A 144,179-nucleotide genomic window follows, 5' to 3' on the forward strand; every position below is an offset into this window, starting at 1 on the left:
TTTCCAAGCTCTTTATGTGTCAGAGATAAAACTGAAAGTCCAATGTATTTAATTTCAATTAATTTCAATATAAATACAAAAAATTGTCTAATAGCTGATATTTGGCTCAGCTATTAGACAATTATAAGTACGTTGAGAATAATTTGAGTATGGGAATCTATTTTTCCAACCATATATTATATTAAATCCATATATATTGTGTATTTCTAATGAAAATTAAACTGAGATGTACACCAGAATTCAAAGTCTTAGTATGAAAAATAAAAATGTTCCATTGATCTAATTTTGTATGGATCATATATTGAAATGATAATATTTTGAATGTAGCATGTTAAATAAAAAAGTAAAATTATATCTGTTTCTTTTTAGATTTTTAATGTGTAGCTATTAGAAAAATCTCAGATTACATAGGTTCTCACGTTTTTCCATTTGCTAGCACTGCTCTACAGCTTAAGATATGCACCTTTGACTTATTACAGTCCGACTTTAACGAATGGCACAACACTCCACATACACTTTGAAAGTCTTATAGTAGTGTTTCTATTTTCTCTTGCTGTCCTTTGTGCTGTTCTTATTGTAATTTTCAGTTCTACATGTTGTAAAGCACACACTAAATTTTGAACCTAATAGTCAATTTTCCATTAAAGACCTTAAAAATTAGGGGACAGTCTTTTTTACATAGCCACTGTGTTATTTACCTACTTTTTCTAGCTCTCTTCATTTCTTTGTGTAGATACATATTTACAAGTGACAACATTCTCCTTTTGCCTCAAGAACTTTTTGTCAACAGTTTACACAGTGCAGACCTGATTCTGCATAATTATATCAACTGTTGTTTACCCAGATAAAAAGTATTCTTTTATTTATTCTTCCTTTTTAAAGGATAATTTCACTGGATTGAAAATTCAAGGCAGACAGGCTTTATTTCCTCTTTCCTTTCCACATTTGAAAGTTGCTATAGTGTCTTTAGACTTAATTTCTGAGAGGTCTATAAAAATTCTTATCTTTCCCCCTCTATATCTGTATGATGTCTTTTTCTGTATGGATGATATCTTTTTCAAGTTGGTCACTTTTCTGGTTTTGAATAACTTAATTCTGGAGTGGTGTCATTTGTGTATGTGTGTCTTCTGCTCAAGGTTCATTGAGATTCTTTATTCTGTTTGGAGCATTCAAATATTAAAAAAATGTTGAGCCATTATTTTTCAAATATTTTTCTGCCCTAATCTCTCTCATCTACTTGTGAAACATCCATTAGTTTAATATTCCTACAAGTCACTAAGACTTCTTTTTTCTCTTTCTCTTAATGCAGGTTAGGTAAATTCTGCTATTTTAAGACTGTTTTTTCTAGTCTCTGAACTTCTATTAATCACACCCAATAAAATATTTAAGTATTTTACTTGATATCTCTACCGTTTTTTGTACACATTTATAACTTCCACTGTTCACTGATTATATTCACGTTGACATTTTTGAACATGTGAGCATAACTACATCACCTGTTTTAATACCTGTCTGCCAGTTCTGTCTTGTCTTTCATTTCTGAGTCTGTTTCCATTGTGAGATATTTTTTCCTGGTTATGAGTCATATTTCTCTTCCCTATCTGTAATGTTTTATCAGAAGCTGGATGTTGTTGATTATACATTGCTGATTGCTGGGTTTTTAGTATTTTTAAAAAGTATTGTTGGACAATGTTCTCACCAGTAGTTATCTGTTCAGTTTACTTCTCTTGAGGTTTGTTTTTTAAGAGTGTTTAAGGGGCTTGACTCCAGGGCTACCTTGGCCTCACTTCCAAGGCATGGCATCTCTGGGGTCTTTCCTATCCATCTCTTAGTATTCAAGGTGCTTTTCCCATGTTTCCACCCTGGCTGATGGGAACTGTGATTTCCAGCCTACTGGGATCTCTAGGAATTGTCTTCTTCCTGGAAACTCTTTTCCTGGAAGCTAATCTTGCCTAGGCTCATGGACGTGTATCCTGCAATTCAGATGCCACTGTTATTAATTTACGGAGATCTCTATAATATATCTGTAAGTCTTATTCTGTGTTATCTCCCTCCTCTTGGAATTCCATACCCAAACTCAAGTTTCCTTGAACTTTGTTTTTCTTTCCTTAACTTGGCAATTTCCTGGTTTTTTTCTCTATTTTTTTGGTGTGTGTATGTGTGTGGGGATCCTCCCTGTGCAATGCTCCAGAAATTGTCTACAGGAAGAAGGCCTGAATGTGGTAAAGGTTTTCTTTGTTTATTTCTTTTCTTTCAGGGACCATGGCTTGGAGCTTCCTATTATTAAATGCCTCAAAACTTTTCTAAATGTAGTCTATTTTTCTAATTGTCAAAAATAATAGCAAAATTCTGGACTCAGTTAGTTACTCCTATGACCAGAAACACAAGAAACCTCATAAGTTTGGAGCAATTTCTCATAAAATCAACTTTCACTTACACTATCAATCAGTCATAACTAGTGACATGGTCACTTTTTTTGGGGGGGTACTGGGGATTAAACCCAGGGGTGCTTAACCATTAAGCCACATCCCAGCCCTTTTTATTTTTTGATACAGGGTCTTGCTAAGTTGCTCAGGGCCTCGCTAAATTGCGGAGACTGACCTTAAACTTGCAATCCTCCTGCCTCAGCCTCCTGAATACCTGGGATTATAGGTGCGCCACCATGCCGGAGGTGACATGGTCACTTCTAACTGTAAACACTACAATTTACATTGTGTTACTGCTTAACTGGATACATTTTACATAAATACAACAATAAAAACCACCATTTTGTTACATGGTGAAAGGGAATTGGCAAACAGTAGTTCTGCTACAATTTTATCTTGTTTTTTTAATCAATGATAATACAACTTTAAATATTTTACAATATGGTTGTATCATTTGTTTGACTATTTGTCCTCTGCTAATGGATGTTTAACTTGTCTACAAGTTTATTTTATTTTATGAGGTGCTGAGGATCAAACCCAGCGCCCTGTGCATGCCAGGCGAGCGCGCTACCTACCGCTTGAGCCACATCCCCAGCCCCAGTTTTTTTTTTTTGTTTTTTTTTTGTGCAACTTCTAACCTTACAGGTATGCATGTAACCGTTACATACTGAAGTAATATTAAAACAATAGCCACCAGCATGACATGGAACCTAACCAACCATTTTGCTAGCTTACCTAGAATACATGCCAGCTATAAACAAACAGTATGGTCAGTCATATTCAGTTTAAGCATGTCCTTTTATATGTTTGTGTATTTATGTCTAAGGGACATTGTCAGGATTGGAAAATGGTATAAAGGTAGATGTACTTTAAATTTCAATTAATATTGTCAGATGGCTTTCCAAAAAGGTTAGAATAATTAATACCTAATTATTTCTGATTTTTGCAAAATAGTGATTTTTCTATTATTCTGTCTACATTTGCTGGAAGAATTTACCGTTCTTTATACCTAATTTTCACTGGTATGAATTTAAGATATTTTGTTCAGTGAATTATAATCTACTACTACCATCATATATTTTGATGCTCAAATTCAGATTTTGGCCAGTAGGAGCCCTTTTGAATTGGTGCCTGTGTCCTTTTAGTGGGAAATATTTAGAAAACAAGATCTGAGCTCTGTTTACTTATTTAATAATTTAATTGAGCATTAATCTTAGTGGGTATTAAAACTAGTTGTTGGAAGTCTGAAAAGGAACAGTAAAAGAAACTTATTTCTCAATTATCTCAGCACAAGTTATCTTGCCAAAGGTCATGATTTCTAGATCATCATTTCTCAGTATAGAGAGAATTGAAAAACTGTTGCAATTTTCTATTTTAAAGTTTCAATTTCATATATATAATTTGAAATTATATGTGTATATATCATATATAAAAATTATGAGTTCATACTGATACTTTTAATCCCAATCTGATGCTGCAGGGTTCTTTCTTGACTTCCCCAATCCATATTTGTATCTTCTCCTGGTGGGAACCCCTCTTCCTATCAATATCAAATATTTCTCATTTGCTCAGCCCTACAAAACTCACAAAATGGTTTTCCCTTTGTGTAGTTTTGTTTAAAAGGATTCTGCTTTGATTATAAAAAATTTGTCTCCATTAGTCTTCAAAAATTTTATCTTCATTGTATTTCTTAGATGTTGTCTCCTACATACATATATATTTTTCCTTTTATAATTTTTTTCTATTTTTGATTTCCTTCTGGGATGATCTATATTTTTAAAAATCTCTAACACATTCTGCCCTATAGATTTCACTACTTATCTTTTTTTTTCATAATGACATTTTCATCTGGTTATTTAAAAAATCATATTGCTAATTATCCAAAGATTTTTACTGTACTTTAATTGTAAAGTTGTTTCTTTTGTTAATTTTTTCTATTAAGATATTTTAATTCTCAGATGCCCTGTTATATGCAATATTCCCCAAGATGTTTGACTACTCTAACTGGTAATATGTATTGGGAAAGGGTAGATGTCCAGATCCTCAGCACCAGTGAACTTTATTTAATAGAGGTGGGAGGTGAATCCTACAGCAGGTAACCTCAGACATCTCACATCTGGTCATCCACCCCTTAAAAAAAATTTCCCCACCTAGCCCTTCCTGAACTTTACTTTTGAATTCTCAAATAGAGAAACAACGTTGGGAGGGGTCAATTCCTTGATTTGTCAGTCCTGGGGACTTAAGGGGAAGGGAAGAGGAGCAGCTACCTGAGCTTTCTTTCCTAGTCTGTTGGCCCCAAAATGTGTTGTCCTGCCCAGACTTTATCCCTTGAACATACAGGCTCTTGTGTCCAGTTTCTGTAGGGAGATGGCAAGCAGTCATGAACCCAAGGGAAAGTAGGAGAGGCCTGGTAGGAACACATCTCCTGGAAGCCTCCACAGCACACCAGCCTCCGTCGTATTCCACGTGCCACACTCCCCCTCCCTCTCCCTGTCTTGTTCCTGACACGGGACTTGTACTCAGCTTTCCCAGGTTCACTGCCATGCAGGCGGAGGGTTTGTTGTGGATAGCCTTTATTATGCTGAGTTATAATCCTTCTATTCCTAATTTGATCAGGGCTCTTATCATGAAGGGATATTGAATCTTATTTTTTGCATCTACTGAGATAACATGGCTTTTATTCTTCCTTTTGTTGACGTGATAGATTGCTTATTGACTTGCACATGTACACCATCCTTGCACCCTCGGGATAAAACCTCCTTGATCAGGGGAAATAATCTTTTTGATGTGCTGTTAAATCCTGTTTGCTAGTACTCTGTTGAGGCTGTCTGCACCTGGTTCGTCAGGGATATTGGTCTATACAGCTTTCTTTCTTCTTGTTGTGTCCTTGTTTTCTGTTGAAAACAGGATGATGCTGGCCTCCTAGAGTTTGGAAATGTTTCCTCCCTTTCAATCATATGGAAAAATCTGAGAATTGGTTATAGTTCTTTTTGAAAAGTTTGTCAAAATTCAGTCATAAAGCCATCCAGTCCTGAGGTTTCTTTGTTGGGAGACTTTTCAGTACTGATTCAATCTCATTATTTGTTATTGGCCTATTCAGGTTTTTTATGTCCTCATTTTTTTTTTTTATTTTGGGAGGTGCAGTAGACTTTATTGGTGGTGAAAGTAGGGCTCCTTAAACCTCCCCCCTTCTTCAGGGTGTCTGGGATGGAAACTGGGAAGAGGGGAGATTCCTGCTGAGGGCCTGAGTTAGGAGCAGGGGACTCCCCACAGCTGAGGGCCTGTTTCTTTCTCTGTGTTCTTGCTGGGGCAGGTGGTCCAGGGGCTCTTACTCCTTGGAGGCCATGTGGACCATCAGGTCCACCACCCTGTTGTTGCAGACAAATTCATGGTCATACCAGGAAATAAGCTCGACAAAGTGATCACTGAGGGCCATGCCAGCCTCAGCACTGAAGGTGGCAGAGTGGATGTCACTGTTAAAGTCATAGGAGACAACCCGGTCCTTGAGGGGCCCTCTAATGCCTGCTTTACCACCTTCCTGATGTCATCAAACCTTGCAGCTTTCTCCAGGCCACAGGTCATTGGGGTAGGCACACGAAAAGCCGTGCCAGTGAGCTTTCCATTCAGTTCAGGGATGACCTTGCCCACCGCCTTAGCAGCACCAGTGGATGCACAGAGGATATTCTGGGCAGCTCCACCACCATCATGGCAGTTTCCCAGAGGGGCCATCTACAGTCTTCTGATTAGTAGTGATGACAAGTACTGTGGTCTTGAGTCCTTCCACAAGGCTGGAGTGGTCATGGATGACCTTGGCCAGGAGATTAAGCAGTTGGTGGGTGCTACAGGAGGCATGGCTGATGATCTTGGGGGAGTTGTCATATATCCCACGATTCACGGTCATCACAAACATGGGGGCATCAGCAGAAGAGGCAGAGATGACCCTTTCAGCACCACCCTTGGAATGAGTCCCGGCTTTCCCCATGCTGGTGAAGACGCCAGTGGACTCCCCAACAGGTTCAGCACCAGCATCACCCCATCTGATGTCAGCAGGGTCTTGCTTCTGGAGATGGAGTTTCCATTGATAACAAGCTTCCAGTATTCAGCCTTGACTGTGCCATTGAATTTACCACAGGTGGAAACACACTGGAACACACAGACCATGTAGTTGAGGTCAATGGAGGGGTCATTGATAGCAACAATATCCACTTCACCAGACTTGAAAGCAGCCCTGGTGACCAGGCACCCAATGTGGCCAGATACGTTCACTCTGACCCTCACCATCGTGTCTTAGGGACGGCGTGGCTGGCACCGCAAGAGACAAGAGGATGTCCACAAGAGGAGAAGATGTGGCTGTCTGTGAACCAGAAGCAGAGTCCTCAGATTTATTTTGATAGGTTATGTGTGTCTAGAAATTTGTCCATTTCTTCTAGATTAGATTTATAAATGTTAGCATCTCGTATTTATTTTTATCAGAATCTCATAATGATCCTTTGTATTTCTGTGCTAATGTCTTCTTTTGCTTAACGTCTAATTTTATTTGGATCTTCTTTTTTTCTTGGTTAGTTTAGCTAAAGGTTTGTTGCTTTTGTTCACCTTCTTAAAATATGACCTCTTCATTTTATTGATCTTTTGTATTGCCCTTTTAGTCTCTTTTGCATTTATTTCTGCTCTGCTCTTTCATTCCTTCTAATTTGGAGGTTGGTTTGTTCTTGCTTTTCTAGATCATTGAGATGCATTTTAAGGTTAGTTGAAATTTTTTAAAAAACATTTTTAATGTAGGCACTATTGCTATCAAGTTCCCTCTGAATACTGGTTTTGTTGTAGACAGTAAATTTTGGCATGCTGTTTTCATAAATTTCCATGTTTCTCTTCTTTTATCCTTGACAAACCACTGTTGATTCAAATGTATGTTGTTCGGTGTCCATGTCTAAATTAACTTTGTTGCTGACTCTAGTTTTTCCCCATGGTAATCAGAAAGGATACAGAATAAAATTTCATTTAAATTTTTTATTTAGAATTATTTTGGGGCTTAATATATTGTGTATTCTAGAGAAAACTCCATGAATTGATGAAAAGAATGTGTACTTTGCAGCTGTTGAATGGAATGTTCTGACATATAGTTGAACTCTGACGTTTGTTCATTTTTTGGCGGAGGGGCTGGATGAATCGTCCACTGACGAAAGTGGGGTATTGAAATTCCCCTCTGTTATGGTATTAGTCTCTCTCCCTTTAGGTCTAATAGTGGCAATTTTATAAAACTGGTTGCTCTGATGTCAGGTACACATAAATTTATCATATTTCTTATTGAATCCTTGATTATTATTAGTGACTTTGTCTTGACAGTTTTTATCTTAAAGTCTATTTTATCACATGTAAATGTAGCTACTGCTTCTACTAGCTTTAGGTTTCCCTTTGCTTGGAATATCATTTTCCATTCTTTCATTTTGTTTTTACTTGTGAATTTTTTTTAGGAAGCATATTATTGGATCTTGCTTTTTGATTTATTCAGTCCAGCTATCTTTTAATTGTTTCCATTCAAGGTCATTGATAGGTAAAGGCTTATTCCTGTTAGTTGTTTTGAATATTATTTGCTCTTTACTTTCTCTCGTTTATCTTTGTGATTTGATGGCTTACTTACTGATAAAAATGTTTTTCTTTTGTGTATTTACTCTTCTAGTAGGATCTACTTTCATGACAGTAATTTTCTTTGACTTCTGGGCACAGGACTCCCTTAAGTATCTTTTGTAAGGCTGGTCTTAATTATCTCAGTTCTGAGAGTCTTATTTCTTTGATTCTGAAGGATAGCAGTGCTGGATGATCCTGGTTGGTAGTCTCCCCCAACCCCCACCTCCCAAGACTCAGTACGCCAGGTAACTACATTTATGGCGAAGCCTTCTTGGTAAGCAGACTCCACCTGAACATGTGTCTTGGGTGTTGGTTTGACAAGGCTGGCTTTGATTCTAGCTGGGAACCATTGTGTAGTTTCTGAAGCTTCTTCAGCTGTGATCAGTAAATTAGGGCATGGTATAGATAGTGGATAGGACCACTGCCCCTATGGGCCATGCAAGAGTGGAAACACACTAGCAATTCAGGCAAGTGTGATGTGGACAACAGTGGATGTGGGGTCTTCACTGGGGGGCTGTTCTTATAATGGAAATGGTGGCTCCTATTAGGTGACAGGAGTTTCCTCCGGCATTGTTGAAGCTAGCTCTGCAACAAGCAAGGGACCTTGACATTAAAGGCACCAGTAGTAGTGAGTGGCCTGAGGCCCAGATGCTGCATGGGAAGAGGCAGCAGAAGGAACCTGGGCACCTCCTCTGTGGCATTCACACCCAATTTTGACAGAACTTGGTCAGATGAGATGCAGGGGTGGCTGGCAGTGGGAACTGCATAGGTGGGGTGACAACAGCAACTGTGGTGTTCTTCTCTACTGCTACATGGTAGTGCCTGCCTGGGAACGGGACCCTGGCCAGAGCTAAGCAGTTCCCCTAGCCATGCAAGCTTGGGCACAGGGTAACAGGAATAGCCTGAGTTACTGGCTCAGCACCTTCTGTGAGCAGGACTGCAGTAACAGGAGAAGGGGCAGTGTGAGCCACGTGTGAACCTGCCTTTAGTCCAAGCACCAACACAACTCTGTAGTCTTAGACAGCAAGTCCCTGATCTGATTCCGGGCGGGATTCCTGACCCCTACGACAGTTCAAATCCAGACAGCCGCTCATTTCTGCTACAGCATTATGGTTGACTACTGGGAGATATCTAATATCCTTTCCCACAGCAAGCCTGCTTCAGGGTGCTTATTTAAGTGGCTATATGCCTGTGAGGACTATGAAATTTCCAGTCTGGGATAGCCAGCATCCCTACTGAGAGTTTTCTGAGGCTATCCATGTATATCTTGGCCCAATTAACCAGGAGACAGCCTGGGGATTCTAGGATGGTTAATTCTGGGCGTCAACGTGACTGAATTGAAGGATGCCTGGAGAGTGGTAAAACATACTTCTGGGTGTGTCTGTGAGGGTGTTCACAGAGAGGACTGGCATATGGATCGGCAGAGCGAACGAGGAAGACCCACCCTGACTGTGGACAGCACCAACAAGCTGGGGGCCCTGGATGGAACATAAAGTAGAAGAGGGAAACTTGTTTTCCAAGGTTCCTTTTCTTTTGCTGCTTCCCTTCAACAATTTACTGCAGGTTTTCCTGTCTTTGGACTCAAACTTACACCAACAACCCTCAAGGAGTTGGGCTGGGGGCTGTACCATCAGTACCTCTCCTTCTGAGGCTCCCAGCTCTTTGCACTGAGCTGCTGATGACTTCCATGCTCTCCACAGCTTCCAGATGGCCACTGTGGAACTTTTTAGCCCTTGTGTCACGTAAGCCAATCTAATGAGCCTCTTTTTACCAACAGATGTCCTATTTTCCTGGAGAACCCTAACCCAGGGTCTATCCTTAGTAAAATCCCCATGGTGGGCGCATGGTCTATAGTGTAAGGTGACAAGCACCCCCGCCCCTCCCCCCCCAAGCCAACAAAAAAACAACTGTGCCCATGGAAAGATCACCTATACGCTCTGGGTACTGAGTTCCCTGTTACTATACTTCTCTCAGATGTTCAGAAACTACCCAGGTAGTGTCAGTGGATAAACTGCCAAGTGAAACAAGCCAGGTATAGAATACGAACATCAAATGGTTTTCACTCATTTGTTGAAGCTAAAAGTTCTGATTACATAGAAGTAGATAGAGTGACAGAGGTTGCTTGAGGCTAGGAAGGGTAGAAAAATGGGGGCTTTGGAGAGGGTGATAATGGGTACCAAAATGCCATGGGTGGGAGGGGAGTAGTTCCAGTGTTCTGTGGCATAGTGAAAACAGTCTATAACAATCATACGTGACAAAATAACTAGAGGGAACTCTGAGGGATCCCAGCACACAGAAATAATATTTGAGGAGACGGAAATGCTAACTGATTCCTTCAACTTGGCTATTATATATCATGACCAATTATATGAGATACATGTGTCAAATTAGAATACTGTATTCCTAGTAAGAACAAATGATATTGTCAACTAAAAAAATAACCTATGTGTTAAGTATTGGTGGAAAGAAAAGTGGACAGGAGGCAGTTAAATGCAATTGGGGAGAAAAGAATAAGCAATCATGAATTTGGGGTCTAACTCATCTCTGGCACAGATGCTAAGCTGCCGAAGGATGAAGGTATAGGTAGGGAGTTGAACAGAATCATAAAGTACTGGAAGTACTACCTTTCTTAGATCATGATCCTGGCTCTGTGAGGTTTTCCTGCATCAAAGGCCCCTGTCTGAGACCTCTGACAAGGACTCTGCAGCACTCAGGGTGTTGACGGCCTCAAAGAGGCAGAAATCAGGCTGGCTGAGGACAGCGCCCAAGACGAAGACTTCACATAGAGAAGTGGGAAAAGTCAGACTTGGGTTTACCCCTGTGACTCTTTGCCGTGGTTCTCGGCCCCGACCTTCTCCAACACCACTAGTCATTCTATGCCTGCTTTGTGCCATTTTCACAATTCTCTCATGTGTTGAGGCTGAAATGGATTTAATGGGTAGGGGAAAGGAGATTCACTGTTTTTTCTGAAGTTGCATTGACAGGCCTCTCGGCCAAAGTGTTTTTTTCAGACTGAGATACTAAGCAGTGCAAAAAGAAGGGCAGGAGAAGCTTCACTTGTCTGGATCTAGACTCTCTTCTCAGCTCTATTCCTGAGGCTGTCTCTTGCAGGCATGAATTACCTGAAGGTGCTTCCTTCTCCCAGACACCCTGTTCTATTTCCTCTGTATCTCCTTAATCCAGACAGTCTTTCCTTCTGTAAAGAAAACATCTGGTGAAGGAGGAAAAAACCTAGATATAGAGGAAAAGAACAAAATGGCAAAGAGACCAGAATATTTATCATTATGCAAATAGTTATACAAACTGAGATCAAATAACTTTCCCAAATAAGTTGTGCATCCTCTATTACAGGTACCATATCAGAGTAACACATCTAGGAGAACAAAGTTAGAATTAGAAAAACACTATCCCAATGCTCCCCAACCCCCTCCCCCCTTTTTTTTTGGTATTGAGATTGAATCGAGGGATGCTTAACCACATCCTCAGTCCTTTTTGAGATAGTGTTTTGCTAGTTGCTGAGGCTGGCCTTGAACTTGCAATCCTCCTACATTAGCCTTCTGAGTCACTGGAATTATAGGTGTGCACTATGATGCCTGGCCCAATTCTTTTCTAAGATACTCATGACAGTCAGTCTGGATATAATATCTTTAATTAATTAATTTATTTTTACGTGGTGCGGAGGATGGTACCCAGGGCCTTGACCGTGCTGGGTGAGCCTCTATCACTGAGCCACAACTCCAGCCCCTGGGCCAAGATCTTGATAGCTGGCTGCTAACTACTGGATCTGGTGCAGGGCCTATTAAGGCACCTGCTGTGCTGAGGAGGAAAGTGGGGACTGGGAATGAAGGACAGCAGTCTTGCTTCTAGGGAAGTAATATCTGATAAGGGTGGTCAAGGAAGATGTATTTCATCACTTTATATTCAACTTTGTCAAAACTACTAGTTTAATAATTAGTGAAATAACCATTCTAAAAGTAATATGTCCTAATTTCTTTTCTCTATATCATAAGTACTTCCAATATTGTTGGCACTAATTATTGCTACTATTAATCTATTGTAGTAAAACTCTTATGCTACTGCTTAAATTGTGCAAGCACATAAAACCTTCTCTATTTAAAGTTTTTGTAAGGAGTTGTGACTGAATGATTCAGTAAGAATCTAAGTACAAAGATGGATTTTCTGTATAATTATAGCCATTGGGGGGTCAACTTGGCAGCTTCTGATTTTGAATAGAGTAAAATAGTTCAAAGAATGCTAATGGAGATCTTGAGAAATAAATATTAGTTTAGTTATTGACTTAATAGAATGAATTTCATATAGCCTCTTCAGACTATATCAAAAAGTTCCCAAAATAAAATAGTTCACTTATTTGTTAACTGTTTAGAGAACAGAATAAGTTCTTAGAATCAGGCCTTGGTCCACAGACCTGAAAGATTTCTAGAAAAGTAGTAAGAAAAAATTTAGTATGTGATTAAAAGGCAATTGCTCCATGGATTCTCCCCTTCATATATTTTTAAATCTACCTCTTGGCATCCAAAAGTGTTCATGTCTATCTCATGGGTGTGTGCTCTGGATATATACATAAGTCAGAAACTGCTTCTGAGTGTCTGTCCCACTGAGGAGGGCAGAATGAAGAACATGGCAGGAGAGGACTTGGCTGTGGATTAAATAAATAGCAATACCAGAAAACAACATATTTCCCTCCTGAATCGGGGAACACATATTATCAGGACCACAAAAGGATACATGTAAGTTGGGATGCCTCTTGCAGCCAGATGTTTCCGAATAAGTCGCTCAGTACCATACCAGTTAAAACCCCTGGTGGCATGACCGATGCGTGGAAGATGAACACTTGCTATTAAAAAAAAAAAAAAAAAAAGATCATGATGTCTTCACTCATCAAAAATGGGTTGATGGGTATACGATACACAGAGAAGAAAATAACCATTGACTGTCCACCCAAAATACACAAATACAGTGTGAAAAACATGCTGGCAAGGGGATTATAACAGGGAAAAATTAAGTTGTTCTGCTGAACATAAAGATCCACAGGCTCTTGAAAATAAGCAGGCACAATGGAAGTAGAATATGATTAATGGGGAAATCAAAGATTCCCCAATAATCCATGAAATTCAACAAACACCAAGACACACTACACACTAGGTTTAGAAACAAAATTAAATTTCTTTGGCAGAGAGTCATGGCATACTGTGACTCTCTAAGGGGAAGTATAATAAACGGCTTTTCCCAATTGTGTATGACCAAATTTCTTCATCTCTAATCTTCTGCTTCCCCACTGTAAAATCAAGATAAAAACGAGATAACAAATACAAAACCAACCTGGAAAGGAAAACGGGTCACACACAGACAAGATGAAGTGGTCATCACTCTGTGCTCTACCTTTGCCATGCAAACCGAGTGTGGTCTGGACATTCCTCATCTCCCCCTCAAAACGACACCACGTGTCTGGAAAAAGAAGGTCCTCTCCTGCTCTCAGATGGAAGAGCTTACCTTTCTTTTTCTTTGCTGCTAAAAATATCTTCTTGAGGCCCTCTTCTAGGGCTGCCATCTTAATGCCAGACAGGACATTGGAGCGATCACGGTGCTGAGCCACTACCAGGGCTAACTAGAAAGAACAACCATTAGATGGGTGACATGAGACAGTTCCACTGTCAACTCAGTGACCTGCCCATGGAGGGGACATAGCCTTTTATGGACCACCTAGGCTTTGGCTCCACCCCCCGGCCCCTTTTTTGGTTACAGAGATTGAACCCAGGGGTGCTTAACCACTAAGCCACATCCCCAGTCCTTTTTTTATTTTTCATTTTGAGACAGGGTCTTGTTAAGTTACTTAGGGCCTCACTAAATTGCTGAGGTTAGCTCTGAACTTGTGATCCTCCTGCCTCGGCCTCCTGAGCTGCTGGGATTACAGGCGTGCGTCACTGCACGGGGAGGCTCCATCTCTTTTGTAAGCTCTGCTTGCACAGCAATGTGTGATTATGTACCCATCATAACTTGTTTTTGTGGTAACAGGAATTTCTTCCTCTTTTCATGATATGTTAAAAACTAGAATCTAAAACTTGTACTTTCTAAATGTTCTCACAGGTAAAGAAAAATTCTAAGACTCTTAGGAGTAGATAGGATTTTAGAGGCTCTCAGGATCTAGTCCTCTGACACTAGAGTTAGGCTGCCTGCTTGTCCTGGGAACTATTTCTGTCTAGACAATCTCTATGAAAACAGATGCCAAAGATCCCCCACCTCCTCCTAATGGGGGGAAGCTGGAGAGTTCAGGGAGCTTCTGGAGCCAATGTGAGTCACGACAGTCACGTCCCAGCCACAACGTTCCACACTGTGACCAGTTTCCTGAGTAACTATATTCTGAAATTCTCATGCATGGACATTACGTTGTCCACCCTCTGCCTTTTTTTCTTATTTTAGAAATTCCTGAATGAACCAATAAACTGGAAACCACTTTGTTGCTAGTCACACACACCACCAATATGAAGAGAATCAACCTCTTTCAGCCTGGTTTCTAAATTTCTTAAGTGTAAGTTTTGGTTCAAAATTTGGATGTGGACTCAGGTCTTGGAGAAAACTGTCGGTGTGGTAAGTAAATTCACCACAGGTATTCCAAATGACAGACAGCAAGCAAGAGATACTTAAGGTGCAAAAGGAGGATTCTGATGTAAGCAGAGAAGTGTTGTACTGGTTCCTTTCCTCTGCCTGTGGCTGGCCAGGAAACACAATCTTTTACAGAAACTTTCATGTAATAAATGATGAAACCCCCAGAGTTTTGAGACATATTTTCTTACTATTCAGTAAATGTTCACGGAGCATTTCCTAGGAGCCAATACTATGTGGGATACTAAGGATAAAAAAGTCCCCACACACAAAGGGGCCTGGAGTCTAGGCCAGGGGATGATAAGGAAGCAGAGGACAGTGCTCAGGGACTGTGATACTCAGAAGGCTGGGGGATGGCGAAGTGGAGAGTGGGGGCCAACCTGCTTGTTATGGGATGGACCCTGCTCCCCCAAATTCATGTTTTGAATTTGGGGTACTCCCAGTACCCCAGAATGTAACTACACTTGGACAAAAGCCTTAAAAAGATTTATACTGACAGTAGAATGAATTGCAGATAACTTTCCTATGTTCATATATGAATACATAACCAGTGTAACTCCACACCATGGACAACCACAAGAATGGGCAGTTACAGGGCTGGGGATGTGGCTCAGGCGGTAGCGTGCTCGCCTGGCATGCGTGTGGCCCAGGTTCAATCCTCAGCACCACATACCAACAAAGATGTTGTGTCCACCGAAAAACTAAAAAATAAATATTAAAATTCTCTCTCTTTCTCTCCCTCTTAAAAAAAAAAAAAGAGTGGGCATTTACACTCCATGTATGTATGACATGTCAAAATACATTCTGTCATGCAAAATAAAAACAATTAAAGAATGGAGATTATTAAGTTAAAATGAGGTTGTTAGGGTGGGCCCTAATCAAAACTGGCTTGTGTCCTCTGAAGAACACAGTGAGAAGGTGGTCATCTCCAAGTCAAGGAGAGAAGCCTCAGGAGAAACCCACCTACCGACACTCTAATCCTGGACTGGTGGCATCCAGCACTCTGAGAACACACGTATCTAGGTTTAAGCTGAGTACAGTCTGAGGCACTGTTATGGCAGCCGTAGCAAACCACTCGCATACCAGAGATCTTGGCCAGCAGGGGCAGGAAAGGCTTTAAGAGAAATTATTGGGAGCCAAATGTTAGTTCTGATTAAGAGATGTGTTTTTGTTTTTAAACTTACCAGATCTTGCCCTGTGTTTCTTGACTCTTTATCATCAATAGGAAATAAAAGGACACCTCCCAAACTCAAGTCTGAGATTAAAAAAAGAAAAAAGAACAAGAGAAAGAACACTCAGCCTCACATGGACCACTGAAGGAGAATTACTCCGAACCCTACTGTGCCTGCTCGTCCAAATCCAGTTAGGTCTAGGACCTTACCTCTGCCAGTCTTTCGCAGCCTTTTCTCACTCCCCTGTTCTCCTGACCTCAGTCACCGCCTTAGCCAGTTCTCATTGCTTCCCTCCTGAATTTTTCATGTTCTGCTAACTCAGTATTCCCCAAACGTCACCAGCCAAGTGCCCTACAGGCCACAGAGAGGGGAAGCGAGTGTTAGAGGCATCCCTGGGTAGGGAGGTGCGGAGGACTTCTATGAGCCTGAAATGCCTTTGGAAGTCTTAGAGTTTGTCTCACATCATTCAAATTCTGCATTCTACTACGTCTAGTCCTCTTGCATGTTTTCCTACCCCATACAAATCAAATCAAACTGACATTCTAGGCAGATGTGCTCATTTAATTCTGGGCTCTACATAACCCAGTTTAAACTTTTTGTTTAAACTAAAAAGGTAGATATCTTGCACACCCCAATCTTTTAATTCTAAAATGCTGGCTCTGCTACATCATTTTCTTTTTAATTTCTTTTTTCTAGGTGACAATGGACCTTTATTTATTTATATGCGGTGCTGAGAATCGAACCCAGAGCCTCACATATGCTAGGCAAGTGCTCCACCACTGAGCCCCAGCCCCAGCCCTGCTATGCCGTTCTTCTGATCAGGTTTCCTGTATGTCCAGCCGTGATCCCCTGGATATGGTTCTACTTAGAACGTGTCCCCTGGACAAGCCATGCATGGTCTTCTATGAGGTGGCCAACCCTCCCTTTACAACTGAACTCTGCTGTTCCTCGGCCTAAGCCTGGCCCATGCGTGTGGACTGTGCAATGACTTGGAACAGTAAATATTATAGGGATACCAAAAAGAAGGTGACTGTTAGGCATCTCTTGCCATTCTACCCACCTATTCAAATTCAACCCATCTTCCCAGACCCCAGATAACTCTTACCATTCCAGGAAGCCTTGGTCCAGTTCCACCTACTCTGATCTAGGCTATTTAAATCCTTCTTCATGGGGCTGGAGCTGTAGCTCAGTGGTAGAGCTTGCCTAGCATGCATGAGGCACTGGGTTCAATCCACAGCACCACATAAAAATAAAAAAATAAAGGCATTCTGTCCATCTACAACTACAAAAAAAAAGATTAAAAAAATATAAATCCTTCTTCAGAAAAGAGTGTACACCTTCCAACTCCATTTTCTTACTGACCACTTTTACCTTAAATCTATACAACCAGGTGACAGTCCTCACATTCTTCAAAGTGCTCCAAGGTCATGTGACTGATCATGGGTTGAATCCAGTGGCCTTTTCCCAATTCTTTTTCTTTTTTTTATTGGTTGTTCAAAACATTACAAAGCTCTTGACATATCATATTTCATACATTAGATTCAAGTGGGTTATGAACTCCCATTTTTACCCTGTATACTAATTCAGAGTCTGACACTGTAAACCACTTTGCCTTCTTAATATTCTCTCTTCCCTTACAAAGGTTGAGCAGCATCCCTAATCCAGAAATCCCAAATCCTCCCAAATCCCAAATTTTTAACAGTGATATGATGCCACAAGTGGAAAATTCCACATTAGACCTCATGTGATGCACAGTGCACTAAAAATAATGTATGAAACTACCTTCAGGCTATGTCCATTAGATTTATGTGAAATATAAGTGAATTTTGTGTTTAGACCTGTTCCCATTCCCAAGGTATCTCATTAAGGTATACAAAATATCCAGTTTTCCAAAAAATCTGAAATACTTCAATTTAAATAAGCAAAACCTTTACTTCAAAATACTACATTCTCAAGGCTCTCTTATTTTTCTGAAAATTCTTACTGTCTCCTCTTAGCTCCAAAAGTTTTCCATGTACTGTTCTCTGCCCTCTCAGTTCTCCAACACGATTTCTAACAGGGTCCTCAGTCTGCACCTCTGGCTCTGACCGCTCCTGGGTTCTCTGCACCTTTTTGCTTTTGTTTTGAATCCTGCCAAGTCAAGATCTAAATCTGGGTTGGCTGTTTCAACACACACACCAAACCCTTCTTTCAGCAATGTGTTTTACACCCTTACGTTTCTCTCTACTTTAGAGAACTGGGCAAAAGAATGAGGAAAAACCAGTCTCTAAGATATCAGGAGGGCCCTTCTTTGTTGGACAAGGTCCCGTGACTGCTCAACCGCAGAAAATGACCTCAGTGATCATCTTCCTCTTCCTGACATGTTGCAACCTTGACACATAAAGGAGGTGGCCTTTTCCCTTCTGTGTGACAAAGGACAATACTTCTTAGTCTTCTAAGTTCTCCTAGTCCCAAACAGCCTTATTTCTGTCTCCAGGGAGTGTTGTACCCAGGCTCTGCTGACCTCATAATCCACCTAGCACAAACCTGACCCACCACCCACCAGTTTTAATAGTGTGTCGCATTTCTCTCCTATAGCTGTCTGACATTTTTATGGGATATTCCCTTATGAAGATGGCATGAGTTGGATGAAATAATCTTTATTCTAATACTTGAAGATGCAGCAATTGACATTTTTCAAAACACCTACACATTCATTATCTTCACTGTAGTCCCACGGGGTAGGTGTGACAAAGTATATACCTTACAGATGAGAAAACAGGCAGAGAGATGACAGAATTCCGATCCCAATCGGCTCTCCTAAGTCTTCTCGAGGGCTAGCTAAACCCAATACTGTCCTGAGTGTCTTTTCCTGTCTTATTCCACTGTTCTGTTTCTTACCTTTCATTTTTCCTGCCAGCTCATATATTTTTCTTGGCTCAGCTGATCGTGCTTCCAGAGCCGTGAATAAGCCACCTCTGCCCCAGCGGCCAGAGTCATCTGACGGAAGAAAGAAAATTTTCATCTGTAAGAGGCAAAGTCAAGCCCACAATTTAGAAGAATGATTTTTTCAAAGGAAGGATCGATATATCTCATCTCCTAAGAGAATCATAGTTGGATTCCCAAATATGTTCAGGTTTTCTGAAAGATATGCCTGGTCATCATAACAGAAAGGCAGCTCAAAAATGAGTGTTCTGAAGAAGCAGGAATCTCTGGTGGGTCTATAACTCTGGAGGGTGGAAAGTGGATGGAACACAGCAGTGACAAGCACTGTTAATACCACAGCATACAACTCCCATTTTACAAGCAAGGAAGAGAAAAAGTGAAATGACTCATTCAAGCTCACATTAATGTAGCTGGTTGGCACCTGGTATTTATACCCATTCATACCACAACTACTCATTTACCTGTATCACACGTCAGACATCATTCCAGGTACTGGGGTAATACAGTGAACACACATGCACACACACAGTCCTCTTCCATTAAGCTTATGTTCTAATGCAATGAGACAGTCAAAGACGTACGTTAATATGTCAGAAGGGGATAAAGGTAAGTAGTGTAGAAAGAGGACAGAGTAACAGAGGCAACATACAGACTGTTTCACAAGCAGACATTTGAACAATGCTTGATGGGATTGTTTGGGAAAATAGGGTTCCTGGCAGAGGATACAGAACATGCAAAGGTTGTCAGGGGAACACACAGGGAGTTTCTCAGAGAATACAGTTTTCTTCTAAAATGCAGCCTTGTTTCACCCTCTTAAAAAACTTGTGCAGAGGATGAGACAGATATTGTGCCATTAACATAGATTAGGAAGCTGACACTCAGGGCGAGTGGGTAACTCAACCAGGTAAACCAAAGAGCCAAGAGTCAAATCCACGTCCGCCGATTCTACAAGCCATGCTTTCTTGGCCACACGACACTGCACTGGGACCAGCCCTTAAGCCATGACTGTGCCTCATCCTCTCCCTTTCTTGCACCATGAAGATGAGGCACCCTCCCTGTCCCACACCACTTCTCGTACCTACACAATGCACAATGAAGGCGTCCTCGGCCTGGGCCTGAGGGTGTGTGACGTCACCGCTGACATACTTGATGGAGGCTGGGTCTGGGTCTTCGCAGCCCAGCTCGGCAGCACCCCTGTCTTCCTCGTCCTCGAGGTCTTCAGGCTCACTCTCCTCAGAGGGCAGGCAGAAGGACCGGTAGTTGTTGGACTTCCACCAAGCCATCCTTCAATAGGCCAGAGAGAAGAGAAAAGTAACCTCTCCTTTGAGCACAGTTTGCACTGCTATTCCCAAACAGTAACTGCCACGTAAAATGCCATTACAAACCCACCGATTGAAGTTTTCTGCTCAATTGTAAATAAACAAGTTTTAGTGATTAGCCCAACCATCTCTTGATTACACTTCAATAATGAGCAGCCACGAAATGCCCCCGTTTTTAAGAACATGACTAAAAGGGACTGTTCAAATAAACAATTCCTTGTCAACTATAATAAAATCTTTAACATTTCTTGTTTCTCTGCTGTAGGTACTCAAGACTTCTCGCTAAAGTAGACTCAACGTTAAAGCTGAATCTTTGAAGAAGTGTTCTGTGGAGTCAGGTGTGGTGGTGCACACCTGTGATCCCCGCTACTCCGGAAGCTGAGGCAAGAGGATCACAAGTTAGAGGCCAGCTGCACAACTTAGTGAGAGCTGGCTCAAAATAAAAAATAAAAAGAACTGGGGAAGTAGATCGTGGTAGAGTGTCCCAGGTTCAATCCCTAATCAAAAAAAAAAGTATTCTGTTACCAACAGGAACTACCAGGTTGATACTTTTTTGAATTTTTAAGTGATGTTCAATTGTGGAATCCTTTGCCAACTGTGACCCTCAGCTTGGTTAGTAACACAGACATACTTTTTTTCCATCAAATATATATTAAGGGCTTGGGGATGTGGCTCAAGCAGTAGTGCGCTTGCCTGGCATGCACGAGGCGCTGGGCTTGATCCTCAGCACCACATAAAAATAAAGATGTTGTGTCCACCGAAAACTGAAAAATAAATATTAAAAAATTCTCTCTCTCTCTCTTAAAAAAATATTAAATTTCCCATATGAATATCCTTCCCTTCTCCACAATCTAGTAGAGGAGACGAGACCTACGTCACTGGAAACCACAGTACTTTATGAACATACTTTTTCTTATGTGCAGCCTCTTCCTTTGCCCTCTTCTTTTCCTCTATTAATCTCTTTCTCTTGGCGGCTGCTTCTTGTCTTCTTTTCTGTCTTTCCTCCAGTTCTTCTGGGCTCAGAATCTGCTTCCTTTTGGTGGACCCCTCCACTAGGCCTGGGATAAGAACCTGTGGGAAAGACAAGACCACAGCCAAGAAGATCAGAGACTTCCTATTCCTCTCAAGTCTCCTTCATCCTAAAGTACACTCTACAGAGGTAACTCGCGTAGGACTTCACAGAGCACAGCATCCTGTGTGGTGGGCACTGGCCGCCAGGTAATCCAATTTAACATTCATATTTTGCATCGCACTGGCACGGCGCACAGAGCACTAGCATGGCTGGTAGTCATTTTGATTCATCTCATTAATAATAAGGTGCTTACTTTTTTCTTTGATTGAAAGCATACACCGTAGGATGGCATTTAAAGTTTAAATAATTTTAACACGAATCTTTCTACAAATGTACAATTCCTTTTAATACAGTATTTTAGCATGATTATCTTAATGATAGGTAACATTTAGAAAATACATTTTAAGCACAAAATACTGTGAACATGACATGTATCGTTTATGATTGCCATCATCTCTTAATGAAACAGGGTCATGATTATCAACAGCAGGATATGGTATTTTGATGTAACATGGTGATTCCTTTAGGGTGACTTAGAAGAGGGACAGGCCTACTTTTACCTGCATTAAATAGTACAATATACTCAGCTTGTTAATGTTTTTTATACTAGATTTTTACATAGCTTTTTATATAGGGTTCAGTTAATTTGTTATATTTTAACAGACACTTATTTCTTAACAAATCATCTTAAGATATAATTTTTTGGAAGACTTTATGATTTCACACAAATTAACAGCTCTTACACTGCCTTTATTTCGGAGTAACCGGCCTTCTTGACTTGTTTTCTCCAAAAGGGTTTTCTGAAGATTCACCAGTTGTTCAAATGATTTTCTGTCTTCCTTACTGGGCTCTTTAGAATAATCTTTACCTTCGAATAAGTACATATGGCTTTCTAAGGACATAAAACACAAAGTGAGAAATGTTAAGACATTGAAAAACAGGTCAATGCTATTCGAAGCAGTAACTAGGTGAATAAGAGAACAGCCCTACTCTAAATTGCAAAGACCAGCTTGTGATGAAGGCCTTCCATCTCCTGTTGCACTGACACTGATAAGTTTGGGTTCTGTACATGTTCACTTTTCAAAGGACAGAGCATGGGCTTAAAACCCCTTTGGGTCCATCCAAGATGATATGGGAATCTCTGCTGGATCCCTCTACCCTGCTGAGTCTCAGATCACTCATTCATTCCACAACTATTCCCAGTGTAAATCGCACTGACTTTTAAGAACCGCTAATAAAATCTCTACTTTTTAATCCCAAACATACTTTTAATACTCTTTTTTCCCTTTTTCTATAATATTAAAAGGAACAAGTGGCAATTCTATGAGAAAATGAAAAAAATCACAAAAAATAATCCCTTGGATTTATAATATTCTTTACAGATCTCACAAAGCATCTTCATGTTTTTTACATCAATCGTGTTATAGCTAACCCCACTTATGAAAGGGGAAACTGAGACTCACACAGGGATTAAATGGTTCTAACTCTTTCTGCTACAAAATGAACATGGCAGATTTTTCTAATTCTAAGATCAATATGTTCTTTTCAGTAGATTAGTGTGTATGGAAAAGTAGAAAAAAAGCTTGCAAATAATCATGGCAAAAACATAAGAACAATAGTATAATCTTTTTTCTTTCTTTAATTTTTGCAGTGCTGGGGATCAAACCCAGGGACTCACAAATGCTAGGCAAGAGCCCTAACACTGAGCGGCACCCTCAGCCGATAGAATACTCTTAAGTAGCACTTTATGCTATCAGAGCAGTTTCACATCTATTATCACATTTGATTTTTGCAGCTGTGTAAGAGAGTAAAGCAGACATTAATAGCACCATTTTACAGATGAAGACACTAAGGCCCAATGAGGCTAGGTGGTCTGCCAAGATCTTGAATCAAGTGATAACCAGCCAAGACCAGTAAACACAGATAGGTAGGATAATAATTCAAAAGTGAAATGTATGTAATAGTACATGTTACCAAATAATGTATTTTCACAGCATTATGAAATCAGCTATAAGTATGTTTTCCCCAGAGAGTATGAAAGCAAAACATTTTCATTCTTAAGAGATCAACTGCTTCACACTTGTACCCAAATCTAAAAAGCCATAATTCTAATTGGCATTTGATAATTAAGTCAGCAGGGGGCTCTCAAAGAGGCACTCTGTCAACAAGTGGAAAAACATAAAAAGCTGAGAAGTTTCCATTATGATCAACAGATGTAGTATCATACTGCATGATATCCTCAGCTTACCATATAACTGTGCTTTTTAAAAAACTTGGCATTAAAGATAAAGCAACCTTACTTTATACTTAATTGTGAATGGGCTGCTCTAACTACTCCTCTTTCATATTCATTTGTTATTTTAACCATGCTTTATGTCTTCACTCTGTTTTGAAGAGGCAGCTGGAGCCCACAGGTCTAGACCCTCATCTTGGGTCCTGCCAGAGGAACCATCTACCACAAAGAGAACCAAGACAGTCATCGAAGACAACATTCCAAATTTTAATCCAAGTAGAGAATCCAACAGTTAAACTGTCTGCAAAAGTGTAATTTTTTTTTGTGGGTAGACTGAGATATATAATTATCTTTCTGAAAACACTGCAATTTTATTTTGTTCTAGTAAATAAAGTCAATCTAGATGAGTACAGAAAAGGGTGGAAACTTGGTACTAAGGTAATCAAATACAACTTAAAAATATGACCACATACATCTATTTTTTCTCTCACCCGAAACAGCTAAAGGACAATACACAGATTTCTAAAAAGATATATGAGACAATGGTAGATGAAACAGTGCACAAATTCTTTGGAAGATAAAAAGTGGATAAGAAGAGAACAACAGTTTCAGAAGATCTGTGGAACCAAAACACTGGTATCTAGCTGGGGCTGACTGCAGGAACCGAAACCCTTTCAGTTCTCCAAAAACTCAGACGCACAAGCACAGGCACCACAGTATGGAGGAACTGAGAGGATCCACACACCAAACACCAGGAGCACCACGAGCCCTCAGCTCCCTGTCTTTCCAATTTAAACCACCAATTTCACTGTAATGGTATAGGACTCGTCTTAGGATACAATGAGTTTTCCGGTGAAATCTTCAAATCTGGCTGTCTGAAAAGCTCCCCCAGTGCAAAAGGTGGCTTGCCAACCAGTGCTGTTGGCATGAGGCCCAAAGGCCACCCACCTGTTCACAACAGAGCTGCCTGTCAGCTTTGGGGAATTTCACCAGCACCCTGATCAGTCAGAGGACACCAGATGTTTCAGGTAAACTGCTAACAAGAACGAGAGAGACTCCAAAACAAAATTTTTAAAAAGAGGAGGAAGAAGGAAAAGCAAATGGAGGAAAAAAAGATAATACAGTGGGCAGGGTAACACTTTCTGAAAAGATATAATAAATATCCTCCCTGAGATATATTTTAAAAAGCTATAATAAATGTCCTCGGGGAGGATATTATATCCTTGAAATGGGAATAGGATACGATTAAAACAACAAGCTGAGAACAAGAAAGAGTTCTTGAAGAATATAAATGTGATACTATCATAACAAATTTTAAAGATAAAACACAAGAAAAGTCCAAGAACTGTGTTCTGTAAAATAATGCCAGTTGCCTAGATTTTGAATTCTCCATATATTCCATAAAAACCACACCAGTCAACAAGGATAATCAAACCACCCCTAATCTAAGCCTACCACAAAATTAGGAGTCGGGAACTACTATAAACTTCCACTTGAAGGTAAACAGAGAATGAACATCCCAAACCAGCTGAGCTCTGAAGCCCTCAGTGGTCTGGGGAGGCAGACAGAGACTGCACAGGGGCAGGACAGTGGGGCTCTAGCAGTGCCAGACAGATGAAGTTCATCCTCCAGAACGAGGTCACCCCAGGAAGGGAGAGCAATGAGGACGTCTGAGATTGGTAGTTCAGAGCAGTGGCTGCTTGGGAATTCAAAGGAAGGGCTGGAAGGAGACGCAGTCAGACATCTGGGGACGCTCTGCTCTCGGGTGAGAAAGGGGTAATGCAGACAGCCTTCGACAGTCTATGGCAGGGAGACAGAGAGAAGCCATGGGAGAAAATTCAGAAGGACAAAACCAAAAGCCTCGCCCAGCCCATTCCCTACCAGTAAAGGAAGCACCCTACTGAAGCCACTGTGCTTCTCTGTATTGATGAAAGAAAGAACTCTTTTTCTTGGGCGGGGTGGGGTGGGGAGGGGAGGGAGGTACTGGGGATTGAACTCAGGGGCATGAACCACTGAGCCACATCCCCAGCCCTATTTTGTATTTAATAGAGACAGGTTCTCACTGAGTGCCTCGCTTTTGCTGAGGCTGGCTTTGAACTCATGATCCTCAGCTTCTGGAGTCACCGGGATTACAGGTGTGCACCACTGTGCCAGGCTAGAAGGAACTCTTGAATTAAGAAGCTCAGTAAGGGTGAAAGATCTATATAATGAAAATTACAGAACCTTAAAGAAAGAAATCAAAAAAGACCTTAGAAGATGGAAAGATCTACCTTGCTCTTAATATTATCAAAATGACCATACTTCCAAAAGCGCTATACAGATTTAATGCAATTCCAATCAAAATTCCAATGGCATTCCTCATAGAAATAGAAAAAACAATCATGAAATTCATCTGGAAAAATAAGAGACCCAGAATAGCTAAAGCAATCCTTAGCAGGAAGAGTGAAGCAGGTGGCATCACTATACCAGACCTTAAACTATACTACAGAGCAATAGTAACAAAAACAGCATGGTATTGGCACCAAAACAGACTGGTAGACCAATGGTACAGAACAGAGGACACAGAGACTAACCCACAAAACTACAATTATCTTAGACAAAGGTACCAAAAACATGCACTAGAGAAAAGATAGCATCTTCAACAAATGGTGCTGGGAGAACTGGAAATCCATATGCAACAAAATGAAATTAAACCCCTATCTCTCACCATGCACAAAACTCAACTCAAAATGGATCAAGGACCTGGGAATAAAACCAGAGACTTTGTGTTTAATAGAATAAAAAGTAGGCCCTAATCTCCATCATGTGGGATTAGGCTCCAACTTCCTTAATAAGATTCTTTTGGTGCCAGAATTAAAATCAAGAATCAATAAATGGGATGGACTCAAACTAAAAAGTTTCTTCTCAGCAAAAGAAACAAATCTGTGAGGTGAATAGAGAGCCTACATCTTGGGAGCAAATCTTTACCCCTCACACATCAGATATAGCACTAATCTCTAGGGTATATAAAGAACCTCAAAAGCTAAACACCAAAAAAACCAAATAACCCAATCAATAAATGGACCAAGGACCTGAACAGACACTTCTCAGAAGATAATATACAATCAGTCAACAAATACATGAAAAAATGTTCATCATTACTAGCAATTAGAGAAATGCAAATCAAAACCACTAAGATTTCATCTCACTCCTGTCAGAATGGCAGCTATTATGGATACAAACCACGTAAATGTTGGCGAGGATGTGGGAGAAAAAGGCACACTCATACACTGCTGATAGGGCTGCAAATTGGTGCAGCCAATATGGAAAGCAGTATGGAGATTACTTGGAAAATTTGGAATGGAACCACCATCTGACCCAGCTGTCCCTCTCCTCAATCTATACCCAAAGGACTTAAAAACAGCATACTACAGGACACAGCTCCATCAATGTTTACAGCAGCACAATTCACAATAGCTAAACTGTGGGACCAACCTAGATGCCCTTCAATAGATGAATGGATTAAAAACTGTGGGGGGTGTGTGTGTGTGTATACACACACACACACACATACAATGGAATATTACTCAGCAATAAAAGAAAATAAAATCATGGCATTTGCAGGTAAATGGATGGAGTTAGAAAAGATAATGCTAAGTTAGCCAATCCCAAAAAACCAAATGCTGAATGTTTTCTTTGATATAAGGAGGCTGATTCATAGTGGGATAGAGAGTGGGAGATGGGAGGAACAAACAAGCTCTAGATAGGGCAGAGGGGTTGGAGGGGAAGGAAGGAGGCATGAGGTTATTAATGATGGTGGAATGTGATAATTATTATCCAAAGTACAGATATGAATACAGGAACTGGGTGTGAATATACTGTGTATACAATCAGAGATATGAAAAATTGTGCTCTATATGTATAATAAGAATTATAATGCATTCTGCTGTCATATATGAATAAAAATTTTTAAAAAAGGTCAGTAAAACCCTCTCACACCAGCCCATATTGACTCCCTGTTGCTGATACAGGAGAACAGTCATTTTAAAAATAATCATGAGAAAAAGAAAAAACAAAATAAAACCCCTTTCAAGTCTGAAATTCAAATATTTCAGAACAGAAAATGGATGGACAAAAAGATAAATATTGGGGCTAGGGCTGTAGTTCAGTGGCAGAGTGCTTGCTCAGCATGTGTGAGGCACTGGGCTCGATCCTTAGCCACCACATTAAAAAAATAAAATAAGGGCATGCTGTCTATCTACAACTAAATATATATATATATATATATATATATATATATATATATATATATATATGTATATATATATATATATGTATAGACCAAATTTGGGAAAAAAGAAAAAGGAAGACAAAATGATCTCCTACACCTCATGGGTCTTTTTTTTTTAATATGTATTTTTTTAGTTGAAGTTGGACACAATGCCTTTATTTTTACTTCTGTTTTTATGTGGTGCTGAGGATTGAACCCAGGCCCTTGCACGTGCCAGGTGAGTGCTCTACCGCTGACCCACCACCCCAGCCCCCCACCTCATGGGTCTTAAAAGACCTAAAGCACATGACATAGTCAGCACTGTTGATGAACACAATAAATGTCCATAAATACCAGTTGCAATTTAAAAAACGTTCTACTATTGAGAAGAGGAATCACTGTGCAAAGCACCATCATAAATACCAAATAAACTCCAGAGAAGATGTCTGCGTCAAGGGAGAAAAGGTTCAAATTTAATCCTTGAGACTGACAGGACCATAAACATTAATATCATCACTTGGATTCAGAGTCCAGCTTCAAGGGAACAAGGATTACTCTGGCAGTTCTTGGACCAGGAAGCCTTACGAATGTCATCAGATGACTAGAGGGCTGGGTAGGAAAGAGAGGTCCCGGAGCAGGACACAGGACTTCCCGTGGGGACGCATCTCACTCACACCCTAGCTTGAGGTGACGGAGTCACTGGCTCACCCAACCCCAACTCACTTCCTTCCTCCTGCTCTCTGCTCCCTCCTCCAGCTGCAGGCAGGGCGTCAGAGGCCCACTGGCCGTTTTCCGTCTCTCCCAGGATGGACTCCAGGTCTACCTCCTCCAGGGTGCTCCCCTCAGAAGACAGCAGTTTATCCAAGCCAAATTTCAGTATGTCACTCAACTTGAATGGAGAAAAGGAGAGATCCAGTTAGTTCTCATGAAAACACAGATGAGGATGTGTGACTTGCTAAGTGTCTAAATGACACCAGGTCATTCTTTCCTTGATGGACTTTCTTCTCTTCCATCACAAATGACACCTGCCAGGCCGTTCTGGAGTTGGATGAGGAATAAGCAGAGAGGTGATAAATGATGATCAGAGCTGTTGACTTTGACAATTATTTACAATACCAAAAAAATTTTTTGGCCTCCAATTTTTTTAAGGAGTGGGGGCAGATAAAATGATTCCCAGCATCTTCTATAGCACTTCTCACCAGCATGTTTTACAGGCACTTCCAGCAGTCCTGAGAGAAGTCAGAGACACTGTTGGCTACCTTCTTACCTCTCCCACTGCCAAACTCTTATAAAAAGAGTTTGCCACTGAATACCTCATCTCACCATGAGCTGCCACCTGTCCTTGCCAAGCCGCTTTGCTACTACAGTGCTTTATGGGACCCACTTTGGCAAAACCATAACCACCCTGATCACCAGACCCAAAAGCCCTTTCTCAACTTCAATCTCCCTGGATAGTCCTGCGGCACTCCCCATCCTGTCCTCTTGCTCCCCCTAGGGGATATACTCAGCCTACTTCCTACGGCTACAGGAACCAGAATTTTAGATAGTGTTACCTGGCTTTCATTTGCTACTTGCAACTCTCCACCTCCCTAAGTACTATCTCTTAGGAATTCTGAACCAATTGGGATCCACATCATGGGACTTCATTTTCATTTTGCCCTTTTAGATTTGGTTAGTTATCTCTAGACTGCCTATTCTGTAACTTGGAAACTTTAGCTTGAAAATACCCGAGATGAAAACTATGACAAAAACTAAGCAAAACCATACCTGTTATATTTACATTTAACCTTGGTGTACATATATATATAACCAAGCCAAATGGCTTTGGCATTTAGTACCCAAAACAGAAGAAAGCCAAGTATTTATGATGAGGCTCAGTCCATACTGGGACCCTTCCCTCTTCCACTCCTTGGACTATGTCTCCTGGCTTCCCTCGCTACTGCTCACTCACAACGTGTCTTTAAGGAACTACCCATTTTTTAAATGAAAACCACTTTATTATAGTAACTAAGAGCATATAGTTGGAAGTTAAAGAGTGCTGGGATTAGAGTCATGAATCTGATGTTTGGAAAATTTCTTAAGATGGAGGTAAAGACAACATCTATCTCATTTTTTTTGTTATTCTTCTTCTGAAACAACTGGAAAAAGTGCACGTCACACAATGCTTTGCACACAGTAAGCATTCAATAAGTGTTCACCGCATCTTTATCTATTCTCTGTTTCTGTTGTGTTCTCCTTCTAAGACAAGGAACCTGCTTTCCTTTTTCAGAACTTCACTGCTCTATACTGTTTAGATTTATCAAACCAGAATCACGTCTTTTACTATTAGATTCTTTTAATAACTTAAAAAATGTCCTGCTGTATTTTGAGACAAGGCAGTGAGTTATCACCCTTGTTCCTGGCAACCATAAATAACTCACAGTCTGGTGGGGAGGAAAGAATCAAGACAGAACCAGAGTGTGATTTCTTGCCAAGGCTTGGGCAGGAAGTCCCACCGAGGTCCTCTCCACCAGCCAATAGTTTGTACTGGCCCCAGGATCTGGTCCCATGGCAGAGTTTGTGCCTGTGCATTTCACAATGATGTGCTAGCAGCCAATGTCACAGGGAAACCCCTGACTGAATGCCTGGAGCTCCCTCCACTGGGGAAGCGCCTCCTCTAACTCCTGACGCCTGTGCCTTCACAACAGCCCACGATGAGCTCCTCTCCCAAGGTCCTGTGAAGAAGTGTATTTAGACACCTACAGTGTACACGCACCTCTCTCTCAAGCTTTCACCTTCCATTTGAAATTGCCTCTTCAATAGTGTGAAAATAAAATGCACAGCCTGCCCGGCCACCATGACAGATGAGCATGCAGAAGACTCAAAACACAAAAGGCCAAAGACTCCACAGTTACTCTCTAAGATAAACAAAAGTCAAGCAAACAAACAAAACCTAGGGTTCTTCTTTCAGGTTCTAGTACCCCCAAATCTGTGACCCTTTCCTGCAGGTCAGTGACTCCGTGTCTGCAATGCTGATGTGTAAAGAATCAGATGGGAGAAAACTGCCATTTTTAAACTCATGCTTGGGCTAGTTGTAAATTTGATAATTCTGCTTGTAATACTGTGTACTTTTTTCCCTTTCATATACCTCTTGAATTTTTTGTTTGATAAGCTGATCCTTTTAAAGCCTGGTTTTTCTTGCAAACGTTTCTAATTCCTTTCTTTTCTGAGTCTCCCTCTAACAATAATGTATATTGATTTTTACTACAAACTCTGTTGACTAAAGCCTACATTATCTTCATCCTTCTAATTTCTATCCCTATCTTCCTACTTTCTACTCTCATCTTTCAGGCTTAAAGCCATCTTGGAACTTGCTCTCTCTCACTGCCTCAAAACAAGAACCAACTCCTGTCATTTCTCTGCAGTTTCCTACAGCAGATCTTCCCACAGCTACTACCTTTTGTCAGACATTTATTACTCTCTTCATGCCTGAATCATACTAGATACTAGGGGTTGATCTCTCTGCATCTAATCCCTCAAAACGACCTGGGGTATATTATAATATAGGTTCAATTTTATCTCAAAGGCTGCTGCTAAGGAATAACTCTAAGCCTCCTACCAAAAGAGAGCTCTCTAGGATAATCTAAGCCAGCATTGGACTCCCATCTGATTTTTCCTTCTTCAACAAATTAACTCTAGTGCTGTCATCCCTATATCCTATGGCATAATTCTGAATTCCTAATCTTGTTCACTCATCTCTGAGTATGGAATGAGTACTGTAAGTCACTACTCAAAGGGTCTGGGATTAAGGAGGAGGTATGGAACTAATCATCACTGATTAAAAAAAAGAACTTAAACAAATTCTCTCTGAGGTAACTCGTGGCACACTCATCTTTAGAAGCCATGAAGAGATTAGATCCATGATGTTCAGTTACATGCTCAAAGTCATACATCCAATAAGGGATAAGATGTGAATTTCAATCCAAGTTAGATGGTTCAAAGCTCATTCTCTTTATTCTATTTTCTCTGCCTTTAAATGCCACCCTCATTTTTAGCTGGTATGGCACCTTGCAGGTAGTTAGGTACTGAGAGGGTAAGAATTAGGCCAATGAAAAAATGTGTAATTTGCAACCACGGGTGGTCAATGCTGGTCCTTTTTATTTGCGTTCTCATCCACAGAGAGTACAGGTTATAAATCCTGAGACTCTAAAAAGAACATTTTACCTGGAGGTCAGGATCAGCCAAAGGTTTCTGGGCTCCCAGAGTAAAATGGCCTCTTTCTATGATCACGTTGGTGAGCTGCAGTTTGGAGGCGGCTTTCCTATAAACTACTTCTTCCACCGTGTCTCGGCCAATCAGCCGGATCACTTTCACAGCCCTGTACGGGAGTCAAATGAGAGCAGTGTTAGGAGTCTGCAAAGCTGGGGAAAACAGCCTGCCAGGAAAATACACCCAAAAGGAAGCAGAGCCAAATGGCACATTCAGGGAACCATGAAAAGGACACTGCTCATTGGGACCTGAGCATTTGTTAGAGAAATCTGGCCTCAACTTCTTCCTGAACTTTTCCCCAGAAGAGGAAGAGGAAGGAAGACAAAGTGACCACTATGGGGCCTTCCTCTGGAGCCAGGATAACCCCTGGCAGGCATGTTACCTCAAGTCAAAGGGTAGCTGAACACAACTTTGTTTCCTCTTTGTGGTACTGGGAACCCCACCCAGGGGAGCTTTACCATGAAGTTATAACCCTAGCCTTAAAAAAAAAAAAAGTTTTGAGACAGGGTTTAGGTAAGTTGCAAGGTTGGCTTTAAACCTGATCTTCCTGCTTGAGTCTCCCATGCTGATAATGATCACAGGCATGTGCACCCACTGGCTTTAACTTCATTTTTAAACTGAATTAGGATCTAACATGAGAAACATGAACTAAATAAATTCTAAGTTTCTTCTAATCATTTTGGAATTTAACTCTTCTTTTCAACAAAGTGAGTCTGAACTGATCAGGTGACCACTGATCCCCTAACATGACTCTACAAGCCAGCCGCACAAGGGGGTTCAAACCCAGTGGTCTCTAACTCCAACGTGGCACTGTTGTCAGGACTACACGGTCCACCTTCCTCCCCAATCCACAGCTGCAAGCCAACAGAGCAGAAAGGTGCCAATGTCTAACTCACTCACTTGTTCTGGCCAATTCGGTGAGCTCTGGCAGCTGCCTGCAAGTCATTTTGAGGATTAAAATCACTGTCAAAAAAAATAACAGTATCTGCTGCTGTTAAGTTCATGCCAACTCCACCTGAAAACCATACAAAAAAGGAGCATGATCAGCAACACACAAATAAGGAACGAGAAAACACACAAGGCAGGACTGGGTCCTACTGAAAACCTGAAATCAGTCCCACTGACTGGTTTCATCCTTCAAACCGACATTTCTGCCCCAGACTTCAGGTTTGACCACCCTACAGTGGTCAAGAGTGCTACCTTATCTTTCATTGCATGAACCGGGGAAATTTAATTATCAAACATAACAGAATGAGAGGTAAGCAGAAGGAAAGGATGCTTAAGTTAATTGCGTGAAGACATGTAATATTTGTTTGAAAACCTTGATGGGATTTTGCTTCAAACAGTCTGTGAATAAGGACACAAGTTCTTTCAGAAAACAGCTCCAAAAATAAGAGGTCTGGGGGCTGCAGTTGTAGCTCAGTGATAGAACACAAGTGATGGAACACGTGAGGCACTGGGTTCCTTCCTCATCACCACATAAAAATAAATAAAATAAAGGTATCGTCTGTATGGTTTAGATGTGGTGTCCTCCAAAAGCTCACATGTGAGACAATGCAAGAAGGTTTGGAGGAGAAATGACTGGGATATGGCTTTAACCTAATCAGTGAATGAATCCCTAATGGGATTAACTGAGTGGTAACTGGGGCAGGTGGGTGTGGCTGGAGGAACGGGTTCATCAGGCACATGGCTAAGGGGTATATATTTTGTATCTGGACAGTGGAGTCTCTCTCTCTCTCTGCTTTCTGATCACGATGTGAGCTGCTACCCTCAGTCACACACTCCTGCCATGATGCTGCCTCCCCTGGAGCTCCAAGGAATGGAGTCGGCCTTCTATGGACTAAGACCTCTGAAACCATGAGCCCTCCAATAAACATTCCTCCTCCACAGTTGGTTCTGGTCACAGAGGTGAAAAAGCTGACTAAAACAGTGCCCATCTACAACTAAAAATGTATCTTAAAACAACGAGAGGTCTGCAGTGGGCAGTAAGAAACACACATGACCACACTTGCAGCTTCAACAAGGTAGGAAGACCTGACGCTAGCTATGATTAGAGCAGATGATACCTGCCTCTGAGTGGAGAAAACCTGAGTGTCTTCCTGTACTGGTTTCCACACTGATCAAAGAAGATGTCGTAAAATCAGTTCAAGACAAGAACACTCAATGCAACAACTCTCTGCTCTTTCTCCAATGGTGCAGGAAAAGGCCAAAAGAGCACTTTGGGTTCAGGAATTTAGAGTACTAAGAAGCAAACCACAGGCTTCTCTTTGATAAATGTGGAAACTGTACAGAACACACTCTAGCCACGGTCGTTGGAGCTCATTGCTAAAACAGGCCTAAAAGGGCTTGTTCCAAGAAATGAATGAAGGGTTGCTTTCCACAGGACTACTAACTCCCGGCTGGATGTAAGACAAGCCAGGCAGGAACATTCTCATTGAAGTCTTCCTATAAAATCAAAGTTGGAATAAAGAAATACTAATGACTGAATACGGAGAAAGGCTAAGTAATACCCAATAATAAGAGCTACACTTCTACTTTACTACTGCCAAGCACTGCTCATGGCACTTTACATGCGTTGACTCTTTTAACCCTCACAGCAACCCTGTGTCCTTGCTAGCACTATCCTCATTTTGCAGATGCTGAAATGGAAACAGCTAGATTAAGGGATTTATTTGAAGTTTCACCACTAGAAGATAAAACAGTGAGGATTCCATCCCATATTCCAGAATCTGAGGTCATTACTCCTGGGACAGAGACAGGGTCTCACAGTGTTGCCCAGGCCGGCCTTGAACTCCTGGGCTCAAGCCATCCTCCTGCCTCAGCCTCCTGAGTAGCTGGGACTGTAGGCATGCACTACTGTGCCAGGCTCCACAACCTTTTTATCCACTGTGTGCTAACTATCGAGGCAGTCATCTCATTTGAAAATGTGTTTGTGTTCCATAAGAATTATCTTTCTTGGGCTGGGGATGTGGCTCAAGCGGTAGCGCGCTCGCCTGGCATGTGTGCGGCCTGGGTTCGATCCTCAGCACCACATACCAACAAAGATGTTGTGTTCGCCGAAAACTAAAAAAATAAATAATTCTCTCTCTCTCTCTAAAAAATAATAATAATAATAATAAAGTCGCTTTGTCATCACTAAAAAAGTTTGAAAAAAAAAGAATTGTCTTTCTCTTGAGTTAATAGTGGCTGGTGCAGCCCTTCTTCACCAAAGATGGTATTTTAAGCTGCATTTAGTTGTTTGGGACATATTCCTAAGCTATCGCTGCCATCTGCTGGCAATATGTGGTAACAACCTGGTGGAAAGCTGGAAGGAAACATTAAATGAAAACACGGCACAGCTATAGCTACAACATGATGGCATGTATGACAGTTAGTGCGTGGAAAAGGCTAATGTCCAGGACTGCTTCAGCTCCTAGATAATCGACTCTGAGGCCTCCAAGGAGGTTCACTAATTTTAGATGTTTCAAACATTATTTGCTCTCTAAATATGAAAAATAAAATCTTAAACGCATAAATGGAATTCCTCTCCCAACACTGACCATGCCTTTGACCAGATCCTTTGAGCTTCCCCTAAGACTAATCATGAGACAACGGGACTGAATGACAGGGTGTGGTATATGACCTGGTTAGAGACTGGACCAAAGGAATCTGACTGTATCTTATTATTGGCTTTAAGAGAGAGGTAAGACACACACTGGAGAAATGATCCCCTGATACTCAAGGGTCATATCTAACACTTCTTTTACAGACCCATATAGTACTTACTTACTAAGTGCTTTCTACATAACGGTGACCTTTCGTTCCATAAAGACATTAATCTCTCTTTCATCAAGGACACAATTCCTGTTTGTGTTCCTATATCTATTCCATCAGGATTACCATCAAAAAATAAGATCATGAAACTCAGACTATGAATTCAAAATTAATTTAGGGCTTTTTGATTCAGAATGTAAGAAAAATTCCATTTCCCCAAACCGATTTCAAATTATTTAATACTATGTGAAAGCAACTGGCAAAACCACAAGTGTCATTTATTTATGATTAAGTCATATGGACAATACCATAATAATTATAATAGCTGTCAGTTTCACTCTAGTCACATTTTAAACAACAAATCTTTATTAAACTTTATAACACTCTTCCAGAGGTACTCCGGGAGGAAGGGAAACTAGAAAAGAGATTATCTTACTTTCCAAATTCATGGCTGGGAAGGAGAATAAATGAATGTGAATAAAACTTTCCCCAAAATTAAAAACAAAACAAAACAGGACATTCCCGGTCAGTGGTCTAAGTGGATTAGAATTACTTTCCAACAGGCCCAGGTTTCAGCCTCCCTTCTCACGATCACAGCTTCACAGGTTGAACAGAAAAGAGCTCCACACGAGAAGTCCAGTACTAGGCTACGTAAGTGCTTCGATTCTCTCCTTTTTCCATACTCCTTGGTAAGAACCTCTCCTTTCAGAGAATTAGGGGAAAACCTACCAGCGGTGGGATGACTGTCTGCTTCCTCAACACCCCTGGGCTTACCTGCCCTGGTGCTCAGGAGAAAAACAAAGATGGGCTGCTGTCCAAAGTTCTTGATGGCCAGGTGTCTCTCTTCGCCTCTCACAGAACCGTCCACACGCTCATAGCTGTAGCCTTTACGTAGAGAAGACAACAACCACACACAGGTCCTTACTCTTTGCAAGGACTCTTAGGAAATAAAATAATCGAGTCATTTCTAAGCCAATGCCTATCTGTCCTTTCCACACCCAAGCCTGCCCTACTTCAATAAAGCCCAAGGGAAAGATCTCAATTGTTTTATAACTTGATCTTGTTTCTTATTTTATGTGGTACTGAGGATTCAAACCAGTGCCTCTCACATGCCAGGTAAGGGCTCTACCACTGAGCCACAACCCCAGTCTGAAAGATCTAAATTTAGGGGAACAATTCATCACTTCACCAAAAAAAAAAAAAACAATCACCATAACACACTATCCTGGGTTTTAAAACCACAGGCAGCCAAAGTCTTTGGCATTTGCAGAGTTAATATTTGGTCTTGACTCTTCCCAGGCCACCCTCAATATCCACACGCTGGCAGTTGGTGCCTGCTGAGACATAATGCTGACTTAGGCAAGCAGTAAGACAAGCACTTGGGAGCCTGCCTGATGACCCAGCACCTGCTTTTCAGCGAAGCTCTAGGGCTCTCCACTTGTCACCACGCATCAGGTCAGGAAGGGGAATTATAATCTCAAGTCATGTTCTGGAACTCGAGATTCCTCAATGTGCCAGTAGCTGAAGTGTCCAGTTACTGCAGTACTTGGGGGGCATCAAGTGGATCTGAGAGACCACTCTCAACTAAACTTTAAAGCAATTATTTCTGCGGCTGATACTCTCCCACAGGCTCAAAAATCAACCCCTGTTCAAGCTTTGTCCCATTATCCCACATCAATTTTATTATATATTAAAGAGTTCTCAAGTAACTGCCTACATTCCCTATTGTCACAGAAATAATTGCTCTCACCCTCCCCCTGCTTGATTTGTGGGATCTCCATACTATCCATCTTCATTTTCTTACTAATCCTGCGTAAGTACACAACTGCTGAGCTGTCGAGAGAAGCTGCAAGTGTTTGTCGCTGAAACTCGACTCACACATTTTTGAAGCCACTCAACATTTTCACAACGTCTGCTCCATACCCATCACCTGCATCACCTGGTGAGAATGTGGGTGTTACTTCTGCCCATGCGTCTCTACCCTGCTGTGGATCTTGCTTCGCACACCACTGTCCACTCTCCTCAGCCTTTTCACCTTCTTTGTCTTTAACCTTTTCCTCGGTAACCTTCCCACACCCCTTATGACTCTCAGATGATGTAGTGGCCAAGGGGAGTCACCTTTGTAGTCCATATAGTCCTGGAGAATATCCAACATCTGGGTCATCTGAGAGAAGAGTAAGACGCGATGGCCCCTGGCAAGAAGAAGAAAAGGAGAAACTGCCAACTCTAGTAGTGTTTACGGGGCGTGACCCTCAGGCAACATGACCAAAGAGGACAACTTTACACATAAGGGAAATGCTAAAGTAGAAATATCAATGTCCTGTAACTTTCTCAGAAACTCTGAATACTTTATACAAGAAGACAAAGTGCCTCCACATGTAGCTGCATCCCTCAGAGCAGTCCCAGGACCTGTCAATTCACCAGGGAGTGTGGAAGCCCTGGCGTAACCAAGGAGCCTCTTTCTGGAATATCACTTCACTCAATGAAAACAGAAGTTTCATTTCAATAGAAAAATAAATATACATGTGAAGAGTAAAGGCAAGGTACAAATATGTGTGCACCCGCTCCCCAAGATCCTGAAGAGCTATGGAAGGCTATCTACTGCTATTCTCTACTTGGCGTTACAAGTCATTACCATCTAGAAAAGTTGAGAAGCATCATGTTAGAGAAGCAATCCCCCATGGTACACAAGAAACTTACATATAGAGAGGAAGAAAGGAAAGGAAAATTCAAAATAATGTAGAAGAAACAAAGTCAAGGTGACAGCCCTTATTATCAGATATTGTTTTAAATTTGCCTGAACAAACAAGGACAATGTTGTCAAAACAATATTTTTTTTAAGAAAACGAACTTACCTTAATGTTGCCAGGAGAGTAAGACCAAGAGTTAGGGAGAACATCGGCCAGACTCTAGCCCCAAATTGTTGGAAAAAGCACTGAGTTTGAAGGTGAGTACCTTGATTCTTATCTCTCTCTGCCACTTACTACCTATATGATATTGGGCATGACCTTTCGAGGTCATGAAAAACTTGGATGGAAGGTATCTATAGGTTCTTCTCCATCTCTAACACACACACTTACGGTAGATACGTCAAAGGCCATAAAATACACTAAGACGTGTAATTATGATTATTAACAATTTTTTATATTTACGTTTTAGTCATAGTTGAACACAATACCTTTATCTATTTTATTCTTTCAATTTCTTTAGGTGTAGATGGACACAATAACTTTGTTTTCTTTATTTATATTTTTGTACGTGGTGCTGAAGATCGAATCTCCTGCCTCACGCATGTGAGGTGAGTGCTTAGTCACTGAGCTATTTATTTATTTTTGTGTGGTGCTGAGGATTGGACCCAGGGCCTCGCATGTGCTAGCTAGGCAAGCACTCAACCACTGAGCCACAACTCCAGCCCCAAGACATGAATATTTAATTTGCAAAAGACTGGGCAATTTTGACAAATCTGAAGTTTTAGGTTAGTTCAGGCCACACCTGGGGCAATCATCCTCAAGGCACAATTCTGAAATTCTTGAGTCTCTGGTCTTTTCCTAGACTCCCCCTTTCCTGTGGTGATGAAGATGTACATGCTGGATACCAGGCTGCTGAACACTAACCAAATGTCATCTTCTGATACCGAACTTGCATTTCTGGGAAAGAGTATTCCCCAACTACGCCTTGAGTTTAAATCAAATCCCAAAGATTAACAAGAACCAATGTTTACTCAACCTTTATTATGTGTCAGTTCAACTCAAGGAAGCAGCAGGCAATTTTAAAAGAAATGCTCAATGTTGACTCGTCCTTGTGGATGCAACCAACATAGTTGGACTGATGAGGTGAACAAACACTGATCAACAAGGTAGCAGAGTAAAGTAGGGCTTGCCAAGTCCTGGACTGGGATCCTAAATGCTGTAGGAATTCAGGAAAGAAAGGATAAAGGTGGAGGAGTGGGGTTGGATGAGATGGAATCGGGGGTGGGTGTACAGTTGCAGAGAAAGTAGGCCCTGAATTCCAGGCTTCTAAAAAAGGGAACTTGAATCAGTCTCAAGAATCAGTAAGTTCTTCATTACTCAGGTTTGAACCAGTCACTCCCTAGAGCAGCACATGTCAACCTATTCCTACCTGGAATGCAGGAATGCCAGCAGCTTATCCAGCAGGTGAAGTTTCCCACTAGCCTCAATCAGGTGGTCTCCAACTTCAAAAGGCTCTGGCTCCACACCTGGAAAGCAGAGAGCCCAATCCTAATCGTGTGCCCTGAGTCAGGGCAAAGTTCTTGAGTAGAAAACCCAATAGGTAGGCAACAGAGAGCCCCAGCTCTTTCTAATGCAGTAGGCCCTTCAGTCTCACCTATTCGAGGCACTTTGTAATTATTTGCTTAATATCAACTGCAGAGCCTGGCACATCCAAAAAGTCTAATAAATATTTATCTAAGAAACAAACTCACTCTTTAGGAAACTGAGGGAAAGGAAGATACCAGAGATCAAGAAGATCCACAAAGGAAATTCTAAGGCTCTCACTCTAGATAAGAAATCAAGAAATAGGCTTAGGTGTGTATAAAAGTGATTCTCAAGGTACAGGCGGCAGTCAGAATATTCTGGAAGATGTCCTTCAAAATCTATGTTCCTAATGCCCCTCCTCCCTTAAAAAAAAAAAAGTTCTCATGTGCACTTGATTAAAGTTCTGTTAAACTTTTAAACAGCTCCTAATGGTACTTGGCAGACTCCTTAAAACAAGTACAGCAGACCTTTTGCAGTCTTTCTACACTAGGGAATTCCAGGGCCAGAGAATCGCCCATCAGAGTGCATCCAAAAACCCCAATGGGAATGAAAATGAACACTACACATAAATTTGTGGCAACAAGAGCAGTGCTTAGAGGGACATGTACAGAAGTCACTAGGATGAAAGGAGAGAGCAAAGGGCACAGAGCAGGAGCATGCAGGCAGGAAGAAAGGCAGGAAAAACTGCTACCCCAGAAGCTGAGTGAAGAGCGTCCCAAGGAGGAAGCCATCTGCTGTGTCAAGGGATCGGAGAGGTTAACGGATCGTGAACTGACAATGCCTGGGCACCACAGAGAACACAGGGAACTGGGCGTAGTGACCGAGAGGGCTCAAGACGAAAGGAAATCCAATCCTGAAGAAGGGTCAGATGAATCCCCATTATGACCCACTCTGTAAAGCTGCCAGTTTTCCTCTCCACAACTGTCACTATCATGAAAGAAAGAAAAGCTCCCTGCCCTCCAAAAAAGCTTAGAAACATTTCTAGATTGTAGAAAAGTAGAGCCAAGGCAAATGCCATGGATCCTGCATTAAGAGAGAAAAAGGAAAGCAGCTTAAGGGATATTATGGGACATGTGAAGAAATCTTCAGTATGATTAACACTAGATATCATTAATATAGAGAAAATGAGCAGAGTAGACAAGTAAATGCAGCAGTTCTGTTGAAGAGTCCGGCTATGATTTTGGTTACACAACTACTAATGAAAAATAGTGGGGGGAACAGGACACTGGCTCACCATCAAACAAATACGGGTGATCCACGCACTTTCGAAGCTGGGATAAGATATTCTGAAGTTTAACTTTCCTTGCCATCTCATTTTCAAATGCATCTGAAATTTTGAAGATAGAGAGGAAAAGGGACTAACAAATCAAAACACAAACAAAACACAAACATAACCTTACTCATTTCATAGTATTTCCCTCAAATTTATACTAACCTCCCAAATGGCAATCAACTGCACTGAGAATTAAAATCATATCCATATGGGATTTTCTTACTCATCACTTTGTTTTGAGAAGAAAGTCTACAAGGTGAACTTAGCAGTGCTTTGTTAAAACAATTGTATACTTCTAAAATTTCTTCTTTAACTGCTATTGTGGTTTTAAGAGGGGAGAAAAAAGCAAATAGAGGATAAAAATCATGAATAGACACTTAAAAGTGTTTGCTATATTGCAGGCAGAAGAAAAACCATGGAAGAGGAAAAAGGGAAATTCCATCATGCAACAACCAAGTCTGAGCTACACTTAACACTGCTATTGTTCCATGTGATTCAGAATACAAAATTCTACCTTATATTCTTGCTACACAAAGTGAGTGATATCATAAAATATTTCCCTGCACAAAAATCACATCCCCATTTAGTTTCTTAATGGACCAAGTGCCCTCTGAATACCTAGGTCTTTCATCAAAATAGCCTTGTAGTATTTTTTCTGCAATGCTGACATGCCATGGTATATCACTACTTCTGTCTTCTTGGGAAGTTCTGTAGCTACCTCTGCTTTCACTCTCCTCAACAGAAACGGCTGCAAGAGGTTGTGTAGTTCACTTGCTGTGGAAGGAAAAACAGACAAGAGTGTGGTACAAAAATACAGCAGAGGCGCTGAACTAGTAGGGAACATGGAGCAACTCACTCTCCTCATTTTCATGCTAATTCTGCGTTCTAGGTCAGTACAGTAAGTTTTCACAGTACAGATGCTCCTGGACTTACAAAGGGATTACATTCCTATAAACCCATCACAAACTGAAAATATCTTATACGTAAAAAATGCCTTGAACAGACCTAACATACCAAACACCACAGCTCAGCCCACCCTACCTCAAATGTGCTCAGCACTTACATTAGTCCACTCAGCAAAATAATCTAACCCGAAGCCTCTTCTATGAAAAGCTGTGAAGACTTCATGTAATGTGCTGAATGCCTGTGACTGAAGGACTGACAACACAGAGCACTGTGTGGTATCAGTTACTTACCCTCAGGGTCGCCTGAGTCACTGGGGATTGTGCCTCGCTGCTGCCACCCCGCCTCACAGGACAGTACCTTACAACCTCTCCCAAGCCTGGGAAAAGACTGAAACTCATGCCTTCTTGTGGCTGAAGAGCATCCCATCCTGTATCTACACCACATTTCCTTTTTATCTGCTAATGGACGTCTAGGTGAGCTCCACACTCTGGGTACTGTGAAGAGTGCTGCAAGGAACCCAGGAGCACAGACATCTCTTGACGTGTCAATCCCCTTCTTCGACTATACGCCCAGTATGGGACTGCTGAATTGTCCAGCAGTTCTACTTAGCTTTCTGAGGAAACGCCATCCTGGTTTTCACGATGGCCGTACCATCTCCATTCCCACCCGGGTGTCTCAGAGTTCCCCTTCCACCACAGCCTTGCCAGCGTGTGGTGTCTGTAATAACCATTCTAACGGGGGGAGGAGGTTTCCCATTGTGTTCCTGATTTGCATTTCCCTGATGATTATATTGAACATTCTAATATAACTAACAATAATGCATTTTATATCTTAAACCAGTTAGAAGCCATAATTTTGAACATACCATAAAGAAACGATAAAAGTTTTGCTATATGATATGCTAATGACCTAAGTGATCACTATGCAAAACATCAACAGGTATAAATATGTACCTCAAAAATAGGTACAAACAGGTACACCAATAAAAATTTGAAATTCAAAGTACAGTTTCTATTGAATGTTGCTGCTTTTGTAAGTGGTAAAGTCAAAAAATTATAAGCTGAACCACCATAATTAGAGGACCAATCATTTCTCCCTTTCCTGGGTTCTTCTATTCCTTCTGGACTTGTTACTGGCTTTTAGTCCCCAAACTACACCACTCAGAGAACTGGATTCTTCTTAGGAATAATCTCATTTTCAAGACATTGTTTTCCAGGGTATTCTTCATTTCATCTCACTGATCAGCATACAGCCTAGAAATGCAGGGTGAGCAATACTGCCTCCATGTTTACGACAGTTAAGTGAGGCTCAGAGAAATCGGGCCACTTATCCAAAGACACACAGGTGAATGTGAAAATGGCGAGCATTAAAAGTGGATTTTTAAAAACTTCTAATCCCTTGTTCTTTTACAGGCATCTTAGACTTCAAAAGCTACACTAAGTTGGAAGTATACATCATGTAGGAAAACCAGAAACAGAAAACAAAAATACAAGCAACCTGTTAAATGTGAAATTCAGATAAACAATTCATAGCTCTTCAATACCAGTGTGTCCCTTGTCATTTGTAATTAGATGTCCCATATCTGACAACTCTAAACATGGGAGTAATCAATCAGAGCAGGTTTGCAGGTCATCTTTACCCTGTGGTTTGGGAATTTTTGCTCTAAGAACCCTCTGCAACTCATATTTAACCAGCACACACATAATCACTGGGTGGACAATCATCCTAGGGTATTCAGATATTATGGGAATGTTCCACAAGGCAGAGAGGCAAAGGTATAAGAGAAAGCTACGGTTATATGAACGAAGGCTTCCCTTTTCCCTTCCACATCCCAATCATCTCAAACTTCTGGTTAAAAGGAAACAGCAGTGTTGCAGAATTCTTAACAGTAGTCTGGGACTGTAGCATGCACTTACTTTTCTGCACTGGCAAGTGGCATGGAAAGTTAACAAAGTCTATAATTTTTATAAATTACAAGTTGAAGCTGCATGGTAACATGAACTTGAGGCATGAGGATGGTAAGCTGAAGGCCAGCCTATGAAACTGAGCAAGATCCTGTCTCCAATTTTTACAAAAGGACTGGGAATGTATCCCTGTGGTAGGGCACCCCTGGGTTCAATCTCCATACCACAAAGAGAAAAAAAAAATTGAAAGAAAATTAGAAGTTGGTTTTAAAAAAAGCACACATATCAGTGGGTACTTTCTACTTTTTCCAAAAGTGAACCAATAAGCCCCACTGCAGAATCATGTAATAAACAAGAAAGAGCCATGGATAGCAGACGAGTGGACACCACACGAGGGACCGTCATCTGCCTTAAATCTGTGGTGGCTTTTCTCCCTGGGAGGCATTCTCCAGTTATTGATTCTCTTCCTTTTCAATCTACAACTCTTATGCATTAGGGAAGTTTCTGTGTCAAGATCTCTTGGAGATAATTTGCTGAATGGGAATTAACCTGATTTGGACTCTTTTTCAATATCCCGGTAACGTTCAACAAAATCCTCCATCTGTTCCTTGGAAAACAGGTCAGGTTCCACAAAACTGAGGAGAGAGTAGAGCTCTTGGAGGCTGTTCTGGATAGGAGTTCCAGTCAACAGGAGACTGAAGACCACCGAGAACTAGAATATGTAAATAAACACAATTAAAAATCTCTACCACTGGGAAGCAAAACCAAGTGACCCATCACAACATTTATTTGAACACAGAGGGACATGATCTAACACAATGAACCAAGGCAAATGAAATCAGAAGGCTCAGGTTCAAGTTGTACACTCTATTTAATGTGAGAAATAATACCTCTCTAGTTTCAACCATAAGGAGGGAATAATAATCTGTAAGAAGACACTCTTGTAAGCATGTAAGTGACATCTCGTTGTAAACTCTTGAGTATTACATGAGTATTCACTAGGGTTACTAAATGCAATCTATGTGAGGAGTCAAACAATGTTATGACCTACATGGGGGAATTAACGGGAGTATCTCAGTGAACACATTCATTCAAAGAGTTTGAGAAGCCAGAGTTATTTATAGCATCAGGCCTCTCTGCTACAAGCAAGCAGCAAGATTTACACTGACACAATGTCTGTTCATAAACTTGGCAATATATCAGAGTCAAGATATCAAGATTTCTAGACGTTTCTGGATAGTAAGCCATGGACAGTCCAACATAAAAAGGGATTCTGTAAATTTTTGAGAAACAGGGCTGGGAATGTGGGTCACCAGCAGAACGCTTGCCTAGCATGCATGAAGCCCTGGGTCAATCCCCAGCATTTCCAAAAGAAAAAGGAAAAACACTGAGAAACAAATAAGAACATGGAGGATAAGAGACTAATGAAGGAAGAAAAACAGTAACAACAGATATCAGGCCAAGCAAGGTCAACCTCTGAGCTGACATTAACAAGAACTTACACCAGCAGAATTAAGTAATGTGGAAAAGTCACATCCTATGCATGTGTATTATTTTAAATATAGAGTACAAACTCTTGGGAAGGACACGTAATCAAGGGTCCCTAAAAAGAAGGCAAAGAGGACAGCAGAGATAGAGGATGCCCTACCAGGCAGGGGATAACAATATTTGAAACTAATAAAAATGATGATATCTTCAGTAAAAACTCTAAACACTGCAACTTTTAGTACAATAAATATTAAATACATAATCCAGGTCTAAGATTTTCCTCTAAATGACCTCTAAATTTAAGTGATTTATTATAGGATGAGGACCAAATTTTGATTATCTCAGAAATTAACAAGTGTGGTCTCATGAATGAGCAAATTTTCAAGTCAACAAGGTACTTCACATTTCATTGGCTTCTCAGAAACAAGGGCAGCTCCAGGCCACAATGATCTTTCTCATCTACTTTGCCGAATGATACAAGAGATCAAGAGAAGGGAATGCAATCAAGTGTATCATACTAAAAATACAACAGACGAGATACTGAAGGCAATATGCTATAAGAAATTGGTCTCTTCATGACTCCATGTGAATGGTAACTTTCTAAATAGGTAAATTGGGGGAGGCGTAAGGTATATCCAATTCATCTGCAACTGCAGACAGGAGTATAAGATCTTTATTTGTAAAAAAAAAAAAGAGAAAAATTAAAAGCTCTCAAAAGAGAGTTGAAACATCTCCAGAAATACAATGCATTTTATTGGGGTAGTGTCTGACTCACTTGATAACTAGGTTTTAGTAAATGTTATCTTCTATATAAAAGAGAAAGGAATAGTAATCAGCCATATTAAATATTACTTTTGTCACTGCCCTCCAAAACAGGTTTATTTAGCTCTGCAGAAGTCTGGCTACAAAAGTTTTAATTTATGAGATGGACATCATTATCCGAAGTACATGTATGAAGACACGAATGGTGTGACTCTACTTTGTGTACAACCAAAGATATGAACAATTGAGCTCTATATGGGTAATGTGAATTGTAATGCATTCTGCTGTCATATATTACAAATTAGAACAAATAATAATAATCATAAAGTTTCCATTTAGTTGGCTCTGTATAGACTAGACTAAGTGGTTTTAAAGGGGAGTTAGAGGGGAGAAGGAATGGTGGACAGATGGGTATAGGATTTCTGAGCCAGGAAACCTGCTCTGCATGGTACTATAGGGTGGAAACATGCCAGCACCTGTTTGTTCAAACTCACAGGACATGCAACAGCGAGTGAATTCAGCATTATGGACTCTGGTGACACTGCGGTGCCAACGTAGGTTCATTAGTTTTAACATCTCTCTTCAGGGAGAGGCTGAGAATGGGGGAAGCTAGGCTTGTAAAGGGGTAGGAGATATATGGGGACTCTCTGTACTTTCTATTCAATTTTGTTGTAAACCTAACTTGCTCTAAAAAATAAAGTCTATTAAAAAAGGAAGGGGGGTGTGTAAAAACTAAGACTATCCTTTGAGTTTACCTCTGAAAGTGTCTTATGCAGCAGAGAGCTTTGGCTTTTCAATCTGTGGGCTTCATCCACAACAAGAACACTCCAGGAGAAGCTGTGAGAGAAAATCCAAACTTTCAGCTTCGTGTAGCTCAAACATATTTCACAACCGCATCTTACCATACAATTATGACGTGTTAGAAAGACTAACAGCCCACTCTGTTAGAAGCATACCTGGCATCGTGACCTTCCTATCTGGAAAGGTTACCATGTGCTTTGTTTTCCCCTCAGATGAGAGAGATCTATGCAGAAAGTAAGGAGCCAGAGACAGAAATGAAAGGATACGTTTATCATATTGTACTATGTACCAGACATTGCGCTTGTGGCTTTGTGTGCAATTTAATCCAAGGAATAAGACAAGTAACCATAATCGTGCCAACAAGGACACTAAAACTCTGAAAGGCTAGGTAACTAGGTCAAGATCATAAGGGCAGAGCAGAGATTCAACCCATAAGAAAAATCAGGAGACAGTGATGTCACAGCAGCTAAAGGAGTAGGACTTTAAAATGGGAGAGTGGTGAACAGGATCACGGAGATGTCCAGGACGATGCAGCCACTGGACTTGTTAACGTGGAGGTTACTGGGGGCTGCTGCCACAGCATGTTTATAGTATAGTATGTCATGAGAGCAATTTCTCAAGAAGTTTCAGTCCTAGAATCATATTTTTAACAGATGCTACTGGTGGAAAGCTGTTAAAAAAATCCAAAATATGGAAAGACTGGATGATATTCTAGATGCATTGACTTAAAATAGCAAAAAAAATGAAAATAAACTATCTAATAATAGGTGATAAAATGACAAATAGTAGCTGCAAAATACAATAATGAAAAGGGTATAAATATTGAATATCCTTTTAAAAATGTGAAAATCATGCAAAAGATAATAAAGTGGGTGTTATAAGATTTTTAAGTTTTTAATTTTATTGGTAAACATTATGGAATCCCACTGCATTATTTTTGCATTTGTAAAACTAAGTGTGTCAAACAAAAAAGTGAGTAAGGAAGGACAATACTTGAAAAATTAAACGTCTGCGTAAAGGCTGGCCTACAAAAAGGAAGCCTTCCTTCCAATACCATGACAGACACTACAGACATACAGGAAGATAATCAGAAATGATGTTGAAAACTTGAACTCCAATAAAATAGTAACCTCAAAGGCATCGACAAATTTCTAGAGTCATATGATTTGCCTAAATTGAATCAGGATGAAATACACAATTTAAACAGATCAATTTAAAATGACGATGGGCTGGGGATGTGGCTCAAGCGGTAGCACGCTCGCCTGGCTTGCATGTGGCCCAGTTCGATCCTCAGCACCACACACAAACAAAGATGTTGTGTCCGCCGAGAACTAAAAAATAAATATTAACATTCTCTCTCTTTAAAAAAAATTTTTTTCAAATGACGAAATAGAAGATACTATCAGAAGTCTACCAACCAAGAAAAGCCAAGGACTGGATGGATACACAGCCGAGTTCTACAAGACCTTTAAAGAAGAACTAATACCAATACTCTTAATTTATTTCAGGAAATAGAAAGAGAGGGAGCACTTCCAAACTCATTTTATGAGGCCAATATCACCCTGATTCCAAAACCAGGCAAAGACATATCAAAAAAAGAAAACTTCAGACCAGTATCTCTAATAAACAAGAAACAAAAATTCTCATAAAATTCTGGCAAATGGAATACAAAAACATCAAAAAGATTGTGCACCATGATCAAGTGGGATTCATCCCAGGGATGCAAGGTTGGTTCAACAGAAATCAATAAATGTAAGTCATCACATCAATAGACTTAAAGATAAGAATCATATGATCATCTCAATAGATGCAGAAAAAGCATATGGCAAAATACAGCACTCCTTCATGTTCAAAACACTAGAAAAACTAAAGATAACAGGAACATATCTCAACATCATAAAGGCTCTCTCCACTAAGCCCCAGGCCAACATCATTGTAAATGAAGAAAAATTGAAGGCATTCCCTCTAAAAACTGGAACAAGACAGGGATGCCCTCTTTTACCACTTCTATTTAACACAGTACATGAAACACTGGCCAGAGCAATTAGACGAAAGAAATGAAAGGGATACATATGGGAAAAGAACTCAAATTGGCATTATTTGATGATGATACGATTCTACACCTAGAAGACCCCAAAAGTTCCACCAGAAAACTTCTAGAACTAGTAAATAAATGAATGTAGCAGATATAAAATCAACACTCATAAGTCAAAAGCATTTCTGCATATCAGTGACAAAGCCTCTGGAAAGAAATGAGAAAAACTGTCTCATTCACAATAACCTCAAAACAACAACAACAAAAATAAAACAAAAACAAAACAAAACAAAAACCCCAGAACACACACACAAAAAAACTTGGGAATCTACTTAAGGAAAGAGGTAAAAGATCTGTATAAAGAAAATTATAGAACCCTAAAGAAAGAAATCAAAGAAGGCTTAGAAGATGGAAAGATCTACCTCGCTCTAGGATAGGCAGAATTAATATTTTATCAAAATGACCATACTACCAAAAGCAGTATACAGATTTAATGCAATTCCAATCAAAATTCCAATGGCATTCCTCATAGAAATAGAAAAAACAATCATGAAATTCATCTGGAAAAATAAGAGACCCAGAATAGCTAAAGCAATCCTTAGCAGGAAGAGTGAAGCAGGGGGCATCACTATACCAGACCTTAAACTATGCTACAGAGCGATAGTAACAAAAACAGCATGGTACTGGCACCAAAACAGACTGGTAGACCAGTGGTACATAATAGAGGGCACAGAGACTAACCCACAAAATTGCAATTATCTTATATTAGACAAAGGTGCCAAAAACACACACTGGAGAAAAGATAAACTCTTCAACAAATGGTGCTGGTAAAACTGAAAATCCACGTGCAAAATGAAATTAAACCCCTCTCACCGTGCACAAAACTCGAGTCAAAATGGATCAAGGACCTGGGAATAAAACCAGAGACGTGCATCTAATAGAAAAAAAGGTAGGCCCTAATCTCCATCATGTGGGATTAGGCCCCAACTTCCTTAATAAGACTCCTTTGGTGCCAGAATTAAAATCAAGAATCAATAAATGGGACAGATTCAAACTAAAAAGTTTCTTCTCAGCAAAAGAAACAATTTGTGAGAGTGTACATCTTGGGAGCAAATCTTTACCCCTCACATATCAGACAGAGCACTAATCTTTAGGGTATATAAAGAACTCAAAAAGCTAAACACTAAAATAAATAAATAAATAACCAACCCAATCAATAAATGGGCCAAGGACCTGAACAGACACTTCTCAGAAGATGATATACAATCAGTCAACAAATATATGAAAAAAATGTTCATCATCGCTAGCAATTAGAGACATAAAAATCAAAAGTACTCTAAGATTTCATCTCACTCCAATCAGAATGGCAGCTATTATGGATACAAACAACAATAAGTGTTGGCGAGGATGTGGGAGAAAAGGTACACTGCTGGTGGGACTGCAAGTGGTGTAGCCAATGTGGAAAGCAGTATGGAGATTCCTTGGAAAGCTGGGAATGGAACTACCATATGACCCAGCTATCCCATGCCTCGGTCTATACTCAAAGGACTTAAAAACAGCATACTATGGGGCTGGGGATGTGGCTCAAGTGGTAGCGCGCTCCTCTGGCGTGCGTGCGGCCCGGGTTCGATCCTCAGCACCACATACAAACAACGATGTTGTGCCCGCCAATAACTAAAAAAAATAAATATTAAAAAAAAATTCTCTCTATCACTCTCTCTTTAAAAACAAAACAAAACAAAACAAAAAAAACCCAAAAAACAGCATACTACAGGAACACAGCCACATCAATGTTTATAGTAGCACAATTCATAATAGCTAAACTGTGGAGCCAACCTAGATGCCCTTCAGTAGATGAATGGATTAAAAAATGTGGCAAACATACACAATGAAATATTTTTTTTTTAAAGAGAGAGTGAGGAGAGAGAGAGAGAGAGAGAGAGAGAGAGAGAGAGAGAGAGAGAGAATTTTTAATATTTATTTTTTAGTTCTTGGCGGACACAACATCTTTGTTGGTATGTGGTGCTGAGGATCGAACCCGGGCCGCACGCATGCCAAGCGAGCGCGCTACCGCTTGAGCCACATCCCCAGCCCCACAATGAAATATTACTCAGCAATAAAAGAGAATAAAATCATGGCATTTGCAGGTAAATGGATGGAGTTGGAGAATAATGCTAAGTGAAGTTAGCCAATCCCCAAAATCCAAATGCTGAATGTTTTCTTTGATATAAGGAGGCTAATTCTTAGTGGGGTAGGGAGAGAGAGCATTGGAGGAATAGACGAACTCTAGATAGGGCAGAGGGGGTGAGAGGGGAAGGGAGGGGGCATGGGGTTAGAAATGATGATAGAATGTGATGGACACTATTATCCTAAGTACATGTATGAAGACACGAATGGTGTGAATATATTGTGTATACAACCAGAGATATGAAAAAAACGTGCTCTATATGTTATATGAATTGCAATGCATTCCGCTGTCATATATAAATAAAAAACTAATACAAAGAAAGATAATTAACCCATAATGAATGTGTTGGTCAGCTTTCTGCTACTGTGACAAGTAGCTGAGATAATGAGTTTATAAAGAGAAAAGTTTTACTCTGGCTCACAATCTTGGAGGGTCAGTCCACCATCAGCTAGCCCCCTTGCTGTTAAGCACATCATGGCAGAAGGGCATGGCAGAGCCAGCCAGCTATCTCAAGGCTGGGACAGAGAGAGCAAAGAAGAGGAAGAGGCTGGATCCCTGCTACCCATTCCAAGGACACACCCTCAACGAATGACCAGAAGACATCCCATGAGGGCTCACCTTTCAAAGGTTCCACACACTCTCACCAGTTTCATGCTGGGGACCAAGACTTGAACATATGAGCCTTTGGGAGATATAGAGGATCCAAACTATAGCAGTAACTCTCAATAAGTACTAGCTGTTAATAATATCATCTTCTTCCTCACTTTTACTCAACTCTTTTTTAAGCGTCTCTCATTTTTCCCTCTTATTTAAACCATTTAATAAATATGTCTGCATAGTTCTTGTGTCCCACAAGCAGTGTAAGAGGAATTTTGGATGGAAGGAATTAAATGTGGGAAATCTGATCCCAGAGGCTCACAGTATAGGCGGTGGGCAGGTTAATAAATACACTGGCACTCTACTACTGGTGAGCACATGCCACCCTTTGGCCTTTGTTTCTGTTTGTCTGCATCTGCTACAAGACTACATACCCCTGAAAGTCAAGGTCAATGTCTTAATCTTCTCTATCCCTATGGCCTCATCTGGACCATGATTCAATAAATATTTGCAGAAAAACAACAACAACAACAAAGGAAGCCTTCCTCCTCAGGCTACAGAGAAAATTGAGAGGAAAAGAGCCAGAGACAGACACTCAGCTAATGAGAGTGGAGTAGGACAAGACTGAACTGGGGATCCAAAGAGAGGGCAGGAAGTCCAAGGAGAGCACTGGGCAGAATAAGCAGGGGATATATTTAGGATTATAAGGAAACAGGGTCCCCATGAGGTTGGACGGTGGTTATGACATAGGTGGTGAGCGTCCATAGTATAGTTCCACTCAAAACAGACTAGGTCTGATGCCTTTGGAAGGACTAGACACAGATATGTATATACACAAGCATCTAAAAATGCTTATTTAACGCAAAAGGCTAAGTGAAGTGGATTTTGGTTCAATGAGTGAAAGTGGATTGAATCACTCATCAAAGGAAATTAAAGATTGTTTCCCAGAAACGAAAGTAGAGGGAATTCCAACACAAGAACGGAGAGTCCAACAAGGGAACTCCTGATCTTCTCGATCCAAGATTTTACAAGCCTACTGCCTGTTGTCCAAAAGATTTCAATATTTCATGGTGATAACATACAGCTTTAAATGGCCTTCATAAATCTCTTGAGTGCAGATTTTATCACACTGCCTATTTTCAGAATGTAAAATATAGCAATGGAGAAATACAACATTAACAAACATACTAAAAGAAACAACTATGTTGATGGGATTCTTGCTATGAGTCAATATTATAAATGTCCCTTTATTACTAAGGCTCTTAAATCCACCCAGAAATGCATTCAGAACAGATTGAAATATAATAATGTGTTTCTGCTGAATAAGGTGACATTTCAATGCTTCTGCACACTTAGAGACGCTCTCTTAAAAACACGGTCCAGGGCCTGGGGCTGTGGCTCAGCAGTAGAGCACTCGCCTAGCATGTGCCAGGCCCTGGGTTTGATCCTCAACACTACATAAAACTAAATAAATAAAATAAAGGTATTGTGTCCAACTACAACTAAAAAAATAAACATTAAAAAAAAGAGGCCCAAAGCACCAAGTGCTGGGTTTGAATGTCTGCTCTGCCTTACTTGGATTCTTAATCTCTTAATTTCCTTGTTTGTAAAATGAATAATAATCCCTGCCTACTAGGATTTTCATGAAACCAAAATGGGACAATTTACATAAAGTACCCAAGAACACTTATGTCCCAATCTTATTACCTTCTGAGAACTGCCAGATAATACCGTGTTTCATGGATATCTTTGTACTCCTCACCTCTCTACTGTACAGACCACGGGGCAGCTCTATGATTTACTTTCCTGGTTATTAGCAGTAACTCCCTTTCCATGGAGAGACTTCAAAACAAGACAAGTTGGATATTAAGTAGCCAAGAAGAGCTGGGGGAAGGACTGAGTGGAAGAGCAGTTGGGAGGCTCTCAGCTCAATGCCCAGAACCATAAAATGAAATGACATGAAATAACGTGACACGACATAAAATGAAATAAAGTAAAAAGAAAGAAAAAGAGGGAACACATCATATGCTCATTTAAATGTAAATTAAGTAAAACAAAATACTGGATGGAATCATAAAATCTTGGGCCCAGTCATCAAAGTAAGAGTAAAACAGAAACTCATTCACAACAATCTGGATGAGGAAAAAATATTTAAAATATTGATAAGGCCCTTTGAGAACAAAACCTTCTGAGTATGAAAGATGCACACAGGGCACGATGGGGCACACCTACCATGACAACTACTTGGGAAACTGGAGGATTGCAAATTTGAGTCCCGTCCCAAAGACTTAGTGAGACTATCTCAAAATAAACAATGAAAAGGGCTGGGCATGAAGCTCAGTGGTAAATGCCCCTGAGTTCAATCCCCAGTACCAAGACAGAGTTAAATGGACAAATTACAAGTATACTTCAAACTTCTTTTCCAAATAGTCAGTTCTACAGCACTGACTGCTGCTTGGTAATTGCCAGGAAAAGGCTCCTATACTACAGTGAGATCTCAAGCAGCAGTCCTGACAGGTGTCTGTGCAAGTTACAGTGAAAAGAATCCAGTGTCCAGGCTGGATGCAGTGGCCCACCTGTAATCCTGGAGACTCTGGGAGCTGAGGCAGGAGGATTACAAATTCAAGGCCTTCCTTGGCAACTCAGAAAGACCCTGTCTCAAAATTTAAAAAATTAATAAATAAAAAGGACTGGAGATGTTGCTCAGTGGTAGAGTACTCCTGGGTTCAATCCCCAGTACCAAAATAAAACCAAAAAACAACAATAAAAATCTGCTAGTAATAAAAATCTCTAGTAATCTGCTAAACATCAACCATGTAGATTTAATCTCAGTTGTCACAACAGTCATCCAAAGTAAGAAAGGTAACTACCCCCAGTTTACAGATGAGGACACTGAAGTTGATGGAAATTAAGAAACCAACCCAATAACACAGAGCTAATGAGTAGAGGTTAGATCACAGAATTCCCACGATGCCTGCCATCAACAGGACCCAAAGAAGACAGACCAGACATATCAGGAAAGAGGCCAAGTATCAAAAAACGTAAGACAAGACAAGACTTCCACACATTCAGCACAGTTTCTGACAGGGTACAGTATACTCACGATTTTAGAAACGGTGCATCTTTCAAGCAAATCTGAAAAATTAAGGAAGACACATTAAAAAGACTGGTATTGCTGGGCGTGGTGGCCCACACCTGAATCCCAGCAGCTTCTGTAGACTCAGGCAGGAAGGCGGCAGGCTCAAAGCCAGCCTTAGCAACTTACTGACCCTGTCTTCAAAAATAAAAAGGGCTGAGGATTGGCTCAGTGGTTAAGCACCCTTAGGTTCAATCCTTGGTACCAAAAGAAAAAAGTTAGAATTAAAAAAAATAAAGACTAGTATTGATAAATTCTGGTTATTAATAATCTAGTTTCTTATTTCTTGTTAGCTCTCTTAAAGCAGAGGATCTAAGCCTTTAACTTGTTTACTAAGTTAAAAACTAAGCACAATTTCTAAGTAGCACTATCACACAAACAGAAGTTATGGTTAAGTAGACGGTCTTACAGTTGCCCAGTCTTACTTAGATAAGGATTTAAAACAAGACTGAAACGAGGCATCCTGCATTCCTATCCCCCGGTTATCAGACATGATGCCTCTGTACATGAAACCCTCGGCCCTGCTGCCTGCCTCCTCCTGTTCATCAACAAAGAGGCAGCTAAAGTGCCACTTTCTGGGAAGCTTTCCCCTTAATCCACAAGTAGAGAGGGAAATATGTCTAGCTACCTTGAAGCACAGTGATCCTGCACTTCGTTTGGTCGCAGTCCCTCTTTGACAATGTGATGAAGGTGGATATCCTCCTAGAAAAATGTGTGCTTTCAAAAAAAAAGTCAATATAATTCAGTGGGTTCTACAACTTCTACGGACCCAGGTTAGGAGAAACGAATGAATACCTCATAGGTGGTCAGCAGCACATGAAAACGTGACTTCTGTTTTAGGTCTTGCTGAAGATGGGCTCTTTCCTCCTTGTCCCCTGCATATGTTACACAAGAAAGACCTGGAGCAAATCTAAATCCAAGAAAAGAATCAGATGAACCCAAATGCCACAGCCATGAGATGGTGTGCGCATGTCATGGACGGACTGCAGTGTGCAGACGCCATTCATTAGGTGCTGGTCACAGAACTGTACCTAGAATAATGGTTAAACCCCAGGGTAAGGTCTGTGTTAAGCAGGGAGAAGGATCAGGTCTAAGAGGGTCTGCTAACTAAAAATGCAATGATGTTTCTCACTTTAGTTACTTCCTATGTTACTATGAGAAGGACAGTTTCTCCTTTACATCAGCAAAATTTACTGAGAATAAGTAGTAGCCTTTAAATTGTAGAAGGGTAACAGTAACACCCACTGGATCCTCCCCTACCAGATCTTGTGTCTTGCCTACACTGTTTCAGTTCAACCTTTCTGGAATAAAATCATTGAATATGACAAGATTTTGCTTTATGATCTTTTATCCATCATCTAGAAAAATATCTTAACAATACAAGTTCAGCTACATCTACTCTGTACCTTTCCATTTCTTCTTTCCAGTTGTTCAAAACAGACAGAGGACTGAGAATCAGAAATGGTCCTTCATCATTTAACCTTCCCGTCAAGTAAATGAGGAGAGCAATCGTCTGAAACAAAGCAGGCAGTTTTGATCACCTTTCCAGGAGACACAACCATAAAGTTCCCACAACCATAGGCAGAGAACACAAACTGTTATACATGACTTGCTTTATAAAGAAATTCCATACAATCTTCCACACATTAGGAAACTAGTACGTTCTCAGAACGACATCAGGTAAGCTCAGTGACTTTGCTAAGGAAATTGATGGTGTTCAATTACTTTAGGAGTTAACGAGCAATGAGGCTCAATATTTATGTAACTGAACCAAAGGGAAAAACGTCAGGAAAGAACAGAAATCAATGAAACCAATACACCTGTTGGAAAACAGCAGGAGTACTTTGAAAATATTAAGCCAGAAGTGCTAAGACCTGACAGCAAACAGTACCCGCACATCACGGCCTTGGCCCTTGGCTCGGCTGCTCTGATGAAAGTGCTTTCCTTCCTCCCCAACTTTCTCCCTCCTTCTATAACCATTTAGAGGGTGCCTTCTACTGGCTCAAGTTCTAAGCTCAAGTTATATGTGAACAAAACAGATACAACCTTTGGTCTTTCATAATGGGTGCATTATAATCATACTGTATAGCGGGATCCATATGCCATAGTTGTACATGCATATATCTAAAACGCACATTCAAATGCAGAAAACAGACAATAAATCATTCTCACAAGAAGTAGGGGTATGAAATGAAACTTTGCAAAGCCAAATGTGCATACTTCAGGACACGTTTGAGTACACTTATGTCTCTAAAGTTGCTCTCAACAAACAAAAACACGTGAAGAGCTTGCATCCCCCAATACTGTGCTATTTCTGAGGAAAAAATATGCCCTAAGGATCAAATTCAAAATCCTGAGAAAACTATAGGCTCAAAGATGTTCACATCAAAATTAATTTAAGTAACCCAAAAAAGGGGGAACTCATGATTCCTCATCAATAGGACGTTTAAGCAAATTATAAATTCTCGATGGCATACTATGCAGCCAGTTGAATGACTGTGAATATAATAAAAAGCAAAACTACAGTGCCAATGTTTCATTAATGAATAGATACCATATAGGCTAGACGTGCACTGTAACTTCAATGATGTAAAACATACCTTGCTGCTTATGGCTGTGGTTAGAGTGCTGTGATGACAGAGTGGCAGTTCATTTTTTTTTTGATACAATCATATTAATCTTATAAAGGAAATGATTTTCTCATTTAACTATCCCAGCCCAAAGTGTGCCCAGAGCATCCCTCTAATAAGTGGCTTAACTGGATTAAAACCATTCTGTTGAGTGCTCCCTGAGGATGCAATTTAGAGAAAGTTTGTCTTTTATTACCACAAATCAGAAGTGTCTACCAAATAAATTTAGAGTCACTAGTGAATTTTATCAAACATCTAAAATGGAAATGAGAACAATTTTACATAAACTCTTGCTGAAAATTGAAGAGGAACACTTTTCAATATATTCTATGAGGCCAGCTTTATCCAAATACTAAAACCAGAAAAAATTAATATAAAAAAGGAATATCACAAAACAATATCCTTCATAATGTAGATGCAAAATTCCTAAACATACTTTTATCAAAACAGACTTGGAGTTGGTATATTTTTAGAGAATTTAGAGTAGAGGTGGAAAGGCAAAAGACAAGTGGAATTTGCTGGCTCTCTGTGAAGTCAGTAGGTCAATTTCAATGACTGAGAGAAAGGAAATTATAGGGAGGATACCTCCAGGAAACTGATTTTTAGTTTTATAGTTCTCGTACAGGAATATACCAGGAACAGATTTGTTTGCCCAAGAGAGAGAAGGAGGGGACAGTTGAACTTCTAAAAGGATGATGAGACCCTTGCTCATTCTCTCCAGTGACCACTGGTAAAACTTTCCTGGGATTGAAAAGTTTTTATCTTCCTGATTTCTGATCAAGCTGCCTCTGACATATATCATGATTGTACAGGATATCTTTTGAATCCTTCAGATAAGTAACCCTTATGTGATTAACCCAAGAGGTGTTGTGACTGAATTTTCCATTAATCCAAGGCCATGTGTCAACCCAGGGCAGTATTGCTTATTATCCTGGCAGAAGCATCAATTTCAACACTCCACCATTGATCACTAGACCAATGCCCGAGGGGGCCACATCTGATTCTCCCCTTTTAAGGTCAGAGAGTCTGTTTTATTTTGGAAAACATAGGGTACTTCCTCCATATTTCTCTATCACTGTAGAAAAATGGGCAGCAGCCCCACCCAAACCCACCCCCACTGAGAAAGAGAGAGTAATATCAGAAGCAATACAGTTAACTTCATATAGTGTTACTAAGGAGCACAGTCAATTTGGTCCTTGGGCAAGTATACATGCTTCACACAGAGAAAAGCCCTAAACCTGGGCCCATTAACTGCACTTGTAACTCAAGTAACTTTTCTCACAGACACATGTCAATGCTCATATAAAGGTAATGACATAATTAATAACTACCCCCACAACTAGAAAAATCAAACCCAAGGTTGTGATCTCTTAAAAGTTAAGCATTTCACATTCTAGTATATACATACATACACACACACATATATAACAGCACTTAAAGATGGTGTTAAGCCAGGTGTGGTGGCACACGCCTATAATCCCATTGGCTCCGGAGGCTAAGGCAGGAGGATCATGAGTTCAAAGCCAACCTCAGCAATTTAGCGAGGCACTAAGCAACTAAGTGAGACACTGTCTTCAAATAAAATACAAAAAAGGGCTGGGTGTATGGTTAAGTTTTTAAGTGCACCTGAGTTCAATCTGGGGTACCAAAAATATATATATATATGGTAATGAGTTGTGAGGAGGTGTTTCAGTGTAGGTAAACAGTGCTTCTTCCACAGTAACATACCTGGCAAGTCTTACCAAGGCCCATCTCATCTCCCAGGATGCAGCCATTTTGACAGTGGAATCGCTGGGCTAGCCAGTTGACTCCCTCCAGTTGATAAGGGCGTAAATGAATTCCTAGAAATAAAAAATATAGCAAAACCAGAGAGCAGACATTTCAGCACATATGTGGGCTAAGCTCCAAGGCTTTGAATGAAGAACATGGCTTACATTCCCTTAATGTCGGACTTTATTGGCTGCATCTTTTATTGGGACGTTCTATGTATACAAACATTAGCTGGTTTCCAAATTTCTTTTTGGGCAGACTTGGGTTACCATTCAAAGCCCTGAAATAGCCTGTCACTGTTATATAATCTTCTTCATCGATAAGAAACTCAGCCTGGGATTTGTTCTGTAATACCCAGTCTCAAGCCACTGTCCTTTCCTGGAAATAAGTATTCCTGGAAGTGATGTGACAAACAACACATGGACTGTTCATATGCTTGCTTAATGGCACTCATCTAAATCTGCCATTCCTGCTATATTGTCCCTTAAAGAAAACGGGGACAGTAAAACACCATGATCCTGAATGCTCCCTTCCTGTTTACAAAAACCTAGCAAAATTAAGGGACCAATGAGATCAAGCCTAGGCTGGAAAGTCCAGATACATATCATCTTGAAGGACACTGGCTTTTTCTATGCACACTGGGAACTAGGGCAAGTTAGTGTTATCTGTAAAAAGCTACTTTCTTGCATGTATGCTGGTCATACACACAAACTAATGCTGATGTCACTGCTTCCTCAGTCTAACATGTAAGCCTCCTTCCTGAATGGGGCTGGGCAGAGAACTGAGGGCTCTGTGGAAAGGATACATATCACTTGTTTGGCCAGAGCCACCAGGCAAAACACCAGGAGAAAGAGAGGTACTGCTTGGAGAAGCACCTTCAGGGACCCAGATGCTATCTGTTCAGTCTGTTGCCACCGAACTCTTCCTGGAGCCGTCATTGATCTGTTAGAAGCTTTCCCCGATAAATCATGTCTCCCATGCTGTCTCCAGCACCTTCTTTGGCCTCCCCACAACCTAGTACAACTGGGCTGTGGACTGCCCCTGCTAAAGGACAAAATGAAAACAGGACTACACTGTGCGCCAACAGAGAAGCAGGGTTAAGAATGGAGATGCTGCTACATAAAGGGTGTTTAAAACTGAACAAGGATGGCAAGACACTATAAATATTTATGTTATATATATTTATAATTATATCTATAAAATAGTCAAAAGTAAAAGGTTGATGGGATGGGGATGTAGCTCAGTGGAAGAGCACTTGCGTCACACATATGAGGTCCTGGGTTCGAGCCTCATAAAATAATAAGTAAAATTAAGATATATATTTTAAAAAGTAAAAGGTTGAAGTGGTGGATAAAGAGTGACCCTCAGAGAGTTCATGCAGAGACCTCAGAATCAGTGAACGTTACCTTACTTGGCAAAAAGGACTCCATAGCCCTGACTAAGGTTGAGGGCCTGGAGGTGGGGAGATGATACTGAGTTACCCTGGATTACCCGATCTGATCACTCACACCTTTAGAAAATGGACCCTTTACAGATGTGATCAGGAGGAGGTGACTATACTGAGGCAGTCCAGGTACCCCCGCCCAAAAGACCTTGCCATGATTAACCTTCCCCTCTTGTGAGATCAGGATGCCTTGCAGTTTGAAGCTTCCTCAGGTTCTAAATGATCTGTTGGCTCTCCAGAGTCAGGCCTCTGTTCTAAAACTCCAGTCAACGTCTGGGCTATGATATTCTACAGAATTTTTGCAAGATATTATCATTGGGGAAACTGAGGAAGGTTCCATGGGATCTCTTTTTCTTACACTGCATGTGAATCTCTAATTAGTATATAATAACATGTTTAATTAAAATGATATGAAACTATACAAAGATAACGGTATTTAATACTTAGAAGATAGCTGCAAAAGTAAAAAAAAAAAAAAAAAATCCAAAAAGAAGTTAGACAGAAAAGGATTTACTATAGGGAATTAGGTCACCATAAAACTTTTTGTTGGAAGGGCTGGAAAAGCAGCCCCCGGTTTGGCTTCCTGGTACAACTGCTGGATAACTATCACAGAACTGGCTCATGACTGTGGTATCCACCTCCAGGACCAGGAATCCAGGAACCCACCAAAGGCACAGGCTATTTCCCCGAATGTTTTACAAAGAACACACACGACTGCTGGAATCAGGAAAAGAAAAATCTTAGCTCACAAACAATTTCCCAAAATATCCATTTATTTTAGACAACAAGATGGCCAGTCGCCCCACTGGCAGCTACCCTTGGGTCCAGTGTCCCCCACTCCCTGCGCTGCCCGGTAGTTTACTGCTCTTCCCAAGGCCTCACCGGTGATGGCCACTCGCTACCCTTGGGTCCAGTGTCCCCCCTCCCTGCGCTGCCCGGTAGTTTACTGCTCTTCCCAAGGCCTCCCTGGCGATGGCCAGTCGCTACCCTTGGGTCCAGTGTCCCCCTCTCCCTGCGCAGCCCGGTAGTTTACTGCTCTTCCCAAGGCCTCACCGGTGATGGCCACTCGCTACCCTTGGGTCCAGTGTCCCCCCTCCCTGCGCTGCCCGGTAGTTTACTGCTCTTCCCAAGGCCTCCCTGGCGATGGCCAGTCGCTACCCTTGGGTCCAGTGTCCCCCTCTCTCTGCGCTGCCCGGTAGTTTACTGCTCTTCCCAAGGCCTCCCCGGCGATGGCCAGTCGCTACCCTTGGGTCCAGTGTCCCCCTCTCCCTGCGCTGCCCGGTAGTTTACTGCTCTTCCCAAGTCTTCCACAGCGATGGCCAGTTGCTACCCTTGGGTCCAGTGTCCCCCTCTCCCTGCACTGCCTGGTAGTTTACACCCCGATTGCTCTTCCCAAGGCTTCCCGGGCGATGGCCAGTCGCTACCCTTGGGTCCAGTGTCCCCCTCTCCCTGCGCTGCCCGGTAGTTCACACCCCGACTGCTCTTCCCAAGGCTTCCCCGGCGATGGCCAGTCGCTACCCTTGGGTCCAGTGTCCCCCTCTCCCTGCGCTGCCCGGTAGTTCACACCCCGACTGCTCTACCCAAGGCTTCCCCGGCGATGGCCACTCGCTACCCTTGGGTCCAGTGTCCCCCTCTCCCTGCGCTGCCCGGTAGTTCACACCCCGACTGCTCTTCCCAAGGCTTCCCCGGCGATGGCCAGTCGCTACCCTTGGGTCCAGTGTCCCCCTCTCCCTGCGCTGCCCGGTAGTTCACACCCCGACTGCTCTTCCCAAGGCTTCCCCGGCGATGGCCACTCGCTACCCTTGGGTCCAGTGTCCCCCTCTCCCTGCGCTGCCTGGTAGTTCACACCCCGACTGCTCTTCCCAAGGCCTCACCGGTGATGGCCAGTCGCTACGCTTGGGTCCAGTGTCCCCCTCTCCCTGCGCTGCCTGGTAGTTCACACCCCGACTGCTCTTCCCAAGGCTTCCCTGGCAATGGCCAGTCGCTACGCTTGGGTCCAGTGTCCCCCTCTCCCTGCGCTGCCCGGTAGTTTACTGCTCTTCTCAAGGCCTCACCGGTGATGGCCAGTCGCTACCCTTGGGTCCAGTGTCCCCCTCTCCCTGCGCTTCCTGGTAGTTTACACCGACTGCTCTTCCCAAGGCCTCACCGGTGATGGCCAGTCGCTACCCTTGGGTCCAGTGTGCCCCTCTCCCTGCGCTGCCTGGTAGTTTACTGCTCTTCCCAAGGCCTCACCAGTGATGGCCAGTCGCTACGCTTGGGTCCAGTGTCCCCCTCTCCCTGCGCTGCCTGGTAGTTTACTGCTCTTCCCAAGGCCTCACCGGTGATGGCCAGTCGCTACCCTTGGGTAAAGTGTCCCCCCCTCCCTGCGCTGACTGGTAGTTTACTGCTCTTCCCAAGGCCTCACCGGTGATGGCCAGTCGCTACCCTTGAGTCCAGTGTCCCCCTCCCCCTGCGCTGCCCGGTAGTTTACTGCTCTTCCCAAGGCCTACCCGGTGATGGCCACTCGCTACCCTTGGGTCCAGTGTCCCCCTCTCCCTGCGCTGCCTGGTAGTTTACTGCTCTTCCCAAGGCCTCACCGGTGATGGCCACTTGCTACCCTTGGGTCCAGTGTCCCCCTCTCCCTGCGCTGCCCGGTAGTTTACTGCTCTTCCCAAGGCTTCCCAGGTGATGGCCACTCGCTACCCTTGGGTCCAGTGTCCCCCTCTCCCTGCGCTGCCTGGTAGTTTACTGCTCTTCCCAAGGCCTCCCCGGCGATGGCCAGTCGCTACCCTTGGGTCCAGTGTCCCCCTCTCCCTGCGCTGCCCGGTAGTTTACTGCTCTTCCCAAGGCCTCACCGGTGATGGCCACTCGCTACCCTTGGGTCCAGTGTCCCCCTCTCCCTGCGCTGCCCGGTAGTTTACTGCTCTTCCCAAGGCCTCCCCAGCGATGGCCAGTCGCTACCCTTGGGTCCAGTGTCCCCCTCTCCCTGCGCTGCCCGGTAGTTTACTGCTCTTCCCAAGGCCTCACCGGTGATGGCCACTCGCTACCCTTGGGTCCAGTGTCCCTCTCTCCCTGCGCTGCCCGGTAGTTTACTGCTCTTCCCAAGGCCTCCCCGGCGATGGCCAGTCGCTACCCTTGGGTCCAGTGTCCCCCTCTCCCTGCGCTGCCCGGTAGTTTACTGCTCTTCCCAAGGCCTCACCGGTGATGGCCAGTCGCTACCCTTGGGTCCAGTGTCCCTCTCTCCCTGCGCTGCCCGGTAGATTACTGCTCTTCCCAAGGCCTCCCCGGCGATGGCCAGTAGCTACCCTTGGGTCCAGTGTCCCCCTCTCCCTGCGCTGCCTGGTAGTTTACTGCTCTTCCCAAGGCCTCACCGGTGATGGCCAGTCGCTACCCTTGGGTCCAGTGTCCCCCCTCCCTGCGCTGCCCGGTAGTTTACACCGACTGCTCTTCCCAAGGCCTCACCGGTGATGGCCACTCGCTACCCTTGGGTCCAGTGTCCCCCTCTCCCTGCGCTGCCTGGTAGTTTACTGCTCTTCCCAAGGCCTCACCGGTGATGGCCAGTCGCTACCCTTGGGTCCAGTGTCCCCCTCTCCCTGCGCTGCCCGGTAGTTTACTGCTCTTCCCAAGGCCTCCCCGGCGATGGCCAGTTGCTACTCTTGGGTCCAGTGTTCCCCTCTCCCTGCGCTGCCCGGTAGTTTACTGCTCTTCCCAAGGCCTCCCCGGCGATGGCCAGTCGCTACCCTTGGGTCCAGTGTTCCCCTCTCCCTGCGCTGCCCAGTAGTTTACTGCTCTTCCCAAGACCTCCCCGGCGATGGCCAGTCGCTACCCTTGGGTCCAGTGTCCCCCTCTCCCTGCGCTGCCTGGTAGTTTACACCCCGACTGCTCTTCCCAAGGCTTCCCCGGCGATGGCCAGCAGCTACCCTTGGGTCCAGTGTCCCCCTCTCCCTGCGCTGCCTGGTAGTTTACTGCTCTTCCCAAGGCCTCACCGGCGATGGCCAGTCGCTACCCTTGGGTCCAGTGTCCCCCCTCCCTGCGCTGCCCGGTAGTTTACACCGACTGCTCTTCCCAAGGCCTCACCGGTGATGGCCAGTCGCTACCCTTGGGTCCAGTGTCCCCCTCTCCCTGCGCTGCCTGGTAGTTTACTGCTCTTCCCAAGGCCTCACCGGTGATGGCCAGTCGCTACCCTTGGGTCCAGTGTCCCCCTCTCCCTGCGCTGCCCGGTAGTTTACTGCTCTTCCCAAGGCCTCCCCGGCGATGGACAGTTGCTACTCTTGGGTCCAGTGTTCCCCTCTCCCTGCGCTGCCCGGTAGTTTACTGCTCTTCCCAAGGCCTCCCCGGCGATGGCCAGTCGCTACCCTTGGGTCCAGCGTTCCCCTCTCCCTGCGCTGCCCGGTAGTTTACTGCTCTTCCCAAGGCCTCCCCGGCGATGGCCAGTCGCTACCCTTGGGTCCAGTGTCCCTCTCTCCCTGCGCTGCCCGGTAGTTTACTGCTCTTCCCAAGGCCTCCCCGGCGATGGCCAGTCGCTACCCTTGGGTCCAGTGTCCCCCTCTCCCTGCGCTGCCCAGTAGTTTACTGCTCTTCCCAAGGCCTCCCCGGCGATGGCCAGTCGCTACCCTGGGGTCCAGTGTCCCCCTCTCCCTGCGCTGCCCGGTAGTTCACACCCCGACTGCTCTTCCCAAGGCTTCCCCGGTGATGGCCAGTCGCTACCCTTGGGTCCAGTGTCCCCTCTCCCTGCGCTGCCCGGTAGTTTACTGCTCTTCCCAAGGCCTCACCGGTGATGGCCAGTCGCTACCCTTGGGTCCAGTGTCCCCCTCTCCCTGCGCTGCCCGGTAGTTTACTGCTCTTCCCAAGGCCTCACCGGTGATGGCCAGTCGCTACCCTTGGGTCCAGTGTCCCCTCTCCCTGCGCTGCCCGGTAGTTTACTGCTCTTCCCAAGGCCTCACCGGTGATGGCCAGTCGCTACCCTTGGGTCCAGTGTCCCCTCTCCCTGCGCTGCCCGGTAGTTTACTGCTCTTCCCAAGGCCTCCCTGGCGATGGCCAGTCGCTACCCTGGGGTCCAGTGTCCCCCTCTCCCTGCGCTGCCCGGTAGTTCACACCCTGACTGCTCTTCCCAAGGCTTCCCCGGTGATGGCCAGTCGCTACCCTTGGGTCCAGTGTCCCCTCTCCCTGCGCTGCCCGGTAGTTTACTGCTCTTCCCAAGGCTTCCCCGGTGATGGCCAGTCGCTACCCTGGGGTCCAGTGTCCCCCTCTCCCTGCGCTGCCCGGTAGTTCACACCCTGACTGCTCTTCCCAAGGCCTCCCCGGTGATGGCCAGTCGCTACCCTTGGGTCCAGTGTCCCCTCTCCCTGCGCTGCCCGGTAGTTTACTGCTCTTCCCAAGGCTTCCCTGGCGATGGCCAGTCGCTACCCTTGGGTCCAGTGTCCCCCTCTCCCTGCGCTGCCCGGTAGTTCACACCCTGACTGCTCTTCCCAAGGCCTCACCGGTGATGGCCAGTCGCTACCCTTGGGTCCAGTGTCCCCTCTCCCTGCGCTGCCCGGTAGTTTACTGCTCTTCCCAAGGCCTCACCGGTGATGGCCAGTCGCTACCCTTGGGTCCAGTGTTCCCCTCTCCCTGCGCTGCCCGGTAGTTCACACCCTGACTGCTCTTCCCAAGGCCTCACCGGTGATGGCCAGTCGCTACCCTTGGGTCCAGTGTCCCCTCTCCCTGCGCTGCCCGGTAGTTTACTGCTCTTCCCAAGGCCTCACCGGTGATGGCCAGTCGCTACCCTTGGGTCCAGTGTCCCCTCTCCCTGCGCTGCCCGGTAGTTTACTGCTCTTCCCAAGGCCTCACCGGTGATGGCCAGCCGCTACCCTTGGGTCCAGTGTCCCCCTCTCCCTGCGCTGCCCGGTAGTTTACTGCTCTTCCCAAGGCCTCCCCGGCGATGGCCAGTCGCTACCCTGGGGTCCAGTGTCCCCCTCTCCCTGCGCTGCCCGGTAGTTTACTGCTCTTCCCAAGGCCTCCCTGGCGATGGCCAGTCGCTACCCTTGGGTCCAGTGTCCCCCTCTCCCTGCGCTGCCCGGTAGTTTACTGCTCTTCCCAAGGCCTCACCGGTGATGGCCAGTCGCTACCCTTGGGTCCAGTGTCCCCTCTCCCTGCGCTGCCCGGTAGTTTACTGCTCTTCCCAAGGCCTCACCGGTGATGGCCAGCCGCTACCCTTGGGTCCAGTGTCCCCCTCTCCCTGCGCTGCCCGGTAGTTTACTGCTCTTCCCAAGGCCTCCCCGGCGATGGCCAGTCGCTACCCTGGGGTCCAGTGTCCCCCTCTCCCTGCGCTGCCCGGTAGTTTACTGCTCTTCCCAAGGCCTCCCCGGCGATGGCCAGTCGCTACCCTGGGGTCCAGTGTCCCCCTCTCCCTGCGCTGCCCGGTAGTTTACTGCTCTTCCCAAGGCCTCCCCGGCGATGGCCAGTCGCTACCCTGGGGTCCAGTGTCCCCCTCTCCCTGCGCTGCCCGGTAGTTTACTGCTCTTCCCAAGGCCTCCCCGGCGATGGCCAGTCGCTACCCTGGGGTCCAGTGTCCCCCTCTCCCTGCGCTGCCTGGTAGTTTACTGCTCTTCCCAAGGCCTCACCGGTGATGGCCAGTCGCTACCCTTGGGTCCAGTGTCCCCCTCTCCCTGCGCTGCCCGGTAGTTTACTGCTCTTCCCAAGGCCTCCCCGGGGACCCCACTCCGCGGCCCCGGCGGGTCTCTCCGGTCACAGGCCCCTCTCCACCCGCCCACACCCTTGAGGGAAGCCGCAGGCGCCTCGCTTCCCGAGAGCCACGGAACCGCGGGTGGGACCCCAGAGGCAGGGGCGGCAGAGCGCTCTCCACCGAGACGCGCCGCTCTCCGGCGGGAACCTCGGGCGCGCCCTGGCCCCAGTCCTGCCGTCGCCCGCGCCCCGCGCTCCACCGGCGCGTCCCGGGAGACGACCGACGGCGACCCCGCCTCCCACGGGCGCCGCGACGGCCCGGGCTCCCGTGAGGAAAGGGGCGGGGAGGCGGGCGAGGGTCTCTGCGGTGGCTCCCGAGGGCAGGACGGGACCCCGACTGACCGCGCAGAGCGGCGAGCGTGCGTGGCCCGAGCGCCGCGGGGAGGAGAACCACCCGGCGGCCAGCCTCCTGCGGTGCGCAGGCTCCGTCAGGAGAGTCAAGGGGGCGGCGCGTCTTCCGAGTCGGACCGCCTGGACCCGGGCTTCGCGCCCCACCGGACACGTTTCCCCGCCCACCGCCCGGAAGTGCCCCGCGCAGAGCTCCGCCCACCACGCGAGCGCCCACCCCCGACCGGCGGAGGGGAAGCCGGGGCTCGCGAAAAACTGGCGTGCACCAGGTGGCGTGTCTGGGCGGCCCTTCTCCTGCAGCCCACTGACCTGTCAGACCGCACCGCCGTAAGTCCTGCTCCTGCACCCGCGTCCTCACCGCCTCGGGTCTGCCCTTCGCCTGGAAGGCTACTAAGAAGCCCGGCACGCGGCCCTCCATCTGGCTGCGAGAGGCTCCGCCCCGCGCCGTGCGCGCGCAGCCTTTCCTGTGAGCCGCGGAGGACCCTGGGAGCGCCGCTCAGGGCTGTGGGAGCGCGCGCATCCGCCAGGGGGCGCCCGCTGAGGGCGTGTATGGCCAGCTGCTGGGAGTCTGCCACCAGGTCAGTCCTGGAATTCTTGGCTGGAGCCCTGGGTGGCTACTCTGCTCTCAGGAGTCAGCTCAATTCTGTTGACTCTAGCGGTAAATCGGGCGAGACTCTGAAGCCCCCTGAGCTGTTCCCTGTTGGCTGTAGGACAAGCGAAAGCCTCCAAATGTTGCTGTCGCCAAGGGCATTTCAAGGACGCTATGGGAGTAGGTAGATTGCCCACTGGGTTAGCTTCAGGGTGACCAGCCTCAGTTCTGAGTGATCCCATGATGTAGTTTACCACTAGTACAAATATTATCACAACCACAAAGTCACTGCATTTACCCCCATACCTCCTAGGTGCTGCCCCTGGAGCTGACTCATATTTTCTTATGTAACACAGCAACCTTATAAACAGGTTTTATTTGTTGTAACTGGAATTTGAATCAGCAAAACAGGGAACAGAAGCTATTATTTTCCTAAGTAACTTTACCAGAGTATTATTTCCACATAAGTCAATCCTGGTGCTTCCGTTGGCCTTTGATAAATTCATTGTAAACTACAAAAGAGTTACATTTGGTTGTTTTTTCGTAGAGACGCCAACAAAGCATGGTTTTATGAAGCTAATTTTGTGTCTTGAGTCTTCATGAATACTGCTTGAGCCACCTACTCCATGTGCCAACCACTTATGACATTAGAGACAGAGGCTACTAATCTCATGGAGCTATACTTTAAAAAGAAAATAAAGGGAATAAATAAAAACCAGATAGTGATCAATGCTAAGAGAGTGGTAAATGCTAAGACAGTAAAACAGTGTCACATCTTAGGGCTACATTGATTTTGTCCAGCACCTTTCCTGTTACTCAAGTCCTAGGCCAGAGGCCTAACTCTGGGGTCCCAACAATTCAAAACTGATCACTTTCTCCAAAAACCAAATGGAAAAAATCATGGGGAAAAGGAACTTTCATCAATGTACCTGTACTGGAAAGACAAGTGATGTCAATGTCTCAGTCCTTTCTCTCAGGTACTAATGAGAGCTTTAGCTTAAAAAGAGGAAGAACTGGTACAGGAACCAAGACGGACGTGTAATAAGCAGTCCTGGTAAACTGTCATGTGGTTTATCATTCTCTTGAGTTCTGATCACCCCAAGTCTTATTGGTGTTGAGGACATTGCCAGCTGTTCAAGGGCAATGTCCACTTGCTTCATGGGATATTTATCTATTAGATCTGTGATCCTGGAATGGGGGGCCTTCAGTTCCCATGGGACTCTATTGCTCCTGCTGAGGGAAGGCAGTCTCTTCACCATTGATCAGCCTGTAAGACTCACTGTTTGTGGAAAATGCGGGGTAAAAACTGAAGACTTCTAGGCACCACTCCAAGGCCCAGAAGTAGAAGCAAGCTGGCTGTGGAAAATATCTTAATTTTTCACACCTTTATGTCGTCAGCCTTAAAGAAAGCATATTATCAGCTTTAAATGAATACTACTTACATGATTAATATGCTTATATTTACATAAATTAGTACATCAATTATGGAAATGCTGTGGGGATCCTCAAAAAAAAAAAAAAAAAGAACTAGAAATAGAACTACCATGTGACCCAGAGTTGTGCAGGAATCTGACCCATGCTGAGAGCCAGAGCTGAGTCGGAATGATGCATGGCATTTTTGCCAGAATGGAGTGGTGAGCCAATAAGCCATTAAGATGATGATGGTTATGTTAAGCTTTGTATTCAATTGTGTATTAGACCCCTGCTGTCCGCCTAGGCCTGCTACTTTGGAGTTCTCATGGGGATTCCTGGAGAGTTCCCATTGGTTGGGGAAGCTCCAGAGGAGGGATTTCCAGTTGGTGTGGTGTGTGCCTGGAGGAGCTGCGTGGGCGGCGTTTGGGAGAGGTTCCCGGGGAGCGTGTGTGGAGTGTGCTGGTGGAGTTCAGAAATAAAGTTTGTTCCTGCTTGAGTGGCTCGTGATTTGTGCCCAGCCAGACTATGGCAGACCCAAAGTTTAATAAGGGAGTAAAACAGACAAATACAAAATGAAGAAGAGATGCCAAACTTTATCATGCTTTTAGTTACACATTAGGCATTGGCAAACCCAACTGAAGAAACAGGTATTTTTATCAAAGACAGCCTCTCTAAGTCCCTGTTTTATTTTCCTATTTGCGGGTTTTTACAAAACCTTACCATAGATTGGTATCCTTTGGTGGCTTCTCTGAAAGACTCTCTGGCTATTAAACTGCTTCTCAGTGTTTTTTTGTGTCCTATTCTTTGTTTAACTTGTTTCCTCCCCTCCAGATTTTAATGCACTACACTTATCTGCTAAAGCAATGATATCAACCACCTTCCACTTACACAAAAGGATGCTTATTGTTTTTTAACTTAAAGTATATTTCAGAGATAGGGCCCTAGCTCTAAGCTAAGTAGACTGCTGATATATTGAGTCTGGCATCTAAAATATAGCTGAGAAATGTAGCCAAGAGACTCCAGATCTGCAAGTCAGGTAACACATTTAAAGGTTTTATTCTGAATACTGTAGAGACAGGCAGGGGAGAAGCAGAGAGTTCAATTTGGAGGCTATTGCAATAGTCTGGGCAAAAGATGATAATTGAGGGGCCAGCAAGGTTGCAGTAGAGTGATGAATAGATATATTGTACAGGTGATGCCTAGAAGATTCACGGGTTGAGCATTGGCAGGAAGTGGGAGAATATAAGATGATTTCAACAATTTGGCATTGATAGAATGGAGTCACCATGTTGAAGGAGGAAGGCAGCAAAGAGTTTGGGGACATCAAGTATTCATTTTTGTGCTGGCAAGTATGCAGAAATAGGGGAACTCTCATACATTGCTGGTAGGAATGTAAATTAGTACAGCAGTTAAGACAAACACTCTGGGGCTCATCAAACACACACACACACACACAGAGAGAAACTAGAAATACAACTACCATATGATCCAGCAGTTCCATTATAGAGTGTATATCCAAAGGAAATACAATTAGTATGTGAAAGAGATGTCACTCCCCAGTTTATTACAGCACTTTTCACAGTAGCCAAGATGTGGAATCAACCTAGATGCCCACTGTGGATGAATGAATAAAGAAAATGGGGCATATATATACAATGGAGTTTTTCAGCCAAAAAAAAGATGAAATTTTATCATTTAGAGCAACATGGATGAGCCTAGGGACATTATGTTACATGAAAAAAGTCAGGCACAAAAAAGACAACTACCACATATTTTCACTAAATGTGGAAACTGAAAAGGTTGGTGTCACAGAAGTAGAGAGTAGAACTGGGAAGAGTGGGAAGAAGAAGGGGGTGGAGAAAGGCTGGTTAATGGGCACGGGGTCCAGCTGGATGGGAGGAATACTTCTAATGCTCTCTAGCATAGTGGGGTTCTCATGTTGATGGTAATTAATTGAATATTTCAAAATAGTAAAGAGGATTGGTGTAGGGCATGATGTAACGTGGGGCATGTTGCATCAGAAAAGAGGAAACTTAACTTGCTGGCTGCTACCTGCTTCCCAGTCCTGGGGCCACAGGTGGCTGAGAGAGCAACTAGCGATGAGCCAGAAGGCATTGCTGTGGGTTGTGATGAAGAATCGGACCACCTCTAGGATAGGCTCAGAACCTTTCTGCCCTCATGGACAGCTCATGTCTCCCATTACTGCCTATAGGATGGGTGAAGATATAAATTCTCCCCACCCTACTGACCTTTACCCTGATTGGTTCCTGTACATTCTATTACATGTGTGTGTTTTCTCATTAAAGGAGATACTGCTTTGACTGTTCTCCCTGGCGCGTCTGATTGTCCTCCTGCAAGGGAGGGCTGGGTGTAGACGGCCAGTCGAACTTTACCTTTCTTGGCCTGTCCTGGCTGGGGTGTGCTCTCCCAATCTCTCCCACAGGTCAAGAGGGAACAGGGAGGCTAAAACCCCTGACATCTGGCGCCCCACGCGGGAGTGAGAGTATCGAGCCAAGCCAAGCGAGTGTTCCGAGGTAAGGGAAAGATGGGGCAATCTGGAAAGATGGGGCAATCTCACACTAGGCATAAGGACCCAGCTCTTAATGCTAAAAAGCCGAGGTTTGGAGATCTTGGATGTGCAGGCCAAAAGGTCTGGGAAACCTTGACACTCTGGGGTCCTGGTGGATGGCTGAGGGGGAGGAGGAGAGAAATGTTTGCCAGAGGGAGCCAGGCTGGCTGGCGGGAGCCCCAGGTGTTTCTTCTTGTGGCCTGCTGCAGGCCCCACCAGCGCCCGGGTGTCTGAGTCCCTGTCTCACTCCGCCCTCGGGCATTGGGCCACCTGGGACCCCACAGAACAGTTGGTGAGGAAGAGGGAAATTAACCTGGGAGAGGACCCCCCTCTGAGGGACTATCTGCCCTCAGCGCCTGTCTCTCTCCTGGCCCCTCAAGAGGAACATCTAGGGGCGACAAAGACCCTTTTAAGACACCTACTCCTCCTTCCACCAATCTTTGGCCTGGTCCCCTAAATTCCACACTATCTGCCCCTGTCCCGGAACACACAGTAGACAGTCCGGATGGGGAACGGCCTCCACCATATTGTCATCCCTCTCCCCGCGGAAATTCTCCGCCCTCTTACAAAAAAAAAAGACTCAAAAAAAGGCCATCTCTGAGGAGGGCCTAATTCGCCCTGGGCTGAAACCATCCTCCAGTCTCTGGAAAGGTCAAACTCCGCCTAAGACGCCCTGCCCCCAGTGCAAAAAGGGATTTCATTTGGCAAAAGGATTATAAGTCCAAATTTGATATTGAGGGGAAGCCTTTAAACTAGTAATGGGGTGCCCTCCAGCCCCATCACCCAGAGGAGGTGCCCCGCCTAGACACTGGCCTGGGGCCCACTGGCCAGGCGAGAGGCCCAGCCAGGCCCGCCCGGACCTGCCCACCCAACCTGGAGGCACAATCTCACAGGCTCCTGCTCCCTGTGCAGCCCGGTGGCAGCTGGAATCTGGGACACTCCCCCGCCCCCCCTTCCCCGGGCCATCTGAGGTTGCCAGGGGACAGCAATAGGGAGAGAGAATGGCCTTCCAGCGCCACCTGAGGAAAACAGCTTCCTTCAAATTGGCAAAATAATGAAATGAAAAATGTGAACATTTTAGCTTTGGATGAGAGCATAAAAATTTGCCAGCAAGGAGCCAGCGGGGACTCAGGGCTACCAAGGATCTTCCCACCTTCCTCGAGAGTGTGGAAAAGAGCCTCCAAAGGAAATTCCCCCCAGGGCCCCTTCAGGATTGGCCCTGCTTTATATATATGTATAAAAGAAGGGGGAACAACCCGCCATTCTCATGCCTCCTGAGCTTTATAAATGCAGGATTAGCAATATCTCAAATCCATAACAGCTGATATCCAGAACTCCAGTTTAGCTATCCCTACTTATGCCACAATGGTTCTCCCACACCTGGAGGCTAATGGATAGATATGTTAATGAGCACCATTGAGGCCTATTTCAATTGTGAAAAACCTTGAGGCTTACTTACAAACCCACATGCAAGTTACAGGAAGAAGGATGGGATATCAAAAGAAGAGTCAAACCCAGGTGGTAGCCGGATGCTTTTTTCAATATCTATTTTTAGTAGATTTTGCCTTATGCTCTTCCCCAAACCACACATAGACTCCAAAGCTGGCACACCAAAATGGTTTTTCTGCTATCATGCCCTACAGATTGTGAATGTCCCTAACATGACATAATGATGAATGTTTGAGGTAATAGATAGATCAATTATCCTGATCTGATTAATTCACATTATATACATACATCAAAATATCACACTGTGTCCCATAAATATGAAAGTATGTATTGTTATGTTCGTTAAAATTTTAAAATACATGCATTGAAAGCTTTTTTTTTTTTTTTAAAGAATTCATGTCGAGAAAAAAACAATTCAATTTTGGACAGAGTATCATGACACAGTTACAGAGACCCAAGAATAGGTTTGGCATAGGTAACTGGATAGATTATTCTAGAGTTCAGGGGAAAGGGTTAGAACTGCATATGAATAAGGAAGTCATGATTTTAGGATGGAGCTTAGGTTCTAATATCCTCAGGAGTGTGACTGGAACTATAGAAAAGACTAATCCTTGGTCAACTAATATTTAGAAATCGAGAAGAGGGGCAGCAGAAGAGACTAAGAACAGCCAGTGAAATCATATGAGCACTAAGGAATGGCATTCCTAAGTACAAAGGAGTAGAGCCTCACTGGTGAAGGTCTACATCAGATGCAGGTAAGAGGTGGGGTGAAGAAAGGATAGAAAGTAAGCACTGAATTGGTGACATCATGATGGCCAGTGGCCTTGGCAAGGAGTCCAGTGCCTAACGCAGTGACTGAAACCAGATGGGAGGGAAGAAGGTGGAGACAGACTCTCTCACCCCTTTGGAAGAGTTTTGATGTAAAAAGAAGCAGAAAATTGGCAGCAACAACTAGCAGTAAGGGCAGTTTATTTTAAGGTGGTTGATGTTAGAGCAATTGAATGCTGATGGGAATGATCCAGGAAGTGTTCTGGAGTGAGAGGGGGTGGGATCCAATGCACAAGTAGAGGGTTGGCATAGACACTAAGGCTCAATATGAGATTAGATTTGGTGGTGACAGCACCTGATGTCTCCTGACTCTATTGTCCAAATGAAATAAGGAACAGTGTCATCAGGTGAGCTTGGGTGGAAGGGGTTGGAGGTTTGAAAACAGAAAGATGTGAAACAGTTGTCTGGGGAAGTGGAGAGGGAATGGACTAGAGGAATATGGTACCATTGCCAAGCAGCAGTGAGGGCCACATGAAGTTGATGGACATGAGACCAAGCAGCATGGTGTGTGTTGACTGCAGATGGGGAAGAGGTAGAGAACTGAGTGGACATTTGCTAGATGAGTACAATAGAGAGTGATTACGTTCGTCATGTCCCCAGTGTCTAGAAGAGAGGCGGACATGTTAGATAAGGTCCCTGCACTTATGAGCTTAGATTCTAGTGATGAGAAATAGAAAAAGAAAGGGGAGTACAAATAAGGTAGTACCGTGCTAAGAAGATTGCAAACAGGGTCACAATAGTGAGAATGGGGCTGGGAGCAGCTCTGGATAGAGTGGGTGGAAGAGGAGATCAGTAAAAAGATGACATTTGAATTATAGTCTGAATGATGAGAAGCCAGCTTTGTGAAATCAGAGGAAGAAGGTTTAGGGCAGAGAGATCACACATGCAAAGACATTGAGACAAGATTTGCAAGGGATAATAAATACATTTTAAGAATTGGTGACTGAGTTGGGTGCAATGGAGCACTTCTGTAATCCCGGGTACTAAGGAGGCTGAGATAGGAGGATGGCGAGTTCAAGGTAAGCTGGGCAATTTAGTGGGAACCTCTCAAAATAAAAAGGTCTGTAAAGTAAAAGATCTGCAAAGTAAAAAGGCACGCAGCTCAAAGGTAGAACAACTACCTGGCATATATGGGACCTGGGTTTACTCTCTAGTGCTGAGAGAAAAAAGATAGTGACAATGCACTTGAAGGGGTTTGGTCATCGTAGACCACAGGGCTGAGGGAGAGAGAGAGGCCGAGGTGGGCTCCCTCAGGCTTCTGCCCTGGGATATGGATGTTTATGCCACCACTGAGGACTTCTAAGAGAGAGAAGCTGGTGTGAGGGAGGGAAGACCATAAAGTCACCTTCAGGATGTATCCGATTGTTCCTGGAACAGTGTCTGGCCTGAGGAAGCACTCAAAACATACTGTTAGATGTCCCAGTGAGGGGTCTGTGGAGGAATTGAAAAATCTAGGACCTGATTGATATAACTTGAGGTCAAGAGAGGACGTTTAACACGTAGGCAAACGAAGGCACAGAAAGTTTAGGAAACCTGTTCAATATTTTCTAGCGGGTCAGTATTAACTGTCTGAACGAAATCTAGCTCAATCCCTTTTTCATTCATTGCTCTGGTCATACAATAATGATGCTTATATTAATTGTTTCATTTCTCCACATAGAGAAATGTCCTCGGACAACAGCAACACCATAACAATAAGTGACCAAATCATGTTTTGGTAGATCTTAGCATCTTCAACCCCAACCCAAACAAGCATGACTGTAGCACAGGTTTGTGAAGAGGTTACATTTGCTGTCCACTGTGTTACACTGTGTTTACTGTGTTACAGTAGGATACTAGCTGGCAGCATCTGGTGAGTCAGATATGGAGCTTGAGTAAAAGATGTGGCCATAGGGAAAATGTGTACAGAACTCTTCTTGCATACATGAACTTGGACCTTTGGGCTAAGGTTAGAATTAGGTCAGTGCCCTCCACTGAGTTGAAAGAAATTTGGGTTTTCTTTCTCCCAAGAAAGGAAAGACCACATTTGACTTTGATGTAATTATATATCTTAGGCATCAAATTTATATAATAATTGTAAAACCCAGAGAACCCAAGAGCCTGAGATGATATACTAAGAAGAAAGTACATTTAAGTAAAACTAGAAGTACTTTACAGTACCCTGGCACAGTGACCTCTGAGAATCGATGCTCCTTTTCTATACTGAAGGCCACACACTGAAATATTCTCAAATAAATCTTTGAGGACACAGGTCAGAGATGTAGATAGCTCTGCACTGAAACTTGCCCATGTGTCTTATTTGACAGAACAGTTCTTGTTTTCCTTTTTTGTTTGTCTGCAGTACTGGGATTGAACCCAAGGTCTTGGGCATGTTAGGCAAGCACTCTTCCTAATAAGCCGCATCCCCACCCCTTTTAATTTAATTTAATTTAATTTAATTTTAAGTTGCCAGTGCTGGCCTCAAACTCACAATCCTCTTGCATTACCCTCCTGAATAGCTATGATAATGAGCATGTGCCTTCATACCCAGCTTTTATTTTCCTCTCTAATTGAATACATTTTCAAATTAGTCACAATGATTTCACTTTTTGTTCTCTGTTCTTTAGCCAGCCCCTGAAGCTTTTGAGTTTACTAGTGCTGAACTTTTCTGACAAATTTCTACATAAGCAGCCAGTTACCAATAATAGAATTACATGAAGCCAAAATATTCTCATGATTCAGCCTGTACTGAAAACCTAAGAACTCTCTCTGACTTCCTCTTCCTCTGGGTTGGTAAGAACCCAAAGCCATCTTATATCCTAACTTCACAAAGCCTGGGTCTTAGGTGTGAAAATGAACATACTTGTTGTACATGTATCTGTGTTGCTGAGGTACAGTTGCAATGTTAAGCCAAAATGCTCAAAAATGGCATGTAAAACAATCTTCGACATCAGAGGGCCTGAACAACCTGAGTGCATCTGAAAGGCCCCTGATGCATGGTGATTCATAGTGAGGACAGTGGGAGCTGTCCTTTAGCACTGTGGTGAACACTAAATGAGACCACCTTTTATATATTGTCTATATTTGTTTATATATATAAACAGATTTGAATTTTCAGGATATCGTGAAGGACCAAAACACATTAGATGGAAATAAACCTGCCCGAATCTCACCAGTAAAGACTCCAGAGGTCAAGAGTTATCCTTCATGGTCGAAGTACCGTGGTAATCTCCTTAACTTGAAAGTCCACAGGCATGGCCCACAGCTGTGGTCTTGAAGGTAAACAGACCGAGTGTCATGGGTAGCCGACTCTGGTAGGTTGTATTCCTATTCCCAACTATCCACTGATCCCCTGTGGGATTATTGTGCATCCAGCCCTTAGACATGTGGCTTTCTGTTTCTCTGAATGGGCAGAGCCCATGTCCTGTGTTTTGGAATGTGAATGGATGTGGTGTCTGAGTTGAAGCTTTAAATGTGCCTGATCGGATGGTTCCTACCCCCTGCCATGAAAACTATACAAACCAAATAAGTTCCATGGTGGTTAAAATCTTTCCTAAACTTTCATGTAAGTATTAATTCATATCATTTTCAAAAAGTATCTGTATGTGCATAGATATGTGAGTGTGTCTCAATGTCCTCACCTGTAGAGGTGGAACTTCAGCTGGGCCTGAGTCTCCATCCACCTCTTCATGTGTCCTGTATCTCATATCTCATTTCCAGCTTAAGTCTCCACCTTAGGTCTTCTGCTGGGTGTGCATTTGGCTATGAGAATAAGGTCAAGGTACTGTTGGTTAATTAATGACATTCTGCCCATGTGTTTGGCCCTCATCACCTAGAGCACTTATTATCTAGGAGAGTCTCTGCCATTAATATTTTCTTTTTTTAATTTATTTTTTAAATTTGTTCTTTTTAGTTATATATGACAGTAGAATATATTTTAGCATGTTATCCATACATGGAGTATAACTTCCCATTCTTGTGGTTATTCATGATGTGGAGTTATACTGGTCATATATGTGTATAGGAACATAGGAAAGTGATGTCCAATTTATTTTACTGTTTTTTCTATTCTCATCCCTTCCCTTCCCTTCATTGCCCTTTGTCTAATCTAAAGTATTTCTGTTCTTTTCTCTCCCTGCCTTATTGTGTGCTAGCATCTGCATATCAGAACATTCAGCTTTTGGCTTTGGGGCATTGGCTTAATCCGCTTAGTATGATAGTCTACAGTTCCATCCATTTACCAGCAAATGCTATCATCTCATTCTTCCTATGGCTCAGGAATATTTCATTGTGTGTATATACCACAGTTGCTACAGTTGCTTTATCCATTCATCTGTTGAAGGGCATCTACTTAGTTCCATAGCTTAGCTATTCTCAATTTGAGCTGCTATGAACATTGATGTGGCTATGTCACTGTAGTATGCTGATTTTAAGTTCTTTGCATTTAACCCAAGGGATGGGATTACTGGGTCAAATGGTGTCCATTCCAAGTTTTCTGAGGAATCTCCATAGTGCTTTCCAGAGTGGTTGTACCCATTTGCAGTCCCACCAGCAATGTGTGAGTGAACCTTTTCCCCCCAGCCTCGCCAACATTTACTGTTACATGTATTCTTGATAATTACTATTCTCAAGTGAGATGGACTCATAGCGTAGTTTTAATTTGCATTTCTGTAATTGTTAGAGATGTTGAAGGACATTTTTTCATGTTTTTGTCTGTTATTAATATTTTCAGAATAGTGCAGACCTTGCTTTGTCTGGCCTAGCTGGCCCATGTGCTGACCACGTAGTCTCAGGAGGCTGAGATGACTTTCCCAGCCTCCTGTCTCCTGGTGTGTTATTCACTCCCATGGTCTTGAAGACTGGTGTACTTTTTTTTTTTTTTTTAGAATTTTTAATATTTATTTTTTAGTTCTCGGCGGACACAACATCTTTGTTTGTATGTGGTGCTGAGGATCGAACCCGGGCCGCACGCATGCCAGGCGAGCACGCTACCGCTTGAGCCACATCCCCAGCCCCAAGACTGGTGTACTTTTAACTTGAAATTTTTTAGTACAACTGTTAACCCCATAAGACTGAGAGCTAGCTGGGTTGTCTTATTTCCCCTAAGGTGTCTATCCCTTAGTCCTAAAGGGTCCTTTTTCCATGGATGGAGGTCCCTGACTATTTCAAACCTACCAACTTCAATTCCTAGCTTCCAGAAGTCTGGTTATCAACATTCCAAACAAACAAACAAAAAAAAAAAAAAAAGGGGAGAAGGAGTAGAAGACTAGATCAAGATGTTTTCTTTAAAAAGTTTAGGTCAAAGTTGCTCACATTTTCTCTTCTTCTGTTCCTTGGTGATAACTTAATAATGAATTTATGCATAGTTTCAAAAAGAACCTGGAAAATACAGTTCCTCATTAGGAAATCCCATTCCAAAGGGATATATTATATAGTAAGAGGAGGAGATAACATTTTAATGGGTATCCAGTAGTGTCTGCTACTTGTCTAGCCACTAAAATTCTAGGTTAATTCTTCTCATTGATATGCTCATTCCCACCCCAAGGAAGACAACCCCAGTCCCATCTGGCTACTGCACCCCACTTAAACTGTATATCTGGGTGACATGCAGTTGTCTCTCTCAGATTCAGATACAGCTCTTCGGGGTCCAGTGATTCATTAACTGGAGAACACCTGCCTGCCTTTTCCAGTGCCTAGTAATAGAAATTGATGGTTGCATATGAGATGTCCTACTCTTAAACATCCCTGGGCCCTTCTACTACCATACGTCTTGGGAGGGATGGAATGAGAAACTAATTCTTCTGAAACCTCAAAGGAGATATGTTTAAGTAACTGGAAGAGAGAGAGAGAGAGAGAGAGAGAGAGAGAGAGAGAGAGAGAGAGAGAGAACATTGCTTTCTCTTTCTAGGAGAAAGTAGCATTAGACGGAAGGTACTTAGTGACAAAAAGCATTCTGTTTGGTGGTAATCTGTGAGGACAGACACTAGTAAATAAAGGTTTTTTTTAATATTTATTTATTTTTTAGTTGTAGCAAAACACAAGACCTTTATTTTATTTATTTTTATGTGGTGCTGAGGATCGAATCAGGCACCTTGCACATGCTAGGCAAGCACTCTACCACTGAGTCACAATCCCAGCCCCAAATAAAGGTTTTAATAAAGTGTTGCAGGAGTAAAGTGAGAAGAGAATCCAGAGCAAAATTTAATAGCAGCTCTCTAAAATAAGAATTACGTGATGGGGTCATCTTGATGTGTCCACTGAAAGATAAGGAATATTTTGATGAGTAACTGTTTTGACAGAACCATATCAAAAAGTACAAACATTCTGCCGGATGCTGTGGTGCTCACCTGTAATTCCAGTGGCTCAGGTTGTTGAGGCAGGAGGATCACGGGTTCAAAGCCAGCTTCAGCAACTTAGTGAGGCCCTAAGAAACTTGGTGAGACCCTGTCTCAAAATAAAAAATCACAGCATGTGGCTCAGTGGTTAAGTACCCATGGGTTCAATCCCTGGTAACTTCCCCCCTCACATATATGTATGTATATACATATGTACACACACACACACACACACACACACACACAGGACTCCACCTTTGATCCTCACTTCTTTCTTCTCCCATGAGGTGATGTGGAGACCATCTGTTCACCATTGTGTGCTAACTGTATTCTAATATAATTCAGACCATATATTGGACAGGCATCTTCCTGTTGGAGTAAAATGATTGTCTAAGTCAAAGATTCTATTTTTAACCAGATTTTTTTAAAGAGTTGAAATGAAGCCAGCTAGAGTTCAGCTAAAAGCATTTTAAAACATGCATAGGGATTTTAAAGTAAATTTCTACCAGCAGGGTAGAGCCAGGATACAGGCCATGAGGTGGGGAGGAGGCAGAGAAGAGGGTAGGATCACCTATTTGGATGGATGCCCAGGAATTTTCTGCATTTAGGCATTCACGCTTGCTTGGGAGTTGTTTACGCTCTGGCTTCAGTAGTAGGAGTGTATCCCTTTAAGGGAAAAGCGGGGAGCTCGGGAGATTAGAAGACTCTCTCCAGAGGGAGTAAAAGGGCACCGTCCACAACCGCAGCTGAAAAACACACAAGTTGTACACGATTTCCTTTCCTCTCCAAAGCAGATCCAACCCACATTTTCTTCCAGTGAAGAGAGGGAGAATTGGTGCCAATGAGCGGGCTGAAAGGAGGTGGGGCCAGACTGCCTGCCCCTGGGCTGGGCTGGTACTTGCTTAGTTGATGTTTCTTTACAGCAGAAAGCCAGAGTAACTTTCTCAGCTGAAGGATCAGCCAGGTGCTTCAGGAGAGAGAGTGAGAGGACACCACAGTGCTCCTCAGCTCTGGGCCTTGCAGGAGATGCCTTCTAAAGAGGGCAACCCAAAGTCACCTCTGTTACAGCATTTATTTGAGCATGAGGGCAGCTGTCTTTCTTAAGAACTGTTGATACACGAGTGCTTTCTGTCTCTTGTTCTTTCTTCAGGACAAGTGACATTGCCCTAGCCAGGTGAAGATCTCTGAAGACCATGACCAAGAAGAGAATCTCTGTGATTGGGGCTGGAGCCTCCGGGCTCTCTTCTATCAAGTGCTGTCTGGATGAAGACTTGGAACCTGTTTGCTTTGAAAGGACTGATGACATTGGTGGGCTCTGGAGGTATCAGGTAAGTCTTGTGTCCCTTAGTACTGGAATCCCTCCTTGCAGCTGGGTGCATGCAGTACGCTACCTCATGTCAGGTCATATGCGAGCTTGATAGTGACTAAACCTGACAGGACTCTGCCTGTTGGCTTCTTAACAGCCCCACCCCACCTTTTATGAGGGTTCTCTTTCCCTCTGTGGGCTGCAAAAGCATCACACAGGTGACTCTTTTCCCTATTCTACTGTTTATAAAATCCACAGAGAACATTTTCTTATATTAGTTTTGCTGTTTTTCAGAAGAGGGGAGAATGAGTAACGAAGCCACACACCTTAGAAAGCACATGGGGATTAGAAAATGTGGAGTGGTGGCTTCTGATGTGTCTTAAAGATAAATGAACACCCTCCACCTTCAGTCATCAACCTCATTTTTCCTTTTAAGAAAATCCAGCTATTTCTCTGACAATTCTAGTCCTTGAATAAAATATAAAATCTGATAGAATTGTTTGCTTTAAACTTCTTGCATTGAGAAGTTCAAAGTCCTTTGTCTTTCAGAAGAGGGCAGAGGGCAGAGAGCACCTGCAACTTGGTTTTCATGTCCTTGCATATACTCAGCTTTAAAGTTAAATTGATTAAATATGCATCCAATCCTGCAACTTGTTAGTAACCACTTAAAATATCATATACTTAAATGACAAAAACCTATTAAGTGCCAAAAAAATATCAGTCATCTTCACTGATCTCTAATTTGATTTGCTTTTAAACTCATTTTCTGAACCAGTGAATGAAATTGAGGTGCCATGGATATATTTCCCATCATAAAAACTAACACAGTGTTGGCCAACTGCTTAAAAGTAGATTGGGCTGAGGCTGTAGCTCAGTGGTACAGCACTTTCCTAGCATGTGTGAGGCACTGGGTCAATCATTAGCACCACATAAAAACAAAGGCATTCTGTCCATCTACAACTACAAAAAAATAAAATTTAAAAAGTGGCCTTATGACATTACTTTGTAGAACAAAAGTATTATATCTTGGCTTCATTTTGGGAACTAATTCTATCTGACAATACTCTTATTCATATCTAGAATGGATCCCCTTAGCAAATCCCTATACCTTTATCAGAATCAGTCAGATGTGGGCTGAAAAACCTGTTAATTCGGTTTTTAGTTAACAGAAAATTCTACTGTTGGAATCCAGTCACACCCTAGTGTGCAGGTTAAAAGCACTGCTTTAGATTCAAAGACTGTCCTTTACAAGAAGTATGGCCTTGGGCAAATCATTACACCTCTCTGTGCCCACTGTTTTTTAATCTTTACAAAGGGATAATAGTAATACCCACCTTAAACATTTATCTTGGGTAATAAGTGGATGAATAATTACATCAATCACTTGCAAAAGTGCTGGTTCTGCATAGTGCTACAAGTCAGTTATTATTTAGGCCTAGAGTGGGACCCCCACATTGTAGCTGGATTTGGCAATTACCAAAAAGGAATGAAATCAGGTGAGGCAGAGATGATGTTGGGAGGGTAGCCATTACCCTGCCTGATTAACATGTTTCTGGTTTTTATCTCTAAAGCGATTTAAAATTATTACCTGCTGAAAATACAGCATGGGGACTTTTTTCATTATTATCTTCTGGGCAAAATTTCAATACCTTATGAACTGCTTCCTTTGGGGGGAAACTGTTTCCTCATAACACTCTGACTTCTCTTAACACAGACATGCCTATAGGGCTCACCATTATATTCTAGACCAAGAAGGATGCCTGGTGTATATTAGCTTCCCAATATATTTATGTTTAATATGTGGATTCCTGAGAAGGAAACTGTCATCAGTGGCTACTAAAAATGTTTACCGTGCTGGAGACCCTCCTTCTCACATTTTCCACAGTTAATTAGCTGTGGAGACTAAGGTATTGTTAAACATCCTTTAATGTTGGACTGAAGTATCTTACTTCAGTGCTGCTGGTGGTCACCTGAGAATTTTTTCTGAGACATGCTTCTCTATCACTCCCTTGCTTGTTATTTGGAGTCTAGCTGTCTCTCCACCCCTCAAAACTTTTCTATAATTTGTTAGAGGTTTCGTATGTAGAATTGGTCTAAGCACTTTGGAATTCCACCTCCACTGCCGGATGTTCAGTAAGAACACTGGGAATTCAGGGCTTCCGTTTTCCCTTTTCTTTGACAGGTTCCTGGACTCAGTATATTTTTATTTTCTTCTCAGATAGTACCATTTGTACTTCCCTACCGTGATTCCTTTCTGTTTTCTATCTGCCAAACAAGTGTTTTCTCAGATACCACCATTTGTATTTTCCTCTCTCTTTTCCTTTCATGTTCCACCTACCAAACTGGTGTAGCCTTCTCCTGGTACAGCTGAATACTGTCTCACAGTAATCATAGAAGTTCTCAAGACATTAATGTCAGTCAACTCCTGATCTCTTCATTAACATTAAATAAGACTGATGGTGGAAAGTAGGTGCTAATGTGATATATACCCATTTATTTGATGTTACCTTATGAATGCAATAGCTTTAAAAAGTAATAAATTTCTTACAAAACACTGAGGATTTAACTCTATACTATCTAATAATCATTGCTATTTTTTGGTCAAACTGGATTTTTAAGAATTATTAAAGCATGCTAAACTATGCTTTTCAAACTTCAGTGTACACATGAATTACTGGAGATTCTGATTAATTAATTTAGGGTATACCAAGATTCCACATTTCTAACAAGCCCTAAGTGCATCACATAATAAAGTTATAAAGTATAGACAATAGATACACCACGGAATGTAAAATGTTGCTGTTTAATCAGTGTTCATTTAAAATAGAAAATTAATTAATAAACATCCTTAAATGAAATGTTTTTTAAAAAACTATAAATTTCATAGTTCTTCCTTTCTCAAAAGAAGACGACGACGACAATAAGTGGATTAAAAATTACGTAAGAGGGAGGAGTGTCCAGCTGTACACTGAAGAGCTAATCCCTGGGGGAACATTGACAGGAAAGGGTGTCAGCCACTTGTGAGATTCTGGAGTTGATCTTGAGCTCTCTGCTAGGTGTTTCTCATACACACTGATGTGAAGGCGAAGGCCTTACAGCCTCTACCGCAGCTTTCCCAGGCCTTAAAGGAGGATGATGTTGTGTCCTTACAATCAGACCAGCGGTGATCTATGACACTCACGTTTCTGGGCTGAGACTGTCCCTAGAGGGTGCGGAGATGCAGAGACCTGCTTCCTCCCGCTGCCCTCGGCACTTGGCGGTTTAGCTGAGGGTGGTTGCAGAAAGGACTTGCAGTTGATGGAGTAAGTGGCTGTGAGCTCTCCAGGGCCAGCACACTGCCTCTGACTGGCAGTTCTCAGACTTGTCGTCACGTTAGACAGGCAGCACTCAGAAGAATTCCTAGGAGGAGAGCCCAGGCTCTATGTTTCTTGAAAAGTTCTCCATCTGATTTCCGTGTGCAGACACCAGAACTGGGAAGTGCCATTCAAACAGCGCGCCTGTGCGTGGGGTTTGTGGAGCACCACAGGGACACCCACGCTGTCCTCATTCCTCCCTCCCCCTTGTTGTACCTTCTACCCCTTCAGCCCATTCAGCTCCAACTCACTCCCTTATGTCCTCTCCTTCCTCTTTTTTAAAAATGCTTTAATATGCTTTATTTTTAGATAAGTTTTAAGTTCATACAAAATTGAGCTTCTGCCTTTTTAGGTGCACAGCTTGCCTCATTATCGTCGTCCCCTGTAGTGTGCTACATTTGCCACACTCAATGACAGATTATCCATCATTCACAGCTCTTGGTTTACAGGAAGTTTCACTATTGGTTTTGCATATTCTATGGGTTTGCATAAATGTATAATAACATATATCCATATTATAGTCTTATACTGCATAGCTGGTTTTGTTGTTGTTTTGCTTTTGGAGGTGCTGGGGATTGAGCCCAGTGCTTCGGGCGTGCTAGGCAAACATTCTACCACTGAGCTACATCCCCAGCCCTTTATTTATTTTTTTTAAATTGGCAAACTGGGACTATAACTCAGAGGTAGTGCTTGCCTAGCGTGTTCAAGGCCCTGAGTTCGATTCCCAGTGCCACAAAAGAAGCAGAAAAAAATTATTGACCAGTATAATTATCCTAACAGTGAGATCCAGTGTGATGTATCTGTACCTGCACATAGCATGATTTGGTCAGTTTCATTCCCCGGTACCTCCTCTTGCCTTCCCCTCTTCTACCACACTGGTCTACTCCCTTCCCTCCCCTTTTCACTCCCGCTTCCACACAGGAGAGAAAACATGACTCTCTGAGTCTAACTTTCTTCACTTAGCCTGATTTTCTCTAGTTCTATCCATTTTCCTACAAATGACATAATTTCATCTTTCTTATGACTGAATAAAACTCCATTGTGTACCTCTGCCACATTTTCTCTGTCTATTCACCTGTGGATGGACACCTAAGCTGATTCCATAATTTGGTTATTGTGGATTGTGCTGCAATAAATGGGTATGCGTCTATCACTGTAGTATTCTGACTTTAATTTTTCTGGATAAATACTAAGGAGTGGTATCGCTGAGCCATATGGTGATTCCATTCCTACACTTTTGAGGAAACTCCATACTGATTTTCTTAGTGGTTGTACTAATTAACAATGTATAAAGATTTCTTTTTTCCCCACATTCTTGCAAGCATTTATTATTATTTGTATTTTTGATGAATACCTTTCTAATTAGAGTGAAACAAAATCTTGGTGTAGTTTTGATTTTCATTTTCTTGATGGCTAAAGATTTTGAACAGTTTTACAGACATTAGTTATTCATTTGTATTTCTTCTTTTGAGAAATGTCTGTTTAGCTTATCTGCCCATTTATTAACTGGGTTATTATTTTTTGGTGTTTTTAAAAATTCTTTATATATCTGGGATATTAATCCTCTGTCAAAAGAGTAGCTGGCAAAGATGTTCTCCCATTCCATGGGCTCTCTTTCCACACTTCTTTTCCCTATGACATACAAAGGCTTTGGAACTGGATGTCCTCCCTCGTATTAGCTTTTGGGATGTTTCCCAAGGAGTCTGAGGGAATTGTTGCCTGAGCCTATGTTGGAGTGTTGACTCTGCTTTCTTTTAGTAGTTATGGAGTTATTGGACCTCTTCCTCAGTTCTGGTTCACTTCAAGTCCCTTTTGTGCAGCTGATAGATAAGGATCTACTTCCATTCCTCTACATTTGGACATCATGTTTTTTTAGTACCATTTTTTTAAAGGCTGTCTTTTCTCCAACTTGTGTTCTTGGCACTTTTGTCAAATATCAGCTGACCATATCTGTGTGGGTCTGACTATTCCTTCTCTGTTCCCCTGGCCTCCATGTCTGTCTGTACGCCATAGCACACTATCTTTAATATTATAGCTAGGAGGTATGATTTGAAACTTGGGAATTGTGGTGCCTCCAGCATGGCTTTATGTCTAAGCATTACTTGAGAGATTCTGGGTCTTATATTCTTCTACGTGAATTTAGACGGTGAAGAGTGCCATTGTATTCTGATGAGAATCGCACTGAATCTGTAGCTCACTTTTGGGAATATGACCATGTAACACATGAATCCCACCCAGGACACGGGGTCTTTCCGTGTTGCAGTGCAGTCTTCCGTGTCTTCCTGCAGTGCACTATAGTTCTCACTGTGGAGCTCTTCTGCCTTCCTGGTTAGATTTATTCCTAGAGTTGTTTTTCTTTGCTTTTGCTTTTTTTTTTTTTTTTAAAGCTATTGTTGGAAATGTTTTCCTGATTTTTTTTTCAGTTAATTCATTATTGGTGTGTAGGAAAACTGTTAATTTTGTATTTTCATTTTGGAACCTGTTACTTTGCTTAATTTACTAGTCCTAGAAGTCTTCTGGTGGAGATTTTTGTTTTTGAGGGGGTCTTTTCTTTCTTTATCATTTTTGTCTTGTTCTTGGTACACTTGTGCTTTGAATACCCCAGACCAGCTGGCCCCTTAGGCTCCACTTTTCACTGACTGGTAGGTTCCCATGCTGAGTCAGTCTGGAAATAGAATGGAGTCTATAACAGACTGGGGAGAAGCTCTTGGGAGCCATGGTGCCCACAGAGGCTGGTCTTTCAGTTCTCGGAGCTACCCACAGGTATCTTCCCCACAGCATTCCTATAGCAACATGGATAGCCCATTCTTCATTCAGAATTACTTACTTTTCCCTCAGTGACCTCTTTCTGTTCCAGGGTCCCATCCAGGACAGTACATTACATTTAATCGTCAGGTCTCCTTATGCTCCCCTTCACTGTGACAATTATTTTAGACTTTCCTAGGTTTTGATGACTTGGCAGTTTTGAGGAGCACTGGTCAGTATTTTTTAGATTATCTTTCAATTGAGATTTGTCTGCTGTTTTCTCATGGTTACTGCGGTTATAGGGTTTTTGAGAGTAATACTGAAAAGGTAATACCACTCTCATGATATCATTTCAAAGATACATTCTGTCAGCAAGCCTTATCATTATTTTGTTAATAGTGATGCCTTCCCCGAAGTGGAGTTTGTCAGATTTTGCCAGAGTAAACTTTATCCCTTTTATCTCTCTTGCTTTGCTATACTCAACTCTTTGAAGAAAGCTTATTATGCACAGCCTATACTTAAGGACAAAATTAGCTATTTTTAGACTTCTGTCTTCCCACAGAAACTTTAGAATCAGTTTGTTGATGACTAAAATGTAGCTTGCAGAGATTTGATTGGGATTGCATTGCATCTATAGATCAAGTTAGGAAGAAATGACATCATAATTTTGGTTTCTCTAGATTCATTCTCATAATTATATAACTAATTCATTCCTAAGCATTCATTAATCATTCACTATATATCAGGGACTGCATTGTTGACAGAAATATAAAGAATAATAAGGCATGTACACTACCCTCAGATCCCTTACAATCATGGAAACAAATGCAGAATGATATAATCTGTTTACATTGCTTTTATAGCAATATGAATTGAAAGGTTTGGGGACTTGGAGGATCAATGGAACTACAGGAAAGTCTTCCTCAAAAAAGTAACATTTGATATAACTCGAATGAAGGTATGAATTTTTCAAGAAGTAGTGATATGCACAAAAGTTTTAAGTTGTAAAAGAGCCTACATTATTTCAGCTAGTAATTTAATGACTCGGGAATACGGGATTTGTTAAGGGGAACACTGAATGAAGATTAAAAGCCATAGTGGGCTAGATGTGAAAAGTGCTAAATTTTAGAATAAGTAGGTTGGTTTCCAGAAGGAATAGAAGCCAATGAGCAGTGGAGTAACGGGATGTTCTTTGTATTCAGCAGGATACCTGTGGAATAGTGTCAAAGATAGATTGTACTTCATGTTGAGATACTGTAACATAACTAAACCACTCGGAGATTTGGGGATGTTTTAAGTTACTATTAACTAATACAAACTTAATTAAATAATAATTAATTTAAATAATATAAAGTGGTATCTTTTTGCATTTGACTTTTATATTATTCCACAATTTTCCTTTAAAAGTTTCAAAAATGAGATAGATATGTCTCATTCACATTGTTTTGAATTAAACTTTTATTTATTTCATAAATTTGTTGTGTTTTATGTTAAATTTGCTTTTTCTATGCATTCCTTTCTCAATTCAATCTGACATACATTTATTAAACATTTATTGAGGGCTATTTGTAATTTTAGATACTCTGGAAAAAAGCATGACTACAATTTAAAGTCATTCAGTGCCATTTCGACTGTATCCTGTTGGTCAAAAACAAGTCATAACGATAACTGGGATTCAAGGGGAAGGAACTACACAGGGGCACAAGAACAGGGGGAGGTGTGGAGGCCATGTATGTGTGTCATTTGTTTGAATTGTCATTTATTTCAGGAAATTTCTTCAACTATTCATTGGCTGTTTTATAAATCATGAAATTAATTCTCAAGTTGTTCTTATTTACTACAGGAAAATCCTGAAGAAGGAAGAGCCAGTATCTACAAATCAGTGATCATCAACACTTCTAAGGAGATGATGTGCTTCAGTGACTACCCCGTCCCGGATCATTACCCTAACTTCATGCACAATTCCCAGATCCTAGAGTACTTCAGGATGTATGCCAAGGACTTCAACCTTTTAAAGTATATCCAGTTCAAGGTAGGCACTTTGTGGGTGTCTTGGTGTCTGAAGTTGTTCATCAAGTAGGTGAAGAACGTGGTTTCATCAACCAGTAGCACATGTAAATACGGGAGCGATATACTCAAGTATAAAGTCTCCACTCTCAGTTTCCTCTCTCTAAAATGCCCATGGAAAGCTCTCTTTTACATATTCTGGCTGCAGATTCAGAAAGATACCTGCCAGAGTGTTTTCATTGCCTTCATTCCACACTCCCTGCTTATGATCAAGGAGATGAGGGGAATGAATAAGTGTGGGAACTTGAAACCCTCCTGTCCCACAACCTGTTCACTCCTGCTTAATTCTTTTACACTTTCTGAAGCACTTTCCAATATATTATTTTATGTGATCATCACAACAACCTGGTGAAGTACTTAGTGACTGGGAAGTTATTGAGGAAGCAAAGGAGTTGACTCAGGTGGAGAGAGTAGAATATTGAAGTGGGAAACAAAGTCCTGAATTCTGGCCCTTGTTCTTGCCCCTCATTAGTGACCTAAGACCAGTAATTTCTCAATTTGAACTTATCTTGATTCTCTTTTCTGTGAAAGAAGATGGTTGTACTGTATGAGGTTCCTTCCTTCTCTAGAGTCTGCTGTGACTTTCCCGTAGTTCATAACCATGGCCATATTATATCACCTGGCCCAGAGTCCAAACCTTCCACCTTTTTATGTTTAGCAACAATGACAAAGTGGCAACGTCTGGTGACAATTTCCAAAGCCGGTTATGCATAGCCTAGTGGTGCATCTCTTCACTTGTTTAGGTGACACTTGTCGAACAAGTTTGTCACTGTACTAAGCAGTGATGCTGCAAAGACAGAAGCCATAAGTAACTTAACAGTCTACATCAAGGACGCAGAAAAATTATTATTATACATAGAAGGAAATTATTATTATACATAGAAGGAACAAACCAAGTGACAAGTACCATGGAGGCTACACCTGCAGTTCAGAAGGGGGATGTTTAGCCCATCAGGGCCAAGGAGTCAAGTTCCAGGAAAGATTTTTGGAGAAGACAGTGTCCAAGCCAAGCCTTCAGTAGGAAGCAGTCTTCAGATGAAGAAGGAATAAAAGGGTGACCAAGTAGAAGCACCAGCTTGTGTAAAAACACATGGCAGGGACTGGAAATGGCACAGGAGGTTGAAGCCTAGACAGTGCTTCTACCAGTCACCAAGACATCATAGCCAGACCCTAGAAGCACACTGGAATGTATTCTTGATGTTTCCCTGGCTGGGCAGAGTCACCTATATTTATTGGTTTTTTTTTTTTTGAAAAGCTAAAAATTATTCCACTGACTACTCTATCTCACAACCTATTTCTTTAGAATAACTTGTGAAGTGAGCATATTTAGAAGACAGAGATTCCTTTACAAAAAATAAGAGCCACTGAGATAGGTTCCTGCTCTAACAGGAAAGGTAGCCTCATAGCCACAAGTTTAAGTCTAGCCAAAGAGAACAGGACTTGGGAGTAAGAAGACATCAGAGAGTTTGGGGAGTCTGGGTTAGAGGGGGACAGGTGCTTAGTGCAGAGTGCCACAGAAGTACAGGAGAAATCCAGGCTTTTTCAGGTGCTGCCATGCCTCAAGGTAGAGACTAAGAGTCCTACCAATCTCTACTTTTCTAGAAGCAGAGGAGAGTACATTGGTCTGTCAACTCTGCTTACTTTGTCTGCCTTATGGTTTCTCAGACCACGGCCCCAAACAAGGCTGTTCTTTATGGAGTATGAGAATCAAGTATCCTGCAAGGACCCTAACCCTGACCCTAATGATGAGATGGCACTGTGGTATCAGCCCATGGTGTGACATTTTGCAGGAAAAGCCATGTCAGGGCTGATATCCACTGTACAGGCTGTGGTTAAGTGCCTGGTGTATGTCACTTTTCTTTCAGACCACTGTGTGCAGTGTGAAGAAGCGGCCTGATTTCTCTACTTCAGGACAATGGGAGGTGGTCACCGAGTGTGAAGGAAAAAAGGAGGTTGGTGTCTTTGATGGAGTCATGGTTTGCACTGGCCATCACACTAACGCTCACTTGCCCCTGGAAAGCTTTCCAGGTGAGTGACCTTCCAGGAAGGAGATGACCCTTGAGCCAGGCCTGTGACCCTGAGGAATAGAAGGGTTGTGGTCTGAGTGATTTTTACCTTGGGGTGGAGTAAGACCCTCATTAGGCATGTTCCCTTGAGGATGGAATAACCTGTGTCATCGCCATTTGGGGACTAGAGTTAATGGTGATTTTAGAGTTTAGAGGTCTGTGAACAATCATGCCACCACATAATGACATTTCAGGCAAGGTTGGAGTACATATAGAATGATGATCCCATAAGATGATAAGGGCACTGGAAATCTTCTATTGCTGAGTAGTGTCCTAACCAGTACCACACCGTGGTGACACTGATGCACAAAGCCCTGTGTGCGGTCCATTGTGGAAGGTCACAGCCCATACAATTGTGTGTGTGGTACGTGATACTGACAAACAACTGTGTCATGGTTTATGTATTACTGAGCTACACATTTCTCTTAGTGTGTGCTCCAACTACTTCTAGGAAAGTTTACTGTACAACTGTCTGCCATGTCACCAGCGATAGCTTCACAGGCCTCCTGTTTATTGTGGGTCTTGATGGCATCAAGAGGCTATACTGAGGGACTGGCCCATACAATATGGGCTGTGTGAGTACTCTGTGATTTTTTTCACAATGATGAGACCAAAATTACAGTAACATTTTCAGAATGTATATATTTCTTTCAAGTGGCACATGATTGTATTTAGTTTCATAATGACTTTGGTTTTCTTTTTTATTTTTAATTAATTAATTTATTTTAATTAGGTATATATGACAGCAGAATGCATTTTGATTCATTGTACAGCACAACTTTTCATTTCTCTGGTTGCATATGATGTAGCATCACACCATGTGCAGTCACACATGTACCTAGGGTAATGATGTCCATCTCATTCCACCATCTTTCCTTAGGATCAAAAAAGAAGACCGTGGAGCTCTTACTCAGTATTGGTTCAGATATGGAATTTCTCAGTAATTGAGGAAACAAACAAATATTGAGTTTCTAATGCTTAAATGAAAGCTTGAATAATTTAGTTTCAGTTTGGAGTCTGAACTTTTTTTTTTTTAGAAAATGTACTTTATGTATCTCCTAGAGTATACAAAAACATATATACTCTAATTGAAGTGGGAGTATGTAACTAAGGGAATGAAAGATAAAAGAGAATGGCAGCAGTTTGAATTTGTGGGTCTACAAATCCAAAATACAAACTACTTATGATACAGGAATCACAAATTACTATTCCAAGGCTATGGAAGAAAAAAATAAGCCAAAGTATTCAAGAAGACAAAATAGCTGAATAAAGGGAGAATATGTGGAGAATATGTGCTTCAACTTTAAATTCTACAAAAGAAAGATTTTACAAATGATATCCAACTTATAAACTATCATCCAATAATTATTTTCCGTTCTCTTGCAGGAATTGAGAAGTTCAAAGGACAGTATTTCCACAGTCGAGACTATAAAAACCCTGAGGCATTTGCTGGAAAAAGAGTCATCATAATTGGCATTGGGAATTCCGGAGGGGATCTCGCTGTAGAGATCAGCCACACAGCCAAGCAGGTTTGAGCCATTCTATCTGCAGCCTCACCCAGGAGATAGACCCACAGCGTGTGGTCGGCTGCACTTTGCCCACTAGTGCCGGTGGCAAATACAGGGCTTGGTTTCATGCCTCCGTTGGCATTATGATGGATGCTACTGGAGAGGTGCGGTTAGGGTTGGGGTTCCATTACTCACTTGGCTTCATACTAAGGAATAAGTTCACGGCTTCAGGTTGCACTCACAATCCCAGTTAGCCTTTCCCTGGCTTTGATGAAGCCAAGTATTTGCTGGAAGAGGTTGTGAGAATGCAACACTGACAGTGTGAATCGTCCATTGGCCAGAAGAAATGTGTTCATATACACATGTGGAAAGCACACTGTGGTCATTGAAAACTTTTCATTAACAGGATGGTGGGTGAATTTCCTTTTTGCCCCCCAAATGGGAAAAAAAGAAACAATCTAAATCTTTCCAAAAACAATGTCGACATCAGCATAAAGAGTGTCTGTGTAGTAGCTTATGTGACAGCTTGTGCCAGCTGTTGCCTGCAGTTAGGTAGCACAGAAGGAGAGTCACTCCAAATCAAGTTCTATCTCCTTGGTTTTTTGTTTTGTTTGTTTTGGTTTCTGTGTCATAGATTTTGAGCTTTGAAGAAACTGTCTTCACTGTAAAATCCTAGAAAAAGGCATATCATTATGACATTTTTTTGTCTTCATTGAATCATAACTTTATTAGCAATAGGTAAATGCCTGGTTGTTCTTCAGTAACTTTAATTATGCTATGCTTCTCTAATACTATGGGGTTGTGCTCAGTGGTAGAGCACTTGCCTAGCATGCATGAGGCACCACATACAAATAAACAAATAAAATAAAGGTATTATGTCCATCTACAACTAAAAAAATATTTTTAAAAAACCCACAGGCTTAATGACACAATTTTGTTAAATGACCCTTGTCCAGCAACGTGTTTCCAATAACTTCTCAGTACTATTTTCATCTATCAATATATAAGTGATCTCATATGTTATTCCATGAATTAATTCCACAAACACTTATTAGGAAGTAATTATATAAACAAGAAAGAGTAAAAAACACACGTGGTTGAAGGATGTACCTTGTAAGTAGTGGGGATCCATGCAAAAGTCTTCTTTCATATCTTGGCTTGTCGAGTGGTCATTTCTAAGGGAGCTGATCTAACCTGCATTGTGGAATTAAAATTTCCCAGGAACAAAATATTCAGGGTGTGGAGATAAGGCAGCCATGTTTGTGAGAAAGCCCTGGGAAAACAGCAAAATCACATCTGCATAGGGGGGCAACCCTCACAGCACTAATGCAAACTGAAGAAATTTAATTGCTGAGTTCTAGCTTTTTGCTTTACGTATTAAAATGTATTTAAGAGAACATTTGGGAGTCAAAATTTGCAAGTGGATCTATTAATCTCAGTGCATAAGGAAATTTTGGTATGAAAATTTGGGAGTCAAAATTTGCAAGTGGATCTATTAATCTCAGTGCATAAGGAAATTTTGGATGATTTTGTGAAAGCATCCCTTTCTCGTCAGGTTGATTTCATACACGATTATATTGACTTAACCATTTTTCTTATGTTTTTCTTATAAGCCAGATTTATAAATATATTGTTTGCTTAAAATAAGTGGTAGAGTGCTTGCCTAGTATGCGTGAGGCATTGATGGAAAAGCTAAAATAAATATGACAGCCATTAAGCATTTATTCAGTGTTTAGGGTATGCCACACTTTTCTATAAAAATCATCACAGCGGTCTTGGGATGGATGTGTTGTAACTATCTCATCGATAGGGAACCCTTTAATCAAGGCTATAAGCTTCACACTAAATCATGTGGATCCCAAGACCATGCAGGTACTTCCACTGTGACAGGTAAAAGCACCTAACTCTGGTAGTGCTGAAGGTTCCTCTCTGTGAGGATATATGTGTGAAGTAAAGAATCACACTTTGTAGACAGGCGTCTTTTTACATGAGAGCTTAGATAAAGACTGTGAAACAATATACTTATTTACCATAAAAACTTATTTACCAGAAACTTCTTCCGGGGTTGTGTAAAGTTGAAAATGTCGTGATACCTCTGCCAGGTAACTGAATATCAGCCTTAATCCGTTCTGAACATGTACATTTAGCCAGGAAAGAACAAAGAAGTACTGAACAATCTCCTGTAGTTCTACTAGCAATCTTTATTTTCTCCTATTCAATAATCAATAGAACATCTCTTAACAGGATTTAGAATTGGTCAGATGTGCGTTGAAACGTCAGTTTGCCTGTTAATAGCTATATGATCTTCGGCAGATTTTTCATCTTCTTGATGTCCCTCACCCATAAAATGAGGATGATATTGGCTTCCTCAAGGGGTTGTTGTGTTAACATTGTAAAATGGTTAGTCAGTGTCTCATGCCTGTAATTTCAGCTACTCAGGAAGCTAAGGCAGGAGGTTTGCAAATTTGAGGCCAACCTGAACAACTTAGAGAGACCCTATATCAAAGGAAAATAAGATTTTTTTTTTAAAAAAAGGGCTAAGGATGTAGCTCGGTGGTAGTGCCTTTGCTAAGCATGCATTCGGCCTGAGTTTGATCCCCAGCTCCTCAGAAAAAAGAGTACAAAGGACTTAGTATACAGAATTACAGGTCACAAGTCCCAGTAAAGGAAAGGAATGATGATGTGCTGGGGAGACTGAGAGAGGTGCAGGCTAACCCTCCCACTGTGGAGCACACCATTGGACACAACTGGAGAGACAGATTATGAGCACAGAAAGTTTCACATGATATAAATGATATAAATGGTAAATCATAGTTCATAACAATGCAACAATGTCAAGACAAAAAGACTGGAGTTTTGGGTTAAATGATCTCCAGTTGTTTTCAGCTTTATCATTACATGATTTTTTGGGGGGTGAGGGTACTGGGGATTGAACCTGTTACAGTTTAACACTGTCCCAGGGATTCATAAATTGACCCAGACCACTCATATATAATTGAATCAAGCCTTTATTGAAGCACACAGTGGCAACTGACCGAACACAAAGCTGTTCCCCTGCTCAGCCCCAGACAACTGCAGGGGCGCTCCTTATAAGCCTGAAAACCACACCAGGGATGTTTGGGGGTCCAGCCAATGAAAGCCAGCCAGGTTACAGAAGTGGGAGAGTGCAGCCAGGCCACCCCAGTGCAGAAGCAAAGCCCCATTAGGTAGTTCCGTGTTCTTAAGGATTTCTATATCAAAAGGAAAAGAACATCTTGTGCCAGGCATGACCTCTCTACTTGGCCTGGTGGTTTTACAAACTGGAGCCACTTGGGCTTGACTGTCACAAACCCAGGGGCACTTAACCACTGAGCCACGTCCCCAGCACCCCCCGCTTTTTTTTTTAAACATGGACACAATATCTTTTTACTTTTTTATTTTTATGTGGTGCTGAGGATCAAACCCAGTACCTCACATGTGCAAGGCAATTGCTATACCACTGAGCTACAACCCAGGCCCCCAGCTTTTATTATTTTATTTAGAGACAGGGTCTTGCTGAGTTGCTTAGGGCCTCCCTAAGTTGCTGAGGCTACCTTTGAACTCACCATCCTCCTGCCTCAGCCTCCTGAGCCACTGGGATTGAAGGTGTACACCGCCGCACCCGGTCTGTTGAGTGACTTTTTTTTTTTAATATATATTTTTTAGTTGTCAATGGACCTTTAGTTTATTTGTATGTGATGCAGAGAATCAAACCCAGTGCCTCACACATGCCAGGCAAGTGCTCTGCCACTGAGCCACAAGCCCAGCCCCTATTCCATGATTTTTAAACCATTACCAACCTGAAAGGTCAGTGTTTCCTGTGTGGTTCTCATGGAGGACGCGGACTTGATCTGGATCTTACACATGAATGGGCGCATTGGCTGTGAACAGAAGTGCAGTGCTGGACAGCAGCAGGGCATGTTCTAGGACAGCGTTGGGGAAGGGAAATTTAAAAAGATTGTACAGAACTAAAGTGCCATACTAGTGAGTATGAACTTAATGGTGAAGAAAGTGAGCGTGCTTCCGAGTGTGAGCCAGAATGACAACAGGAAACCATGTTTCCCACGCCTTAGGTGTTCCTCAGCACCAGGAGAGGCGCATGGATCCTGAATCGCGTAGCGGACCATGGATATCCTTTTGATGTGGCACACTTTTCTCGACTTCAGCATCGTTTATCAAAGATATGCGGTCAAGCATTGACAAATGCATATTTGGAAAAACGTCTGAATCAAAGATTTGATCATGAAATGTTTGGCCTGAAGCCTAAACACAGGTATGTGCTCAGATGGGAATGGGGTGGTCAAGCCAAGGCCCAAGGACTGTTCACTCAGGCTGACAGCTACCTCCACCCAGACATTAAGGAAACCAGGGAATCTGAAATGCCGCTTTACCTTATCAACCACAGAAGACCAAGACCTGCTGGTCTAAAGTTTGTGTGACTCATTCTCATTGGCATTAGCCATTTCCTTATTCTGTGGGGTATCAGTTTTTTTAATATGGTGCCCAACAACAATAAAAAGGTAGTAGAGGGCAGTGCCTCATTCAGTCAGTCAACAAACATGGGGCACCTGTTTGTTGTGAGCAAGGCATTATGTTGGGCATGAAATACAGAGAGAAAGACATAATAATAAAAATAATACCTTGCCTTTTTCAAAGACATTTTAAAGTTAAGCACAGTAATGAGTGTGTGTGTGTGTGTGTGTGTGTGTGTGTGTGTGTGTGTGTAATCTCATTTAATCCTCCAAACGGCCCTATGGGTTGATGCCATTTTTATATCCATTTTACAGACATAAAAAATCAAAACTTAGGGAAACTAAGTCATTTGCCCAAGATCAACATGAGTAACAGATGGAAGACTTCAGAAATGGTCTTACGTTAATATACAAATGAGAAGACAGACAAGAGAACGTGACAGAGAGAGGCACAGATGCGGTGGGAGCAGAGGGTGGGCTCTCGCACAGAGGAGGGCCTGTGAAAGCCTCCTGTGCACTGACTCTACGTGACTTTTCTCCCCAGCCTTTTGTTTTTGAAAATGTTCACGTCTACAGAAAGGTCATATCTTTTACCTAGATTCACCTGTCATAGAGTTTGCTTATTTGCTTTTTATCTCTTCCCTCATGGAAGATAGATCCAAACAATATGTAGTATATACACATACTTAAGGACATATCATTTTTCTGAAAGTAAGTAAAAATCATTGAAACATACCCAAGAAAAAGGGTATTCCCCTACATGCCATAATACAATGATCACATTTGGGACATTTAACACTGATAAAATAATTTTCTAAAATGTTCGCATATTCAAATTTCTACAGATATCCCAATAATATTTTCTTTTTTAATTTTGGTACTGGGTATTGAACCCAGGGTCACTTTATCACTGAGTTTTTCCCAGCCCTTTTTATTTTTTATTTTGATACAGGGTCTCACTAAGTTGCCTAGGGCCTTGCTAAATTGCTGAGGCTGGCCTAGATCTTGAAATCCTCCTGTCTCAGCCTCCCAAGGGATTACAGGTGTACATCCTGCAACCAACCTAGTGGTCTTCTTTATAATAAGTTTTTTTCTATTCTAAAAAATGTTAATCACATCATCTCATTAGTTGTCATGTCTTTTTTAATCTGAAATACTAATTCTCTATTCCCTTTTTTTGCATACTAGGAATTGAACCCAGGAGTGCTTTACTATTCAGCTACATCCCTAATTCTTTTAATTTTTTTATTTTGAGACAGGTCTCAGTAGTTGCTGAGGCTGTCCTCTACCTTGTGGCCCTTCTGCCTCAGCCTCTAGAGTCACTGGGATTGTAGACATGCACCACCATGCCTGGCCATTCATTTTTTTTAAACATGGACTTTTATTCTCCTTCTCCTCTTCTTCCTCCTTTCTTCCTCCTACTCTTCTCTTCCTATTTCCTCTTCCTCCTCCTCTTTCTTCTTTCTAAGGCATGGTTTTTGTAGACTATCTCTAAATTTTGAGTTGCATTGTATCTTGGCATATATACTACATTAAGGGATGTTATCTTCTTGGAGAATCCCATCAGAACCCACATGATGTCAGTTTATTTCATATTAATGATGTAAGATTGTGTGTAAAAAGTGGCATGTACCAGGTTTCTCCAGTACAAAGATAGTTTTCCCCTTGAAATTAATTAGTGGGATGGTACCTGGGCACAGTGTTCCCCAACAACTTTTCATTCAATTATTTAAGCATGAATATGTTTTGTAGTTGCAAAACAAATTGAGGTTTTATTGAATAATAAAAGGTAGGCAAATTGGGTCAGCATGTAGCATTCTAATTGTAATATGTTAGAATAGCAAAAGGCACATTATGCCCTGAGACCTGCACATAGCCTGGTATAGCTAGACTATATGGCAAAGCTAGAAGAGTAGTTGAATACATCTCTAGGTCTATCAGGCATGAAACCTTTTGTACGCTCTGCTAAATAAAAAGTATAGGGGGCTGAGGATTTAGCTCGGTGGCAGAGTGCTTGCCTAGAATGCACGAGGCCCTGAGTTCGGCCCTCAGCCCTGGCAGGGGAAAAACAAAAAAGTTTGGAATGAAGACAGCAAATCCATTCAAGTGAATGACGTGATAAATTTAAGCAAGCGAGTGATGTAATAATAAGTCTATAATAGATCTATTTTAGAATGACCAGGCATGTGTCACTGCACCTGACCCAACAATATTCTTTATACCTTTTTTTTTTCTTTTTTAAATCAAGGATCCTAAAATCATGTTTATTTGCCCTTCTTATTCTAAGGCAAATGGTATAGAGGGGAGATGGGGGAGCCCTAAAGACAACTGTGTTGTTCAGGTGAGACAGTTAGTAGACAAAAATATTCTAGGCAGACTTCTTTTTTAAGGGAGGAAGAACACAGGCTTGGTGAGCAGACAGGAGACAGTTCTGTGGCTTAGGCAACTGTGTGGATGGTGGCGCGCTAGTGAAAAGCAGTAGGTTAGAGAGAAAGATGAAGCCATGAGGCTGGAATGCAGAACACCGTCTTCCTGAAGGTTCGGATCCAAGCAAATTGACTTCCGCAGCTCGGGTGTAGTCGGGTGTAGTCGTAAGACACATGACACTCCTGAGGCTAGGCCAGGAAGACGTGGGGAGAGGGGTCTCGGAGCCTGCTGACCCAAGGTTCAGGAATCAAGACTTGTTTTTACAGACCCAAGATACTGGAAACCTGACTTATTTATTTTGATACCCTTATTCCATGCTGTCTCTAGGTCCAAAGTATCCCAAGAGAGTATAGAAAACTATTTTTACAGAAATTCTAAAATCCTAGGCTGTAGAACATGGGTCAAGTCACTTAACTTCTCTAGACCTCAGTTTCTTCACCTATACAACCTGGATAATGACACCTACCCTTCATAGAGTTTATGTGACTTCCAAATAACTGAATGCATGGAAATGTAATTTGAACTCTAACTTGCTGTACATGTGTAATTTATTCCACAGTTTGGAAAATGAAAGTCTAAGTCTACCTCTTTGGAATTAGAAATGGATCAGGACATTAATAGTCAAGTTTTGTCAGACTGATTGATATGTGGACAGGAACGGCTGTCCTGTGGCCTTGTGACACCACGGAGCATTACTATCACATGAACAACCACATATGCATTCCTCCAAAAAACTCTTATCCTTCACTTCTCCAATACCTTCCCCTTCAGTGACTTGCAGGGTCCAGCCCATTCAGCCTTGAGCCCTGAAAAGCTGATATAAAGTAAAACTGGTGTAAAGTGGGACTTTCCAAATTTCATGGGTAAACCGAGGGGACACTGTTGACGTATTATTGTTTAACCACCTCCACCAAAGCAAAAATTTACTTACAGGGTTTATTTCTCTCCCCCCTTCTTTCCCTCTCTCGGTCCCTCTCATTTCTCCTTCTCTTCATCTTCATGGCCACTCACAGAGCTCTGAGCCAGCATCCAACAGTAAATGACGATCTGCCCAATCGCATAATCTCTGGCTTGGTGAAGGTGAAGGGAAACGTGAAGGAATTCTCAGAGACAGCGGCTGTATTTGAGGATGGCTCTAGGGAGGATGACATTGATGCTGTTATCTTTGCCACAGGCTACAGCTTCGCCTTTCCTTTTCTGGAAAATTCTATCAAAGTGGTCAAAAATAAGATATCCCTGTATAAAAAGGTCTTCCCTCCCAACCTAGAAAAGCCGACTCTTGCAATCATAGGCCTGATTCAGCCCTTAGGAGCCATTATGCCAATTGCAGAGCTCCAAGGACGCTGGGCCACTCAAGTATTTAAAGGTAAGTGACAATAAAAATTCACTCCTTAATTACCTGGCGATGTTTAACTATGTTTCTGTGCTTGCTTTTAAATAGCAGTATGTTTGACCAAAATCTTGAGGGTTGCATAATATCTGGCACAAACTTAGTACCAGAAAACTTATTTTTAAGTGAATCTAAGTAGTAATATAACCATGGACATACCTTAGAATCACCTGGGTATTTCCCAGCTCAGGCATGCTTTGACCTCATCCATGGTGATACTTATTCAGTAAATCTGGGAGGGGCAGGCACAAAATTGTTCCCCAGAAGATTCCAATGTGTACTTCAGATTAGAATCCACTCATCTGAATTCTAGACAACTGGTATGTATTTGTGAAGTAAAAGAATTTCATCTTTCATTACAGAGAATTTCAAATATAGAAATGGTTCGACTTAATTCATACAATAAGTTAACACCTGGTAGGAGATGATCCAGAATATAAAATATTCAACTTTCAAATCCTCACATCCCTACTACCCCGTGTCCCTGCATGTCCCCCCTTTGAGTTTTGGCCAGGAGTACCTGAGGGAAAACAACTTTGAGCTTTGGGATAGTAGGAGTCAGTGGGTGAGGAGGGTTCCAAAAGGCTTCATTCAATCCAGCACCGTCTCAGAACCTCGTGACAGTTCTCTAAATGGTCAGACTACCACCTAAAGACATTATAGAGTGAACCTGGGATTCACTGAATAAGGAGAGAGAAAATGGTTTAAGGAACGTGAAAACATATCATTTGAAATACAAATGAAGTTACTGGAGAAGTTTAGGCTAAAGAAGTTAAGATCTGGGGGAGATCTAAGAGTTCCCTTCAAATATTTGAAGGGATACCTATGGGATAAGAATTAGACTTACTTACTAGAGCAAAGAGTCAAACTAGAACCAAGGAATGAAATCTTGAAGGTTGCATAATATCAGCTTAACATTAAAAAAAAAGACAAGACTTTTTTTTTGGTCCATATAAAGGGAGCATGATTTGAAGGAGGGAGGTAAGAAATATGATACAATATGTGTCTAAACAAGGTAACACTGAAAGTTAATGAATTCAAAGAGAACTTCATCACAGAATGTTGTAAATATCTGTATCTGCCCATCAAATTTAATAGTTCATGAACTGACTGCCTCTAACCACCAAGAAATAGACCTCCGCCTCCTCCTCCATGCAGTTTCAGCTAATAACTGCAGACTGGTGGCTGTCCCCTGTAAGAAGTCATTGGAAATCAGCTCTCAAACTTACTTCTTGAGCACCCTAAAGACCTGTGATTAATTTCAAAGGAGACATTCCCATGCTTCCTTGTTGATTTGTAAGTCATAATTCCCATAAATTAAGAAAACACATTAAAAAAACATAGTAGGCTCTGAGTGTTGAATTTCTGACTTCTGTGTTTCAGAGGCGTATCAGGCCCAGAAAAGGGCCACCAGAATGGCAGAGAACATGACACCTGTTATAGTAGGACCCCGTGCTGGTCAGCCTGATAATGAGAAGACTTAAAGTAGTCATGACAGGTGCTTTTCACGTTTTAAGTCCTGTCAAGTATCAAAACTTAGTTGTGTGGCTCCAGAAGGAAGAACTAGTTCCAATGATAAAAGTTGCATAGAAGTATATTTGGGGGTCAGTTCAAAAAATAATGTTCCAGCAACCACATCATTCAGTTATATCATCTCCTTAGCAGGTAGTGAGATCTCTAAGGCCAGAGATCTTTTTTTCTTTTTCTTTTTAATTGCTTCTATTTTTAAAATACACGACAGCGGAATGCATCACAATTCTTATTACACATATAGAACACAATATTTCATATCTCTGTATATAAAGTATGTTCACAGCAATTCATGTCTTCATACATGTACTTTGGATAATGATGTCTATCACATTCCACTGTCCTTGCTAATCCCCTGTCCCCTCCCTTCCCCTCCCACCCCTCTGCCCTGTCTAAAGTTCGTCTGTTCCTCCCAAGCTCCCTCTCCCTATCCCACTATGAATCAGCTTCCTTATATCAGAGAAAACATTTGGCATTTGTGTTTTTGGGATTGGCTAACTTCACTTAGCATTATCTTCTCCAATTGCATCCATTTACCTGCAAATGCCATAATTTTATTCTCTTTTATTGCTGAGTAATATTCCATTGTGTGTATGTGCCACATTTTTAATCCATTCATTCACTGAAGGTCTTCTAGGTTGGCTCCACAGTTTAGCTATTGTGAATTGTGCTGCTGTAAACATCGATGTGGTTATGTCCCTGTAGTATGCTGTTTTTAAGTCCTTTGAGTATAAAATGAGGAGTGGGATAGCTGGGTCAAATGGTGGTTCCATTCCAAGTTTTCCAAGGAATTTCATACTGCTTTCTATACTGGCTGCACCAATTTGCAGTCCACCAGCAGTGTATGAGTGTGCCTTTTCTCCCACATCCTTGCCAACACTTATTGTGTTTGTCTTCATAATAGCTTCAAGGCCAGATACTTTTAAGGAAGAATGAGATGACCACTTGATATTGTATTGTAGAGAGAAGGATTGTACTAAGACACATTCCCATTCTGAAATTCTATATTCCAGAATTTTATAGAGTAACATTTTAGGATTGTGGCTCAATTTTGTACATGGCACAGTGCCTACATATCTGGTTGGGCATAAGGCTCTATATCTGGGCAAAAGGCTAATTGTTTGAGCTAGAGTTGTTTATATGGACTTAAATGTGATTCTGCCTTTGTCTAGTCATGTCCTTGGTTTTAAATCATAGTACAGAAACTGTTTTTATATTAATGCTTAAATTTTATTTGTCAAGATTGGGTATATGAGTTCCTTTGGCCTTACCTCCCCCCCACACACAGACACACACAAACTCTTATCAAATAAAAGAGGTTATAAGGTGAAGGTTATTTTCCATAGGATTTTAGCATAAAATGTGATTAGAGTTTATGTTTACTTCCTTTATTCTCTCTTGTATAAAATACCTTTGTTATTAAGATACCTGTGCAGGTGTTCCTCTACACCCTCCCTTGTTTGAGTTGGGGTTTTACTATATCACTCAAGCTGATTGAACTTTTAGATCCAAGTTATCCTCCAATTTCAGCCTCCCAAGTGCTGGAATTACAGGCATGCATCACTACACCTGACTTGCCTTTTGACCTTGTACCTCATTTTTCATATACTTTTAAGGCCATTTGTCATTTCCTTGTGTCCAAATTTAATTTACCAATTCAAAGACTATGTTAGGGAGGAGGCAGGTATTTGTTGGAAGGCAGAGTACAGTAAATATGTTCCAAAGACAAAGCAGAATAAACTACACGTACTGATACCAGTGAATATTCCTTAGGACCAGAGGTATTTTGAACTTAATATATTTTCAGATTTTTGGAATATCTGCATATCATAATGACCTATCTTGGAGATGAAACCCAAGTCTAAAAAGGAAATTCACTTAGTTTTCATATACACCTTACACAATACAGCCAGAGGGTAATTTTATACAATAAAATTGTGCCTGTGTTTTGATATGACCTATCTTGAGGTCATGTGTAGAATTTTCTACTTGGGGCATTTTGTCCATGTTCAAAGAGTGTTGAACATGGACAAAATGTTGGAGCATTTAAGATTTCTGTTTTTGTGATGAGGTATGCTCAACTTATTATATTTTGGTCATGGCAAGATCAAGTGATCAAGCAAACTGTAATCTCTTTGAGTATAGAAAATCATCCTATATTTCTTTGAATTCTCCATAGCACAGTAATTGTTAATAGGATCGTTGTTTCTATTGAGGAATTTACACTTAAATTTAAAATTTTTCTCTTTAGGGCTAAAGAAATTGCCCTCACAAAGTGAAATGATGGCAGATATATCTAAGACTCAAGAGGAAATGGCAAAAAGGTAAGAAATTCTCCCAAGAAGATGTATGTAACTTTTTCTACTTATTCTTAATAAGAACAATATTCTCCTACATTTAGTTTCACCTTGTTGATTTGAGAATCGTGGTTATGTTGTGATAAGAGGGAATGATAGTGGTGACAACAGAATGGGGAAATAGCAGTTTAATGTGGAGGGGAGGAGAGGAAACTCACGGAAGTGCATAAAGGCGGTATAAAGGCTATGTTCAGGACTTAAAAGTCAGGAAAAAGCTCCTTGAGAACACAGTCAGGTGTGTCATTTGGGGGAGGGTTACTTGAAGTATTAACAGAGCTGCAAAGGAAGGAGGGGTGTGGCGAATCGACGGTGATCTCAAGTTCCAAGTAGACTCACAGACCTGACGTGGCTGCTTGCTGGCTGTCATCAGGTGCACCGCACACGCAGGTCACAGTGTGATCTGGTGAAGCAGTGACATCCCCTGGCTGCTTTGCTTCTGTGGACACAATGATGTGGCAGTCTGCATCTCAGAACTTGAGCTCAGATCCCAGGTTGTTTTTATGTGGAAATCGATTGTTGCAGGCCCCAAAGGGTGGTTTCTGCCACTGACTGTACAGCATGGCTCTGGCCTGCCTTGGAGGAGAGAAGGTGACTTCTCGTCCTTACCGGTGCTCTCCTATTTCCCTCCCCTTTCATTGCTGCACGCCTATGGCCAAGTTCCTATGTCCTCTGCTCTAGGCCTCTCCTCTGCTTCCCCGAGCCCCTGTGTTCCCAACTCCCTCCTTGCTCCCACATCGTTCCCTGAAGGTCATCCATGACCAGGTGCCTTGCTCTCACTCCTGAGCTGGCACTTCTAAGCATCTTCCCTTCCTGGAGGCTTTCTTTCCCTTCTTTTCTGGCACCAAACTCTTATTTGGACTTTCCTGCTCTCTTTCTTTTCACTTAAGCTTGTCCAGCCACCTTCTGATTGTGAGCAGTCCCCCAGGACATAGTCTGAACTTTCCTGAGGGTTGACAGTTTGCTCACATTCAGCATTTCATGGGCATGGGGTCTATTTAATCCTCTTAACCACCCCGCAGGCTGTGAAACCTCATGAAAACTCCAATACTTGACCTACTATTATAAGATACGTAAATGCACGTGTGCTGACGCCCGAGTTAATATAACCTCCAGGAGGAGAGCTCTCAGGTTCTTTCCTGTTTCATCCCCTCAGAATTCCAGCCCCATTTTGATAAGTTACTACTTGACCACCTATCAGTTCCTCCAGAATTCCACCTCAAGAATTCTACCAAAAATTCATTTTCTGATCCTTGTTTCCTGTCTTGGTTTTTGGATTCCTCAATTAGCTTAAAGACTTTCCTCTGATTTGCTTTGTGTTCCATTGTTCTTTCTTTTCATGATAGAAAATAAAAAGTGAAAGTCTCCTAGTCACACTTCTTCCACATACTTTACTGTCAACTATTTTTTCACTAAGAAGTCTTTTTAGCTCTCCAAATCTGCACTTGGTACCATCACTCCATCTGGCTCCACTGGGAGGGCCACTTCTTCTGTGAGATAGGCCACCCTCCCTGGTCCTTTCAGGATTCCAAATTAACATCTTCACTGGGAAGCCCTGATCTGTGGACACCCCCTACCCATCTCACCACCCTGGCCTCCCATGCTTGAGGATTTGGGGTGAACTCCCTCCTTCTCGTCAGAGTCCTCTGTGTCTGGAGTGCTGTGGTCCAGTCTTGTTTTCTGCTGACTTAGGCCACGACCACAGATGTTTATGCCCATTCCTGCTTTATTCCTTCACCTGGCTGTGTTCCCCGATTTTTAATACCTTTTCTTTGTTCTCATCTATATCTTTCAAATCTTCAATGACCTATGATAGCCCTCTTTTTTTTTTAGAATTTTTAAAAAAATATTTATTTATTTTTTAGTTTTCGGCAGACACAACATCTTTGTTTGTATGTGGTGCTGAGGATCGAACCCGGGCCACACACATGCCAGGCGAGCGTGCTACCGCTGAGCCACATCCCCAGCCCTGTAGCCCTTTTTTAACTACCCTTTTTAAAATTTCTATTTAACAGTCAAACCCACAATATTTAGCAAAACCCTTGTATGTTCTGTTACGTATACAACAATCTTATCTCTTCTGGTGTATTATCAGATCTCTAAGAATGGTGACAAATATCTTTTTTCACTATTTACTACAGTTTGTAGCCTAATTTAAAATCAATCCAAGCTGAGGCTGTGGCTCAGTGGTACAGCACTTGCCAAGCATGTATGAGGCACTGGGTTCAAATCTCAGCACCACATATAAATAAATGAATAAAGGTTCATCAACAACTAAAATAATTTTTTTAAATCAGTACAATGTGCCCAGTATAAAATCAATACAATATGTATGTTGATTGATCGACTAGTTAATTGCCTTTTTGATAGGCCATGGCTTCTGTCTTCTCTGATTTAGGTACGTGGAAAGCCAACGCCATACCATTCAGGGAGACTACATTGATAGCATGGAAGAGATTGCTGACTTGGTGGGAGTCAGGCCTAGTCTACTGTCTCTGGCCTTCACTGACCCCAAGCTGGCATTACAGTTACTTTGGGGACCTTGTACTCCAGCCCAGTTTCGTCTACAGGGCCCTGGAAAGTGGGATGGGGCTCGAGAAACCATCCTTTCCACAGATGACCGTATCAGGAAGCCCATGAAGACAAGGGTGATGGAGAAGAGTGATTCCGCAGCTTCGGCAGTGACCGTGGGCAGGTTCATGCTGGCCCTCATTCTCTTTGCGGTGATCATGGCTTATTTTTAGATGTCCCATTGTCCGTGCCCTGGCTCCCGCTGGGAAGCTCCAGGTAGAGATGGCTTCCAGACCTCACAGAACTGAGCACTCTCACTCCCCTGTTGCTCAGAAAGCTACCTTTAGTTCTCTTTCAGAAGCATTGATCCTCTTTTCACCTTTTCCTACAATGAAATCCTGACTTCTCATTTGTGTTGGTTCATGCTCCTTCCTCTTGTAATCTGTCACTCTTTTCCTTCCAATAATTCCTGGACTGTGAGCACAGGCACTCTTTAGTCATCTCTATAGGATGTCCTTAGCAGACATGTGGCCTTGTTGATCATCAAATATCATGGTGGGGATCCTAAATCAGCATCTAAAAAAATGGCTGACTTCAGGCTGGGGTTGTGGCTCAGCGGAACAGTGCTAGCCTGGCACGTGTGAGGCACCAAATAAAAATAAATAAATAAAGGTCTCGGGTCCACCTACAACTAAAAAAATTTTTAAAAATGACTGACTTCATGTAATTCTGATAGGATTTGATTTTCTATTTAAAAAGCTCAATTTTTGTTTTTAATATTAAAACTATACATTTTCTGAGAGAGAAGAGAAATAGTCGTTTGTCTGTGATAGACATACAGATACATAAGACATCTTTTTTTACTCACTATCCTAATAACTGGTCATTTTTGCTTCTTACCCTAGGCAACATGTCTTTATTTTCTTAATAAAGAAGTTACTTTCAATTTTCTAAGCTCATAGGTTGTTTTAATAATTTAACATCTACCCATGGGTTCTACTTGGTTGAGAAAACTGGGATTTTTTAAAGCAGCTGTCCTATCTTTTTTGATCTCTTAGTTCCTAGATTGGATCTAATCAGATTTTTAGTTTAGGAAAAAAGTAGCTGCCAACTATGGTAGTGAAGTCTACAAGTGTAATGTGTTTTGTCTCCTCTTACTCTTTCTCCCATTTCTTCAAGTAGAAACTAGTAGTAAGAATTCAAAGAGGTTTTGTCTAAAATGTAGGAATATTCTAATACCACTTTTTCTTATGTAGTTCTGAAAAACAGAGCAAAGAAATAGAAAGCAGGGACTTGGTTTTACGTCCCAGTGCTGCTGCCGATTCTGTCTTCTCATCTGCTGAAGTTTTGCTGTTCTTGTTTCATGAGAAACTGTCACTGTCTAGCACCTGAACTCCAGTGTGGAAAGGTACTGGAAGCACCCATCAAGGGTATAGTCACAAATAGCTGCTGTGCAATGGTTTTAAGTTTGGATTGCTGCCAATTTCTTAACTACAGGATAAATTTGAACAAGTAAAAGCACATCCAACTAACATAAATACACATAAGAGAATTAGAAATTTGAGAGTTAAAACTCCTTAATCACATAACTATTTGGACAGCTGCCTATCATTTCACCTAATTTACTTTTCCGGAACTAGAGAACTGAAAGTTGGTATTATGTCTTTTCCTTCTCTAATCCTTAGGATTTAGGGGATTTGTTATCTATTAAAGTAGATCTAGTGTTTTAAAAATCTTTTCTTAGTTATTGATATACCTTTATTTTATTTATTTATACACAGTGCTGAGAATCAAACCCAGTGCCTCACACATGCCAGGCAAGTGCGTTACCACTGAGCTCCAGCCCCAACCCCAGATCTAGAATTTTTTAATCTACAGATTACTCTTGTTCAAAAGTAAATTGAAGCTGGGCACAGTGGTACATGCCTATAATCCAGTGGCTAGGGAGGTAAGACAGGAGGATCACGAGTTCAAAACCAGCCCAGCAACAGTAAGACACTAAGCAACTCAGTGAGAGCCTGTCTCTAAATAAAATACAAAATAGGGCTGGGGGTGGCTCAGTGGTTGAGTGACCCTGAGTTCAATCCCCTGTACCCACCCACCCCCCAAAAAACAAGTAAATTGAAGGCTGTGGTTGTGGCTCAGTGGTGGAATGCTCTCTTAGGTGAATGAGGCCCTGGGTTCCATTCTCAACAGCACATTAAATTAAATAAATAAAGTTATTTTTTAAGAGGTAAATTGAAGGTCTCTTGCTTCTTAAATTTTCTCCTTTTATAATATAAACTTGCCTCTTTTAGGATGTAAATGTATTGAATTAATAATCCCCTAATTATCACTAATAACACCCAAGTTTCCTCTTTAAAGTGTGCATTTTTAAATTGATTTGATTCTCTCATTCTACATATAATATGTAAGGTTACCAAAAAAATCATTGCTTGATTTCTAAACTAAGCTGAATGCAAGTCGTGAATAGGATATTGCACTCAAAACAACTCAAGATGCAAAGCTTGAGTATTGATGAATATGTGCTAATATTCTATTTATATATTCTACTTATATATTTTGCTCTTTATATTAAGATCATGTATATGTGTCTATATATTTATATAAAAATTCTCCAATTATATTAAATCTGGTTACCAAATAAAAATGCATCCTTGTAATGCCAGAGAGTGAGGAAGTGCTCTCTGAATAAGCATGTGTCAAGGGGACACAGGAGCCACCAAATAGTGGACAAATTTGAGCAATAAAATAAATAACCTACTATTAGAACAAAAGACATAAAAAATCACAAGTCCATAGTGGTATGAATAAATGATTGAAGAAATTAATAAATGAGATGGACCAGAACTCTCCTCTACAAAATAATTCCAAATAATTCACACAGACACTCTCTTCTCAAGGAGACGGAGCACGACTGTCTAAGTGGGTGGTATAGATCGACTTCCTTTCAAAATTTACAGCATGGAAAGGGGGGAGAGTGACTGCAGTGGAAAAATTCAACAAGGACCACTTCATCCAGGTGACCAAGGTCAACATGGACAGCCATAAGTCATACTGACCATAGGTACCCTTGATGTGATAGGACAGGAAGGTCCCTTACCTCTGTGGCACTCACCCCTAAACCATAGCCCAGCTTAACCATGAGAAAAGTACCAACAATCTCAAGTTGAGAAAATTCTACAGACTTCCTGGCCACCTCAACACTGTCCAGGTCATCAAAAACAAGGCAGTTTTGAGCACAGTATAGAGGAGCCTGAGGAGGCCTGTCATCTAAATGGAATGGAGTGTTCTGGAATGAAGAGAGGGTAGGAAGTCAAACTTGGGGAGTAAGTAAAGTAGCATTATGGTCCATAATAACAAGTCAGTGTTGGTTTATGATTGTGACAAATGGACATAATAATGTGTCAACAGTAAGGAAAACCAGGTGGGTGTATTCAAGAACTCTAATATTTTTGCAAACTTTCTTAAATCAAAAACTATTTCTGGGGGGCTGGGGTTGTGGCTCAGTGGTAGAGTGCTCACCTAGCATGTGCAAGGCTCTGAGTTCAATCCTGAGCACCACATAAAAATAAATAAAGACATTGTGTCCATCTACAACTAAAAAAAATTAGTTTTAAAAAATACTTATTTTTTAGTTGTAGTTGGTCACAATACCTTTATTCTATTTATTTATTTTTATGTAGTGATGAGGATCAAACCCAGGGCCTCACGCATGCCAGGCAAGTGCTCTACCACTGAGTTACAACCCTTGCCCCAAATCAAAAACTATTTTAAAATTTTAAAAATTACTTGAAAAAAAAGAAATGTATTCATTTGATTCAGGATTTGACCTAGAGCTACATTCTAGTGGAATTTTCTTAGCAGAACAACAACATTGGCTATACATTCATCTACATTACTGTGTTTACCTGATTACTCTCAAATTAAGTTGACTTAATAAAACATAACTTACAACAGCAAATTTTACCTCCATTGCTGAGTAAGTATTAACTGTGATTATATTGACTGAGAAATGGTGATACAAAGTCCAAAGACAATTTCTTCAATTCACTTAGATAAATTTTCTTGTATCTGAGAATATGAAGCCAGTAGTCCCGACAAGCAAGATTTATATTAAGGGCAGCTACGTACATAAGTACGGTAATGTCACTTCATATTGGGCCTGCCTTGTTACTTTGGCTAACCTTAACACAGTAATAAACATTCTCTAGGCTACCTACTTGAAATTTCCCAAAGTGCATGATTTTTCATGCTTCAGTGTATTCTTTTGTTGTAATTTCAATAAATTCTTCAGCTAAATAACACCCCCATCATCTTCAAGATTCAGTTCATCAGTTAACTCTTCCATGAAGAGCTTCCTGATCCCCAATATGAAATACTGGGCTCCTCTGTGCTTTTAACACACCTGTTAATATCACACCTGTGGGTATTTGTTAAATACCAAACTCTGTGGTAACAAGTGGTTCTCTCACATGGTTCCTCTTTGAGCTAATAAATTCTTGGGAGGCAGATTTCTTTGCAGTTAATTTATGTGTTCCTCGTGCCTAGTATAGTGCCTGGAACACAGTGAAGCCTCCATAGATTAATTAATTGAATGAATACATGTAACATGGGAGATAAAAGTGGTTGGGATTTTAAAAATTTAAACAATGGGGGACTGAGGTTGTAGCTCAGTGGAAGAGTGCTCACCCAGCACGTGTGAAGCACTGGGTTTGATCCTCAGCACCACATATAAATAAATAAAATAAAGCTATTTTTTTAAAATAGTGAATATCACTTTTAGAAAACATGATTAAGGAGATCAGGGTGCTTAACATTTTGAAATATCTGTGGGGCAAACATGTTCTTTCAGAAGATATTCTGGAATAGACCACTGATGTGAGTCAGTGTGGTGGGGCAGCCTCTGAATGACTCCATCCTGGAGTGCAGAGGCTTTGATCATCACTGCTTCTCATAGTGACTTGGACTTTGCCCCAGTCCTGGAAGTTTGAGGGCGTATCTTCAGACATAGGCATCACCCTACAGCCCTTGGGTCCAATGACACTCACCTGTCCCTTGTAACCCTGCCCCTTCTTACCTTTTTTGGATGGAACTTTCTAAGAATGAGGGTTCTCCCAATAAAAGCCCACTTTGGAACGTGTTCACTCTCTCCTGCCAGCCTCTCGTGACTACCCCTCGCTCTTCCATTGGCTGAGAGCGGAGGAGCCATCCTGAAGCTTGTGTAAAGGTAAAGTGTGTGTCTGTGTTTTATTTGGGTCCCTGGAAATTCAGACCTTAAATTCAGCTGCTGTGGGGGTGGCAGTATGGTATCTAATAGTCTGTTGTGGTTTGAAACACATCTGTCTATAACTTATTTATACAAATAGATCTTGTAAAAAGTCAGGATCTTAACATAAAGAAAGTGTGTCTTCTTCAATCCTCATCACTGTTTCTCTTTCCTTTCTCGAGTCCTCCTAGTCCACTGAAGTACTGGCCACCATCTTTCCTGGTTGTAGATATTTTCAGACCCATTCACTCCCCTTCATTCTGTAAATATTTTAGTATCAAGCTTTGTGCCTTTCTCTATGAACATAACTACTCCTGCAGTTTAGTATCTAGGTAGTACTTTCACCTATCCAATATATTAATTAGGATTAGATTTGGTCATATATAGTAGAAAAACTCCAAACAATGATTTAAACTAGACTGAAGTTTATTTATTCTCACATAAAAAAGTCCAGAGGTAGACAGTCCTGATATATAACAGCTCTGTAGTTTGTTTTCTGCTCTATTATTCTCAGCTACCTCACGATCCAAGGTGACTGCTGGATTCCAGCCATTCTATGAACATCCAACATAGAAGGAAGGAGAAATGTAAGGGCACACCCTTTCTCTTAAGGAAATTTAACAGAAGTTCCATATAAAATTTCCACTTAGATCTCACTGGAAGAGCTACCAGGGAAACTAAGAGATGTGTCTTTATACAGAAAGGCATACCAAGGTTTTGTGCTTTTTTTCACACCAAAGTTATTATACCAAGGTTACTGAAAGAGAAGAGGAAACGGATGTTGAGGTGGGCCTCTAATACTCTCTGCCATCTCATTTTCCAGTTCTATGATCTTACTCTGACGATTTTATGATCCATCTCACCTCACCTACCTACACCTAGGGTCATAACTAAGACAGTCAATGTAGATAACTGAACACCACTGAAATTTCACTGTCAAACATCTTCCTCTCCAAACCTCTGCTGACCCACTCGGTTCATTCACTCTGTACGTTGACTCCCATGAGACTTCCCTCATCTGCTCTTCAATTCCCAGCCCAGCTGGTTTAAAGTCCATGGCCCAACATGGCAGTCCCACCTGCTATGCACTCTCCACTCTTGTTGCCCCCTCCATGTCTGGTTGGATGAACTTTACCTGATTACGATGACAACCCCACCACTATGGTGGACTGGCTTGTCTTCACTCCTAACCACCACACTTAGACCTGCAGTACATCTGCCACACACACTTCGTTTTCTAGTCAATTCTCTCTCCTTCTCTTCTTGTTGATTATCTCACACCTCCTACCTGCTCAAACCTCAAACACTCTGTCTCCTCTCCTCAGTCAGCTAATCACCTTGCTGCTTTTTTCCCTAGAGAACAGAAGCAGAATTACTCTGAGTCCTGGGGGAAGGACTAAAGGAATTGGGAGTGAGAGGGAAAAAGTAAGGATAACCCAAAGCATAGACCAGGCAGTCAGGAATTTGAAGGGGTGAGCAAGTGGTTATGGTAAAATTGCACCTTCTTCCCTTAAGCTGTTTATGATCAATAGCAAGAAGATGAGTCCATAAGGCCTATCCTGTTGGAAATACAGTGAAGAGAATTCCTGTACCCTTCATTCTGCAAATGCTTACTCAGTTCAGGGTGTGTGCAGATATGCAAAGGGATCAAATCTGGATCTGCTCTCTATCGGTTATCAGAACCACGATTCTCCAACTTGGTAAAATGGAGATTCTGGTTCTGTACATGGGGATGGGGACATGAAACCTGCATGGATTCTGAGGCACCCAGGTGATACATGGATGCTGCTGGACGGTATCTACAACTCGTGTTGAGTGATAAATGTTCCTGGTTGGGAACAACAAGTTCCAACACCATTAAATCCTGGACCCCTCCCAACCCCAGAATTGTGTGTGATCTCTTTATGCATTTTTGTGTGCCTCCTGGAGTTTCCCTTGTGGCACTTTCTCTTGGATTTTATCTCTACTGGAGCTAATCATTTACAGGCTACTTCTTACTTTACAAGAGCATTCTCCTACTCTCGATGGTTCATTCACCTGTCAAGTCCTCCTCTCCTGACGGCTCACTATCTGTCAAGTCCTCCTCTCCTGATGGCTTACTCACCTGTCAAGTCCTCCTCTGAAGGCTCATGATCTGTCTAGTTCTCCTCTCCAGAAGGCTCACTATCTGTCAAGTCCTCCTCTCCTAAAGGCTCACTATCCCTCAAGTCCTCCTCTCCGGAGGCTCACTATATGTCAAGTTTTCCTCTCTTGACGGCTCACTCATCTGTGAAGTCCTCCTCTCCTGAAGGCTCACTCACCTGTCATGTCCTCCTCTTCTGAAGGCTCACTATCTGTCAAGTTCTCCTTTCCTTATGGCTCATTCATCTGTGAAGTCTTCCTCTCCTGACGGCTCACTCACCTGAATAGTCCTTCTGTCCTGATGGCTCACTCATCTGTCAAATCCTCCTCTACTGAAGGCTCACTCACCTCTGAAATCCTCCTCTCCTGAAGGCTAACTATCAGTCAACTCCTCCTATCCTGACAGCTCACTCACCTGACAAGTCCTTCTCCTGTGAAGGCTCACAGTCTGTCAAGTTCTCCTCTCCTGAAGCCTACTATCTGTCAACTCCTACTCTCCTGAACGCTGACTATCTGTCAAGTCGTCGTCTCCTGAAGGCAGTCTATCTGTCAAGTTCTTCTCTCCTGAAGGCTCCCTATCTGTCACATTCTCCTCTCCTGACAGGTCACTCATCTGTGAAGTCCTCCCCTCCTGAAGGCTCACTCACCTCTCAAGTCTTCCTCTCCTAACGGGGCACTCACCTGTCAGTCCTCCTCTCCTGAAGGCTCCCTATCTGTCAAGTTCTCCTCTTCTGATGGCTCACTTATCTTCAATTCCTCCTCTCCTGACGGCTCACTCACCTGTCAAATCTTCCTCTCCTGACGGCTCACTATCTGTCAAGTCCTCCTTTCCTGAAGGCTTACTATCTGTCATGTCCTCGTCTCTTGAACGCTCCCTATCTGTCAAGTCTTCATGTCCTGAAGTCTCACTATCTGTCAAGTCCTCCTCTCTTGACTATCACTCACCTTTCAGGTCCTCCTCTTTTAATGGCTCACTCACCTGTCATGTCCTCCTCTTTTGAAGCGTCAATATCTCTCAAGTCCTCTGTTGAGAGCCACAGCCTAAGGGGCCCCAGCAAACTTCCAGCTGCCAGCAAACTTCCAGCTGCCAGCTGATGATTGGCTCACAGTGGCCCCAGCAAACTTCTAGCTGCCAACTGATTGGCTCCTCTACGGTGATGCTCATTGGGCTGTTTCCCCGCCCTTTCAGACCACAGAGCTGCTCATCGGGGGACTTTTTTTTGGCTCCACCCACGTGACCCAGCCAGTCGGCCTCAAGAGCAGGAGGAGTTGTGGAGGTTGAGAGGCTTGTGGGAAGGCGGTGGTGGCAGTTGGGCTCTGAGGGTTTTCATGAGGAGCTGTGTGGTGTGTTGTGTGTGTTCTAAAAATAATGTTTGTTTCTGCTTGACAAGTGGCTCGTGAATTGTGCCCAGCCAGACTGCGGCATTTGGTGGCCCATATGGGAATCGACTGAGGGTAAGTGATAAGGTAAACTGCTCGCCCCTGAGGGCAGAGCGAGAGGATGGGTAGCCATTTTAAGATCCTTCTCTTGTTTTGCTTCACTTTTGTTTTAAGTTGCCTGTCCCTGGAGATGTGTAAGATGGAAGAAAAACCGCTCACATCTTAGGAACAGATAGGGAGAAAGGACGGATGGACTTTTCAAGAGGATAGAAAGGCGATTATAATGATTTTTTGTTGTTCCAATTTTGTTTCACTCTGTTTCAGTTTTGTTAGGCGTTATCTTGTTGGGTTGTATTATAGTTATAGTAGAAAAATTCAAGTAAAAGAGAAGGTCTCTCGAGCTAGTCAGAGAAAAAAATTCAAGTAAAAAAAAGGTCTCTCGAGCTAGTCAGACAGAGGAAGAAAGTTTAGAGCAGAAAAAGCCATCAGGGGAAAAGTTACAACAGGAGACTGCTACTAACACCTTTCTATAACCAGAGCGCATAAGTGTCCAACCAACAACACCACCTCCATATGCTGGGAGGCCCCCAACCCCGCAGTTGATAGATGGGATCCTGAGACAAGACCTCAAATATTAACATGCCCTGTATTTGAGCAGGCATGAGGGCAGCGAATTCACCATGCTTTAGATTTCAAAACAGTGAAGCATCTAAAAGAGGCTGTAACAACCTATGGTCCTCAAGCACCCTTCACTGTAAGCATGGTCGAATCCATTACCAACTTGAACATGACGCCAGCAGGTTGGGCTAGTATGTGTAAATCTGTGCTAAATGGAGGACAATATTTGTTATGGAAGGTTACTAATGAGGAATTTTGCACGGAGACAGCTAGGCGAAATGCAGCAGCTGGTTACCCTCAAAGAAATCTAGATATGTTGTTAGGAAAAGGACCTTATGAGGGTCAACGGCAACAAATTGCATATGATCCTGCTATATACTCACAAATTGCTGTAGATGCAGTTAGGGCATGGAAAAGTCTACAGGGCCATGGAGATTTACAAGGACAATTATCTAAGGTAATACAAGGAAATAATGAACCTTATGCTGAATTTGTAGATAGGCTTATTCGAACGGCTTCCAGAATTTTTGGGAATACAGAACAAGCAATGCCATTTATAAAAACAACTGGCTTATGACCAAGCAAATTGTTGCTGCAGAGAGGTCATTAGACCATGGAGACATGAAGATTTAAACACATATATTAACTTATGTAGAGACATTAATGAACAAGGGCAAGTCTTGGCAGCAGTACAACAGGCTTTAGATGCTAGGCCAAAAACATGCTATAATTGTGAACAAACAGGACATTTTAAAAGGAATTGCCCCATAGGAGGAGGGTTTAACAAAGCTAGGTATCAAAGGAGTAGAATACCGGGTATTTGCCCACGATGCCATAGAGGGAGACATTGGGCTAATGAATGCCGTTCTCAAACCACCATAGAGGGTACTCCATTATCAAAAAATGGACAAGGGGTCTGGGGTTGTGGCTCAGTGGTAGAGTGCTTGCCTAGCATATGTGAGGCACTGGGTTCGTTTCTCAGCACCACATTAAAAAAATAAATAAATAAAGAGCCACCAACAACTAATAAAATATTTTTTAAAAAATGGACAAGGACCAGGTGTTTACCTACGATATCGTGGAGAAAGGCATCAGGCTCCATTGCCAAAAAACAGATGGGGGGCCCAATGCTCCGGGGCCCATGACCACAAATATATGGGGTACTGGAGGAACCCAGAAACACCATGGAGGAAACCAGCAAGAGCATCAGGGTAGTGCCCAGGACACATTATCCATCAGATCTCTAATCAGACGAACCAGAGGGAGTGCAGGTTTGGACATCTGCGCCTCTGCCAGAGCAGTACTAACTCTAGAGGGAGTTCAAATCATTCCCACAGGAGTAAAAGGACCTCTTCCCCAAGGAACAGTAGGCTTATTGTTAGGACGCAGTTCTCCTACTCTAAAAGGACTTATGATAAGTCCCGGGGTAATTGATCCCCATTATGAAGGTGAAATAAAAATTATAGCTAGTTCTCCAAAGGGTATATCAGTAATTTCACCAGGAGATAGAATACCACAGTTATTAATAATACCCAACCTACATGATAAATTTTCCGGTAGTACTATAGATTAGGCTCCACAGGTGTAGATTGGGCTATGCTGTCTTTAAATTTAGATTCTCGCCCAATGCTAAAACTAAATATTCAAGGACATGAATTTAATGGGTTACTGGATACAGGTGCAGACCTTAGCATCATCTCTCATCAAGAATGGCCAAAACATTGGCCGTTACAACAAGCCATTCAAACACTTCGAGGCCTAGGAGTGGCAACTAATCCTCATAGATGTGCAATGGTATTAGATTGGAAGGACCCTGAAGGATGTGAAGGAACTATAGAGCCATATGTATTGGATCATCTTCCTATAAATTTATGGGGATGAGATGTCCTAGATAAATTAGGTTTGACACTAACAAATAGCATCAATCCAAATGTGCCCATTATTATGGGTAGACAAGGTTTCAGGAAAGAAAAAAGATTAGGAGAACAAGGTATAGCAGCACCAATTAAAATAGATCAAGGAATAAATAGACATGGACTGGGTTTTCAGAAGGGGTCACTGAGGCAATAAAAATTACTTGGAAATCAGATACACCAGTATGGGTTCCTCAGTGGCCCCTGACTAAAGAAAATATACAAGCAGCCCATGACCTTGTCAAACAACAATTAGCGAAGGAACATATACAACCTTCCATATCTCCCTATAATACTCCCATTTTTGTCATTAAAAAGAAATCTGGTAAATGGAGATTATTGCAAGATTTAAGAGCCATTAATAATGAGATGATTATTATGGGACCTGCTCAATCGGGGATTCCTCAATTGTCTGCTTTGCCAAAAACCTGGTACGTTTTAGCTATAGATATTAAAGATTGTTTTTTTTTTTAATTCCAATTCATCCTGAGGATAGTCCACGTTTTGCATTTACTATCCCTGCACTGAATCATGAAGGTCCTGATCAGAGATATGAATGGAAGGTACTCCCTCAAGGGATGGCTAACATCCCAACTATGTGTCAAATTTATGTTAACAAAGCAATCCAGCCACTTAGAAATCAAAATCCTGAACTATAAATATTTCACTATATGGATGATGTATTATTAGCACACAAAGATAAAAACACATTGCTAGAATGTTATGCCACACTTAAAAATTTATTAAAAAATTATAATCTAGAGATAGCAATAGATAAAGTACATTTAAATTTTCCAATTAATTATTTAGGAGTTCTATTATCCTCAACCATGGTCCGTCCATCAAAAATTCAAATACGAGTAGATCAACTCAAATCACTTAATGACTTTCAAAAGTTATTAGGAGACATAAATTGGATAAGGCCTTATCTAGGCATACCAACGGGAGAGTTGGAACCTTTATTTGATATCCTAAAAGGTCCATCATATCCAAATTCACCCCGCATGTTAATGCCTGAAGCAAGAAAGGCATTAAAAATTATTGAAACATATATAGAAAATATGCATTTGGATAGAATTGATATAACTTTGCCTTTATTATTTATTGTAATACCAACAAAAATATTCCTACAGGAGTATTTTGGCAAGAAGGTCCATTATTGTGGATACATTTATCTTATTCTCCTAACACTATTCTTACTAGGTATCCCGAGGCTGCAGGACAATTAATACTCAAAGGAATAAAAGCAGCAAAGGGAGTGTTTGGAATTTCTCCCAATAAAATTATTACTCCATATACTATGGATCAAATTGATGAGTTAGCTAATGAGTTAAATATTTGGGCAATAATCATGTGCAAATCTAATGTTTCATTTGATAACCACTTACCATCTAATCTTTTGTTGTCTTTTTGGTCTTCACATCCTGTAGTTTTTCAAAAAATGACAAGAAAAACCCCTATCATGAATGCTCCAAATGTATTCACTGATGGGTCAAATAATGGTACAGCAGCAGTAGTTACCCCTGATCAAACTTTTACATTTTTAGTACCCAAACAATCAGCTCAAAAGGTAGAGCTTAATGCAGTTTTACAAGCTTTTGTGATGTCTAAAGATTCTGTATTTAATTTATTTTCTGATAGTCAGTATATAGTTAATACTATAGTATCAGTTGAAGATGCTGGCAGGATTTCCCCTTCCTCTACTGTTTTCTATTTGTTTTCCACTATACAAAGTCTAATCTGGGACAGAAAAGATCCATTCTTTATAGGACATATCAGAGCACATACAGGATTGCCTGGAGCCCTTAGTTTGGGCAACGATTTAGCAGATAAAACTACACATGACATACATATTTTCTCTACACTAGAAGAAGCTACAAATTTTCATAAAAGGTTCCATGTCAATGCTAATACTTAAAAAAAAGGGTTTTAAAATAACTAAGGAGCAAGCTAGACAAATAATAAAACAATGTCAAAATTGTGTGACTTTTTACCACAGGTTAATCTTGGAGTCAATCCTAGAGGACTGATACCTAACCATATTTGGCAGATGGACGTCACACACTTGCCAGAATTTGGAAAATTAAAATATTTGCATGTTACAGTTGATACTTCTTCCGGATTTTTGATGGGCTCCCTTCATGCCGGAGAAAAAACTAAAGATGTTATAGCTCATTGCTTACAAAATTTTGCCACTGTGGGCATTCCAAAACAGTTAAAAACAGATAATGGTCCTGGTTATACTTCTACCTCTTTTAAACAATTTTGCTCATCATTTGGCATTACTCATATAACAGGAATCCCATACAATCCTCAGGGACAAGGCATAGTTGAAAGAGCTCATCAAACTATTAAAATGTACTTATTAAAGCAAAAAGAGGGAATTAGAAAGGGGTATATATCCCCCAAATATAAACTTAAAATAACCCTTTTTACTCTAAACTTTTTAAATTTGGATTCATCAGGACTTAGTGCTGCGGAAAGGCATATGTGTCCAAAAAATGTACATAAGCCTAAGGTACTTTGGAAGGATATTCTAACAGGACAATGGAAAGGTTCTGACCCAGTGATTGTCTGGAGTCGGGGTTCTGTTTGTGTGTTTCCACAGGGAGAACAGCAACTGATTTGGATTCCAGAGAGACTAACCAAAGTGATTTCTACAGACCAAAAAGAAGATGATTTGACTCAAATCCATAACAACTGATATCCAGAGCTCCATCTTGGCTATTCTTACATCTGCGACAGTGATTAACTAGGATGCTTTTTTCAAAATCTATTTTATTATTGCCTTTTCCCACATCATAAAGTTCTATTTTATTTTTTGAGCTCATACAGACTTAGGTTAATATTTTTCTGATCAGTTTTATTTATTGACTGTGGAGTTTTTAAACATTGCAATGGAGATTTCACCTGTGTAAGCTACAAGGCCTTTACTATTGTCTTATTGTTGTATGTTATGTGTACACACTTGTGTTTTGTGTTGTATGTCTGTATGTGTGTATGTCCATAGATATATATGAGGAGCATATATCATGAAAAAATGGATCCAAATATTTTTTATTATTCACGTGATTTAAATGGTTTAATTTTAATTGGGTAAACAGCTGTTGAGGATTGTTTTATATTTGAACAAATAAGGAGGTTAACAGATCTGTTTGTTTACTTTCACCTTTCCTTTTCATTATATTTAATAATTCTGTTCAGAATAATGTAAATTGTTCAAAAAATTGTTTTCTTAGTGCCTGTTGGAATGTTACATAATTTTTTTAGCATCATTGCCAGAATTCCTATCTTCATCCCAGTGCCGGTGAAGACAAAGATAAAACCAAACTACAGCTCCTTCAATAGTTATCACAACAAACTGTATAAACTGATGCATCAATGAATAATAACTCAACAAGTAATGCTCAATCAAGGAGTTGATTTACTTTGGGAGGAAATGGACATATTGACAGATTCCTCTGCTTTGAACTGCTTGCAGAACTTGCCTGGACTATGTATCACTTGTATGCATTGTGAACTATCTGTTTGTGCAGTGACTTGTGATAGTGTTGGGGTATTTTTGCTGATGGTGTCATCAGTGGTACAATTTTTTGCTGCACCCCTCCCCTGACTCAGGCAATGGCAAGGCCCTACTGAGGTGGATGGCGCAAGGCGTCCATCCTCTGGAGGAGCGCAGTATGTTTCTGGGAATGGGCTGATTTGTTTTTGTATTCCTTTAATAAGTATAGTTGTGACTTCTCATATGACCATTAAGTATGAAGGAAAAAACATGAATTTCCCAATTAATGCAACTACGTCTAAAGAATGGATCTGTTTGTTCTAAATGCAATGATTCAGCTGTGGAGCATAAATTGTTAATATCTAATGAAAAACTCCCTGTATTCCTGTCAAGGAAGTTTTTGAGAAATTAAATTAAAATCTACAGAAGAAAAATTAATGTTAAGAAGACAGATTAGTGCTTAGTACTGGGAAACTTGTTCTTGTTCCTGTGCACAATGGTTTGTGCTCTTACTCTTGTTTGATTAAAATTAATAACAAGTCAACCACTTGCCGTAACCATGGCACCGGTTCCAGTCAGTAAGTCAAGAAAGAATAGTCAAGGTATAGGCTAATAGTTTGGGACATTTCTAACTATTATTAAAAGTTAACTAAGCAGGAACAGCTCAAAGCAAAACGCGAACTGAAAGTACAAATGCTTGCTTATGTATAAGCCAAGATACATTTTTCTATTCTAATTGTAGCTACGTAATATTTTGTTTCTTTGAATAATGATTCCTGTTTTGTAACCACAAAGTACTGTGAGCCTGCCAAAATTAAAAGTATATATGATCAACTTCACAAGTAAAGATTGGGATCAACACCTTCACTTTGGTGTCTGTGTTGTTTCTCCACCCCTCTTTCTCTGACTCCTCACCATCCGTTCATCTCCTGAGACCTCCTGTTGGAGCTGGTCTCCGACAATTTTTCCAAAAGGAGACGTCAATTGGCTTGGTGTATCTTCCTCCCTTCTGCTTGTGATGGTTGTTCAGCTAAAATTTGGGGGCCAACAGAGGTGAAGCAAAGAACCCCACCCCCCGCTGGTACAAAGACCTATCCACAGGTGTGGCTGTATGCTGGACCAGTAGTCAATGACGGGTAAGATCCAATTGCAATGGTACCAACCTAAGACAGGAGGCTGACGCCTTGAGGTCAGCTCATCCGATGACGGGTAGAACCATATGTAGAATTGGACAACCTAAGGCAGGCACGGTCCCTAAGACACATGCTTGTTGTTTAAACAGAGAGGGGGAAATGTTGAGAGCCACAGCCGAAGGAGCCCCAGCAAACTTCTAGCTGCCAGCAAACTTCCAGCTGCCAGCTGATGATTGGCTCACAGCAGCCCCAGCAAACTTCTAGCTGCCAACTGATTAGCTCCTCTGTGGTGATGCTCATTGGGCTGTTTCCCTGCCCTTTCAGACCACAGAGCTGCTCATTGGGGGACTTTTTTGGCTCTGCCCATGCAACCCAGCCAATCAGCCTCAAGAGCAGGAGGAGTGGGGGAGGTTGAGAGGCTTGTGGGAAGCCGGTGGTGGCAGTTGGGCTCTGAGGGAATTCCTAAAGAGCTCATGTGGTGTGGCATGTGTGTTCTAAAAATAAAGCTCGTTTCTGCTTGACAAATGGCTCGTGAATTGTGCCCAGCCAGACTGCGGCAGTTACCAATGTTAGCCAAATGTCTAGAGAGGGATGATAATCCCTCAGTACAGTTTGAAGCTGCTTGGCACCAACTGATGCAGCCTAGGCCCTTCTGCAGACTAAGCTGCTGTGCAGTCTCCTGCAGCACCTCTTTTTCTGAGACCTCTTCATTCACATCAGCATGTTTGTGAGTAAGCAGTGTGGGCTTTGGGAAACACAGGTTATGGTCCTCAGTGTAGAGATTATGTTATCACTGGGACTTCTCAGACTCTCTGTCTTTCATCAGTCCCTCCATTCCCATCGCCTTCCTTCAAACTTCACAAGGGTCCTTGCCAATCTCTTCAGGAATAAGGACCTCCCACCACCTATGGAGACAGTTCAGGAGATTTTGCCAGCTTTATGTGTCCTCATATGCCCTATGGATAAATATTCTCATAGGCACTGTTTGGACTCTGTCATACTTGGCAGATGGGCTAATGAACAGATAGAGATGGTTATTGATTCAGGGGCTGTGCACCTTCTGAGCCACCAGGAAGGGAAAGTTTAAACTGCAGCCCTCAGAGAAGTTGGCAACACAGTGACAGGCACTGATGAGCAGACCCAAGTTGTTCTCAAGTGTAATGTCCTATCACACTCCCCAAATCTCTTATCATATCCAAGAGACAATAAATAAGGAAGCAATATGGTTCCTTTCCACCATAACAGCAGGCAACCAGCAACAAGTTCAAGCTGCAATGGAGGCTGGATTAATCCCTGTAATTATACATCAGCTTGCATAAAAACAAGCTTCTTGGGCATTAGCAACTTAACAATTAGTGACAGAAAAAATCAGGTGGAAAACCTGTACAACAGAATGTAATTCCACCATTCTGTAATTTATCGTTGTAAAAGATTCCTACAGCCCCCAGAATTGTTTCTCTCTTTGATTTTCAATACTTTATTATTATTATGTGTTTTGGCAGACTCTGCTTTGAGTTAAATTTTATTGGTGACCTCTATGTTTCCTATACTTGGGTATTGATAATTTTTCTTATATCAGAAAAGATTTCAGTGATTATTAGCTTTGATTATTTTCTGTACCTTTTACTGCTATGTCTCCTTCTTATATTCCACCTTCTGCCTAAGTTAGGCTTCTTAATAGTGTTCCATACTTGCTGTGATCATTCTTCATTCTTTTTCATTCTTTGTTGTTATTCTTTGCTCCTCTGAGTGGTTAGTTTCAAATGCTAATTTGGAGCTCACTCAATCTTTTTTTCCGTTTGATTAAAACTGCTGTTGAAGCATTTTATTGTTCTAATTAAGTCATTGTATTCTTCATCTTTTGGATTTCTATTTTTATTGTTTCTATTTTTTCTCAAACTTGTCATTTTGTTTGTATATTGTTGTCAAAATTCCACTTTTTTATTCATATATTCTTGTAATTCACTGAATTTTAAGAGGATTAATCTTAATTCTTAACCTGACATTTCATAGATTTCTCTTGCTTGAAGGTCCTTTGTTGGAGTATTGCTGGCTCCTTTTGAAGGATTCATGATTATTTGAGTCTTTGAAGTTCTTTGGACCTTGTGTGTTTGGTTGGCATTGAAGAGACAGCTACCATTTTTTTACCCAAGTACTCTTTGGCAGCATAGTCTTCCACCATTTGGTCTAGCCTGTGATTCTAGATGGTTCTTCTGGTCAGGACCCTGGGAGACCAAGCTTTCTTTTAGTACTGTAGATGGCCTGTCTGCTTCCTTGGCTCTGAGTGAGGCAGGACAGGAGGCTGGGCGCTTGCTGCTCTCTCTCAAGACTACTGACAGGGCTCTGCCAACATGCTGACCTGCTGGGTGGGTTCTGCAGCCACCTCAGAGAGTCCTGGTGTGTTCTCCAGCTAGTTGGAAGCAGTGTTGAGCTCAGCAGGTGAACAGGGTTGCTGGAGGAGCTCTGAAATGAGTTTGATTGCTGATTGGGATGGATATGACTTCCTGCTTTGCTTAGTAGAAATGCTTGGCGGGGTTTGCCTCCTGGCCTAGGCAGGGCTTTGGAGTCAGCTTTGAGACTGGGGCTGAGCACTGTTTAGACTTCTGGGGATGGCATGTCTAGACCCTCCTCAGCCAAATTTGTTGTGACCAACCTTTTCCCTGGGAAAAGTTTCAGGGTAGAGTCTGAGGTTGGTTCTGGAGGCTGGTTCTGTATGATTCAAAGCAGGTAAATATTACCACCACTTCTGAGAGTGACCAGCTCAGTTTTGCAAGTGGGCTATGCAGTTAGCCAGTGCTCCTGATCAGGCATCACGACTGGCAGTCCAAAGAGCTAGCACTAAGACCTGCATGGGGGTCACTGTGAGCTTTGCCTTTGTGCCTTGTTTCCACTTTACCCCTGATGGTGCAGCCTTGCCATTTCCCCTGGGCTCCCCAAGAGGTGACCCCAGAATGGGTTTCCTAGGAAGTGTCTCTGGGTGCTGGCAAGCCATGTGACTGCCACCTCTCTTCTATGGAGATACTGCAGTTTCTGGAAAATCTGTATGTGGTAAGGTGCCTACTTGGGGCAGGGGAAACAGCCAATGGGGACCATTTCTTCTCCCTTTCCATGCAAGTTTTAGCCCATTCTATGGCCACATAAATGACTTAGACTTATTCCCAATTGTTAGGTTTGGGGAGGCCATTCACCAGTGTGTTCTTGTCTGTGGAGCCTTCTATGGGGTGAGTGGAGCCTGGGACCTCCTTCCTATCCCACCATGCTGCTGACGTTACTCTTGGGAATACTCTGGTTAGCTGTGATGATTGGCTTGCTCATAGTTTAGAGGATGAATCTGCACCTGTCAGTCATCTCTTTGTATTTCTGTCAACCCATGCATCTGTCAGTCATGTAACTACTATGAAGCACCTGCTTTTAGACTCTGAACTGCAGGCAGTCAGTGACTGTAATCACCAAGGTAATGAAGGTAACAGGGACACAGAAAATGGACATTCCTTTAGGAGACACTTCCCTGTGGTGGTGTGAGGGGAGCAGGAGCAGAACATGGTCTTCCCACAGAGCTCAGATGAGAAAAATCAGGGCCCAGAGGCTGAGGTGCTCAGAATTTGCAGGTCAGGACAGCAGAGGAAATGTAGCAACCGACAGAGCCACAGAAACCTGCATGGGTCCCTGAGTGTTCAGCTGGATTTCAGCCTACAGCATGCATATCGGGCAAGGCCTGAGGCTGGAGGTGAACCAGAAGAGGCTGTGGATGGCTTCTGAGAGAGACAAGGGTGCCCCCAACAGCCAGAGTGGAGACCAAGCCCCAAATCCCTGCTCCCAGGACTTTGATGTACTTTTAGATGGACTCAGGGCTTCTTTTCTTTTCTTTTAAAATAGTACAGTTCCTACTGTCTCCTTTCAACATAGAAGACAGAATAATCCTATTAAATGTAAACCACATCATGCCATTTCTCTTCTTGAAAGCTTCCAATAATGCTCAGTCTCACTTAGGACAGAAGTCAGACTCTTACATGGGCTGCAGGCCCTGGGTGGTCACCCTGGCCCATGGTGGCATCAGCCTCATGCTCTCCTGATCCTTTCCTCACCCTCATTCTTTGGTGGCCTGCTGTTCCCACCTCAGAGCCCTGTGCAGGGGATCCTTCTGCTGGGAACAACCCTCCCTCCATGAGCCTTTGCTCGGGTGCTCTTTGTTCACTGGTGACTTGGCTGATGATCTGTTGAAGACTTAAGGCCTCTTCCCACTCCCTGCCCTTCCTCCAGGCTTTGCTGCTTTCCAGAACTCTTGCCTTTCTGTAGTCCATCTGAAAATGTTCATATTTATTGTTCAAGTGCAGCCACACCCCCAGAAAGCAAGCTTGATGAGATAGAGATGCCTGTTGATCAGAGTCATCCCCTCCAATGACCCCCAAGCCCACAGCACTTCCTGTGCTCAACAAGTGTTTTCCAAACCATTGAACAAATGGTCAACACTGAAAGCCTCCACTCTGAATTCCATTAATCTATCTCTAAGAGTCTGCTAAAGCCCACAGCAAGCTGACAGAGCCGCCTGGCAGAGTCAGTGCTCCTAACTGATGGGAGGGTGCAGAGCTGCCCTTGGATTTGACTTGTTTTCTCCCTCATTATCACTCCCCTCTTCTCCCTGTCCTGGGTACAAATATTCACTGCAGGTCAACAGAAGATTAGCATTTCCAAGCTGCTACATGGAGAATTTCCTGCCTTTTTTTTTTCTGGGCCAGTTTGTCACCGAAAAGTGTCACAGTTTAATCTGATAAACTGCAACACAATCGGCCAATAAATCCAGACCCTTCCACAATAATCAGACCTTTAAAGGTGAATTAAAACCATTTTCCCATGAAAGAAGACAACTTTAGTTTGACTAAAGTTTCATTTTCTTTTGTACCACAAGAAACACATTTGCATCTCCCCTTCAAACACACACAGGTGAACATATGCACATATACACATGCATCTGCACACAAACATGCATGGATATAGACACACATGCACAAGTGTGCACACAGATACATGCCTGCACACATGCATGCACATAAATGCAAAAATGCATGCACAGGTACACACACATATGCACAGACATGCACACCTGCACCTGTGCACACACAGGCACACACAAGCACACACAGGCACACATATGCACAAAGCACACATTCTCACTGGCCACAGGCAGAGTCACTTGTTGGCATCTGGAGCACCCTTGGAGGCATACACTGCATTGTTGACTCGTCTCTCCTCACTCCATATCTGCTCAAGCCTTGGAGCCACTACTGATTTGGCTGTAGGAGGTCATCATGACAGTTACTCCTCCCTCCCTCTCCCTTGGCTTGGACATCCCACTGCCCTCCCCAGAAAGGACACTGTGAGCTGATTGTGGTTCCCACAATCACAGAAAATGAAGTGAAGCTTCAGAAGCTGCAGGAGTTTCTCCTGTCTCCATCAGGGCCATAGTCCCAGGATGCTGGTGGGAAGAAGGAGAGGTGAGGCCCTGGGGAGCAGGGAAAGGAGTACGGTGGACATGTGAGGTGTCCATTCCATCGCCTGTTGGAGTTAGGGGATGTATGACTGTGTTCATCAGCTGACAAGGTTGGGAGAACCTTGAATAGCAGAGCTTTACTTTTCTTTCTTTTCTCATGGCAGGAAATTCTATGTCAATTTGACAAGCTGAGAGCCACATGGAGCCCCAGCTATGCAAATGCAATAAAAGCAGGTAAGTATTACTAACCATAAGTAAAATCTATCACTCTTAAATATAAAATAATAATGAAAAATAGAGCCTGTTGAAATAAATACAGGCAAGCACTGAAAATTGCAAACAGGAGGCTTCCTTCCTGTCAGGATGTTCTCAGGGGCCTGGTGTTACCGCTGTTGACCAGTGACGAATCCTTGCTTCCCCAATGTTGAAGTATAATACCAGAGAAGCACACTGAGGCAAGTTTAGAGTGGAAAATAAAAGTTTATTAAAGGACAGCAGAAAAGACTTCTCCCGGAGGAAGAAGGGGACCCAAGAGATGGAATTCGTGGAAGTGCGGTTGTTTCCCCCTTTTTATAGTTCTTTCAGTGATGGAATGTAGGTGGGAAGGCCCAAGTGGTGGGACACAGGTGGGCCAAAGAAGTAATCTGGTCAGGAAGGACTTCTGAGTCAGCACCTTCAAGTTTTCTGGGGGCTGTTCATTAATACTTTTTTGGGATCGGCTATCTTCACGTTTGCTGGGGGCTGTTCATTAACACTTCTTTGGGATGGGCTCTGGCCTTGGGCTTTTTCCTGGACTTCATTAACATTCCAAGAGTTGTTTAACTTTTCCCGGAATTCATTCTAAACATGGCCTCCATTTTGGATCTTACTCGATATTAGACCCAATTTACCTAACTACACTGACTACCTAACTTTAAATCTGGCTTCACTGGCACCCAGAGTTATATTGCCATCCTATCAAGTCTTTGGCCCACGTGATCCAGGGGACTTTGTTCCTCCTCTATCCCTCTTCACATCCTCCCAAAGCCTAAGTGGCTTCCAAGTGCCCAAACTCAGCCATGTAGATTCAATATGAAGTACTCTCCTGAAAAAATCTGCATTGTATTTTTCTATATTTATTTTTTAGTTCTGTTGGACACAATATCTTTATTTTATTTATTTATTTTTACATGGTGCTGAAGATTGAACCCAGGGCCTCACACATGCTAGGTGAGTGCTCTACTGCTGAGCCACAGCCCCGATCTTGGTATTATTTTTACTCACAGTCAAATTAAGTCACTTTTAGTTGATCAGGGCCAAAAACCAAAATCCTGAAAAAAATATTACTATCTTATTTGAGGAACTCACAACAATTTAACCATTTATTTAGAATTAGGATGTTTTAGTATTATTTGAGTTTGCACTGTTGAAATTCCACTTCCAGAATTCAAGGAACCTGTCAATTTTGTGGACACCGTTTGCTAAACAAGAAATAAAGTACCCTTAAACAATAGAAAAAACACTGATTATAAAATCACTGATTTTTGGAGAGTTGAAATGAAATCAAAGAGATTGAGATGAAGTCAAAAGGAGACCATTTAGTTGACATTTGTTCCTTCTGTGTGGCAGTGAAAAACAAAAGAGCAGTAAGAACATTGGTTGATGTAATCTGACACACCCTTGGTTGGTTACCTGATTACATGGATCCTCTTCAAAAGTCCTGAACCCTGGCTCATGACCAAATCATGAAAGAGGTAGGGGAGGGAAAGAGAAAAGGAAAAGGACACTTCCTTGACCTGAATTTTTACTCTGGAGTGTAAGAGCCTAGTGTACAATGAGCACAACCTTTGAAGCGGCTGTCTCAAAAACAACTCCAGTTTCACTGGTTTCTAGCTCTCAGGACCTCCCACTCTGTCTTGCACCTTCTCTCAGACACCATCTAACTTCTAGCAGTGGCTGGCCATCAGCCTTTTCTCTGAGACCCTTGGAAGGGTTTATAAACCTGGTTGTATGCAGTCATCTGCCATCATTTTGCCTGTTCCCTCTGGACATTCCCCTCTGGCTGCAGAGTCAACTTTGCAAGTTGCTCATCTTTGAGAACACAGGCTATTTCCAGGACCTTACCCTTCATGATGTCACACATACTTTTGCCTTCTGATGTGTCCCTCTCAAAGGCAAAAACCCCTATGCTATCTGGGTGCAGTGACACTCGCCTGTAATACCAGCAACTCGGAGGCTGCAGCAGGAGGACAGTGAGTCAAAGCCAGCCTCAGCAACGATGAGGCTCTGAGCAACTCAGTGAGACCCTGTCTCTAAATAAAATACAAAATAGGGCTGGGATGTGGCTTAGTGGTTGAGTGTCCTTGAGTTCAATCCCCAGTACACCTCCCCCACCAAAAAAAGTAAAAACAAATCAAATGAAATTGTGTCATAATCATAAGTACTTTGATATGATTATAAGAAAAGATGATCATTCATGAGCATCACTAGGAAGTGGGTTAGGAAGTACTCTTTTCTTAGACTATGATGTCCCATCTTTGGAGGATCAGAAAAAAACTTTCTTAAAAACCATGATCTGATGTAATTGTGTTTTGGGGAAAATCTATCTGTCTGAGAAATCCATATGAAGTTGCCATTTTTGTAAGTCAAGAACATGGCAATTTCATATGCCTGTATCTAAATACCAGTGGACAATAAAAGGAGGGAAAGGTGTACAAAAGCTCATTACTCCAGAATAAATTAGCATTAAAAGTCAAAAGCAGGGGCTGGGGATGTGGCTCAAGCGGTAGCACGCTCGCCTGGCATGCGTGCGACCCGGGTTCGATCCTCAGCACCACATACCAACAAAGATGTTGTGTCTGCCGAGAACTAAAAAATAAATAAAATTCTCTCTCTCTCTCTCTCTCTCTCTCTCTCTCTCTCTCTCTCTCTCCTCTCTCACTCTCTCTTTAAAAAAAAAAAGTCAAAAGCAGGGCTGGCACTGTAGCTCAGTGGCAGAGCACTTGCCTAGCATGTGTGAGGCACTGGGTTCAATCCTATGCACCACATAAAAATAAACAAATAAAGGCATTCTGTCCATCTGCAACTACAAAAAAAGTTAACAAAAACAACAAAAAAAGTCAAAGGTATTTGTAGTTAACCTGAGAATGACCACTTGATATACTAAACTATATATATATATATATATATATATATAATTAAATAGGGAATATATTTATCATTGTTCTGTAGATTATACAAAGTTAAGTCTCCCAGAAAGAAATGGAAAGTCTTGTCCACATAGATGAATCAAATTTCTTCTATGAACCATGTATCTGAGATTTGAAGATCATTGGAACTTTTCCAGAAGCTGTCTATCCACTACTAAAATATTTATTTCAAGACTTAAATTCTAATGTTACATAACTATCATTTCAACATCATTTTAATTAATTGACAATGGGGTAATTATAAATGAATTAGTAGTAATAAATGACATAAATAACATTTGACATATCAAATTCTTACTATATGTACTATTTTAAAGACTTTGTTATATATGACTGATATGATATGTATAGCAACAATAAGCAAATGTAACAAAATAATAATTCAATAAATCCATGAGACTTCATTTTCATTGCAATTTGTGCCTGTAATTTGTAATCTTGAGATCTAATCTCTAGGAAATTTAACACCCAAAATTAAACAAAAATGTGAACACTGACTAGGCTGAGAAACAACTTTAAATATCCCCAAAAGAAAATAATAAATTAGCTTTAAAAGTCAAAATGTGATGTTTGACCAATGTCCCTATTGTTTGAATCCTATAAAAACAGAAATAAATATCCTGGTCAAAATTTTATATACTTATATGTAAAGAAAATACACACAAATTTATGCAGTTGCTGCATGTGCAATTTTTTTTCTGCAAAAGGATGAAAGGTTTCTAGGACTTAGGAAAGTAAAGAGTACTGCAGTGATTTTAGCAATTCTTGTGAGTTGTTACATGCATCTTGGTTTAGAAAGCTAAATTATTGGGCATAACTTTTGATTCATTTTGCTTTTTCTAGTTATTAGTTTTTAACCATGATTTACAGAATTACACTTTATTTCTAACTATGGAATGTCTGACAGCTCTAGTTCTAGAGGGCTACATTATATATGTGTTAACATTGACTCAAGCTCTTTCAAGTCTCTTATTGATATTCTGTTGCATCTAGAACTTCATTTGTATTTTTATTAATTTATTTATTTTAATTAGGTATATATGAGAGCAGAATGTACTTTGATTCATTGTACACAGTTGCAGCACGACTTTTCATTTCTCTAGTTGTACAGGATGTAGCCGATGTAGCCGTTGCACCATACGTGCAGTCATACATGTACCTGGGGTAACGATGTCCATCTCATTCCACCATCTTTCCTGCCCCCAAGCCTCCTCCCCACTCCTCCCTCCCCTTTGTCCCATCAAAGTTCCTCCATTTTTTCCCATGTCTCCCCGCCCAGCCATTATGGAATAGCATTCACTTATCAGAGAGAACATTCAGCCTTTGGTTTTGGGGGATTGGCTTACTTCACTTAGCATGGTATTCTCCATCCAATTGGTATTCTCAATCCAATTACCGGCAAATGCCATAGTTTTGTTCTCTTTTAATGCTGAAGAATATTTTGTTGTGTGCATATACCACAGTTTCTTTTCCATTCATCTATTGAAGGACATCTAGGTTGCTCCCACAGGTTAGCTATTATGAATTGGTTTGCAGCTCTCAGGACTTCCTGCTCTGTATAGACTGAGAAGTGGGATAGCTGGGTCAAATAGTGGTTTCATTCCAAGTTTTCAAAGGAATCTCCATGCTGCTTTCCAGATTGGTTGATCAATTTGCAGTCCCACCAGCAAAGTATGAGTGTGCCTTTTCCCCCATATCCTCTCCAACATTTATTGTTGTCTGTATTCTTTATAACTACCATTCTGACTGGTGTGAGATGAAATCTTAGAGTAGTTTTGATTTGCATTTCTTTAATGTTGATGTTGAACATATATACAAATATATATATATACAAATATATTTCATATATTTTTCATATATTTGTTCATCAAATGTATATCTTCTTCTGAGAAGTATCTGTTCAGCTCATTAGTCCATTTATTGTTTGTTTTTAATTTTATTTTTTGGTGTTAAGTTTTTGAGTCCTTTATGCACCCTGGAGATTATGCCTGTGGCAAAAATTTTCTCCCCAAATGTAGGCTCTCTTCACTTCACTGATTGTTTCTTTTGCTGAGAAGAAGCTTTTTAGTTTGAGTCCATTCCATTTATTAAATCTTTTTTTTAAATAAATATGAAATCCTTATCAAGTTCCTTAAATTCCTTTTAGAGTGTGTGGCATGCATTTTTGTAATTTTTATACCTCTGGCTATTTATTATAGGAAAGTGTTATATTTTATATTATATGATTCTTTTGACCCCCATTGCACTTAAAACTGCCTTAGATGAAGAGCTGGACATATTTCCTTAAATAAACACACATTGTTCTTCAAATTGCTAGTATCTATCTTCTTAATAGGCTCCACAGGCAATGGATATTTTGATTTTTGAAGTCACCTCTGTTGTGTTCATGTAAATAAGTTTTTCATACCTTTATTTTCCTCATATTTGAGCAATGTCTTTCAATTCTAGTTTGTTTTCAAATGTATAGTATAGAGTCTTAACTTATCCTTCTCCTATATTATCAGGAAATATTTTTGCAAATATAAATGTAATATTTTTATGTTTTCACCAAATGTAATATAATGTATCAAAATAAGACACTTTTAAATGCATGCAGACTATTGAAGTATTTAATTCTATCTAGTTTAAAATCTCAATAATTAATAAGAGGTTGGTTCATCATTAAACTAAAAAAACATTTTTAATTGGGGTCTGAGGAAAAGTTCATTTACCTTGTCACATTCCTAGTTTTGCTAAAGTGACAAAAGGGTAATGTTACTTGAATTTTCAAAGTGGTTAGAAAATTTTTCGTGCCACTGAATTTGTCCTCATGAAATTATTTATATGAAACTATTTTTTTCTAATGATCATTTATAAAATAAATAATACATTCAAATTTGATAAATGAGTCTCCAAAACAAGCTATAGTCATGATATTCCATGGCAGTTTCTAGAATTGGTTTGTATGTTCACTGTCTAGAAAGAAATATTTTGCAGATATACTGATCTTGGAGCCCAACATCAGTAGTTATGGAGGGTAAAAGAAATGGATTGCTTTACTTATATACCTATTTCAGCAAGTAGAAATCTCAATCATTTGTATCCAGTAACTCCCTAGGATATAGTTTGTTGATGAAAAATATCTTTTACCTTCTTATGCTCTGTTTTAGTCAGCTTTGTGCCACCTTGCCCTGAAAAAAACAGAACAGAGGTGGAAAAGTTTATTTTAGCTGGTGGTTTCAGAGGTTCAGTCCATGGTCAGTTGACTCCATATCTCTGGGAGTGAGGTGAAACAGAACATCATGGTGGAGGGTATGGTGGCAAGAAGCAGCTCAGGACATGGCAATCAGGAAGAGGAGATCTTAAGAGAGCTCTGCTCACCGGGGACAAACATAAACCCTAAGGGCACACCCCACTTCCAGGCACATCCTACCTGCCTATAGTTGTCACCTAATTAATCCATATCAGTGGAATAATCCACTGATCAGGAAGAAGCTCTCACAATTAAATAATTTCACCTCTGAAAATTCTTGCATTGTCTTACACATGAGCTTTTGGGGGACACCAGCTATCTAAACCATAGCATACTCACAATTGTTTACAGATAATATTCATCTGGAAAGGCCTTTTCTCAGGTTCTGTAGTTTTTTTTTTGTCTACTGACAGCCTTAGTTTTCTTATTTCATGAGAATTGTTCAAAAGCATCTAAAAGTATTGGAATTTTGTCTTGTTTAATTTAGCAGTGTTTACCCTAAACATACGGGACACTTTGGAAGTGATGTGAAATGCGTATGGTGGCTTTCTCCCAGGATCAGTTGTTGCCCTAGTCATTAGCAACTGTACTAGATTCTGATTAATTTAAAGCTTTCAGAGTTTAGTGTCATTGTGTTTCAAGAATTGGAGGCTAGGAATACATTTAGAATTAAGGCTCATTTATCTACATTCCATTTTTGCCCCTTATCCAGGGTTGCCTCTGCTGTTAAGTTTCATTATTCCCTAAATCAATTTTGCATCATCTAAAGGAATAAATTATTCATTTCTCCACAGATTTGTAGCTATTAGTCTCAGCAGCAACTCAATGATTTATTTTTTTTTCAAACCTCCACATCAGAAAGACTTAGATGGGAAGGAATAATTTGAGTCAAGTCCAGGAAGTACTAGTTGATGTATGAAAGTGAAGGGCTGGGGATGTGGCTCAAGCAGTAACGCACTCGCCTGGCATGCGAGGGGTGCTGGGTTTGATCCTCAGCACTACATAAAAATAAAAAAAGAGAGAGCTGCCCCTCGCGCCTGCAGGGTAGGTGGACCTGCAACCCACCAGCAGAGCAGGTCCAGCGGCCTACTGAGGGGCAGGCCCGCCCCCTCCCTCCGTGCCTGCAAGTTAGGCGGAACTCTGACCACCGGCACATCAGGCCCAGTGGCCTGCTGAGGGGCGGAGCCGCCCCCTCCCCCCGCACCTGCAAGGTAGGCGGACCTGCAACCCACCAGCAGGTCAGGCCCAGCAACCTGCGGAGGGACAGAGCTGCCCCACGGCGCCTGCAGGGTAGGCAGACCTGCGACCCACCAGCAGAGCAGGTCCAGTGGCCTGCTGAGGGGTGGAGCCGCCCCCTCCCCCCACACCTGCAAGGTAGGCGGACCTGCGACCCACCAGAAGGTCAGGCACAGCAACCTGCGGAGTGACAGAGCTGCCCCACACGCCTGCAGGGTAGGCAGACCTGCGACCGACCGGCAGAGCAGACCTAGCGGCCTACCAGTGTGTTAGACAGATCACCCCAATTGAAGGAGGATCACAGCCACTACCTGCCCTGCAAGGGAGTTTTTTCAACTATACAAGAGCAATATAAATAAATAGAGGGAAAAATTTCAAAAACACAACAGTTTCACCAAGCAGAAAGAAACACAAGCAGTATGAAAAGACAAGGAAAGAAAGGACCACAAGCAATGCAGGTCAACTCAACTCTAGAAGAGGTAATAGCTGCAACAGATGGAATGTCAGACAAAGAATTCAGGATATACATGCTTCAGATGATCTGGAGTCTCAAGGAAGACATGAGACAGCAAAATCAGACAATGAAAGATCACTTTGACAAGGAACTACATAAACAAATCCAGGAAGTAAAAGATCAATTTCACAGGGAGTTAGAAGTAATAAAAAACAAACAAATAGAAATCCTAGAAATTCAGGAAACAATAAACCAACTTAAAAACTCAATTGAGAATACTACCAGCAGAGTAGATCACTTAGAAGATAGAACATCAGACAATGAAGACAAAGTATTTCAACTTGAAAATAACATAGACAGCTCAGCAAGTCTGCTAAGAAACCATGAGCAGAACATCCAAGAATTATGGGATAATATTAAAAGACCAAACTTAAGAGTCATTGGGATACAGGAAGGCACAGAGCTCCAAACCAAAGGAATAAACAATCTATTCAATGAAATAATACGAGAAAACTTCCCAGACTTGAAGAATGAGACAGAATCCCAAATCCTAGAAGCCTACAGGACGCCGAACGTGCAAAACCATAAGAGATCCACACCTAGACACATATAATGAAGATGCCCAACATACAGAATAAGGAGATGTTGGGAGCCAGTGACCGCACCCTGAATATGGCGCTGGTCTCTGCTTCCACTTCGTTAGCGGTTAGAGTTGTTAGAAGTAAACAACTCCTTGTAAGGCTGTGGGGCTGGGCTCTGGCCTGCTTCCGCTGCGCTGTACCTATTAGACTTCCCCGCGTGGTGCTAATTCATTGGCGGGGCTGGGTACTTAAGCTACGGCAGACCGACCGCTCGCTCTCTTGTTCCTGTTTTCTCATCATGATTCAAAGGTCCTGAGTAAACTGCTGAAAGAAGAATCCTGTGTCGTGTTTCCCTTGCCGGCGAGGGGTCGCGACAGTTGGTGGCCCGAGCTGGGATGAATATTCCTCGAACCCAGGATCCAGAACTTTCAGCAGTCAGGGTGGTGCACTGGTAAGTTCCCAGGTAAAGTGGGAATCCGCAAGCAAATAGCGGGATGCTCCTCTGTAGATAAAGAGAGAGCGGGGATTTTGTACTTTCACTTTTTTTATAGTTTTGAAAACATTATGGGTGTTACCTCTTCAAGCCCAATTTTGTTGGCCCTGGATGGGCTGCTATGTTCAAAAGGACTTAAGGTGGAGCAGAGTACTTTGCAGATGTTTTTAAGAGAAGCCGATATAGCGGCTCCTTGGTTTGCTTTTTCAGGGAGTCTTACGATTCCCAGCTGGGACAAATTAGGGAAAGATCTGGATTTCGCTTATGAGCAAGGTACTTTAGAGGATGGCGTTATACCACTTTGGAAGTTGGTTAGAGGATGTATAGCAGACGGTAAATGCCAGGAAGCTGTGGGTGAGGGTCAGGCCGTTCTTGAACAACTACATGAGGAAAAATCTGAGGGGTCATATAGCGAAGTGGCAGAGAGTATTAAGAGTAAGAGTAGTGAAAAGGCAAAAGAGCCTGAAAATAAAAATAGGAGAAGGCTCGATCCAGACTTGACCGAACTAAAAACACCCGAGGACACAAGCGGCTCGGAGAGTTCTGAGGACCTTGATATATTGTTACAGCAACTACGTAAGATAAAAATGAAAAGGAAAAAAAAGGGAGACACAAAGCATGAAAGCCTACCATGAGAAGGGGGATAAATCTAATTTTGATAAATCTAATTCTGAGGAGGAGGTTGAGAATTTAGAAGAAGATGCAGTGCCTGTTGCACCGCCCTCATATGTGAGGGGAGTCAAAAGCTCCAGGAGAACTTTTCATGCACAAGTTTGGAGAACAGTTAATACAGACATGGGACTAGTGTACCCGGTTTTTCAGGATGCTAATAGGGGAAGATACCATGAGCCTTTAAATTTTAAAATAATTAAAACTTTGGCAGAATCCGTTCACACTTATGGTGTAGATGCTGCTTTCACTCTTACTCAGGTGGAGGGGCTTACGCTGATTTGGTACATTTACTACAATTAAAGGGTTTGCTTATTTCACCTGATGGAGTGCAGACAGAAGACTCTGTTGATTGTCTTGGTGCTGGTATCTCTTGTGGGGCTATTGCACCCCAAAAGGTAATTCTTAGGACTGATAATTTGCATACATTAGGTGATTTTCAAGAATTGTTGGGTGACATGGGTTGGATTAGGGGTTACTTACATATTCCCAATGTTGAATTAAAACCCTTGTATGAAATTCTTAAAGGTGATTCAGATCTTACTTCCCCTCGACATCTTACTGAGGAAGCCAGGTCAGCGTTGCTTAAAGTGGAAGAGGCTGTACAGCATGCCAGCCTTTGCAGGCTTCAGGAAGATGGGCCTCTTCAATTATGTGTGCTCGCCACTGTACGGCAACCTACTGGAGTTTTGTGGCAAGATGGTCCTTTGTTGTGGATACATCCACGTATATCCCCTGGAAAAACCCTTGAGTATTATCCTGATGCAGTTGCTTCTTTAGCTATGTTAGGGATACAACAAAGTATACAATTTTTTGGTTTTCCTCCAACGTCTGTGATTGTCCCTTATACGTGTCAACAAATTCAAGTTTTGTGTACTAACCTGGATAATTGGGCTATATTACGATGCTCTTTTCTAGGAGAAATAGATAATCACTATCCTTCACATCCTCTTATTACATTTGTTTAGGAACATCCTATCATTTTCCCTAAAATCATTTCTTCTACGCCTATCCCAGGAGGTTCAAATATCTTTACAGATGGATCTAAAACTGGTATTGGAGCTTATGTGGTAAATGATCAACCTCCTATCCAACATCAGTTTGCTCCTGGCAATCCACAATGGGTGGAGCTGCAAATTGTCATAAAAGTATTTGAACAATGTCCGTTTCCTTTTAATTTAATCTCAGATTCTGTTTATGTAGTTCAAGCTTTAAAGGTGTTGGAAGCAGTGGGTCCCATACACACATCAGGAGTAATGTCTTCCCTTTTTCTCCATCTTCAAACATTGATTTGGAATCGCTCCGCCTGTTTTTACCCCTTGCATATTCGAGCCCACACAGGTTTACCGGGTGCTCTTTCTGCTGGCAATGCCCAAGCTGATCTTGCTACTCATCCTTCTTGGGTGTTCCCTATTTCCTCCTTAGATCAAGCTAGAAACTTTCATAGTAAATTTCATATTAATGCACGAGCACTTCAGAAGTGCTTTACAATCTCCCGTGCTGATGCTCGGCAGATTGTATTGGATTGTCCTAATTGTATCATTTTACATCATCCCTCTTCTGTGGGCGTAAATCCTCGTGGTTTGCGGCCTTTAACTATATGGCAGATGGATGTCACTCATGTTTCCGACTTTGGAAAACTTAAATATGTCCATGTGTCTGTAGATACTTGTTCTAGCATTATCCATGCTTCTGCTTTGTCTGGTAAAAAGGCTGGAAATGTTATCACGCATTGCTTGGAAGCCTGGGCAGCCTGGGGATTACCACAGACCATTAAGACGGACAATGGTCCAGCATATACTGGATGACAATTTTCTTCCTTTTGCAACCAGATGGGTATCCAGCTTGTCCATGGTTTACCCTACAATCCACAAGGTCAGGGTATTGTGGAGCATGCTCATAAGACTCTAAAAGAGATGTTAATAAAACAAAAATGGGGAATTGGCTTAGGCCACACCCCGAAAGAGCGCCTCTCCTTGGCTCTATTCACTATTAATTTTTTGAATCTGGACATCCAAGGGCGCTCTGCTGTGACTAGGCACTGTTTGCCCTCTGCCCCAAACTTTGGGCACGTTAAGTGTAAAGATGTACTTTCTGGACAATGGTATGGGCCTGATCCCGTGCTGGCATGGGCACGAGGTTCTGTCTGTGTTTTCCCACAGGACCAAACGGAACCGTTGTGGGTGCCAGAGTGCCTCTTGCGGAAAGTTCTTCAAGCCTCGTCAGGAAGGAAGAATGAAGATGAACAAGATGAGGTGCTTGATGCTTCTCCTGATGGTGATCAGACATGAGGTCGTCTGGACTGCAGAACGACTCCTCTGGGTGGTGGTAAAGACGTGGCCATATCCATTGCCCGTTACTTCTCAGGCTGGTGTACTTCCATTTTTTTTCACTACTAATGGCTCTGCCACCATGGATTGGTCAACCTTGCCTATGGATACTGTAGCAGCTATTGATAACTTTTCTACTGTTTCATTATTTGACACATTGTGTTTCTCTGTACATGTTGATTGCTCTGATTCCATACCTTGTATTATGTTAACCAATCAATCTTTGGGCTGGTTTGATAGTGATGGTTCCCGGGACTCAAATGGTAATGCTACTGTAATCAATGGTGTTTTTCCTGCTAAGGTATTGAGAGCCAATACTTCTATTCCTCAACAACCGGCATTGTTGCCCCGTAGTAAAGCCATAAAAACTAGTTCACCAGCTTAGACTGGATGTCAGGGCTCATAGACCCCTCAGTTTATTAATTCTAACAAAACCTTTACCTTTTCTTTAACAACCACCTACAAGAATGCTACTTTTCTAGGGTTCAGTTTCACTTATAATAATCCTACTCAAGCTGCTTTCTCGAATCCTTTTGACTCCTGGGTATTATGCACTCGTTTGGGCCCCTGCTCACAACTTAATACCCTCGGATTTATTGATGGAGGTAGTGTTCAAAAATGTAACTACTCTTGCAATACTTCTGCTGGTAGTTTCGAAGAGCAAGTGAAAGTCAATTGCAGTGACCTATTTAGGTTTGCACCAACACCTGTGTGTGTATGACCCCCGTTCATGTTATTGGTGTTCAATTATTCAATTATTATCCTTTGGAGGACTCTGTTGTGGTAGTACATGTGCCCTCCTACTTGCCTTTACCTGTGTCTATTGATGATGATAATTTGCCTGTATTATTGCAAAGAAACAAAAGAGACTTTGGTATAACTGCAGCCATTGTGGCAGCCGTTGCAGCTTCTGCTGTTGCGGCGGCCACTGCCTCCGCGGCTCTCGCTACTGCTGTGCTTACTGCTGATGCTGTGAACAAGCTTGCGGGTACTGCTGCAACAGCCATGGAGACTCAGACTATGATGAATCAACATCTACATCGTGGCATTGTGCTTCTAAACCAGCGGGTAGATCTACTACAAGACCAAGTGGACATTTTGAGTCAAGTACTCACTCATGGGTGTTTATTGCCCATGGATGGACTACAAGAAATTGTTAGAGTAAATAAGACGTGAGTCCATATTGCTCCCGTGAAAGATGTAATATCATGGTTGTTTAAGTCTTTTAGTTTCTTGAAGCAATGAGCAGGCATGGGTGCACTGGCTGTGGTCCTGGTACTTGCCATTGGATTGTGCCTGTGGTGTCTGGTTCGTATGCGCAAACGGCAGCGGGTGCAGAATCTTATGCTTGTACAAGCCTTTGCCGCTTTAGAGGCAGGACAGTCCCCTCAAGCATGGCTCACCATGCTCAAGTGATAGACACAGCACAGGGTACGAGGCAAGGCACTGCACTTGGGAGCTCTAGGTTTGAGTCCCAAGAAAAGCATGTCCTATTGCATATGGGTTTGATGTCGACACCCCACCTCCAAGAAAAAGGCATCGGTCGGAATGGTGACTCGCCTGGGGAGGGCCCCCTCAGGAGTGTGCCATTATTTACGGCCACTTTTGCACAATGGAGATAGGACCTCTACTTTTACCTGCTGCTTGTAAAACAAAAAGGGGAAACTGTTGGGAGCCAGCGACCGCACCCTGAATATGGCGCTGGTCTCTGCTTCCACTTCGTTAGCGGTTAGAGTTGTTAGAAGTAAACAACTCCTTGTAA

At 42.1% G+C, this 144,179-nt stretch overlaps 2 protein-coding genes and 2 pseudogenes across 5 annotated transcripts; 2 read left to right on the forward strand and 2 right to left on the reverse strand.

Moving 5' to 3' along the window:
• Window positions 1–5,754: 5,754 nt before the first annotated feature.
• On the reverse strand, window positions 5,755–6,716 carry LOC113177757 (glyceraldehyde-3-phosphate dehydrogenase pseudogene; annotated as a pseudogene).
• Window positions 6,717–10,104: 3,388 nt separating this feature from the next.
• Window positions 10,105–68,969, reverse strand: Chd1l (chromodomain helicase DNA binding protein 1 like). Of its 4 annotated transcripts, XM_077791241.1 has the most exons (23): window positions 68,211–68,969; window positions 59,366–59,478; window positions 56,414–56,520; window positions 55,803–55,917; window positions 54,975–55,006; window positions 47,006–47,087; window positions 44,550–44,712; window positions 41,809–41,964; window positions 41,152–41,244; window positions 39,763–39,859; window positions 37,762–37,835; window positions 36,418–36,528; window positions 32,791–32,905; window positions 31,846–31,999; window positions 28,366–28,531; window positions 21,904–22,052; window positions 20,996–21,159; window positions 19,848–20,053; window positions 18,725–18,823; window positions 15,857–15,927; window positions 13,563–13,677; window positions 12,798–12,906; window positions 10,105–11,929 (listed from the first exon to the last, which is right to left on the reverse strand). In XM_077791241.1, exons 1-23 carry the CDS (start codon window positions 68,317–68,319, stop codon window positions 11,851–11,853), a joined length of 2,679 nt encoding a protein of 892 aa, XP_077647367.1. In that variant the 5' UTR covers window positions 68,320–68,969; the 3' UTR covers window positions 10,105–11,850. The 4 variants fall into 4 exon arrangements, with proteins under 4 accessions (XP_077647367.1, XP_077647368.1, XP_077647370.1 ...); XM_077791242.1 differs by lacking the exons at window positions 41,152–41,244; window positions 41,809–41,964; XM_077791244.1 differs by lacking the exons at window positions 47,006–47,087; window positions 56,414–56,520; window positions 59,366–59,478; window positions 68,211–68,969 and adding an exon at window positions 55,636–55,709 and having other exon boundaries at window positions 55,803–55,874.
• A 12,865-nt stretch (window positions 68,970–81,834) lies between these two features.
• On the forward strand, window positions 81,835–110,526 carry Fmo5 (flavin containing dimethylaniline monoxygenase 5). The gene is made up of 9 exons (XM_077791251.1): window positions 81,835–81,923; window positions 82,214–82,391; window positions 90,311–90,499; window positions 92,400–92,562; window positions 93,987–94,129; window positions 98,200–98,399; window positions 102,039–102,391; window positions 106,197–106,269; window positions 108,698–110,526. The coding sequence occupies exons 2-9, from the start codon at window positions 82,257–82,259 to the stop codon at window positions 109,041–109,043; spliced, it is 1,602 nt and encodes a 533-aa protein (XP_077647377.1). The 5' UTR covers window positions 81,835–81,923; window positions 82,214–82,256; the 3' UTR covers window positions 109,044–110,526.
• Window positions 110,527–125,270: 14,744 nt separating this feature from the next.
• Window positions 125,271–126,174, forward strand: LOC113178000 (importin subunit alpha-4 pseudogene; annotated as a pseudogene).
• The last annotated feature ends 18,005 nt before the right edge of the window (window positions 126,175–144,179 follow it).

This window comes from Urocitellus parryii, chromosome 11 (assembly GCF_045843805.1).
Source record: "Urocitellus parryii isolate mUroPar1 chromosome 11, mUroPar1.hap1, whole genome shotgun sequence".
Lineage (NCBI taxonomy): Eukaryota > Metazoa > Chordata > Mammalia > Rodentia > Sciuridae > Urocitellus > Urocitellus parryii.

Coding starts and splice junctions, on each gene's coding strand:
- Fmo5 (XM_077791251.1), top strand. CDS start 82,257: ATGACCAAGAAGAGAATCTCTGTGATTGGGGCTGGAGCCTCCGGGCTC. Junction 102,392..106,196: donor GGCCACTCAAGTATTTAAAG/GTAAGTGACAAT, acceptor TTTTCTCTTTAG/GGCTAAAGAAATTGCCCTCA. Junction 106,270..108,697: donor CAAGAGGAAATGGCAAAAAG/GTAAGAAATTCT, acceptor TCTCTGATTTAG/GTACGTGGAAAGCCAACGCC.
- Chd1l (XM_077791241.1), bottom strand. CDS start 68,319: ATGGAGGGCCGCGTGCCGGGCTTCTTAGTAGCCTTCCAGGCGAAGGGC. Junction 55,007..55,802: donor TGCTGCTGACCACCTATGAG/GTATTCATTCGT, acceptor TTAATTTTTCAG/ATTTGCTTGAAAGATGCACC. Junction 36,529..37,761: donor GGACTATATGGACTACAAAG/GTGACTCCCCTT, acceptor CTCTACGTAAAG/GCTACAGCTATGAGCGTGTG.